Here is a 127,216-nt window from a genome sequence, read left to right as displayed (position 1 = left end):
TGTATATGTTGTAATTCCCACAAATCATATATTAAAAATATTTAAGACACGGGATAAAGCGATATACGCCAAATTCATGATAGTGGTTGCCTCTGAGGAGGAGAAAAGAGAGGAATCAAATTAAGAAATGGGTAACAGGGGACCTGAACGCTCTTTGCTCTGTGTCTTTGTTTCGAAGGCTCAGGAGACACCTTGACCTGCTGGAGGAAGACGCTACTTCTCGCAAGGCTTCAGAGGAATCCATGAGGAGGGATACTCACATCTCCTTGTGAGCCTGCCATGCCCAGCAAGTGGAGAATTCCAGAGTGCATCCCATGTGTACTTGATGAATCCATTTACTCACTTGACAAGTATCTACCCAACTTCGACCATGACCCAGGCCCCTTCTAAGACACTTGAGACGTAACCAATAAACCAAACAGATGGACAAAACTCCCTTGCATTCCAGAGATAAATGTGGGATTCCCTTGTGTTCCCCTTGACGGGAAGATGGAGATCCTCCCCAGGGGAGGGCACTTGGCCCTCTCTAGAGCACAGTTCCCTCTCGGCTGTCTGACCAGGGCCTTCCGCAAGCCCAGCCACAGAGGTCATCCCTGGGCGGCTCCAGCCTGGGTCCCACGCAGCCGGAAGGCACCGAACACTCTGAAGGTCCTGGCACACAGACTATCTCCTCTCCACCCTCCCCCTTCCTTCCCCTTGGCATCTGGGCAGACCTCCTTTCTGTCATCTACGTCCCGTTCCTTATCTTCAGTTAACCCTTCTACCCATCCGTAGGGTTTGCTTCAGAGTTTGCGCAAACAATATCTGAAAATCCAATGGTTGAACTTCCCCCCAGAAGCCCTGGCCCCTAGACTGCTGCTGGTTCCTCCTTCTCCCTCCTGGTGGAGATAACTGAGTCTGACCAGTTCCGGCACAGCCAACGCCTGCCTTTCCCTTGGAGCCCACAGCTGTCCTCCTGTGAGTGCCATGGGCTCTCCCTTCTATTGGAGGCTGGTCCCAACCACCCCTTCCTGGTCCCCATCCCTCCCCACACGTGCCAGACTCTCCATACTCTGCTCTGCTTTTCTCCAAAGCACATTACTTTCTAACACAATATTTCCTTACTGATCGTGTTTGTCATCACCTGCCCCTCCGCACTAGAATGTAAGCTCCACAAAGGCAGGGTTTTATCTAGTTTGTCCCTGTTGCATCCACAAGCACCTAGAGAAATGCCTGGCACATAGTGGTCCCTCAAGGACCACACGTTGAGTAGACAAATGGGGAAGAACCGTGTTCATCAGAAGCGATCAGAATCTGAACGTGTGGACACAGAGGTCTGGGCAGTGGGCGGATGGGGCCAGGACAGAGGTGCACACGGGTGTATAAAGATGAAGGGTGCCCCCAAAGCCTCACACATCCTGTAGGCGAGTTGCATAAAGCAGAGCATGGCCCCCACCGTGGGCCCTCTGAGGGGTAAAGAGTCCGTGTTGTACCTGGACCGCCTGGGGAGGGCAAGCCAGGTTTTTGTAAGTCCTCACAGCTAAAACCAAGGCTGACCCTGCCAAGCTCACAAGTCCCAAACTCCCAAGCACTGTTTCTGCAGCTCTGGGGATTATTCAGGCCTGTTTTTCTAAAGGTGGGGCGTGAGCAGGCCGTAAAACTAAAATGAATGCGAGGAAGGCTTTGGGATGAAAACTACCTCTTCCTAAGGTCTCGCTGCACCGATTATACAGAATTCAAGATATACATAAGAAGACATCTGAGCACAGCCTTTGGAGGGGGGGGATCACTCAAGAAACCAACCTTTTTTTTTTTTTTAACGTTTATTTATTTTTGAGAGAGAGAGAGAGAGCGCGCACACAAGTGGGGTAGGGCAGAAAGAAGGGGAAACAGAATCCAAAGTAGGCTCCAGGCTCTGAGCTGTCAGCACGGAGTCCGATGCAGGTCTCAAACCCACGAACGGTGAGATCATGACCTGGGCTGAAGTCAGATGCTGAACCGACTGAGCCACCCAGGCACCCCCAGAAACTAGCTTTTAAAGGCAATTCTATACAAACATTTATTGAGCACCTCTGGTGGACCAGGGTCTCTCTGGGGCTGTGGGCTCTGAACCAGAGTAAGGTGGGGGCATGGAGCCATCAGAGGGTAGAGCTGCCTCTGACGGCCCTCCCCAAGGGGAGCCTAGGAGAGGCCTCAATCCATTTAACATGCAAATGGGAACAGTATTGCTCTCCAGGCAAAACTTCATTGCTCGCGCGTTTTCTTCTTTCCCGGGGAATGAAGCTTCCCAAGAGCAAATCCACATTTTCAATCTGCGCTGTTGGTTTTTCATGGTCTCCCCACCCCCACTGTGCCCCTCCTTCACCAGACTCCACGGTAAGAGCGACTGATTTCTCCCTCAATCCACAGGATTTCATATGGTTCACCTCCAAGCTTCATTTCATTTTATAGTCACGATTTTTTCAGCATTCCCTAGCAGCAGATGTGGCTGAAGCAGAGATTTCTCAGGTTGCGTTATCGGGAAGGATCTTTGGCAATAACAAAGGGCTATTTGTTCCCTTCAACCCTGCACATTCGGGGTTCGCTCTAAGCCCTTATATTTTATTCATCAAGTCAGTCCTTAAAAAATCTTGATGACAGTTCCGACAGTATGTCAGAGAAGGTATGACTGTGTTTTCCACCTGGGAGCTGGAGTTTCACACGCTCGGCTTTAAACTAGACAGATGGCACTGTGAGGAGCGAGGGGGAAAATTCTGCCAATTCCAGAGCCTGATATTAAATTGTTCCTCGGGGCGCCTGGGTGGCGCAGTCGGTTAAGCGTCCGACTTCAGCCAGGTCACGATCTCGCGGTCCGTGAGTTCGAGCCCCGCATCAGGCTCTGGGCTGATGGCTCAGAGCCTGGAGCCTGTTTCCGATTCTGTGTCTCCCTCTCTCTCTGCCCCTCCCCCGTTCATGCTCTGTCTCTGTCCCAAAAATAAATAAACGTTGAAAAAAAATTTTTTTTAATTGTTCCTAAAGGCCATAGCCAATATTTCATTAAAAAGCCCCTCGGAAAATGGACAATGTCTGTAGCCAGTTTGAAATTTTTGGTTTTAGCATTTGAAAAACTTACAGTTTTATCTATAATACCTCATTTATTATACTTAGATTTAAAAAAAAAACAACACAAGCATCGCATGTGAAGCCAAAAGAAAGAATCCAGGGGGGAGGATTCGAAGCTAGCTGTGGGAGTAATTCCCTTCTGAGCTCCCTCCCCTTTTAAACTATTTCAATCACTTGAAACAAAACAAAACTAAGCAACACGGCTGGCTCATTATTCGGGCTCTGGAACTGCCCGACTCCCGAGCCTGAGTCCCTTCCCTTTGCTCTGCCAGTGCCCCCTGCAGATTTTGCCCCAGCCGGGTGGGCATGGCAGCAAAAGCCCAGGACGTTTGCCGAGCACCGGGGGTGCTAGAAGCCGGGCACCGGAAGCAGCTCGCGCCTGAACTCAGACCTGAGATCTGGCCCAACGCGTGTCCTCGGGGGGGGGGGGGGGGGGGCCCTGCAAGCTGTTCCTCACCCTCCTGGCCTGGCCTCCCCAGCGGCGTCCCCCTTCAGCCCCGCAACTAGAAGTTCTAGATTCCCTTCCAGACATCAGCCCTTGATTCCCCTCCTCCCTCATAACCCCTGTGACAGGGCGCCCAGGGGAACAAGCGCAGCCGTCAGAGGCTCTGCCTGCTGGGGGTTGACCGTGCCTGGTGCTGTCACAGGCGTGGGCGAGTGCATGGACGCTGTGCACAGTTGCACCTAAGAGCTAAGTGTGCCTGGTGACAGAGCAAGGAGGCCTCCCTCCCTTCCAGGAAATCTAGTATACCCACAAGGGAAACTTCAGGAACAGAGAGAGTGGGTAGTGGGAGTGGGTGCAAAGAAGGATAATAATCCACCTCGCAAAAATGTCCACGTGAGCTTCGTGTACGCGGCCAGTCTGCCGCTCTTCCGACACAATTCAATTTGTCAAAACTTCACTTACTCACGACCTTACTAGAAGAGATCTACTCACGTGAGGCATAGCTGCACACACATGTAGATAAGACCTAAATGAAAGCAATTAATCGGTGGGCTTTGTGATCCTCGAGAGGAGCCCGTGGGCCTCATTTCGTAGAGACTGTGGCCAGAACTTCCAGAAGAGCGGGGCTTTTTCCAGAACCCTGCTTCCCGGGGGGTTTTACAAGAAGCTCCACGTTATCACCCTGCTACGTCACCAGTCAGGCGAATAGGCACGTCTGAGTCCGCCGAACCTCCTCTTCCTGATATATATGTAATATATATGTGTATAAATATAAATATATAGAAGTTATATATATATATATATATGGGGCCTGTTTCTGTCATTTGAACATATCCTAGTACTCTTTGGATGTCACTGATTCTTTTTCTATAACGACAGCTTTAACTTTTTAAATTTTTTAAATGCTTATTTATTTTTGAGAGAGAGAGAGCGCGCGCGAGCGGGAGAGGGGCAGAGAGCGAGAGGGAGACACAGAATCCGAAGCAGGCTCCAGGCTCTGAGCCATCAGCACAGAACCCAACTAGGGCTGAAACTCACAGGCCGTGAGATCGTGACCTGACACAGACCGTGAGATCGTGACCTGAGCTGAAGTCGGATGCTTAACCAGCTGAGCCACCCAGGCGCCCCAACAGCTTTAACTTTTATAGCTTACTCCATCATTGAAGAGCTATGGGACTATATTAGAGTCCTAGGGCCGCTATAACAAACAATTACAAACTGGGTGGCTTAAAACAACGGAATGCATTCTCTCAGTTGTGGAGATCAGAAGTTCAAATTCAAGGTGTCGGTAGGGCCCGCGCTCCTTCTGAGGCTTGAGGGGAGGATCCTTCTTGGCCTCTTCCAGCATCTGGTGGTTCCAGGGGTTCCTTGGCTCTGGGCCGCATTATTCCTGTCTGTGCCTCCACCTTGACCTTCTGTTCTGTGTCTTCTCTTCTGTTATACGAACAACTGTCATTGAATTTGGGGTCTACCCTGACGATCCAGGATGCACTCATCTCAGAGTCCTTAATTATGTCTGCAAAAACGTAATTTTAAATTTTTTTTTTAACGTTTATTTATTTCTGGGACAGAGAGAGACAGAGCATGAACAGGGGAGGGGCAGAGAGAGAGGGAGACACAGAATCAGAAGCAGGCTCCAGGCTCTGAGCCGTCAGCCCAGAACCCGACGCGGGGCTCGAACTCACAGACCGCGAGATCGTGACCTGAGCTAAAGTCGGACGCTTAACCGACTGAGCCACCCAGGCGCCCCAAAAATGTAATTTTAAAATCAGGTCACATCGGGGCCTCTGGGTGGCTCAGTCGGTTGAGCGTCCGAATTCGGCTCAGGTCACGATCTCACAATTTGTGAGTTCGAGCCCCACGTCGGGCTCTGTACTGACAGCTCGGAGCCTGGAGCCTGCTTCAGATTCTGTGTCTCCTTTTCTCTCTTCCCCTCCCCCACTTGTGCTCTGTCTCTCTCTATCAAAAATAAATAAAATACAAAAAATAAAATAAAATAAAATCAGAGCACATCTTTTCAAAATTAAGATCACATTCAGGGTCTTTGCGTGGCTCAGTTGGTTAAGCATCCAACTCTTGAATTTCGCTCCAGGTCATGATCTCACGGTTGTGAGTTTCAGCCCTGTGCCAGGCTCCGTGCTGGGCATGAGGCCTGCTTAAGATTCTCTCTCCATCTCCCTCTACCCTTCCCCCATGCATTTGTGTATGTTCCCTCACTTTCTCTCTCTCAAAAAAAAAAAAATTTAATAAGATCACATTGACAGGTCTCAGGGATTCAGTCATGGGCGGGGGGTTGGGGCACCATTCAAACCACTACAGCGATTTTGGGGCAAGTCATTGAACCTAAATCTCAATGTCCTCGTCTGCAAAACAGGAGCTCAGTAACCGCCCTCTCAGAGAGCTGTGATGACTGAGTGGGTTGCTCTACATCAAGTCCCTGGCACGTGCCTCCTACGTGGTAAGCACTTAGTGATGGCTAACTGTATTCATAATGGCTGTTACTGTTCACGAATAACTTCCACTCCTCATGGTAGTGCTGCGAGTAGGGAGAGTTCAAGGCCTTGAGAGAAAATTACTGGCACCAGTGGTTAATAGACACCCACAGGAGAGATCTGGCCTGAGCTTGGGTCCCCGAATGTCCGCGCTTGCTTGAGTGCTAATTGCCCAAAGTTTTCCCCCTCCATCCTGGAAACCCGGCTTGGGAGAGAGAGGGCGGGCTGGGGGTGGGTAGGTGGGGTGACTAGGCTGTTCCCAAGCCTATTTGTTCCACTCTATTTTCTGCAAACTTTTAACCGCCTACCCCGCGAGGCAAGAGCTAGTGCATTGCACAGCTCATGAGTTTTGATCAGAGAAAGTGTAGCCTCCAACTGAGAAGGAGCCAAACTTGGGAAATGAGTCTCAGAGAGGGAAAGCAGGGGGCAAGAACCCCAGATCCTGCCAGAAAGGGAAAGCAGGAGGAAGAACCAAAAGTCAAGAAGGGGTCCTGATAGAGCCCAAAGCGCGATCCCCTCTGGTCAAGTGATCTGCGGGGCAACTCCCTGTTCCATCCATTTCTTTATGAAAATGATCCTTCACACTGGCCCCTTTCAGAGGCCATTGCAACAGACCCTGGTTTTATCTCACAAGAGACGAGAATCAGTGAGCCCGCCCTGGGAGAGTGAGCCTCCGAGCCTTCCTGCGTGCTCCAGCGTCATTTCTGTGAGCTTGTCTTCTTGGCAAAGCCCAGGCTGCCATTCACATTGGCCTGACTCTGAATTCCACCCCCGCCCCCATCCCCACATATATCTGAGAGGAAATGTAATCCATGTGTCTGGGACAGATTTCCTCCTGACTCATCACAATGTGGCTTTGTCACGGGGGACCAAGTTGGCTTCTCTTCACACCCCCTCTGACTTGGGAAGTCCTGGGCCAGCCCCGGGGCTCAGAGGAGTTGGGGGGAGCCCGTGGATTCTGACCTTGCAAAAGCCCCAGCTCTGGGTCCACCCACTTTTTGGTGCTACTCTCTGGTTTTAACTCATCTCCCTCCCTCTGGGCCCTCGGCGCTGCAACACCTTCTCCATACTATTCCCCTGCTTCAAAATCTTCAACGACGCCCTCATGGCCGGAGTTTTACATTCTAAACACCCTTCGCATGTATGTCAATGCTACCCATTGACCAGGAAATATAGGCGTGGCTTTCCGCCACTTTGTTACTATTGATTTTTTTAATGTTTATCTAGTTTTGAGAGAGAGAGGAAGTGAAGGCAAGTGGGAGAGGGGCAGGGGGAGAGGGAGACAGAGGTTCCAAAGTGGGCTCCGCACTGATAGCAGAGAGCCCAATGCAGGGCTCGAACCCACAGACCATGAAACCATGACCCGAGCCAAAGTCGGACACTTAACCAACTGAGCCACCCAGGTGCCCCTTTTATTATTTTTATTTTTTTAATTTTTTTTTAACGTCTGCCACTTTGAATGTTACAGTAAGCACAACACGCAAACGAGACGGTTATCAGCAGGCATAAAAACAGTCCTTCTACCTGGTCCTGTTAACCTTGGTCTCTGTCACTGTAGGCTCCAGCAAGCATCCTGCAGGCAAGGGCCACTCTGGGGCAGATACTGTAAGAGTTCTACCACCCAGCCTTCTACTGGGTCAGGTGAGATGTCCCCCCCACCCCACCCCAGGAAGGGTAGTTAAAGCCCGAGGACCCATCAGAATTCTCTACAGAGAGCTCTACTGGAAGGGAGGGAAACTGAGCACCATGTGTCCTCACATCTCATCATGCAGGTGTGCGTGTAAACTTTCTAGCTAAGCACACCTCCTGAGTGCTACTTGTTTCACCAATGAAAAGTTATTTCTAATATCTTATATGCTAAATAATGGGCTTTCTGTGCGCATTTATACGATGACATTCGAAGCACTTGCTAAAGCCCTTGTCAAGTTCTTAACTGCTTACTGACCACTCCTAAGGGATAAAGTTAACTTCACACATTTGTAAAGTTTACAGGGCTCATACTGAAGTATTCTGAAGTATATGGCAAAAATATTATACAGTGATCTGGTTCCAACCAAGTTCTTCCCACTTCTCTCTGATTACTCCTCTACATAGACCTCCAAATTCAATTTAAATTGCCCATAGTACCCTTCAAAGAATCAGGGTCCACTGGAGAGACAGCAAAACACATACAAAATGTTTAATACAAACGTAATTACAAATACAAATAGATAATACAAGTAAAGCCCAGATAATAGAAGAGATATCACTGCCCCATACAGTGAACTTGAATATATAACTCAACCCACATGTCCCATGGGAAGGAGGGACGCTCAGTGCCTTTCAGAAATTTCTGGTACTGCCACATGACCACCTTCCCATTCCCACTCACTCCAAATTTTGGCTCTTACCTAACTCCTAACTCCTCCCCCTTTCATCCCCAGACCTGCCCTTCCCTCTCTATTCCTTTCTTCCCCTTCATTCTCCAAACATAACAAGTTATTGGGTCCAACGGTCTGTTACTGAGGATTTGGGAGCAGGAATATCTGAGATTGAATGTTGGATTCACTATTCCTTGAGTTCATCGGTTATTTTCTCTCCCAGGGAACCCTCGCCTCCTTTCCTTGGTGTCAGCCTGTGGCCATATTGCTGGGGCTCATTCTTGCCCTCTGTAGGGAACACGTTCCCCTTCACAGTTCACAGGTCCCAGAGCCAGACCCTCTGTCTTCCCAGCCAAAGAAAGCAGAACGTAGGCAAAGAAATGTCTGCTTTAACCTCACCCCGTAACTCAGACAACACCCTATAACCAACAAGCCATTGAGGTGTTTCACAGACCCAAGAGAGATTTCCTCCCCTAGAGGTATTTTGCTATTGTCCTTGGCCAGAATATCTCCATTACCCCATATGTTTCTAGGGCTCTGTGTGCATATTCTCATGGATTTGCTAGGTAAAGATACTTTTTTTTTTTTCAGTTTATTTATTTGGGGAGGGAAAGAGGGTGTGTCCTTGTGTGAGTGGGGGAGGGGCAGAGAGAGAGGGAGAGAGAATCCCAAGCAGTCTCTGTGCTGTCAGGGCTCGATCCCACAAAACGCAAGATGATGACCTGAGCCAATATCTAGAGTCAGACGCTTAACTGACTGAGCCACCCAGGCACCCCATTTCCTAATTATTTTGTTTTCATTGCAATAATCTAAAAATTCAATATAAATGTATTCTGGATCATTTGGGTGATCTAGAAAAGTTTAGTAGCTGTGTTCATGTTTTATATGTATATTGTATTTATATTTATTTACTTGTGACCAGGGTGGCACAAGTGATTGCCTAATTCCCTTAAATGATAATTCAGTGTTTCATACACTTGACCTGAAGACTCCTGAAGGTTTGAGGGACTAGTCCCAGGATCTAAAAGAATTTGTCTTCTTGAAAGGGACTATACCTATTAGCAAACAAAATCCAACAACACATTAAAAAAATCTTTCACCGTGATCAAATGGCATTTATTCCAGGGGTGCAAGGGTGGTTCAATATTTGCAAATAAATCAATGTGATACATCACATTCATAAGAGAAGGGATAAAAACCCTTATGATCATTTCAATAGATGCAGAAAAAAAAACATTTGACAAAGTACAACATCCATTCGTGATAAAAACGGTTAACAAAATAGGTTTAGAAGGAACATACCTCAACATAATAAAGGCCTTCTATGAAAAACCCACAGCTAACATCATTTTCAGCGTGAAAAACTGAAGAGGTTTCCTCTAAGATCAGGAACAAGACAAGAACGTCCACTCTTTTTTTTTTTTTTTTTTTTTTTTACATTTTTTATTTACTTTTGGGACAGAGAGAGACAGCACGAACGGGGGAGGGCCAGAGAGAGAGGGAGACACAGAATCGGAAACAGGCTCCAGGCTCTGAGCCATCAGCCCAGAGCCTGACGCGGGGCTCGAACTCACGGACCGCGAGATCGTGACCTGGCTGAAGTCGGACGCTTAACCGACTGCGCCACCCAGGCGCCCCAAGAACATCCACTCTTACCACTTTTATTCAACATAGTACAGGAAGCCTTAGCCAGGGCAATCAGACAACAGAAATGAAGAAAAGGCATCCAAATTGGTAAGAAAGAAGTGACACTTTCACTATCTGCAGATGACGTGATACCACATACAGAAAACCCTAAAGACCCCATAAAAAAAACGTTAGAACTGACACATGAATTCAGCAAAGTCACAGGATACAAACTTAATATACGGAAAGCTGCACTATTTCTATACAATAATAATGAAGCAGCAGAAAGAGAAATTAAGAAAACAATCCCATTTACAATTGCACCCAATAGAATAAAATACCTAGGAATAAACTTCACCAAGGAGGTGAAAGGACTGCACTCTGAAAACTGTAAAAGGTTGATGAAAGAAATTAGAGGTGACCCAAATGCTCACGGAGTAGAAGAACCAATATTATTAAAGTGTCCATGCTACCCAAAGCAATCTACAGATTTAACGCACTCTCTGTTAAAATACCAATAGTATTTTTCACAGAACTAGAACAAATAATACTAAAATTTGTATGAATAACCAAAGCAATCTCGAGAAGGAACAAAACCGGAGGTATCGCCATCCCAGACATCAAGATCTGCTACAAAGCTGTAATAATCAAAACAGCATGGTACTGGCATAAAAATGGACACATAGATCAATGGAACAGAATCGCGAGTCTGGAAATAAACTCACAATGTTATGGTCAATTAATCCACAACAAAGGAAGCAAGAATGTGTAATGGGGAAAAGACAGTTTCTTCGACAAATGGTTTTGGGAAAACTGGACAGCTACATGCAAAAGAATGAAACTGGACCGCTTTCTTACACCATACACAAAAAAATAAACTCAAAATAGACGAAGACCTAAATGTGAGAACTGAAACCATAAAAGTACTAGAAGAAAACATCGGTAGTAATTTCTGTGACATCAGATCAGCTCTAGCAACATTGTTTTAGATATGTCTCCTAAGGCAAGGGAGACAAAAGCAAACATAAGCTTCTGTGACCACATCAAAATAAAAGGCTTTTGCACAGCAAAGGAAACCATCAACAAAACCACAAGGCAACCTACCGAACGGGAGAAGATACTTGCAAATGATATATCTGATACGGGGTTAATATCCAAAATATATAAAGGACTCTTATAACTCAAGACCAGAACCCCCCCCCCCAAAAAAAAACAGAAAAAGCAAAAAGAAGAAACCCACACATAATCCGATTAAAAACAGACAGAAGTCACAAACACACATTTCTCCAGAGAAGACATCAGCTGGCCAACAGACAGATGAAAAGATGCTCAACATCATTAATCATCAGGAAAATGCAAATCAGAACCACACGGAGATACCACCTCACACCTGTCAGAATGGCTAAAATCAAAAAGACAAGAAATACCAGGTGCTGGAGGATGTAGAGAGAAGAGAACCCTCGTGCGTGGTTTGTGGGTTGCAAATCGGCACAACCACTGTGGCAAACAGTGTGGAGTTTCCTTTAAAAAGTTCAAAATAGGGGCGCCTGGGTGGCGCAGTCGGTTAAGCGTCCGACTTCAGCCAGGTCACGATCTCGCGGTCCGGGAGTTCGAGCCCCGCGTCAGGCTCTGGGCTGATGGCTCAGAGCCTGGAGCCTGTTTCCGAGTCTGTGTCTCCCTCTCCCTCTGCCCCTCCCCCGTTCATGCTCTGTCTCTCTCTGTCCCAAAAATAAATAAACGTTGAAAAAAAAATTTTTTTTTAAATAAAAAGTTCAAAATAGAACTACCATATGATTCAAGAATCCTACTACCACTTGGTAGTTACCCAAAGAAAATGAAAACACTAATTCGAAAAGAGAACGTTTATTGCAGCGTTATTTACAACAGCCAAGACACGGAAGGAGTCCCAGTGTCCATCCGTAGACAAATGGGTAAAGGACTGGTATATATCTTTGTGAGGGGCTATCACTCAGCCAGAAAAAAGAATGAGATCTTGGCATTCGCAACAACATGAAGAGACCTAGAGGCTACGATGCTAAGTGAAATAAGGCGGAGAAAGAGAAATACCAGAGGATTTCACTCAGATGTGGAATTTAAGAAACAAAACAAATGAACAAAGGAAAAAAGAGACCCCCCCCCCAATTTTGTTTTGAAACACCCAGACTCTTAAATACAGAGAATAAACCTGTGGTTACCAGAGGGGAGGTGGCTGGCGGGGGGCCGGGGGCGGGGGTGGGGATGGGTGAAATAGATAAGGGGAATTAAGAGTACATTAAATGTGATGAGCCCTGAGTAATGTATTGAACTGTCGACTCGTTATATTGTACACCTGAAACCAATAGAACTCTGTATGCTAATTATACTTCCATAAAAACAATAAGTAAATAAAAGGATTGTACTTAATGGTTAGAGTACATATGCTATTTAATAAAAGTCTACAAAGGGCACGTATCTGATTGTTTCTGGGCAGATAAAAAGTCCTCTATTTTCTACTTACACTTTGGATACTTTCACTCACCCCCGACGGGATGATGCTGGAGCGGGGCTGCTGAGGGTGAGTAGGCGTGTCAGTAGGCGGACGGCAGGCAGAAAGGGCTGGAACTTTGTAAAAGGAACAGCATGAAAGGCACACGGTCTGGAGATGGTGCGTTTGCTTTATGCCATGTGGCCAGATAAGGGGCAGCAGGTGGACAGGGTGAGGGAATAGAGCTGGGAGGGGAAGCAGGGCCTAGATTGTAGAAGGATATTGACCAGGCAAAGTTCTGACTCTTACCACAGACAGAGCCTGTGGAGGATCTTAAGCAAGGGACTGTGTGTTCATCTTCTTTGGTGCCAGCAGAAACAGGGTTGGGAAGTGCACAGGAATGGAGACAGGGACCTGGACAGGAGACTCTGGTTCTTTGTCACCTGGGAACGCCTGTTCTACTCCATGTTGACCTGGATTTAACTGGTTTTGACATGTGTGGTTGGCTCACTTTCATGTGTGTGGGGGGCCCGTCCCCCGTACAAGAGTCCAAACCCCTTGAGGACAAGGACTGCTCCTTCAGCTTCCGTGGGTCCCTTCTCTGGGCCCAACAGCTGGTGTTCAGTGAATGCTTTGGCTCTTTTTTTCATTGTTTTGTTTTTTAATGAATCACAAGTCTGCTGAAAGTAACTTTGACAAGGGTTTGGATTCTTATCTTAGATTTTCTACCCTCACTCTGGGCATTTCCACACAAACAGGATCACCAGTCATAAACCCAGTACCGGCATGGGTGTGCTAGGTGACCTTGGAACATCACTAATCTCTTCTGGTCACCATTTCCTCCCTTCAGTGCCATTGTGGAATCAGATGGGCAGAAGTATGGATTAGAAGGACATGGCAATCCAGTTCTGAAACCATTGATTCCTTTCCCAAGAGAGGTATTTTCCCACTACCCCCACCCTGCCCACCATCCCTAGGCCCCCAGGAGGAGGCCAGCCTTTTCCAGAACTCTCGGCCCCTCTTCACCACATCCCAAGTGTCACCAGCTTCTTGACAGCCAAACAAAGCAGGGTGGAGGTTGTCATCCATCATGCAGGCATGTCATCCATCATGCAGGAATGTGTCATAAAGGTCCTTCTCCTACCTGGTCCCCCCATTCCCCAACCCTGGTTCCTTTTGCGTTGCCCCTCCGGGCTCAGGGGGCCTTCCAACGCCTGCTGTATGATGTCAGCTCTTGCAAGTTGACCTGCAGCGAGTTCTGCAAGGTCAAGACTGCTGCCCATTGAGTTCCCATCTGCATGAAGAGCAGTGAGCTCACTGTGGGAACACAGCCAGGGGGCTGATCCAGAACCCCAAATAACCCCAGGCTCAGGCGCTGAGGAAGAGAGCACGGGGTCTGCCCTGCCCGGCTGGGTTTCCGTATGCACCCAAGATTCCCACCTAATGCCCATGGCTTTGTGATAGATGAGAGGGACACACTGTATCTGCCTACCGCTCCCTCCCCAGCACCAACCCCCCCCCCCCCCCCGCCCTGGGCACCCATACCACCTGGCACTCACAGGTTGTTCAACAAATATTTCTGAAACCAGTGACTGCTGACCTATTGGCAGTCTTCCCCCCTCCCTCTTCGTGCTCAGTGTTGTGATCACCCACTAGGCTTGGCTTTGAGAGAGAATTGGTAATAAATAACAAACATGCTCCGTGTAAATGAAAGTGGCAAACATGAGTTCTCCACTGGAAGAGCTGGCTTTCTGTAATCACATTAGTGTTTTATTACCAATGAAGTGTTGCACTCTAGGTAGGACTGGAAAAACATTAAAATCACTGCTGGCCCAGAATTTTTTCCATTTCTGTTGTCAGGCCTTCACTGTTAACCTCCGAACTTCCCCCAATCCTACGGAGCTTTACGTTCTTAAGCAAAAAGTTCTTTCAACCAGCCAACTAGTGTTTGGAAAACTACCTAAGCTGATTGGGGAGTTAATCTCTTTTGCCCCTGTTTGAACAGCAGAACTATGAATTTGCTGACTGACTATTAGTTAGACTAATAATGCATACATATTTTGGTTATCTTGGCTGGTTACGCATCCCGCAAAATTTACAGTAAGGCATGGAATTATGTTCTAAAGAAGGGACAGAGAAATAAAAAACATATTTTCAATACTTAATGGTCTAAAAAGAGTTAATTTTGGAGATCAGTCAACAAATATCTATTTTAAATTTTTTTTTAACGTTTATTCATTTTTTTGAGAGACAGAGAGAAACAGAGCGTGTGTGGGGGAGGGGCAGAGAGAGAGGGAGACACAGAATCTGAAGCAGGCTCCAGGCTCTGAACTGACAGCACAGAGCCCGATGAGGGGCTCGAACTCGCAAACTGCGAGATCATGACCTGAGCCGAAGCCAGACGCTCAACCGACGGAGCCACCCAGGCGCCCCATCAGTCAACAAATATCTATTAAGCATTTGTACCCAATACAAAAGAAGTACAAGATAAGGTCCCCGTCCTCAAATCTCCTGGCCTACAGATGATTCAGAACAATAATGCTCTGAGCCATCGGCATTATTTCAAGACTTAAGACCTGATCTTGTGATTCTCCGGCCCCAAACACCATACACATTTGGTTGATGCTGGTGGATCAACGAGAGATCTAATCAAGTAGACAGAGGGGTGATTACCGAGAACAATCAGTGGTCAATGTCCACACTCCCTAGCTCGTGATCAACTCAGAAATGTTCTGTATTGAGCGCTTGGGTTATCAACTGGTTCGTTATGAAAAAGTAGCTAATGGTGAGCATATGTGTGTATATTCCAGGTTGTGCTTCCTTCTCTGTAGCTATCGCAGAGCGACACGGCTTTAGCTGGGGCTGCCAGGTGTCCTGCAGGGCCAGGACGTGTCGTGTCCTGTGTCTAATGACGCCGTCAGCATCTGCCCTATTGACTCTGTCAGGATTTCTTAAATGTCCTGTATTCGGCTTGTTTCCATAAACTACAAAAAGCTGGCAGGTAGAGCCATGCTTCAAATTCACCTGGGCATCCGGTACCGTCCTTTGCCAAATCTGCCAACCCTTTAGTCTCCATGACCAAAACAGGCCACACCATGGCCTCTTTTGCTTGGCCTCCCCTCTCGGCACTGACACAGCCAGAACGCTGGCCACAGGAGCGTGAGGGTCGGCGAGCCATGAGCCCTGCTTCATACAGCTTCTTCAGTGGACAGCACCCTAGCAACCTACCCTCTTCGGCCAGGCTTACTTTAAAACAAATTAGCTTTCATTCCTCCCCACTCTCTGTGTATGTCTGCTTTCTGAACACGTGAGTTGATTGATTATCAGTAGTGGCCATCAGGCTACATTTATGGAGCCCTTCGTGTTCACCATGGCAATCCCTAGACCCAGATGATCATGTTTGACTCTCAGAACAACTTAACGAGAAGCAACTATTGTTGTCCCCATTTTTCAGACCATGAAACTGAGGCTCTAATTGAAACTGAGGTACAGAACCTGCTCAGGCTAGCAAGTTGGCAGACTGAGAAAATGCAATCGGAGGGTCTGTCTAGAAATCTGTGGCTTACCTTCTGCATCTTCTAACACGGTTGCCTGATTGGTGGGCCCGGCTGAGCCTAAGTGACCACCCAGTAAGGGATGGAGAGCCCCAGGAGAGTCTGTTTGCACGACTAATTCACTTGGGGACTTCTGGATTTTGCCTGGAGAAGCAGGAATGGCTCATGCCAATGGGGGATGGAGGGGACTTTGTGCCCGGCTCCCAACTTGGGTCTCTTGAGATAAGAGGTCAACCAAAGAGAGGGAGGCCTTGAGTCCAGCCATGGGGTTCTCAGGAGGGACTCCGTGAGGCAGCGCTCGTTCGAGCAGCGCTCATGCTGAGCCCACAGGACCACGTGAGCACATGGTTGGAGGAGGGTCATCTTCTGCCTGAGTCCCTGGCATGTAGGTGTCCAGAAGCTCCCTGTGGGAGAGCAGCAGTTCAGCGGGGGCGGGGTGGGCAGGGACCAACTTACCGATGAGCACAGCTGGGGCCCCTCTGGGGTCTCCAAGGAGTGACCGGAAGGATCTGAGGAGAGGCCAGACCCTCCACTTGACTATTACTGTAGAAGTGATTCTCTAGGCCTTCCAGCTGGTCATAGCTGGTGACGCCTGGGAATATTCAGATTATGATCAGAAAACTGGTAGCTATGGTTGATAACACAGTCTAATTGAAATGTGCTAAGAGGGGGAAACTTCAATGTTCACACACACACACAAACAAAGATAAATGAGCAAAAAAAAAAAAAAAATTGTCAGGTCAGTGGCCTGGTCCACCAACCTGCTGAGGTTATAGAAGAAAAAGTGGTCTTTCGATTGGTCAGTTTCGGAAGTGGTTTGGCTACAAAACAGGCCACAGTCCCACGCCGCCCGCCTTCTCCGTGTTGTAAGATGACTTTGCTGTGTCTGTATTTCGGCCTCTGTTGTCAGAGCCGGCTGGTCAAGGGCCGGGAGGCCCCTGGGGCTGAGCCAGTTGAGTTGATGAATGTTGGCAGTGAGGGGGGACGTGCACCAGGGACCCGCGGGTATCTGAGTCCGGGGGTCAGAAAGGACCTGAAGGTCTGGAGCCTTGCTGGGGGATGAGGGGACAGGCTTCCAGAAAGGGGCTTGTATTGGATGCTGCGAGGGAGCAGGGCAATTTTATGACTGGGCATCTTAGTAAATCTCCCATAGAAGGAAGGACAGCAAGGTCCAGGCCCAAGCCGGGAACTGGGGAAGTAACAGTGGCTGCTGGTGTCGTGGGGACAAGAAAGCGGGGCATGTTTGGTGTTTTGTGGCTGGACAGTGTGCATGCTGAGTTCAGACTGATCCCGATGCTGAGTTCAGACGGGGCTTTGTCCGGTTCCATCGCGGAGGGACAGTGGTTTCGTCCAATGTCGTTGTCCTGTGGAGACGTTTCTGTTGGACAGGAGGACAGCACTGGCCAGCAGTGAGTGCCTGGCCAAGAGGACCAGGCCAGCCACTGGCGCTTCAGATAGGCAGAGATCATGATCTGCATTGTTTGACCAACTCTTCGTTACCTGAGCTTTCCGTGAGCCCTCGGTGTTTGCTGTTGGACAGGACTCTCCTCTCCTTCGCCGACGTTCTCACACCAAACGACAGCTTCAGACGGGGTTGCAGGAACTTATCTCTTACTTTTTTTAATGCTTAATTATTTTTTTTTTAATTTTTTTTTCAAAGTTTTTTATTTATTTTTGGGACAGAGAGAGACAGAGCATGAACGGGGGAGGGGCAGAGAGAGAGGGAGACACAGAATCGGAAACAGGCTCCAGGCTCTGAGCCATCAGCCCAGAGCCTGACGCGGGGCTCGAACTCACGGACCGCGAGATCGTGACCTGGCTGAAGTCGGACGCTTAACCGACTGCGCCACCCAGGCGCCCCATTGCTTAATTATTTTTGAGACAGACAGAGTACCAGCGGGGGAGGGGCAGAGAGAGAGAGAGAGAGAGAGAGAGAGAGAGAGAGAGACGGAGACACAGGATCCGAAGCAGGCTCCAGGCTCTGAGCCGTCAGCACAGAACCCGGCGCAGGACTCAAACTCACGAACCATGAGATCATGACCTGAGCTGAAATCGGACTTATCTTTTAATACCCGAGGGATTTGCAAGGGACTGGCTCAGAGGAGAGGGGCTGGGTAGCTGAGGGCGGGGCGGGGGAGAGGGGTGCACACGTATAGAAAAAGCCCTCAGCGGTACCGGGCACCTGAATCTGTTGCAATGAACGGAAGTGGCCTGGGCAGTGGAGTGAGGCCTGGTCCTTTTGCAGAGGGCTGTGGGCTCTCTTATTCCCCACCCTGTGAGCAGAGGGGATGTCGATTTCACATCACGTTTGCCCAGGCGCGGTGAATCGGATAGCCCTGGCCATCCTCCCCGGTCGAGTCTGTTTCCCATCAGATGGAGCACCCTTCACTTTGTGCTACAGGAATTGACTGGTAAGTGGCCTTCCTGGGATGGCGTGGTGAGGGCGGGGGATACAGGATGTCCCATAAAATTCTAAAGGGCTGGCCGAAAGGGGCATCCAAGCATCTCACAAACCCAGAGCCTCCTACTCCCTGGGCCTCAACAGAGGGCTGGACACTGCCCAGTGACCGCCCCCTCCCCACCCAGTGATGCCCCCAGGTGCTGAGTATGAAGATAACCCCCGGGACTTATTAAAATACTGATTCCTAGGTCTTGCCCGAGGGGTTCCAAATGAGTGGGTCTGAGGAGAGGCCCAGGAGTCTGAATTCTTAACCAGTCTAACGTGAAGAATCCTTATAAACAGCCAGGAACTTAGGAATCACTAATCTGGTCCAGTGTTTCACAGCTAAGGGAGAGGATAGTCAGACTAGGGATCTTTTTTCTCTCCAAAAATAGAAAAAATACAAGTGGGCACGCATGTGTGTGTGTGTGTGTGTGTGTGCGCGCCCTTTCTTTTTCCTCCTTATGTCGACATGCCCTCTAGAAAGAGGGACAACATGACAATTTTTGAAAAGCCCCAGAGATTCTGATACCTTCCCTCCGCCCTCCCTGTTATGGAAACCAGCGAATGGGGAGAATACGACACCCCGAAATATGCCTCTTTGGCAGAGGGATTACCTTGAGTTGATTAAAAACAACAGACACAGGAGGAACTCTGAAAACCTAGCGGAAGTAATTCTTTTGTAAGGGATATGCACATTTATAAAGGAAATCTCCATTTGTAAGGGTGTCTCCCCCTCTGTGCCAGGAAACTCTTATCAAGGCAGAAGGACTTAAATCTGCATAACAGCCTGTCCCGGTTTCCTGGGCTTTCCTGGTGACCTTCCAATAACAGGCTTTCCTACCTGTCTCCCCAACATCGTTTTTTGTCTTGAGCTGAAGATGCCATTTAAGGCAACAGCTTCAGCCGTTTCTGGGACTTATTCTGTTTTCCCGAGTATCTCCCATGTATATAGGAGACACACACGTTATTAAACTTCTGTCACTTTGTTCCCGTTAATCCGCCTTTTTGCTATAGGATCTCAGCCAAGAACCTAGACGGGTAGAGAGAAATTGTCTTTCCTCCCCTACACCACAGATCAAGAGCAAGTTTGCAGACACAGCCCTGAGGCCTGAGGAGAGTGGTTTCCTGCTCAGGGGCTCAGCTAAATGAGCGAGCCAGGCTGACCAGACCCCCTCTCCCCCCACCTGGTCCCTCACGGGCCCAGGGCCCTCACTCCATGTTCTCATCACTGAAATTGGGACTGAGCTTCTGGGGTGTTCATGGTCCAGCAGCCTGCAGTGCAGCCGGTGAGCTAGGGAGAGGCTGGCGAGGCAGAGGGGCAAAGGCCAGCAGGGACGCGGCACCACAGTCATCTGGTCAAGGGCAGCAGCAGGGAACGGTGATGTGCATTCGGGGCCCGGCTGGTCCGGGAGGCTGGGATCTCCCAGAGCAATGACCGGAGACAGAGACGCGGAACGGTGGACGAGTCCTGGCAGAGGCCAGAGGGGCGCCTTCTTTACAGGAGTGGGAGGGTATAAGGAGCCTGAAAGGGTTAAAAGCCAGCTGGGCTCTGCGGGAGCCCCGCCTCTGGGAGTGGAAATTCAAAGTGCTGCAAAGCTGCCTAGAAGACAGAGCCCTGGGAGGCTCGCCGAACTCATTAACTTTTAAAGCGGTTCCTACCCCTTATCTCTCCCCAGCACCTTTCTAGAGGCAGCCTGGCGAGCAGGGATCCCTGCTCCAGAAGCAGTTGCTACTGCTTCAGTGACTCAGGCCCCCTGAGAAGTGCCTCTCCCCCCCCACCCCCGCCACAGACCACTAATAGCGCAGCCAATTGACCCATCAGAGCCTCCCAGCACTTACTGGTCCTCAAAGCCTTGCAAGATGGAATGCAGCTCCAAAAGGTGCCAGGCCCACTGCCAGGGTAATAATGCTTCAGACGTTGAAGCCGGAAGTTAAACCCCCGTAAAGAGAAAACTCAAGGGATCTAATTACACCTTCCAGGTAAAAATGCTACCATGGACACTGCTAGAAAACCCGAGGGCTGTGGAGTGTGGTCCTCTGCGAGGCCCAGACGCTAGACAGCGCGTTCCTGACCCCATGCCTGTCCACCGAGAGGTCAGGCTCTGCACATGCACAGCTGGCTGTGTTGAGAGCAGAGGAAATTTGTGCCGGGCCCTCTTGGGATATAAGCCGTTGACAAGCAGGCAATTTGACGGTTACACAGCTTCGCTGGGAGGCTGGTAGACAAGGTTTAAGTCCAGTTATCAGTCTTGCCTGTTCCACTTTGTTTCTCTGCTCAGCTGGCCTTGGGCAGCTTGGGTCAGTGGAAGCAACCCTGCTCTCCAGGGGTTGAGTCCCGCTTAGCCTCTAAGTGATGCGATTTGAGCATCTCGGTCTCTCTCCATTACATGGGGACATTTCCACCGTGAAACTTGTTATCCCTTCTAATTCTAACATTCGGTAACTGAGCACGAGAAAAACAGATTCGAGGGTACGCGTGGGTTTTAGGCAACTGGAATCGATGCCAGCTGGTTAAGACGGAAAGAGGTCTAGATGGTTCACAGAGTTTTCAGGAGGGCTAAAAGCAAACCCAGCTATGGGCGAAGCTTGCAGAAGATGGCTCCCCTCCCAGCATCACCAGGACGCCACCCCCCCCTGCAGTTACATGCAGGGGGTGGCACTTTCACAAGAACAGACGCATTTCTCTCACACAACATCATTCCTTGAGGCTTTATGTCCTTGCAGCTGAAGGCATTCCAACCTGATTAACAGCACATTTGACTTCATCTGCAACCCAAATAACTGATTTCTTCTAATTCTCCCTGGGAAGTCAGCTTCCTCATGCGTTCGGCGTGCGTCGACTGAATGCCTTCTCTGAGCGTTGCTCTATGCGACTCGATCCGCAACACCCCACCGCACCCTCGAGCAGCAGTCTAAGGAAAGACCCAGGGAAGAATCAGGACACTCAGATCAGTTCTCAGATCCCCTGGGAGAGGGGTTATCCCTGGAAGTACATAGCCGAGCCCCTTGCCCAGCCGAGCAAGGGATACGAAGGGTTTCCCAAAGAAGTCCGCTCCAAATTCAGTCCTAAAAGAAAAGAGGGAGGGGCGCCTGGGTGGCTCAGTGGGTTGAGCGTCCGACTTCGGCTCAGGTCATGATCTCACGGTCCGTGAGTTCGAGCCCCGTGTCAGGCTCTGTGCTGACAGCTTGGAGCTGGCAGTCACATCCCTGAGAGGACAGGCCCGTTGGTCAGCATGGGAGTCCACACGTTTATGAGTGAGAGCTTGGGGGTCCCTCTGATACATTCACTTCGCTGTCCGGAGTTGAGAGCAGCTGCCGGGGGTCCCCAGAGCCTTTAGCTTACTTATGGGTCTTGGTCGATTACAAGATCCCCGCCATCTGGGTCAGAGATGTGCCCCTGCGTTATGTTTTCGTGGTTTGAAAAACATTTGACGCGTTGTCTAAATAGCGATTCCCACCGAACACAGGGTGAGATTAAAATCCCGGCCAACTGGAGCTGGCTGGCACGGCCCTTTTGCTCACCCCCCTGACCTCGGGTGGGGGCAGGGCAGGCCACCCAGACCCAACAGCCTCAGATCGGAGCAGGCACTGTGATCTGCCTCCAGCCACATCCCCAGGGACAGGCATTCTCTTCCGGGAAGAGAAAATTCACTTGTGATATTGCCATGCTATTAGAAGTATGAGGATCCAGGGGCAGGGTTTGAAAGGACAATGGCACAGTTTAGAAGGTCTTTCAAGTTCTCTGGGCCAGGAGAATGTCGCAAATGTGGGGAACCACTCTGTCTGCTACGCTTTCCTGGCCTCTTTCTCTCCACCACTCACCAAGTCCAGGCTAAGGGCTCCTTCCTTACCCTCCCACAGCACCCTCCGGGAATCTTCTATCAAAACAGCTACTGATAGAGAAAAATTATGTTATAAGATGGCCAACAGGACTGTTAGGGGAATTTCGGTCCCGGCCCAAAGACTCCCCTTCCAGGTTCTTCCTGCCCCGCTTGCCACACGCTAAATTACTAATGCGGAAGTTAACAGACTAAAATTGTCCCCCACGCTTACGCTCGGGACTCGGACCTCTGGAGGGTGATCTCTTCTGAGCCCGCCGGTGTGAAATAAACCTCCTGCCTTCCAAGATCTCCGAGCGCTGCTTGGCTCTTCCGTCGGGTGATCCAAACCAGGCTCCGTAACATTACCACGCTGCCCTACATGAAGTCCTACCCGTCTGTCTTTCCCTGAGGGCTGAGACCTATTGCGGCTCACTTTTTATCCCCATTGCCTACCACGTACCTAGTACAAAAAAAGTTATTAAATAAATGTTGTAGAATACATGCGTTGTAGAATAGCCCGGTCTCCATGTATGGTTGCACAGGTTGTGCACTGGGAGGCCCGCACAACCACGTACGACAGCACTGAGAAGAGACAGGACTTTATTGGCTAAATTTTACGAATGGCTCAGAAAAATCATTGGGCCATCGTACACTTTGTACCCAGGCAAATCGCCCGTTCCGACAAGTTGTGAAGCATTACTGCGCTGCTCTTATGAAGTAACATCCAAAGTTCCTCCAGCAAAGGTTGTAGTATTTAGGGGCTCCTGGGTGGCTCAGTCGGTTGAGCGACCGACTTCGGCTCAGGTCATGATCTCGCGGTTTGTGAGTTCGAGCCCTGCGTCGGGCTCTGTGCTGACAGCTCAGAGCCTGGAGCCCGCTCCCGATTCTGTGTCTCCCTCTCTCTCTGCCCCTCCCCCACTCATGCTCTGTCTCAGAAATAAATAAACATAAAAAATTAAAAAGGCTGTAGTGTTTACAGTGCCACTCCTTCCTTGCCCGTCACCAATCTATTCTTTTTTTTTTTCTTTTAATGTTTATTTATTTTTGAGACCGATCTATTCCTAACTTGACCCAGGCAATCTCTCTTATTGCCTTCCAAAGATCCTTCAGCTCAGGGGATGCGGTTTCCGGATGGTGATGTACTCCCTTCGGAAGGCAGGACCCGGCAAGCTCCCTCTCCTGAACCGTCAGGAATGGGGCCAGTTAAACCTGGGCCTGGCCGGAGCCCCAGACTTCAAGCATGCCACGGAATGCCTAACATTCATCCTCTGCCTTGTCTCGGAGTAACTGAGGCCAGCCAGGAGGAGGCAAGAGCCCCTGTCGCGAGCACAGAGCAAGGCGTGCCCTGAATCACCCTGAACAATCCAGCAGGACAGCGCTCATTGGAGACTAAGGGCTTTCTCCCGGGTAACTGGTTTTCCACCATGACTGGGCTCGTGAAAGAATCTTAGGACAGGGCTGCACGTGAGCTTAGAGACCGTCTGGCCCATCTCCCCTCATCAGGATTCAGAAGCTCAGGGACAGAGCCGAAGCTCAGTCGTCCACACCACGGTGGCTGCGGGAGGGCCAAGAGAGAAAAACTCATGGGAACCTGTCACCACCTGCCTTTCCCGCCGAACCTGCTAAGAGGATCCTAACTTAGATGTTACACGTTTCTCTTGGAGACCGGCTGCCACGTATCCACCCCTCCCCACGGGCCCTGCCCATGACGCTGTCAGGCTGCTTGCTACTAGAACACGACGTTCTCACACCTCGCGGCCTTTGCATCTGCAGCCCCACCGCCAGGCATGCCCTCTCCTTCCCCGGCCACACGCCCTGGTTCCTTTGGGGACCAGCTCTGATGCCACCTCCGGCAGGGACCTCCCCGCCCAGCCCCTCCTCCCCTGTCCACAGACGGAGCCAATCCCTCCCCTCGGCGCTCCCCTGCAGGCTAGACTTCCTTTAGAGATCCGACCCGGCCAGTTTCCTGCCTGCCACGCCCCCGTGGCCACCCCCTCCGATTTCAACCCCAGCTCCCCCCTTGGCCTGCCGGTACCAGCCCCAGTGGCTCCTGGGAGCCCTACCCTGCGCGTCTCTCACCACGCTCTCTCTCCCAGGGAGCCCTCGCTATCTCCAGCTCCAATTGTACACTTGGGTTTTGGCTTATTTAATTTATTCAAAAATCGTTATCGCCCTCCCGCTATGTGCCAGGCACTTGGGCTGGCGGGATAAACAAGAGCCGTGCGCTGTCACGATGTCACGTCCTGGGAGTATGGGGGCAAGACACAGGAACCAGCCATGTAGCCAGGGCATGGGGTGGAGACCATTCTGACGGTGACAGGTGACAGGTGAGGCAGGAAATCCAAGTGAGGCATTGAGGGCCGCTTGCCCGAGATCTGTCCCCACCCTCAGACTCTGCAAGGTGGGCTCTGTAGCAGTGGGGACGCTATACCTGGGCTGCTACAGCCCTGAGAGCCAGAGGCAAGCCATACGTGTTTGCTGATTGAATCAATGAACGCGGCTTTCTGAGCCACCCGTCACCGGCCCCTGAACTCCTTGAGGGCAGAGGCTACTTACTACTCAGCTCTATGTCTCCAGCACCTGCCACGCGACAGCCCGGGAGTCTCCCTCCAAGGTGCCTCATCCGGCTCGTCTTCAGTAAGCTGGAGAAGGTAGACTGCCCACCAGCTCTCACCTAAGGCGAGAAATGCTTCCTGGCTGCTGCGTCTATGGAGCTGGAATAAATGATCTCATAGTTTCGTCACTCGGCCGACCTCCTAGTGCTTTATAAACTGCGACGTGCGCTTCATTTGTTCATCGAACACAGCTTTATGGGGTACGGACGGACGCCTGTGACACTCGGGATCACTATTACTCCCCGGAAGAGGACGTGTCCCAGCCTTCCTCCAAAACCCGTGCTCCCTCCCAGACATCTGACCCGGAAGCAGGCATCTCCCTTCGTGCCCCTGTGTGACCTCACAATGACAGGGACATTGTCCGCCCGGGACACCACTGAATCTCCAGCGACCGACATGGTGCCCAGCTTACAGCAGGAACCTAGTCAGTATTTTGCAAAGAAGTGATGCCTTGCTCAGGGACCCAAGGCCAGATTGGTGGAAAAGGCGGTGACCTCTGAGTCTATCCAGACCTGAGCTCCAACCTTCAGGCTTTGGACAGTCACTTTAGCCCCTCTGTGCCCTGGCCTGTAAAACAGCACTGTAACAGGGTGCTGCTTCCCACACGGGGCCCATCCATGGAACGAAACCCCACGTGGGAAAGCTTAGGAAAATCCTATAAGATATAAGGTGGGACTGGAAGAAACTCTAGGGGTTCCCAGGTTTCCCGGGGAGGGGCTCTCACTCATGGTTTAAGGCTCAAAATCAGTGTCACCTCCCTGAGCAGCCCCTGCCTCCTGTCCCCCCAGGCCCCTGGCCCCTGACCGAGTTGTTTCATCACTGCCATTACTCGCTGGCTCGCCTGACTCCCCCGCTGCCCCGGGGTCCCTCCGGGCCAGGACTATGTCTTGTTTATTCTGAGTCCCCCGCGCAGAACAGAAGATCCTGGCACGGAAGCTGCTCTGCAAACTTGCTGAATCGAATCCTTATCCAACCTTCCCTCACCTTTATTAAAGACGACAAAGACACATCTGCAGCCTGGGGACATTGTGGGCTCCTCATCCAGCCCGTGGTCAATCTCAGGGTGCCGGGGCAGACCAGCGACGGTGTCCCAGAGACGCCCGGGGTTCCCAGACTCTGGGCGGCTCGTGCTCACGGCCGGCACAGATCCCTCGCGAAGCCCTCCTTCTGCGCTGCTGAAACGCACAGCCTCCGGAGCCACACGCCGGACCAAAGCCTGGTGGCCCGAGGGGTCACAGCGGGGCTTGATGCCAGAACTCTTCGTGCCTTAGTTTCTCTTCTACGAAATGGAGTGGTAATGAGGCCTGGCTTGCAGGGTCGTTTGGAGAATCAAATGAGCCATTCTGCGTACATCTCGGAGAAAGCACAGGCTTTGTAAATGTCCGTGCTGTGTAAATGTCCACCCTGTTCTCACAGAGACAGGATACGCACCAGCCCAAGGGTGGGTTTCAGAGGTGGGATGGAAAACCTCCCTGCTCTGCTCCCAGATGTGCCTTCCACGTCCACCTTGGAGGCTTAAGTGACTGGATGACTCACGTCTCTGAGATTAAAATAAGAGAGGGCAGTAGATGTGGGGCTGGCTTCCCGTGTCATTCCTACCATCGTTGGTCCTTTGGCAGCACGGTGCTCATCGCAAATGAGCAGTACCCATCTCTCTCTAACTAGGCTGCCACCCCTGGGTGACCAGCCCCGAGCCTCCTACCCGGTAGGTACTTAGAATACGGTAGCAGGTGCACTGCCCCTCGGTTACTACACTGTCCGAGACCCTATGTTCTGCATAGAAGAGCTCTCGGTGTTCAAGGCACTGATATGTACCGCGGCAGGCTGGGGCCAGCAGCCTCCACTCTGGCCCTTCCTCTCTCCTGCTCGTGTCTGATGCCCGCCTCCCTCCGCCGGGCGGATCTGGATTATTCCGAGGGACCAGCGAGTGCCAGTGGCTGGTTTAGGAGTAGGCCCGTGGCCCAGCTCCGCTCGGTGTGAGGGAAGAGGTGGGGGTCTCCGGAGAGGCTTCTGGGGAAGCTCTCTCTGCTGGAAAAATTTAAAAATACACGGAAGGGAAAAGCATTGCCTTCTCCCACCTCGATGACCCTGAGGCTGTGGCGTCGACCCTGAAGCGAAGGAGCAAGATACACCGTGACTGGGAAAAAGAAGCTCCTCGAGGCTGCCTTTTCTGTTATGAGGTCGGGTCAGAGGCATTCGGCTGAAAGCAATCAAAACCCCAACTGGCCAACGATTTGGATCAGGAACGAGCAAACTTCTGCTTCGGAGGGTCGGATAGTCAGTATTTGAGGCTTTGTGGGCACATGGCCTTTGTCACGGGCTCATGCCTGCCCTTGCCACTCAAGCCCCACCAACAATGAGCACACAGATGAGGCTGCCCGTGTGCCAGCAAAACTCAATTTACAAGACCAGGCAGCAGACTGGATGTGGCCATATGGTTTAAACCAGAGAGGAATCCGTCGTTTACTGAATAACAGAACAGGAGGAAGGTTCTGGGGCTGGTTCGGGACCTGTGACGTGGTGTCTCTTCATTCTTCCCTCCGAAGGCTCCAAGAAGGCTGCCCTAGACCGGGGCGTCCCCACCGCACAGGGCACCACCCAAGGCAGAGTGGGGACCCCGGTGTCTCCCACACGGCCCACACACCTGCCCTTGTATGTCCCCATGTCCAGATGCAAGGCAAGTGAGAAGTGGGTGAGCGAGAAAACGGTTGGCGATGACTCTGGGGAGTCCCTCCCACCCCCCACCCCCCCGCCCCGAGAAATGTCAGCCCCGAGGAGTCGTCACCAAAAGGAAAGGGACTCAGAGCAGGTGAGCTGACCAGCTTCCCTGGGCTGCGACAGCGGCTCCAGGGCACATAAAAAAAAAAAAAAAGCCTAAAACTTCTTTTTTAAATACTAAATACTACTATTAACAATGAATTAAATGACTTAAAATTACAGTTATGTTGAAATCTTAAAAACGTAATTGCAGAGGCAAGAGGAACGCCGGGGAAATTACTAGAAGGCGGCGCCAGAAAGGAGATTTCTAAACGAATCTGTATAATGCTTTGCAAAGTGCACTCACGTACTCTTGATACTCTTGGGAAGAGACCTTGGTCCCTGGTTTACGGGCTAACCTGACAGAACTGGGGTCTCCTGCAGGCCCAGGATGGCTTCTGTCTACAACACCTGTTATATGACACAGGGCTCTCGGGAGACTGGCGCAAAGGACCGAGGGCTGAGGAGCCAAGCTGTTGGGTCTGGAAACGCAGGCGGAAGAGAGCCAAACACTGTGTCCGAGAAGGTGCCCCACTTGTTCCGACGACACACAGCTGTGACGTCACACACAGCTGTGATGACACACAGCTCAGCTCCAGGCAACCAAGCCTCGGGGTCCAAGCCTAGGTCCTTCCTAGGGGAGCCCTTGGAAGGCGCCTGTGGCCCAGAGTCCGACTACAGATTGGACTCGATGACCCTGAGTCCCCAGGGCCCTTTTCACCCCCCAGATTTGAGAAGTTTGGCAAAGGAGCATCGGGGAGGACGAGGGGAAGCTGAGGAACCGCGGAGGTGTGACAGCAGGACCTGTGGGTCAGAGCTGGACCAGGGCTGGGAGGAATGGCATGGGGGATGGGAAAGGCTACGCAGTCAGGGAAGCCGTGGGAGCTGCTTCGTCACTTCTGAGAGACCTGGGGCACCCTGGGCAGGAGGAGACGCTGCCTGTCCCTCTACCTTCTTGCCCCCGGGCTCTAAGAGATCAACGACTGGCCCACACTCAGCCCTGCAGGAGGTTCAGAACAGGAAGGAACCTCAGAAATGGCCCTCACCAGCTTCCTCCCCCACCCCCACCCGCGCGCGCACCCTGCGCGCGCGCGCGCGCGCGCGCGCGCACACACACACACACACACACACAAAACCACATACGCACAGCCACACACAGCATCCCACGCACACAGTGCATGTAACATCAATATTGGATATTTTACAGACCAGAAAACCAAGACGGAGCGACATGGGGGGGGGGGGGGTTGTGCTCGTGTCCGCCTGACGCACACATAGAGAGGGGACCTGGATCCCGCACTGGACGCCACCTTCCCCTCCCTTCTCCCCGCCTGCTCGCCTGGTCACGGATGGTTCCGCCTAGCTGGCAAGTGGAGTCGGGGAGGACAATGGCCAGGATGGCCACCATGGCCTTGAGACCCCACTGCCAACAACCGGCCCTCCCGGGACGCAGCCTTTTCTTCGTTCTTCACCCAACGCTCAGCCTGGCACAGTGGGACCTTTGTGAGAGGCTCAGATGTAGACAGAGAAGAGAGATGGGGACAGGGGCTTGGAGGCATGGAGCAAACAGCCTGTTTCGTCTCCAGGGCAGCGGCGATGAGCTGGCCCAACTCCTGTCCAGTGTCCTCCAGGGAGAATGGAGGAGGGGTGTTAAAAATGAAACACAGGGGGCGCCTGGGTGGCTCAGTCGGTTGAGCGTCCGACTTCGGCTCAGGTCATGATCTCGCGGTTCGAGGGTTCGAGCCCCACGTCGGGCTCTGTGCTGACCGCTCGGAGCCTGGAGCCTGCTTCGGATTCTGTGTCTCCCTCTCTCGCTGCCCCTCCCCTGCTCATGCTCTGTCTCTGTCTCAAAAGTAAATAAAAACGTTTAAAAAAATTTATTTTTTAAAAAAAAATTTTTTTTCAACATTTATTTAGTTTTAGGACAGAGAGAGACAAAGCGTGAACGGGGGAGGGGCAGCGAGAGAGGGAGACACAGAATCGGAAACAGGCTCCAGGCTCTGAGCCATCAGCCCAGAGCCCGACGCGGGGCTCGAACTCACGGACGGCGAGATCGTGACCTGGCTGAAGTCGGACGCTTAACCGACTGCACCACCCAGGCGCCCCTGAAAAAATTTAAAAAAAGAATGAAACCCAGGCAGACGGAACGCATCCCCCAGGGTGTGGACGGAGACTCAGCTGAGGCTGTATGCAAATGGCCGGCTGCCTCCCAGTCTGGTGTCCCTGTGCCTGGCACCTCCTGGCTAGAGACAGAGGCATGCGTAATGTTGGGGACCCCAGGCATTCCTTCTCTAGCTACTGTATGTAATCTATGTCTGCCAGTGGTCACCTCAGGTCCCCCTGGCTTTGTCTCCAGGTGGGGAGGCCTTCCCGGGGGACCAGGCACGTCCCGGCCCGCCCTTGGGCCCCGGCTGCCCTTCGGCAGGGGAAACTGAGGTCTCTGAGCCTCCCACAGCTGAGAGGGAGAAGGGATAGCAGGCAAGGCCACCTATATTCTGAGGAGAGAAGGGAAATCTTTTTGAGGGGAGGGCGCAGAACCGGGGGACTCCAAAGCAGAGATAACGAACATTTCTGTCTGGATTTTGGAAAGAGATTGCCTCTCTGTCCGGGGCAGGCTTTCCATCCGGGAGACCCAGGTTGGCTGGGGCGTGCTGGCCAGGTCGGCCTCGGACTTGTCGGGTCTAAGGACGGCTCAGATGTTTCCAGTGAGCCAGTTAAGCCCTCACAAACACCTGCCCCCTTCTCTCTGGAACTTAGGAGGGCAGTCGAGGGAAGGGGGATCAATTCTTCGAGAGGTATACAAATGGATTGTTTTTAATTCCTACGTACTGCAAACCGCGCTAAAGTCTGCCAGACGTGTTCAGAGAAAGGATCTGTAAAGTTAAACCAAACCAGGAACGGGGCCTCCAGAGCATCCCGAGGAAACCTTCCCATTTAATAGAAATCACATGCAAATCCTTTCCCTCTGATGGTGCCCACAGCAGACCGCACCTTAAAGCCACACAGGCCTGTTGCGCGTCTTGTTTTTGTTTTTGTTTTTTCATCACTGAGGAAGATCGTTCTTGCTTTTCTATGTAAAAATTCCCTCAAATTTCCAAGGCCTTGTTCCGAAAGATGATGCGTCACTTGAGGTGACTATTACCTCTCCCGGGTCAGGCACCTCAGATGCTGGGGGCCATCCTTGGCAACCGAGGGAGGAACATTCCAGGTGAGCCAGCAGCTTGTGCCGTCAGGTGGCCCCAGGCTACGCTGTCACCTGAGGTCTTGCCACAACAGAGCCAGCCCTAGACAAAGCCCTGGCAGGCTCTGAGACCCCAGGGCAGAGCCCATCCTTCCAGACCTTCTCACACAGTCTCCTGTTCGCCCCCCGCAGACCCCTGCTCCACGTGAAGCTGTGCAAACTTCCCTGTGAGATATTATGCCTTTGTCACCTCCCTCAGATGGCTCTTTCAATGGAAACTTTCCCAATGTTTTGACTGATTTCCACACACCTGAATTGCGGCTTACTCTGTGCCACGATCATCATCATGATGGATGAGGCAGAGTTTCTCTCCTAGAAGAGAATGTCTCACCCTTGACATTCGCCTTTCCCGCCAGGGCACCTAGGGGGCTCCCCTGCAAGCCTGGAGACCTGACCCCAAACCCGGTCTCACCGGCCCAGATGGAGCACCTGTGCGGAAGCTCCAAGGCCAGCCTGGATCTTTCTTTTACTCTCAGCCGGTGCCCCGGGGTCAGGTTCCCAGGCCCGGCTGTCACTTCACTCATCTTGTCCGTTTGTATAACTGAGCACTACTCGCCCGCCAGGCCGCCCACCATCCGCCAAGCCCCCAAGGGGCTCTCCCTTCGTGCCTTTGTCACTCCTGACGACAGAAGTGGCTGTGTCCTGAGAGAGTCTCTCAAGCGCGTCCATTCCCAGCACAGCGGGCTTTGTGGCGGGAGCGCCGAGTTCCCCTTGGCGAAGGGACTGGGAGCCTTCGGCCAAACTTTAACCTTGATGGGGGGAGGCGGTGTTCTCGTCACCTCAGCTGCTCGTAGGCTGTAGAGATGTGAAGGAAAAGGTTGGAGAAGAACCTATTTTTTTTTTAACATTTATTTATTTATTTATTTATTTTAATTTTTTTTTCAACGTTTATTTATTTTTGGGACAGAGAGAGAGAGAGAGAGAGTATGAACGGGGGAGGGGCAGAGAGAGAGGGAGACACAGAATCGGAAACAGGCTCCAGGCTCTGAGCGGTCAGCACAGAGCCCGACGTGGGGCTCGAACTCACGGACTGCGAGATCGTGACCTGGCTGAAGTCGGACGCTCAACCGACTGAGCCACCCAGGAGCCCCAACATTTATTTATTTTTGAGACAGAGAGAGACAGAGCATGAACAGGGGAGGGGCAGAGAGAGAGGGAGACACAGAATCCGAAACAGGCTCCAGGCTCTGAGCGGTCAGCACAGAGCCCGACGTGGGGCTCGAACTCACAGACCGTGAGATGACCTGAGCCGAAGTCGGACGCTTAACCGACCAAGCCACCCAGGCGCCCCGAGAAGAACCTATTTGTAGCCCACCTAAGAAGCGTCCCCGGTCGTCATCAGGCCCGTGCCTGATGGCACGCGAGGTCTCAGTCACCCCCACTATCAGGAGGGCCAATAAAGCAGAACCTCTGTCTCCACAGAAGAGACTCTGGCCTCCTTCCCAACTTCCCCTTCCTGTGCTCGAGTAGGTAAACACTCAGTTCCATGAAAGCAGCTGGGATAAAGGCCAAGCTTCTCACGCATATTACCTCACCCCTGCTTCCTGCCTTGGGTGATGCCCTAGTTTATAAGGACTCGGGTGGATCGAGGCAGCCAGGCTGGGCTCCTGCCCCCTTGGGTGAAGCCCTGACTTTTGGGCCCTTGCCCTCTCCTTGGAGTCCCCTTTGCTTCTGGAGTCAGCTTCCGGCCCAGACCAGAGGCAGCCTCCACGGGCAGTGCGTGGGCCCCTGAGACTTGTGGAGCCGCCGTGGTTGGCACCCCTCGCTCCCCTAAAGGTTCACCTTCCCACTCCTCGGCCTCTTCTTTCCTCTGGCTTCTGCCATTGCGCTTCCCCCTTGCACCCCTCTGTCCCCCTTCTCTTTTTATCTCCCCAATTGCTTACGCCCGAGCGAGGCCCCCCGACCACCCCGCTTGGCTCTTGGTATCTCGAGTCCAAAGGGTTTATCTGTGCTCTAGGAAGGGAAACTCCTCTGTGCTTATCCAAACCCGTGGATGAGCAAAGAGCCACAGGTCAACCAAGAAGATAGTGTAGTTTAGGGACGCCTGGGTGGCTCCGTCGGTTAAACGTCCGACTTCGGCTCAGGTCATGATCTGGCGGTTTGTGAGTTCGAGCCCCGTGTCAGGCTCTGTGCTGAGAGCTTAGAGCCTAGAGCCTGCTTCAGATTCTGTGTCTCCCTCTCTCTCTGCCCTTCCCCTGCTCATGCTCTGTCTCTCTCTATCTCAAAAATAAATAAAACATTGAAAACAAAAATGTTTTTTAAAGAATATATATAGTGTAGTTTACAAGCTACAAAAAAGGGAGGCGAGTAAACCCCTGTATTAAAAACTCCAACCTTTAAAAAACACTGCAATTTAGAAGCAGAAAGGAACAATTGAAAGATCCTCATTGGGGTGCCTGGGCGGCTCAGCCGGTTAAGCGTCTGACTTCGGCTCAGGTCATGATCTCACGGCTCGTGGGTTCGAGCCCCGCGTTGGGCTCTGTGCTGACAGCTCGGAGCCTGGAACCTGCTTTGGATTCTGTCTCTCCCTCTCTCTCTTGCTCTCAAAAATAAATAAACATTAAAAAAATATAAAAAAATTTAAAAAGATCCTCATTACTCCCTGAAAAATATTGCCATTGCCCCATCACTGCCTGGAAAGAGTCACCACATCAGTGGAGGAGTTCCAAGCAAATGTCCTCCTGGGGCCTTAACGGGCATCTGTCAGGAGGCCCGGACTTCACCTGTGAGAGAGCTGGGGGCACCGGCCAGAAATGGGGCAGCAAAGCGAGGCAGGCAGATGACGGGCGACCTCTGAGCCCTGTCATGACGGTCAGCGCTTGCTTCAGTCACAAAATACCACAGAGTGGGCGGCTGGGACAACCAGAATTTATTTCGCACAGTTCTGAGGCCGCAAGACCAAGGTCAAGGTGCCAGCTGGCTCAGTTCCTGGTGAGGGCCCACCTCCTGGCTCACAGACGGCTGCCTTCTCGCTGCGTCCTCCCATGGCAGCCCTGGTGTCTCTTCCTCTTCTTATGAAGACACTTAACCCCATCCTGGGGCCACCCTCCTGACCTCATCTAAACCCAGTTGTCTCCCAAAGGCTCCACCTCCAAATAGCAGCCCCTCGGGGGTTAGGACTTCCTCGTGTGACTCTGGGGTAGGGGGGCACAAAATTCAGTCTATAGCTCCCTTATCACCAGGGGAGAAGTTCCTTGAGCATATGGATACCCCAGAGCAGAGGCCTGTGGGCTGCATTATTCCTAATTATATTCCTCATGTGACAGAGCTGTGTGTTTGGAATTCAGAATCCCACCAGTCTGCCGGTTAGAAAGGCCAGGGCAGCTCCTACAGAAACATGGGAGGCATTCAATTTTTCTAGAATCCAACTGTTATTCTGCACATGGTCCCCAGGAAGCCGGGGGCCCCAAGGCTCCTCGAATCTCTGAGGGGAATGACTATGCTTCAGAAAGAAATAACAGCAAAGCAGTTGTTGTCTTGAGACGATAGGGCCGATACAACACAAGAATGGGGAGGGGGGTGGTAAGGGCTGAATGCGGACCCCACTGAATCGTCTTCACTTGAGCACAGCGTTGGCAGGGTAGTTTGATAAAGCCTGGCTAATGTGAAATCACGGTAAGGATCTGGTTCGTTAATAATTCATTGCAGTCCTATTTGCCAACTCTGTTACCCAAGATAACATTTTGTAGGTCAGCCTCCTTTCCAGTTCCATTAAGAAATCATGAATATTTGGGACGCCTGGGTGGTTCAGTCGGTGGAACGTCTGACTCTGGCTCAGGTCATGATCTCGCGGCTCGTGGGTTCGAGCCCCGCGTCGGGCTCTGCGCTGACAGCTCGGAGCCCGGAGCCCGCTTCGGATTCTGTGTCTCCCTCTCTCTCTGCCCCAATCCACTCGCATTCTGTCTCTGTCTCTCTCAAAAATACACAAACATTTAAAAAAAGGGTTTTTAAGAGAAATTATTAATATTTGCGATTTAGTGAACTATTATGAATCAGTTCGTGAAGAAAGTAGAGAAAACTGACCTAAAATATTGTGGTCCTCGGCAACAGAATTGTAAATAGAGCCATAATTATTTTTATAATCAGTTACAGAGATAGCATACCCATGTTTTCGTTTTTAAGTAAAATACATATCGTTATAGAATAGGCACGTGATGGTCATAGGATTTTGAAACTCACAGATAGGCTTTCTGCCATTAATTCCTCAACTCTCCAGATTAACCCTTCCTCTGTCGCTTTCTTGAGCTCTTGTGCCACTCTGCCTTCTTTTGTGCCCTCAGAAGGATATGATCTTGTCCCTCACGACATCTTGGTGGTTATGTTCTTTTCGAAACACGATGATGTATGAGCTTTATCTCAGCCTGTCACCAAACCGTTACTCCCTGCGTGGCACAAGGACTAGGGCCTCGATGCCTCGTGTTAAACGTTACAGTTTATCCCCAGCCCACACTTTATAAATGTATGAAATGACTAATCAAGACTTAAAACATGACGGAAGACCGGTCCACAAAGAAGCCACACAGAACATCTGAGACCTGGGGGCAGACTTTTACTCCTCTGTTTTATCCAAGCTATAAAGCTGGGAAGATTTAACTTCTCTGCCATAGAAGCGAAGTTTTCCTTCACTGCCGTGTGCCCCGACTTGTGAGAACCCCCATTCTTTTTGTGGGAATAGGGGAAGACTCATAGATGCTTTCTGCCGAACCTATAGTCAGGGTCTGAAAGTGGGGTTCCCTGTACCCCTATGTACTGCTCATCCTTCAAGCCAGCTTGTCCCCCCCCCCTAAACAGATGACCCCCTTGAGAGCCCATGTTTTCATGTATCTGGGGATTATTTTCATGATAAACAGAACTGGGAGACCGGGGAGATGAGGAACAGACACGGGCTAGATAGAGAATCAGTGTGACTATAAAAAAAAAAAAAAAAAAAAATCAAATAAGGAAAAAAAGCAGTTGGTGTTTTTAAAGATGAAGAAATGTATTCCATCTGCGATTTGGCTCTGTGTGTCGCAACCAGAGACGAAGGAATTTTTGAAGGAGACTGAAAAGCGATTTTCGGGTTTGTTTTTTTTTTTTTTTTTTTTTTTTTTCAGATCCATTACTTCACTAGATGGTATTTTAAGCAAGCATGGGAAGGTCTGAGAATGCCAGGTTTCTTCGTAAATCAGATGCGAAATGAGAAGGCCAGCCAACTCACAGGAACCCAAGGATCCCTTGACTGAAAGCGGTCCAGGAGAAAGAAGGAAGTGGGGATATACCTAAAGGAAGTTAGCAGAGGAGTGGGAAATGAGAGGAAAAAATTTTTTCGACTGAAGAACATACATGGGGCAAGGAACTTAAAGACACGCTATGTGTTTGCCAAACAGGTCAGGCAGGTGGCAAAGAGAAAAGTCTGCTTGAAGCTAATTCCAACAAACATATTCTCAGTGACAGGCACCAGAGCTTAGGAGTTTTCAAAACGGGGGCGGGGATAGAACAAGTGATCAGACCTTTGCATTTTTTTTTAATTAAAAGTTGTTTTAATGTTTATTTTGAGGGAGACAGAGACGGAGTGAGAGCGGGGAGGGGCAGAGAGAGAAGGAGACCCAGAATCCGAAGCGGGCTCCAGGCTCCGAGCCTGTCAGCACAGAGCCCGATGCGGGGCTCGAACTCACGAACCGTGAGATCGTGACCCGAGCCGAAGTCGGACGCTTAACCGACTGAGCCACCCATTCTTAACACGGGAATTGACCAGCTCAAGGAACAGATGCGGCCAACATTAGCTTTCTGCAGGACAGCATGTTGGGAGCCACAAAGGGGTCCCTGGGGGAAAGGTGGGGGAGCGGGGTATCCCCACAGGAGCCTGGGGCCAGCCCTCCGACCCAAGCCCAGAGCCCCACACGCCGTGGAAGCTGACTGTTGCTGGGGTCTTCAAAGCCATGTGGGAGAGATCCGACTCTCACACCTACACCCATCTGAAAATGTTGGTTGGATCTTCTCGATGAACCCTAAGGCAAACTTTTGGTGATTAAGAAAGACTGCAAAGTCTCCTGGAAAAGAGACTTCTTGAACCTTCCATTCCGCACGAACTTCATGTTGTGGGTAAGTTGAGTTGAAGACTGTTGACAGAAGAGATGAATTAAATTTATTCAGACGAATCCCAAAATACCTCATCCTAGAGACCAGATTTGAAGTGATTGTAGGTCCAGAAGTCGAGGAAACATTTGTGGAAGAGATTTTGAGGGACAAACATGTAGCTCCTCCCCCCTTTTATACCTCTCCATAGTTTTGTTCTCGGAGGCCTGGCGTACAAAACTTTGAAGGATCCCCCAACCTTTAGTGTTTCGGGTGCTCCGTAATCATTTAGGCAAAGTGGATTCTCCTTTCTTCTGATGACCCAAGGAGAACTTATTATACCCAACTTCGACCCTATGCGATTGCTTCTAGCCTGATGATGAGCCCCTCTTCGTGGCCCAGAATTCCTCCATCCCAAGGAAGACTCCATATGTGAATGTTCGACAGAAAGAAAACCTACCCTGAGAGTCCTAGACGTGCTTGTTGCTGGCCCTTTTGTGGAGGTCTGTGCATGGTGAGAGGACATCAATCCCAGTACAAGGCAAGGCAAGAGACAGAGGCTCGTCCTCCCCACATCCCTTTAAATGAGCCTGGCTCTTACCTTCCTCAGCGGCTCCCCCAAACCACTCAGATCTCCTCTTACCCTCTGTCAGGCCAGTGAGCCTTAAGGGACAAGGCCCACTGGGTTTGCTTCATACAAACTTCTTTGCTCTAGAGCCAGTTCTGTATTATTTTGTTCATGGTGTTTTACTATTTGTCCCTTTTACAGACGAAAACACTGAGGCAAACTACAATAAGAGTTTTATAAAGAAGAGACCTTAATAAGTATCATGAACCAACCAAATCGTTATAGATTCATTATCTTTTTTTTTTTTATGTTTATTTATTTTTGAGACAGAGAGAGACAGAGCATGAACGGGGGAGGGGCAGAGAGAGAGGGAGACACAGAATCGGAAACAGGCTCCAGGCTCTGAGCGGTCAGCACAGAGCCCGACGCGGGGCTGGAACTCACGGACCGCGAGATGGTGACCCGAGCCGAAGTCGGCCGCTCAACCGACAGAGCCACCCGGGCGCCCCTAGATTCATTATCTTATTTCAATTTCTAACAACGCAGTGAGCTGGAGACTCTTCCTATTACCAATCTCCAGAGGAGGAAACTGAAGCTCAGAGAGGTTTAGTTGCTTCTCCAAGGCCACACAGCTAATGAGCGGTGAGCCCGGATTCAAAGCTGCTGGGTCTGACTCTAAAGCCTCCTCCCTCTTTCTCCACCTCGTGCCCTCTCCGCCCTCCGCCTTAACCACTAGGAGAAGTGAATTATCCAAACGTACAAACAGCCTTTGTAACATGTATGTTTGCTCTTGTAGTAAACAAAGCATGGAAAATTAGAAACATAAAAGCATCGACCCACCCTTGGATTGTTCTGGAAAATCAACGTCAGAGAAATCGGAAAGGCTTTCAAGGAACAGGATAGCTAAAAATACACCAGAGACGGTGACAATGCCTTAGCCCTGGGCAGGAGAGGGATCAGGGGAGCAGAAGCAGAGAAAGGCCGCGTCTGGAGAAACACCTTACCCATGCAGAGCCCAGAGGTACAGGGTCCCCTCTCAGGTTTTCCTCCCCTTCCATCTCAGCCACTGCCCCTTCCGGGTTGGACGTGAGCAACCGGGTTCCAGAGGGGAAGAGAAGTGAGGCATACAGCAGAAGGTCAAGGACCCAGCCAGCCACATCAGTCCCTGTGACGTGGTGGCCGGGATCGCAACACGAAGTCGCCCCTGAATGCGGGCCAGGCTCCTCACAGCTGTCTTCGGACCAGGGTTCTCTTAGGAGTCAGGCAGGGCTCGGCTGCAGGGAACCTCATCTGTCTGAAAGCGGAACAGGACGGCCTGTAAGGGAACCAAAGGCTCACAGAATCTGTGGGACGGCTAACGCAGGCCAGGCTGGGTCTCAGGTTCAACTCCCCAAGCCACACCAAGCAGGACCAGGTGACAAAAGACCCGACCCCGCTCCCCTGCCACGATCAGGAGCTTGCCAGCCATCAAGCCACAGTGCTTCCTCTAAAAGCACTCCCGCCCTGCCTCTGTCTCCCCACATAACTCCACCGCCAAGTAGCTTCCTCCGGTGCCCTTGGCCGGCAGAGCCCGCGTCCCATCCAGAACCCGCGTCCCATCCAGAACCTGTGCGCAGAGGATCTGCGAGGTGCGGGCTTAGCTTTCCAGTGTTTGCGGGTGGGGAGGACACAGGAGGAAGCTGACTGGCCAGCCGCATCTTCGCAAATAAAAGTAAAAGAAAGGAAAGGAAATGCGGCCAAAAGGTTCCGGTGCTGAAGAAGGGACCGCCCTGGATGCCTACACTTTCCTCCCTGCTCCACAGACCTGCAGTGAGTGCCCGCGCTTGCACAGAAGTGTATACAGGGGCCTGCCCCTGAGGCTTTCAGAGAGAAGCTAGAGTCAAGGAGGGAGTGGGCAGAGCCCTTTAGTTTTATAGCTGGGTAAGCTGAGGCCCCAGGAGGCCGCCAGCCCCGCCCAGCAGGCCTCTGGGTAAAGCCCAGGCACAGATCCCTGCCCTTCCAGGCGGGGCGTCTCCTGCTACCAGTGAGCTCCCACAGTGACCCAAGCCACAGAGGAGCTCAGATTCCGGGGAGCCCCCAAGCCCCACATGCGGATTCCAGGAAAGAACGATTTCACTAGAAGTTTCAGTGAAAGACCAAGTCAATTCATACTTAGATTTCAAGATGACGTCGGGGGGGGGGGGTGGCGTTTCATGCACAGGAGACTTTTCTGAAGTCCTCTTTCTCCTTCTCTCCCACTGACCCTCCGTAACTTTTCTCTCACCCTGCCCCCTCCCCGCCACCCCCCCTTGCAAAGCTCACCCCCTCCCGGTCCCCGGTGGACCGCTGCCTCTCCTTCTCTGCTTCCTTCATGTCACCTCCACTACTGATTCTCTCCCGTCGGGCAATTTCTGACTCTCCTGCCACGGCCACTCCTCAGCACGTGCCTCCAGGAGTCTCCAGTCCTTTCTCTCCCCGCCTCGCCCTGACTCCGCAACGGAAGAGCCCAGGAAGGCAGCTGGCAAAGACAGAGTCCACTGTGGTTGGCGGAGGGCAAGGGGAAGGCTGTAGAGGCTCCTTTGCAAACCGCATGGTCCCTGTTCACGCCCGTGGCGGAGAGAGGGAAAGCGACCCTCTCCTTTCTGGAAGGTGGCTTGGCATCCAGGATTCCTCTCGGGAGCTCTCTGCAAGCTTCCCACCCCCCTCACCCCATCGCTGTCCTTGAACAGTTGGGTAAATCTTTAGAACGTGTCACAACTTGCCCAGGTTCACAGCAAAAGCAGAAACACATTAAAGGCGCCTGGCTCCCGGCCTGACTCCCCCACCTCCACCCTGGCTTTTCCACCGTCAAACTCCTTTGAGTGGTTTAAGCACGAAATGTGGCCATTTCTGGTGCTGACCAAGCTGTAAAGCAGCAGGTACCCACACCTGAGGTCACCACTGCCCACCGTGATGGCTCAAATACTTTACGTTAATTAAATCCATTTACTACCTACTCTGTGCCTTCGCGCAAGCGTTAATTCATGCCCCGTATGGAGATCAAACCCAGGAAGCATTTACATATGATCTCCTGCCCAGCATGGCACACGAATCATTTCCATCATGGAAAACATCCAGTCAGGAAAACAATAGCCCATTGAAAAGAGTTATGCAACGGAGCCTGCATGGTCAAAGTCCTCCTGGCTTTCGGTTAACACAGGGAGTTCAGGTTAAGAGGGCCGCCTGCTTGTCGACGGGTTGATTGTTTATGAGAAGAAGAAACGTCCTCTTTTCCCTACATTCCCCCGCTGGCTGGAAGCCCAGATGCGGCCTCCAGCACCATCCTGCAGAGGCAGAGAACATTCTGTCGGCTTCTCCTGACCTCCTGGGTGCCACTGCCCCCACGTTCCCCAAGCTAGACCCCTCAGGAACCCCCTGGGTCCCTCCTTGCCCTTGCCTCCTCATGTGACTGATCCCCACGGCCTCTGACACCCCTCCCCTCCTTTCCTCCTGTCTCTGCCTTGGCCTTCTGTCACCTGGACAGTAATTTGTTTCCCTGAATCTCAGATTGGGTCACGGTTATCCCTCGACAGAGGCCCGTCTTTTGGCCAATGAAAAGGGATGGAAGTGAGAAGGCATAATAAGGGCCCATGCCTGCTTGGAGACGCTCTTTCTCCCCCTCTGCCACGGCAGCCGGCCGTGTTCTAATGAAGTTCTCCGTGAACCTGGGGCCCAGTAGGAAGCCCCTGAGGGACAGAGCGGCACCAACCTGCAAGGGCCAGACCGCACAAGTGAACAGCAGTGCTTTGTTTCCAGTGATCTTGAAGCTCCTGTTATCAGAATGTTATCTGCGCTGAGTTGAGGGAGCGCTCCAGTTCCCTTCTATAGAGAATGTCATGACTTCCTCAAGCTCACAGCCAACGCATGAGTCAGAATCTGGAAAATAAAACCAGAAGGCTAAAAGCTAGTATCATACGATAAAGAATCTGACTGGCCTCTGTCCCTGGTTCCTGGGAGAGAGACTCTAGGTCCTCGGAGTTTCCCAAGTAATAGGAGTGTCTTCGTTATTCACGAGCCCCTGGATTATATCTGAGTTTATGCTAATGAGCTGACTCACGTGGGCCCCCGGTTAGTTTCAGGGTGCTCTGATCGTGCTGGAAAGACTGACCATGTGATTGATGAGCGAGTTAGGGCCACTGGCATCAGCCTGACCTCCCAACCTCCAGGGAAGGGTGGGGGGCTGATGGTTGAGCCACATGTCCCATGGCCAATGTTAAGCCGCGTGTCACATGGCCAATGGTTCGATCAACCGTGCCGTTATAAAGAAATCTCGAAACAAACTCTGGACACTGAAGCTTGGTGGAGACTTCTGGTTGGGGAACACGTCACCCTACTGGGAAGGTGATGTCCCTTGATTCCACAGAGACGGAACACGGAAGCTCTGCGTCTGCAACCCTCCAGAACTTGCCGTACGTACCTCTTCATTTGGCTGTTTCCGACTTGCATCCTTTACAATAAAACGGTGACCGTAGCATGGCACTTTCCTGCGTTCTTTGAACCATTCTAGTGAGTTATCAAACCTGAGGGGGATCGTGGGAACCTCCCAGATTTGCAGCCAGTCAGTCAGAAATGAGAACAGTCTTATTGTGGACCACACCCTTTAATTTATGGGGTCTGCTCTAACTCCGTGTAGTTAGTGCCAGAATTGAATCCCAGCATACTGGTTGGTGTCCGAATCAATAGACAAATAGGTCCAATGGTGGACCAAGCTGGGAGATCCAGGCAGGAGACGCAGGGGACTTAGCACAACGGGGTAGAGATGAAAGGCTGTGCATCGTTGGTTGTCAAAACCCCACCTAAGTCAACTTCTTCAACCTCTCACGTTCCCATCTCTTCTTTTTTTCTTACATTTATTTATTTTTGAGAGACGGAAGGAGACAAAGTGAGAGTAAGGGAGGGGCAGAGAGAGAGGGAACCACAGGATCGGAAGCAGGCTCCAGGCTCTGAGTTGTCAGCCCAGAGCCCGACGCGGGGCTCGAACTCACGAACCATGAGATCATGACCTGAGCCGACGTCGGACGCTCAACCGACTGAGCCACCCGGGCGCCCCTTCACGTTCCCATCTCTTTGCAGACAAATGAAACCATCTCTTGCTGAGACACTGGATTCAGCCCGGCATCACTTGCCCTAACAGGGAAGGCTACCAACCATCTCCTCTCCCAGAGAGTGTGGTGCTCATGCAGGGATGAGAAGAGGACCCCACCCTTCATTCCAGCCCACTCTGTTTCACCCCCATTCTCATTCTGTACACATATTCCTCAGGGGCTAGGCCACCATTTACAGTTCCCGGGGATGGCTGGTCCCTTGAGTCTGCTCCTAATTTGCCTTCTAGCAATTTCTAAAAGCTCACTTGAACATCAAGACGTGAAGGAAAAGTACGCACGCCCCTTTGGATGGCCCAGATCTCTCACGTAAGCTTCAAAAACTGTCTACCTAAAAGGTGGCTCAAAAATATACCACTTCAGGGGCGCCTGGGTGGCGCAGTCGGTTAAGCGTCCGACTTCAGCCAGGTCACGATCTCGCAGTCCGTGAGTTCGAGCCCCGCGTCAGGCTCTGGGCTGACGGCTCGGAGCCTGGAGCCTGTTTCCGAGTCTGTGTCTCCCTCTCTCTCTGCCCCTCCCCCGTTCATGCTCTGTCTCTCTCTGTCCCAAAAATAAATAAATGTTGAAAACAAAATTTTTTAAAAAAATATACCACTTCAAAAACAAATGTTAAGATAACAGATGACATTCATCATTCCAGGCCTGTGTGTAGCGAGCATTTAAACGGAGTCTGGCAAAGCTCTAGGGTAGGGGTGGCAGGGTGGGGGGGTGGGGGTGATCAAAAGAAGTGTGACACAGCCCTTGGCCTCAAGGCCTTGACCGTCTACTTGCAGAGACAAAGTTTATAAATGGAAAAAGTACTGCAAGGCAGGCCAGGATTACATTTCCAACTGAGTTGGGCAGATTGAGAGTCAGTCTGGGGAAGAATTTAGAGAAAGAATTGAGCCTCAGGGAAATGTCACAAATGATCTGGGTCCCTGGTTCCTGGGAGAGAGACTCTAAGTCCTTGGCATTTTCCAAGTAATAGCAGTGTCTTCATTATTCATGAGCCCCTGGATTATATCGGAGTTTCTGGGTTTATTAGCATAAACTCAGATATAATCCAGGGGCTCATGAATAATGAAGCTAATATTATTATTTAAAAAAAAAATTTTTTTTTTCAACGTTTATTTATTTTTGGGACAGAGAGAGAGAGAGAGCATGAACGGGGGAGGGGCAGAGAGAGGGAGACACAGAATCGGAAACAGGCTCCAGGCTCCGAGCTGTCAGCCCAGAGCCCGACGCGGGGCTCGAACTCCCGGACCGCGAGATCGTGACCTGGCTGAAGTCGGACGCCTAACCGACTGCGCCACCCAGGCGCCCCAATGAAGCTAATATTATTTTTATTTTTATTCTGATGCTAATGAACTCAGATAGGATCCGGCAGACAGGCTGAGTCTTCGTGACTTTCCAAAGAGGAAAAGGCCGCCCCTCCACTACTCATCTCCTTTTCTTTCTCTTCCCTGAGAATCTGGCTTTGCCTCTTGTGTGTGGCACTTTGTTGTTGTTGGGTTTTTTTTTTTTTTAATGTTTATTTGTTTTTGAGAGAGAGAAAGTGCGAGCAGGGGAGGGGCAGAGAGAGAGGGAGACACAGAATCTGAAGCATCCTCGAGGCTGAGCTGTCAGCACAGAGCCCCACGCGGGGCTCAAACTCACGAACCGCCGAAGAGATCATGACCTGAGCCGAAGTCAGACGCTTAACTGACTGAGCCGCCCAGGCGCCACTTGTGTGTGGCACTTTGAAGGGTACACAAGGTAACCCCAAACCAGCCCACTGAAGGTCAAGGGCAGAACAAATGTAGAATTCTTTGGATGTACTGAGAGTGGAAGTCAATGTACCATCCACCAAAGATCTTGCCTTCACTCAGATTAGCTCAGTCAGAAGGACAGCAAAGATCTCAGCCTGGTTACTAGGGAAAAACCTCTCCCCCGCCCCCAAAGAGAGTGCAAATCACCGTCTGGGACTGGATCCCAAAGAAATGACTGAGTGTGGGGAACCCGTGTGGGGCCCAGCTGGTGACTGTGGCCGGGGTTTTGGTACATGGGGCAGATAAGGCACCAGAAGTCCTCAGGTAATGCGATTCTCAAGGGCAGCGATGGCGTGTCCTAGGTTCAGGTGGACTGTGACCTAGAGCCGAACCCAGCCATATGCAGCGGAGATTGAAAATCAGGGCTCCAGTCCCAGGCGTGGGATGGGAGTGTTCTACTTCCTTTGGGAAATCTTCCCTAGATTAGTCTCCCTTACCCAGTCTAGGTTAGGGGTCCCTGTGGAAGGCTCCTACAGTGTTCTGTTCTTACCTCTCTTTTATTACCTTGCGTTAGAATCTTCCATTTCTATCTCCCCAGCTAGAATGGCACGCCTTGGGGACAGCCTCCCTCTTTGTAGCCATCAATGTCCTACATGCAACGAAGGCTCAGAAAACGTTGGTTGCTGCTCTATATGGAGATTGCAAATCAAGGAGTCGGACCGAACCCTGCATTTAGGGGAGCCCGTGGTCCTGAGACCACGTGTGAGGTCAGAGTTTCCACAAGCAGATGAGACCGCGGACTGCTACGGAGACTTAGAGTCCATCTGCTAATGGGAGTGGCTCAGAAACTTGAAGGGGCGGAGCCTATGGTTGGAAGGTCAGTGAGGTCCCAGAGACATCAGAGCCTGTGGGGCTGGGGAATGTGACAAGAGCGTTCATGAGAACACTCACTGCTAGGCTTTCGTAGGAAAACCTACTCTGAGTAGCAAAGCTTACACTAATCACGCTCAAGCCATAAAATCCAAAATCAACGACACAACCCAAGAATGACTTTGCCTTTCTCCACTCTCTAGGGGAAAGGGAAAAAACCTGTGCTCAAAATGTAGCTTCAGTTTCTGTCTTGACTTAGAGATGGTGTTTTTGAGCACATACGTTTCTAACCCCTCCAAATAACCACCCAGCCCTCCTCCCAAACACCCAGAGCAACTGACTGGTGCACCTGCTCTAGGCAGGTCCAATAAATGTTTACTATGCAGAAGCGTGCCAGCAACGAAAGAAATCTTGATCGTAAATCACTGCACCTTGTCAGAATCGAAATAAACCTGAAATTACACCTGAAATGGGATGGGAAGGGAACTTGCCTCCAAGTAGGGTCAGAGAAATAGTGGGGAGAGAGAGGGTCTAAGCAACATCTTTGAGGCTCAGAACGAGGCTCTTCCTGTCGGCCCCTTGTTCTAATAAATAGCCCCAGGTTGACAGAGGCCAATGTGGGCCCTTCCTTGCAGCATTCCAGGCACCGGGCAGGGAGACAGCCGTCAGCCCAGGGCGGGTTCCATGGTGAAGGCCAGCACTTGCACAGCAAGGTCTTGGCCACCACCATCAATCAACCTTCAGAGGAACTTGATCCATGGTAGCATACCCCTCACATTCTAAAGAAGTTTCTGCCAGTCAGTGTCTGTGAACTGCCCTGCCACTAGAGACAGAGGTTGGTTACACGAAAGGCTGCCTCCCCTTTCAGCTCCTCTAGGGACATAGTCATTTCGTTGCCCGTTCTGTTGCGGAAAGTCAGGGGCAAACGTGTCCTCCCCCACTTTAGGGCTGGGGAGAAGAACAGGGCACATGTTTTTCTTTGAACAGTTCCTGTCTTCTGGGCCACATTCTACGTGACTTACCCATCTCACGTCAGTGCACAGGACAACCCTGTGAGGTAGACTGTTGTCCCCACTTCACAGGTGAGGAAGCCAAGAGAAGTGATAGCATCAGGCTTAAAGGCAGGTAGACTCCAGGGTCCACGTCTGCTGCCCTCCCTGGGAATCTGGAGGTAAGAGGTCACAAAAGGCCTGGCATGTTGCCTCACTAGCCCTGCATCAGTGGGAGAGATGACAGAGGGCACGGTGGGGTGCACAGTGCCCCCGCTGCATCATGAGAGGGTTCAAAATATCTTCCAATAATACACTTCGAAGTCAGACGGTGGCTCAGCCAATCAGAAGGGCTGGGTTTACACTTCAAAACTTGTCCTGGCCCAGCGGCAGGGTTGGCCTCCGACCTTGTGGCATTTCTTTTTTTTTTAGGATTATTTAAATTCAAGTTAGTTAACGTTGGGTTTCGGGAGTAGAATTTAGTGATTTATCACTTACGTATAACACCGAGTGCTCATCCCAGCAAGTGCCCTCCTGAATGCATTTCTTTAAAGTCAGGCAATGTATTAACTGAGCTGAGGAATTCAGGGGTGGAACCAGACAGTTTCTAATACGTCATTGGCCCCTAAGATGTCAGTCATGTCCCCTGGGTCCTAGAACCACCGGAAGCAGACAATCTCCAAGGAAATGAAGAGAGAGAGACTTGGGGGGCCGGGGGGAGGGAGGGCACAGAGAGACCACAAGCATCAGAGAACACGTGAGTAAGAGGAGAAATGAAAACAAGAGAGAAGACAGAAAATAGAAGAGACTAAGAACACAGGGATATTTTTACAGTAAGACCTGTCTGCATGTGCATGAGTCTGCTGGGGCTGTCGTAACAAAGTACCACAGACGGGGTGGCTTAACCAACAGAAATCTATTGTCTCACAGCTCTGGAGGCTGGAAGTCCCAGACCCAGGTGTTGACAGGGGTTGCTTCCTTCAGAGGGCTGTAAGATTTGTTCCAGGGCTCTCCCTTACCTTCTGGTAGTTTGCTGGCAAACTTTGGTGTTATTTATCTTGTAGAAGCTTCACCTCAATCTCTGCCTTATTCTTCACATAGTGCTTGCTCTCCTTGTGTTTGTCTTGTATCCAGATTTCCCCTCTCTATATGGATGCCAGACATATTGGATTAGGCCACCCTAATGGCCTCATTTTAACTTGGTTACCTCTGTAAAGACTCTCTCCAAACAAATTCACATTCTAAGGTACTGAGGGTTAGGACTCAAACATCGTTTTGGAGGGACACAAGTCAGCCCATAGCAGCATGCATTTGCCTCACTTTTAAGAAGGGGTCTAAGCCTGTGACTTTTGAAGTACTTTTTAAAAAAAAATCCTTCGATACAAAAGGCCATACAGAGAAAGACAGATACCGTATGTTTTCACTCTTATGTGGATCCCGAGAAACTTAACAGAAGACCATGGGGGAGGGGAAGGAAAAAAAAATTTAGAGAGGGAGGGAGCCAAACCATAAAAGACTCTTAAAGACTGAGAACAGGGGCGCCTGGGTGGCGCAGTCGGTTAAGCGTCCGACTTCAGCCAGGTCACGATCTCACGGTCTGTGAGTTCGAGCCCCGTGTCAGGCTCTGGGCTGATGGCTCAGAGCCTGGAGCCTGTTTCTGATTCTGTGTCTCCCTCTCTCTCTGCCCCTCCCCTGTTCATGCTCTGTCTCTCTCTGTCCCAAAAATAAATAAACGTTGAAAAAAAAAAAAAAAAGACTGAGAACAATCTGAGGGTTGATGGGGGATGGGAGGGAGGGGAGGGGGGGTGATGGGCATTGAGGAGGGCACCGTGGGGATGAGCACTGGGTGTTGTATGGAAACCACTTTGACAATAAATTTCATATTAAAAAAAAATCCCTTGAAATCAATCAATCAGTTAATTGCCAACTGCTATCTATGGGATGTGTGTTTGAGTAGAAAGCAGTGAGGGTGTTGACCCTTTCACATGAAACCCAAATTTCTTGTGTGCTCCATTGCAAGACCCATACTCACAGAGGCAGACGCCTTGGAGCATCCCTTCTATTATCTGGCCAAGACCCATATTATAAAAACATTCTCTTCTCTCTCTCTCTCTCGCCTGCTTCTTCCACTGAGAGATGATGATGTTCCTATTCACTGAAGACTCAATGTCAGCAACAGCTGAAAGGCAAGAAAATTCTTTTACTTGGTGATATAAAATTCGGCTCCTTTGGAAGGGCAGTGTCAGGTGGTACTCGAGAGCCTGGACGCTGGTGCAGGACTTTCTGGGTTCAGGTCCCAGCTCCGCCATTTAGTCGTTATGTGATCTAGAGGAAATTCTCAAACTCGATAGCTCAGTTTCCCCACCTGGGATAAGGGGTGACAATAGCACCTCCCTCCTAGATTTGTGAAAATTATGTGATGTGGTATGAATACATAATATTAAATAGAGCCTGAAGCCCAGGAAGACCCACGTGAATACTTGCCCGTTAGTTAACAGTTAATGGTTACACTGTTTTGTTTGAAGTCAAATATAAACTTTCCCCCAGATACATTTTTAACCGTCTAAAGCCCACTGAAGATCGATCGGAAAGTACAGAAGAAGACAATATACAGAGGCAACAGATCTAGAAGTTTAGATTCAGATTCAGCAGAGGCTGGAGAAAGACAATAATCATGATTAGAAGGAGTCATCGCCAGCAACCAGTTCATGAGAAGGAAGCGGCAGCTCCCGCGTAAGCTTCATCAGGGACTGTGGGAAGGATGCCAAGGCACATGACAACAGACTGCCAACTAAGAAGCACTTAGAGGTGCGCATAAAGGTAAAAAAAAAAAGATCACGGTCATCAGGGAGGAGGATTGGGTGCTGGGAAGTACACTCAGGAAAAACACAGGGGCAGTCACAAGGGCCAAGGGGTTAATTTGCTTACCAGGCCCCCATCACCTCGTACCTGGGTTACTGCAATGGCCTCCTCGGTGACCTCCCTGCTCTGCCTTTATCACTGCCTCCTCTGCCCCCATTCTCCACACAACAGCCAGAGCGATCTTGTTAAAACGTAAGTCAAATCAGGGGCGCCTGGGTGGCCTAGTCAGTCGAGCATTCGACTCTTGGTTTCAGCTCAGGTCACAATCTCATGGTTCGTGAGCTCGAGTCCCACATCAGGCTCTGCACTGACGGGGGCAGAGCCTGCTTGGGATTCTCTCTTTCCCTGTCTCTCTCTGCGCCTCCCCCACTCACACTGTGTCTGTCTCTCTCAAACAAATAAATAAACTTAAAAATATACGTATTGGGGCACCTGGGTGGCTCAGTTGGTTAAGCGTCCGACTTCGGCTCAGGTCATGATCTCGCAGTCCGTGAGTTCGAGCCCCGCGTCGGGCTGTGTGCTGACAGCTCAGAGCCTGGAGCCTGTTTCAGATTCTGTGTCTCCTTCTCTCTCTGACCCTCCCCCCGTTCATGCTCTGTCTCTGTCTCAAAAATTAATAAACGGTAAAAAAAATTAATATATATATATTTAAAAAACCACATAAGTCAAATCACCTCACTCAGTAAAAACCAAAGTCCCTATAACGTCCTGCAAGGACCTCACATGACCTCTCCATTCCTTACCTCTCAAACACATCAAGCATGATCATGCCTTATACGAGTTTACTATTTCTGTGTAACAAATTACCACAAACTTAGTGGCTTAAAGTAACAAAAGTTTGTCCTACAGCTCTAGAGGTCACGAATCTAAATCGTTCTCACTGGGCTAAATCAAAAAGTTAGCAGAGCCAAGTTCCTTCTGAAGGTTGCAGGGGAGAATCCATTTCCTTGCCTAGGCCAAGTTCTAGAGGCCGCCGGCATTCCTTGGCGCATGGCCCTTTCTGCCATCTTCAAAACCAGTGGCACGATGTTCTCACACCTCCTTCACAGACTGACCCTCTTCCCTTCCTCTTGCAAAGGCTCTTGTGATCACATTGGGCCCACCTGGATAATTCAGGATAATCTCTCCGTCTCAGAATTATAAACTTAGTCACATCCACTAAGCCTCTTTTGCCATTAATGCAACATTTCCCGTTTTCTGGGCTTAGGGTGCGGACATTTTTGAGAGGCCATTATTCAGCCTACACACGCCTCAAGGCCTTAGCACTTGGAATATTCTTCATCCAGATATCCGCCTGGCTTACTTCCCTTAGGTATTACTCAAAAGGCACTTTCTTAATGAGGTCTGAACTATCTTTTTGAAATGTCTATACACATACTCTTACTCCTTATCTCCCTTTTCTGATTTCGTTTCTCTTTACTATATATTTTAGGAGTATATTTTATTATGTGAATTTACCACCTGGAATATAAACTCTATACGCAGTCAAGTTTTTGTTTGTTTTTTTTTTTTTTTTTTTTTTTTGATATAACATGGACATACACATCTATACCAAAAAAAAAAAAAAAGGCACTGAAAATGGCAACCACATGAGTAAATATATAAGATCATTTCTTCTTTTTTGAATCTCTCTAAAATCTAAGTAACCGCTTAAACATGAAAGATGCAATGTATTTTAGCACTTACATGTATTAGTAAAATGTAAAACATATGACAACAATAGCATAGAGTCTGTGTTGGGGGATGAAAATATGTTATTGTAGTGTATTTATACTACACATAAAATCGTATAATATCACATGATGGTAGACTGTAATAAGTTGAAGATATATGTTATAAACTTTAAGGCAACAACTTAAAAAGTTATAGGTAATAAGCCAACAGAAGAGTTAAAATGGAATTACAAAAAATATTCAATTAATCTGAAAGAAATCAAAATAGAAAAAAGAAATATAGAACAGATGGGAAAAATGGAAAACATCAAAACGATAGACTTACACTTAAAAATATAAAAATATAAAAATATGCCTGGGTGTCTCATTTGGTTGAGCATCCAACTTCAGACTAGGTCACGATCTCACAGTTCACAAGTTTGAGCCCCATGTAGGGCTCTGTGCTGATAGCTCAGAGCCTGCAGTCTGTTTCAGATTCTATGTCTCCCTCTCTCTCTGCCCCTCCCCAGCTTGTGCGCTCTCTCTCTCAAAAATAAATAAAAGCATTTAAAATTTTTTTAATTAAAAAATATGTATAGATAGATATATTGTATGTATAGGGGTATCTCTGTGGCTCAGTTGGTTGACTGTTCAACTTTGGTTCACATCACAATCTCAAAGTTCCTGAGTTCGAGGACCACATCAGGCTCTCTGCTGACAGTGTAGAGCCTCCTTCAGATCTTCTGTCCTCCTCTATCTCTCTGCCCCTTCCCTGCTTATGCTTGCTCTCTCTGTCTCAAAAATAAATAGACATTTAAAAAAATAAATCATATATAAAAAATAATATTACATGTAATGGTCCAAACATCCCAATTGAAAGGCAGAGATTGTCAGATTGAATAAAAAAGTAAGACCCAGCTACATATACAACTTACAGGAACATTCTTTAAAGACGTAAGTCAGTTAAAAGAAAAAAATATAAAAAGATATAGCATTCTAATACTGGTCAAATGAAAGTTGAAATGATTAAATTAATATCAGGCAAAATAGACTTCAGGGAAATTACCAGGAATAAAGAAGGTCATTTCCCAAGCATAAAGGGATCAATTTATCAAAAAGACATAACAATCTTAAACATTTATGTACCTAATAACAGAGCTTCAAAACACATGAGTACTGCAAAAACTCAAAAGAGGTACAAGGAGAAATAAACAAATCCGCAATTATAACCAAAGATGTTAGTATTCTTCTTCCAAAAATAGATAGAACAAGCAGACAAAATCACTAGGATACAAGGACTTGAGAAACATTATCACCCAACTCGAGATAATTGACATTTATAGAACACTCAACAAGAATAAAAAGTCTTTTAAGTACAGTTATCAAGAGAGATCTGGGCCGTAAAAGAAGCCTCAATAAATTGAAAAGGATTCAAATCGCACATTATATGTTCTATTCCCAGAATGGAATTAAACTGGCAAACAATAATAGTAAGCTCTCTGGAAAATCCCCAAATATTTAGAAACTAAAAATTATACTTTTGAATAACCCACATGTCAAGAAGAAATCAAATAGATATTTATAAATTACTTAAAACGGAATGGAAATGAAAACATGGCACTTCAAAATTTGTGGGATGCTACCAGAGTAATATTTAGAAATAGCACTAAATGCCTTAATCAGAAGGGAAGAAAGGTCTCAAATCAATGGCCATAGCTTTCAACTTTAAAAACCAGGGGGAAAGGAAATCGGATAAAACCAAAACTAAAGACAGGATAGAACAACATAAATTACAGTAGAAATCAACAAAACAGAAAACAGAAAAATAATAGTGAAAATCGATGAAATAAAAGCTGTTTCTTTGAGAGGACAATAAAACTGACAAAACTCTAGCTCAACAGATCAAGCAAAAGGGAAGGAAGACGCCATTTACTATTATCAGAAATGAGACAGGGACTATCTCTACAAATTCTACAGATATTCAAATGTCGACATTTTGTTAACAACTTTATGCCGATAAATTTGAACACTTACACGAAATGGATAAATTCTTTGAAATACACAAACTACCAAATCTCACTCAAGAAAAACTAATTACGTGGAATAGTCCCATTACTATCGAATAAATTGTATTTGTAGCTAAAAGCCTTCTCACAAAGAAATCTCTAGGCCCAGATAACTTCAGCAGTAACTTCTACCAAACATTTAATAAAGAAATAATACCAAATCTTACCCAGACACAGGCATTACAAGAAGAGAAATCTACAGATCACTGCCTTTCATAAACATAGAATTAGAAATTATAAACAAAGTTTGGGGTGCCTGGGTGGCTCCGTCGGTTAAGCGTCCAACCTCGGCTCAGGTCATGATCCCGCTGTTTGTGAGTTCGAGCCCTTGCCAGGGCTCTGTGCTGACAGCTCAGAGCCTGGCGCCTTCCTCGGATTCTGTGTCTCCCCGTCTCTCAGCCCCTCCCCTGCTCATGCTCTGTCTCTCTCTGTCTCTCAATAATAAATAAATGTTTTAAAAAATTTTTTAAAAAGAAATATAAACAAAATTTTAACAAATAAAATCCAATAATACAGAAAATGACCAAAAATAGAAAACCCTATATGATCTCAGTTGACATCGGAAAAAGCATTTGACAAAAATCTGACATCCATTCCTGATGATAACTCTTTTTTTTTTTTTAATTTTTTTTTTCGACGTTTATTTATTTTTGGGACAGAGAGAGACAGAGCATGAACGGGGGAAGGGCGGAGAGAGAGTGAGACACAGAATCGGAAACAGGCTCCAGGCTCTGAGCCATCAGCCCAGAGCCCGACGCGGGGCTCGAACTCCCGGACCGCGAGATGGTGACCTGGCTGAAGTCGGACGCTTAACCGACTGCGCCACCCAGGCGCCCCCATTCCTGATAACTCTTGGCAAACTAGGAATGGATGGGTATTTCCAACCTGGTAAAGGTTGTCTACAAAAAACTCCTACAACTAATATCACACTTAATGGTGAAAGACTGAATGCTTTTATCTGCGGGTAACTGGAATGAGGTACAAGTAGAAGACAAGCTATTGTCTTGGTACTGGACGCTAGAATAGTACGTGGAGGAAGTTGACTGTTTTGAACTGCATTGAAAACCTTTTTAGGGGGCGCCTGGGTGGCGCAGTCGGTTAAGCGTCCGACTTCAGCCAGGTCACGATCTCGCGGTCCGGGAGTTCAAGCCCCGCGTCGGGCTCTGGGCTGATGGCTCAGAGCCTGGAGCCTGTTTCCGATTCTGTGTCTCCCTCTCTCTCTGCCCCTCCCCCTTCATGCTCTGTCTCTCTCTGTCCCAAAAATAAAGAAACGTTGAAAAAAAAAATAAAAAAAAAAAAGAAAACCTTTTTAATAAGAGGAAATAATAAGCTCAGGGCAGTCATCTGCCAACTCAAATACGGTGGCCTTAAGGAGACTCTAGCCTCCGGCAGTCACAGGGCAGGCTAGGCTGAAAATCAGGCTTGGGATCAAACTGTAAACACAGCAGAGCCATAATGGTTACAGAGGAGACTGAATCCAGAGTCTGGATAGGTGTTCTAGGTCAAAGTCAAGGCCCCGATGAGAAAAAATAAATAAAAGTGGGACTCTGAGATCTGTAACAAGATTATTTGAATGGATGGGACGGAGAATTTGGAGCCTCTAGACTGTCCTGAATCCAGTGAACCATCAGAAACAGCCCAAATCTCCTCCCTAGAAAAGAATATTCCTTTGCCCGGAAATTGAGCAGCAAAAGACCTTCCTGAAGCACATGACTTGCATGATGATACTTGTTCTCCTCTAGATTTGCTCTTAGCTACCCTGATTGATTCCAGGACAAAAGTCACCTAAATGGGAAAATGTAGCCCATGTTCCAGGATAAAGTTTACATACCAAAGGAATTGCAGTCCTGGATCATCAGTACTGTCAAAAACTGGGAAACATGTGGGAATAATGTTGAGGCTAATGTGGGGTGAGGAGGCTTAGGCTGGGTAAGGGAGAATTTATTTGACACGCGAGTTGGGACTCAGTGTTCGGACAAGGACGCTTGGAGCCAGTCCCAAGAGTTTATTGAGATGCCTCTTTCATCATTTGACATAAAGAAAATCTACATATAAGGAGGCAATGATACCAATTTCCTTTTCACACGATCAAGGAAAGAATCAGTTAGCTCAAGGAGGTAAGAAGGTTAGAGCGGATTTACCCTACCAAGGAAGACCTGAGAAGACCTGAGATCAAGCTATTAATGATCCCCTAGTTAGAGGGGAGAAATATGGACACCGGGTGACAAAGAAAATTTTCCAAAGCCAACTCTCCTGCAAATACTGTCCACAGTAGAGGACAAGTTGTTGCAACTTGCACTAACATAGGAGGAACAGTGCTTGGTAGGGAGGGCGCTTCAGGTTTTAGAGGCTGCCAACATAGCACATGGGAACACTTCTCTGACCCACTTGTCAGGTGACACAGAAGGCTCCCAGTCTTGAGTGGGTCACTGAGCAAGAAGGAACCCCTGCAGCAGGTTCAGGCTGCTTGGACCATATAACTCACCAGATTCCGGAAGATTCCTTGATGCTGGAGGTATCTTTGATGGATTAAAAATTGTGACCGGGGTGGGGGGCGGCGGGGGGTTAGGAGATCTATAAGAGGGAAGTCATAGCACAGACCCCCTAGGGCTCTGGAACAAGGCCTCTGCCTCCTTTTTGTTGAAAACAGGCAGGAACACCCACCTGGGGGCCTCTCTTTTCTCCTTTCTTTATCTCCATCCTCCTCATTCTTCAAGGACCAGCCACTTTCCATTCTTTTATAAAGCCTCCTCTGATGACTCCAGTTCAAAGAAGCTTTTCACGCCTGTGAATTCCCATCATCCTTACATCCCAAACCACCTAGTCTTGAATTTGCTAATGGTTCTCTGTGGGAATCACAACTGGTGTGATTTAAGCATCTGTAGCAAAGGGGGGCGCCCAGGTGGCTCAGTCGGTTAAGGGTCCGACTCCGGCTCAGGTCATGATCTCGCGGTTTGTGAGTTTGAGCCCCGCGTCGGACTCTGGGCTGACGGCTCAGAGCCTGGAGCCTGTTTCCGATTCTGTGTCTCCCTCTCTCTGACCCTCCCCCGTTCATGCTCTGTCTCTCTCTGTCTCAAAAATAAGTAAACGTTAAAAAAAAAAATTTCTTTTAAAAGCATCTGGAGCAGAGCAGAGGAGAGGCCTTCGGCAGCGTTGATCAAAGCCCTCTGCCTGTATTAGTCGGCTGGGTCCGCGTAACAAAGTACCACAGACCTCGGGGCTTAAACCACAGGAATGTATCTTCTCACACTTCTGGAGGCTGCAAGGCCGGGATCAAGCTGTCGGCAGGGTCGGTTCCTGCTGAGGTCTCGCTCCTCGCCGTGCAGAAGACCATCTTCTCCCTGTGTCTTCACACGGCCTTCCCTCTGCTTGTGTACTCCTAATCTCCTCTTTTTTTTTTTTTTTTTGATTGTTTAGTTGTTTATTTTTGAGAGAGAGAGGGACACACAGAATTCAAAGCAGGTCCCAGGCTCTGAGCCGTCAGCGCAGAGCCTGACGCGGAGCTTGAATCCACGACCCGTGACATCGTGACCTGAGCCGAAGTCGGACGCTCAACCGACTGTCACCCGGACGCTCAACTCAGCCACCTGGGTGTCCCTCTCCTCTTTCTAGGAGGACCACAGTCACGGTGGATTAGCACCCACCCTAATAAGCTCGTGGTAACCCAACCCCCTGTTTAAAGGACCCGTCTCCAAATACAGTCACAGTCTGAGGTACTGGAGATTAAGACTTCAACATGGGGATTCGGGGGATGGGAGACACACACTTCAGGCCCTCCTGGTCTGACTCAGAACCACTCAAAGGTCATCGAAGGTCAGGAACCTTTGGGAGTGGAGCTGACCTACCTGCTCAACAGGGTCCCTTTTGTCCTTCCCACCCAGGCTCCTGTCTCATGGGCGGTGCCTTGAGGCAGACATGGAGTCGAATCGTGGCTCCTCCTCTTCTTAGAGTGGACACTTGCGAGTTTACTCAAGCTTCCTGGGCCTCAGTTTCCCCTCCAATGAAGTGAAGATGAGGCCATCTATGTCCCAGAGCCCCAAAGACAGCTAGTACAAAGAACCCAGCTCACAGGCAGTGCATGCCGTTCCCCGGCTGTTTCTTTGTCCCCAGGGCTGACTCCCCAGCCAACAAATGGCTGCTCATGACATTTGTGATGCTTACAAATATTTACATAGGATTTGGTTAACCTGCAAAATTTGACTTCAGCCTCAATAGGATTTTAACCTCCCAGGGGCAGCGCTCCCATCTGTCTGATTGTCCTCATGATTCCCCTGAGGACAGGACGTCGGGCAGATAGGCCTGGGGACTGGCTTGTGAAGGGGCATGCAGACTCTGAGGTCCCGCACTTCTGTCCCCTTGTCACCAGGCATTAACTTCTGTCCCCTTGTCACCAGGCATTATCTCAGCCGCCACAGACCCATCAGGGAAATCCGCCCTCCACCCCCTCCACCCCGTGGTGCCAGGCGGTCCTGCCTCAGACTTTCAAATCAGGCCATTACTAGCCTAGAAGCTTCATTGCTATTCACTGGGGCTTCGGTTTCTCCGCCCTTATCTAATCAACACACAAACCCAATCATTCAGCCAGTATTTACATAACCCTTCCCTCCAGAGCCTTCCGTCCTCCAGCTGCTCCCCTGGGCACAGAGCTCTGGTTTTACTTAATCAAGTGTCCCAGGTAACGAGCCGTCCGCCCGTTTGTGTTGGCAGTTTTCAAAGGTGAGGGCCGGATAAACAAGGAGCCTCTCTGCCGGAGCTGGGGCTCCGAGAACGGGGTGTCCTGAGCCCGCCAGAGAGAGCCTGTTACACAAAGTCCCTCCCTCCGTGTCCAGGACTCGCATGATCAGATCCCTGGCCGCAGCCCAGTCTTCCCTGAGGAAGCAACGCACGACAGATGAACAGGTACAGGTCACCGGGTCACCTTCCCCCACGGGACAGCTCCCAGCACATAACACCCGGGGCCCAAACTTCACACTGAGCTCTTCACACACAGTCTCTATCATTCTGGTTCACTAAGTTTGAGAACCACTAGGCTTCACGATCCCCAGGGTTGCCTTCCATCCTTGGACGTTCCCTGGCTTCGAGAGATTTTGATAAGAAGCGACATATTAGAGCCCCCCCCCCCCCACCCCGCCCCGGACTCCTCCCTCTTCCCTCGGTGACCATCCCTGTGTGCTCTCCGGAGCGTCTCCCCATCAATTCAGATGGGAGGACACCAGTCACCGCTGGGTAAGGCAGGCCCTAGACCAGCGCCTAGCTTCCTGCTGGAGCTGCGGGCCCTCAGACGGCCTGAGGGGAAGGGACCGGATTCTGCCTCCAGAAGGCTGAGGTGACAGGGCGGGGGATGGCAGAGGTGGGGCAGGGCTCATCCCATCACATGCGCGTTGGCACTTACCCACAATATCCTCCAGGCCTAAAGGCGGCGAGAAGACATTTCTGCTCTGCTCGAGGTCAACAACCCACCAGACTTCATTCCAACAGCCTGGGCTGACCTCTGACACCTATCTAAAGTGAAATCTGAAGGTGAAAAGGGGAGCTTTGGCGGGTGACTTTACAGGAGGCCCTCTCCTGCAGCACGTCCCCATGAGGAGTGCCCTCGGCCCTTCCCCCGTCTGAAAGGGTGTGTGCGAGTTCCAGAGGTGGCAGGTGTCCCGGCAGGGAGGCCTTTGGGGACCCTGGGCACTGGGAGAACTTGTGAGAGCAGCTAGGAGGTCCCGGGAGCTCTCCGTCCAAAAGCCCCGGGTGGACACATCGCAGGTGTAGCAATGCCCCAACAGCCACAGCTCCTGATCTGGGTCAGGCCATGGGGCCATGGTCAGCCACACCACTGAGGTGAAGACAAGAAATCCCAGGGGAGTCCACGTGGGCCAGAAGTGTAGAGAGGGAGACACAGGATCGGAAGCAGGCTCCAGGCTCCGAGCTGTCAGCACAGAGCTGGGCGTGGGGCTTGAACTCACAAGCTGCGGGATCATGACCTGAAGTCGAAGCCGGACTGCTCCGCGGGATATACAGCAAAGTTCCAGAGAATGGCAATGGAGGCCAGGGTCAAAGTGTTCTTTTGCCTGGAACTGTTCTCTGGGTTCATCTCCTGCAGGAAGCTCGCGGAGACCGAGGTCGAGGATACGATTCTGGATCCTGTGCAACAGGCACAGTTCCAAGCAACAGTTGCTCTAATTTCCCAACACACATGAAGCAATTTCTTTTAACTCATGAATTTGCAAAGCGGCAACATAATAAGGTGAATAGAATTGAATTCAGGCTATGGCATAAGTTATCGGTAGGTTATTAAACAATTACGTTAACCCTAAGTATAGAAAGCTATAGATGTACATCAACTTCAAACCCTGCACGCACGTAACTGCATTGTGAGACTATTACTAACGTCCATGGCCCTGCTCCTCAGCCAGTGGCCTGGCCCCGATTTGTCTGAGTGCTTCACTCTAGTCACCTGGCTCTGTATGTCACCACCTCTACGTCCCAAGCTAGTCCAGGCTAGCCTGAGTCGGACTTGTCTCCTCCCTGAGTCAGCAGGGACAGGTGACTGCAGAGATACTTCATCGCCCTCGCTCAGAGTTCAGCTGGAAAAGTGTAGAACCTTCCTACAAAAGGTAGGACTGCATCCTCAAAGCTGGATTGCTCTCTGGCCTCTGGCGGTCCCCTGTGCCTTTGCAAAGGATAAAAGGCCTGGACGTTGTGTTTCTTTGTACTTCCTGAGTGTTCCATGAACCCCTGTGACATGCTCACTGCTGGAGAAAAGCCTGTGATAGGAGGTGGTAGAAAGCGATTTCCAGATCTTGTGGGCACCCAGAAGGGGAAGTTGCCCCTTTCACTGAGGGATCCCTGGACACCCCTTGTGCCCATGATAAGCCTTCCTCTCCATGATGATTTCCGGTCTGTCTCTCAGTATCAAATCCCTCCACCCACCACCCCCAGGTATAAAGCCCAGAGCTAAAAAGCAACCACGAGGGACAAAATGCTGCCTCACCGAGGTTATGGGTTTACCATTTTCATGTTGACTGTGAAGTGTCTGAGACGCACAAAAGAATAAAATGGCTAGCCAGACTGCTTGAGGAATAATCCCAGAGAACCATACGTACCTATTAACTGGGTTTTAATAAGAAGTCCCCTTTGTTTTGTTTTGGCTGGTACTGTTTTCCTCTAATCTTTCTAAAATGTAAGCAAGCATCGTGGTATACAGGAAAATAAATGAGGTTGTTGGATGGGCACCGGGAGACCTGATGTTTTGTCCAGGTTCTATAATTCTCTAACCATGTCTCCCAGGACAAGAGTGCTCCAGGCCTGAGTCTCCTTGACTATAAAGCCAGGGAGCTGGATTAGATGATTTTCAATGCCCCTCCCGCAGTTGTGAATCTGTAGTTCACTTTCCTAGCAGATTAAGTTTAGGATAGAGGACCTTTGGTCATTGAGAGTGGTGCCACATGGCCCAGGAGCCCTGGGTGGGTGAAGGGGTGGGCAATGGATTTCCCGCCATGCCCAGAGGAAGTTGCCAGCTAGAGGGAGTTGGAGGTGGGGAAAGGGTGTCTAGTCCCAGGGGGTAGGGCTCTGGATTCTACCTCCCTTCAACCAGGGCCACCCCACTTACACTGTTTTATATTTTAAAATAGTAGATTAGCTCCTGTTTAACCAAGAAGTTATACTACAAGAGGCACCTGGGTGACTCAGTCAGTTGAGCATCTGACTCTTGATTTCAGCTCAGGTCATGATCTCACAGTTTTCTTTGTGGGTTCAAGCCTCACATTGGGCTTGGAATTCTCTCTCTCTCTCTCTCTCTCTCTCTCTCTCTCTTTCTCTCTCTCTGCTCCTTCCCCACTTGCTCTCGCTCAAAAATAACAATAATCATAATGATAATACAACTTAAAAAAAAGAAGTTACACTACAAAAAAATGGTGCATAAAGGACACTGATGTTGGAGATCTTATTCGAACAACTGAGAACCTGGAAATCACTCTTCCTTTCTTTGTTTACTAAATGCCTAACATGAGCTGGTTTTCTTATCAATTGCCCTTCCCTGCAAAAACAAACAAACATAAAAGTATAGTGTAAAAAAGATTTCAACCAATTGGGAGAATCTGCTCAGTTGTGATTCTAGCAGCTAGGGCCTTCTCTGTCAAGGCTAGCAGCATATTAAGGAGAGGCTGGGCTGCTTTCCACAGCAGCCTCTGGTTGCCCCATGGAAAAATGACATGCCCCGATGTAAGTAGAAATTTCTTTCAGCGGGGATTGCCTCCTGCTCCTGTTTTTTTCCAACAAAAACTAGGAGAAAACAATTTGTGCTTCTGCGTGAAACTCTGATATGCCTCCCTCGATAAGCATGCACTTCCTGAACTACACAGCACCTACCCCAGTGGCAATACCAGATAAAATGAGAAGTATTCACCGGACGTCTGAATGAAGATTTTGCTGATGCCCTGAAGACTTCCCTGTGTTATTTCTTTTCATTTCTCTCTTCTTCCTCCCTCTGGCCTCCTGTCACCTCTCACTGGAAACTGCTGCAAGGACCTGAGTCGTTAGAAATTCAGTCTCGGCAGCCTTTGTGCAAAGGCTTCTGGTAGAATCTTTTCTCTCAAAGAGCTTTAAAGCCGTTTGACTTAAAACCTAGAAAAAATGCTCCTTTCCTCTCCTCTCCAGTTCTTTCCAACTCTCTTGCACCCTGCAGCTGCCCTAAAGCCTTCCCACTCTCTGAATGTCTCATCCTTCACCCTGCTATCTCAATTACAGCCCCAAAACATGAGCCTGCCCAGATTGTCCATGAATCAACTCTTGATTATATACATGGACTTAACCTCTTGATCAGTCACCTTAAGCTTACACTTCCCTAGCAGATACCTCCAGAAGTTTAGTGGCTTCTAACATCCAAGGCTTAATTCTCATTCACGTCAGAGCCAAAAGGGTTGGCTTCAGCTTCAGCCTGCTCCAGGTTGCCAGGAATCCAGGATTGAAGGTGAAGTTGCAGCCCCTCCCTGGCACGTGCTGGTCTTACAGCAGAGGGAAAAGAGAGATGGTGTACCCACGAATGGCTCTTAAGTCTTCTACTCAGAGATGGCTCCATATTGATCATCCCATTCCAGAGCATTCCACAGGTAGGAGCCAGCAATGATCTCCAGATTCACTCTACGATGCAGTGGAAGGCTCATGGCAAAGGATCTGGGGATCGGTGACTGAAGACGGTCGCTTGGCCCAGAGGACTCAACTTGTCCATGTGGGCACTCTGCCCCAACCCACCCCATTCATCCATCTACCTGGGGTCTGGCTAGTTGTCAGAGAGTAAATCTGAGAGCAAACCAGACTCAACAACTGAAGACACGCACCCTTCTCTCAATAACTGAAATCCCATTTGCCCGAAACTAGTGGCAGGGACATTCTTTTACAGGCCAAGTTCTAGAAGCAGAGCAGGCTACTTAAGTGTTTGGCTGATCTACAGTCCAACTTTTCACTGGATTTTATGGGAAGCTGCTTTCATGGAGACGAAATAGAACAGTGGTCTGCAGTAAGCCAAGGAAGAGTTCCTTCAAAGCAACTGATTTATCCATTTTTGTCTCCATGCCACAGTTTTGTCATCCTTTACTCAGGAAAAAACATGCTAAGCAGTTCCATGAGACGGTTAAGGGAAAAATGATTGTGCAGCATTTTGGGGAAATGTATCAACAAGTGAAAATATCAGCAGATTTGCTGAAGAAGCAGGGAGGGCTGCCCTCTTCAGTTGAGGAGACAAGTCCTTGACAAAAGGGTTCGAAACTCCCTGATAAGCATTTTGTTGAAGAGGTTAAGTCTTTATCCTCTCCTGCCAAAATTAGAAAGCACCCTTTTTTTTGTCTGTAATAACAACTCTGGTGCTTAATCAGCAGTTGTGTAGGGAAAAAAAATTTGTGTACTTGAAGTCTGGTAGTCCTCCATATAAAGGACAGCTGAAAATTTCCAGAACGTCTCTGTCTAGGAAACACTTTCCTTTTTCCCTCTGACCAGATATCCTGAGTGGATCATCTGATCTTCACAGAAGGAAGAAAATGATACAAAGGAAGAGATTCCTTCCAATAAGGAAGCTTTGCCCAGGAGGTCACTGCAAGTGAGGTAGATGGAAAAGTAAATCACTCCCGTGCCATCCATGTTGCTGCAAATGGCCAAATTTCATTCTTTCTCATTGCCAAGTAGTATTCCATTGAACATATAAAGCACATCTTCTTCATCCATTCGTCAGTTGATGGACATTTAGGCTCTTTCCATCAGTTGGCTATTGTTGAAAGTGCTGCTATAAGCAGAGAAAGACAGATACCATATGTTTTCACTCATATGTGAATCCTGAGAAACTTAACAGAAGACCATGGAGGAGGGGAAGGGGAGAAAAAGAAGTTACAGAGAGGGAGGGAGGCAAACCATAAGAGACTCTTAAATACTGAGAACAAACTGAGGGTTGATGGGGGTTGGGGAGAGGGGAAAGTGGGTGACAGGCATTGAAGAGGGCACCTGTTGGGATGAGCACTGGGTGTTGTATGGAAACCAATTTGACAATAAATCATATTTAAAAAATAATAAATAAATAATACTGTTAAACTCTAAAAAAATAAAATAAAATGTTTGTTTTATATCAAAAAAAAAGGACAAGTAGATCACTCATGAGATGGAAAAGAGAGAGACAAAGACACACACACACACACACACACACACACACACACACGGAGGGAAGAGACAGACAGAGGGAGAGAGAAAGAGGCTTGTTAACCCTGCCTGGCTCTGCTTCTCAGAGATGCTCCAAGTGTCCACACAAGTTGAGCTCATACTCCACTGCCTGATACCTTCAGTAATGGCCGTCTCCAACGTAGCTGAATTTCTCCTCCCATTCTAGGATTGTGTAAGTTAAGATCATGGACAGGGGCACCTGGGTGGCTCAGTCGGTTGAGCGTCCGACTTCGGCTCAGGTCATGTTCTCACACTCTGTGAGTTCGAGCCCCGTGTCAGGCTCTGTGCTGACAGCTCAGAGCCTGGAGCCTGCTTCAGGTTCTGTGTCTCCCCCTCTCTCTGCCCCTCCCCTGCTCAGGCTCTGTCTCTCTCTGTCTCAAAAATAAATAAAAACATTTTTAAAAAATTGTTTAAAAAAAGATCGTGGACAGCTTATGGGCCTTGCCATATTCATCATGCAAGGTAACAGATAAACAAGGAGTAACATAATTATCACAACCTCACCTTCTAGCAGCAGTATGTTAATCAGAATCACAGCCTTCAGATGCTAATGCTATGACCTCCCACTTTTTCTAGGAACAAGCGAAATGAATGAGCCCAATTTGTAGCATGAAAATGTGAGGCAACTTCCGTAGATGGAGGCGCTTGGGAGGTGGATGGGAGCATCACTGCAAATGTGAAGCAGGAAAGACATCATTTCTTGGGCAATGAACTTCAGTGAAGCCTTATTATTAGGAAGGTTGTGTTTATGCCCCAGTGTCGATGCAGGTGGAGACAGGCCTGCAATAGAAGCAATGCTCCAATATGGAAGGCTATGAATACTCAATCTAATTTGATATAAAATCTCAAGTTGTTTTTGTCTTTCTTTTCCCACCTCACATGTGACACATTCTGGGATGGGCAGGAGGGAGAACAATCTTTCCCAGAAAGTGCACAACAAGCAGCTGTGTTTCTGAGTAGAGTCTCTTGACAGCAAAGAAGGGAGGAGTGATTTCTTCTGTTGCTAATGACTCATAATCTTGTTTTAAAGGCTCTTTCTGATTTGGTCATCATGGGTGTTTTGTGAAAGAAAACCCTGGAAGATGGCTTTAGTGTGCAGGAGAACAAAGGATCCAGGCAGAAGGTGAGGAAGGGACTGAGAAGTAGAGAGAGACTCCAAGGGACTCTGTGACCATGGCAAGAAAGAGGTCAGAGCACAACACTAACTCAGCATGTGCAGCAAGGGAAGGCCCATCTGGAGGAGTGCAGTTTGAATGCCCAGGAGCTCCTTCAACTCAGGGGTCTACACAAAGAGACCCAGACTTCACCTTGCCATCACAGTGCACCCCACCCAGCCTCATATCATGATCCTGGCTCCACACACCCCACACACAGGTTCATGCATGCATGCACACACCGTGATGCCAAAGAGTCTTCTGGCCTCATGCAGGGTGGTGGACAGCAGTTCAACCTGTGCTAGGTTGAGCTGAACAACATGTAGAATAGTAAGATATCAACACACCCCAGGAATCAGAATTCCCCAAAAAAAAAAAAAAAAAAGGGATTTTGTGATTATCTGTGGTAAAGCAAGTTTGAGGAAAACTATGTACCGTGATCTCTACCTAAGATCGTGTAATGTCATGGGAACCAGCTGCCAGATGGCTCCCAAAGATCACCTTCTTGTCTGGCAGATTGTCTGGGAGAAGGTGGCCCCCATGCCATGAGGACACACAAGCAGCGCTGTGGGGACACACACCTAGAGAAGAACTGGGAGCTCCCACCAATAACCAGCACCAACTTGCCAGTCAGGTGAGTGAGGCATCTTGGAAGTGGCTCCTCCATCCCCAGTCGAGCCTGCAGATGATGCAGCCCCACCCAACATCTTAACTGCCACTTTATGACAGACCCTGAGCCAGAACCACCCAGCCAAGTTGCCCACAAACTCCTGACCCACGGAAATTCTGGGCACCATTCGACATTTGCTGTTCTTAGTCACTAAGTTTTAAGGCAACTTGGTACATAGTGATAGACAATTACTACAAAAACGTATTAACATATTTTAATCTCAGAAGCTGTCCTGCATGTTTTTAACTGTATTTTGCTTTGTTTGACTAGTATTTTCTGAAGGCTTTAGTTATAAAACAGTTTCTTCAAAGAATGCTTTGTTAACATCTCAGGATATTAGAGTTTCACAGAGCATAGTTTGGGAAGATCCAGGCTAGCTGTGGTTGTTTTTATTAAATAAATTAACTCACATACACTTCATGCAATAGTTTAATGCCAGATAAATTATCTCTAATGAAAAATATTTGGGGGTGCCTGGGTGGCTCAGTCAGTTAAGCATCTGACTTCAGCTCAGGTCATGATCTCAGTTTGTGGGCCTATGTCGGGCTCTGTGCTGACAGCTTGGAGCTTGGAGCCCACTTGGGATTGTGCGCCTCCCTCTCTCTCTGCCCCTCTCCCACTCATGCTCTCTCTCTCTCTCTCTCTCTCTCTCTCTCAAAAATAATAAACATTTAAAAAATTTAGAAAAACATAGCTGAAGAAAAACTTAATTCTAATTTTAGAAGCAAAATATATGCATTTAGGTAGATCACCAATTAAAGGAATGCTAAAGAAAAATTTTGTCCAGTTAGCACTTTGAAAATAGAAAGGCTCTTCCAACTTCATCATTTTTTCATGTATTGGTATGTGTAAAATTGAATTTTATTTTTGTGGCTCTAAATTATCTATAAGATGTAAAAAATCCCTGGCCATTAAAAATGTTAACCCCAGTTACTGGTCAAAATAGGGCAACTGAGCTATTTGTTGTCTTAAATAATTTGGTGGTCTTAGAGGATGACCTTCATCCTGGAGAAGAGAGGCTAAAGAAAAAGTGACTTGCCAGAGCCCCCAGGTATTGGGAAAGTTAGGAGAGAAACACTGAGCCCCCATTTTTCTCCACCATTCTGCACTACCACAGTGGAACCACCCAGAAAAACTGCATCTCATGACAACCCATCTCCTTTCTTAAGAATAAGGGGGCTTAACCCTGAGATTAGTTTCAAAGAACTGCAGGTGAGAGTGGCTTCAAAACCCAGAGCCTAAATCACTTGCCCAGGTTGCTTCCCATTGAAAAGCTGAGGCACGAGAGGACCGTGAGCTCTGGGAGGTCCCTCTGAGCCAGGTGGTGAAGTGCCCTTGGACTGGGTTCTGGCCCTGCCCGTGCCTGCCTACAACTTTGGTCATGGACCTCTCCTGAGCCTCACTTTCTCCCTTTCTAAATATGGACAATAACACCAGCTCACAGGACTCTGAATGGATTATGTGAGAGTGGGAACACCGGGTGCTCTGTTCACCTCCGATCTCCCTTCTTCTCCACCACACTGCTCTGCCCACATGTGTGGTCTTCAAGAGCCATTCAGACATGAGCTAATTCTAGTACATTAGTGACTATATACAGCAAGAGAAATGCCATTTATTAGATCGATTGGGGGGAGATTTTTCCTCACTAAAATGGGATTTTGTGCTTTATAAAAGGATTCACTTAAAATAGCTTATTGCTTTCAACAGAGAGCCCCTCCTTCACACATTTATGGACAATTTACCACTTAAGAAACTAAAAAATGAAGTATTTGGGGTATTTGATGATCAATTAGAAATGAAACAATTCTGTCAGCCAAAGGTGAAATATTTATAAAAAATATATACACATCATTTTTTAGGAATAGTCCTACTACAAGCAGCCAGTCCAACACAGATGCACCTCCATGGTGCTCAGCATCAAAGACAGATTCAGTCCAGTGCAGAAAGGCAGAGGCAGGGCCCTGTTCCCTTATGTTCACCAATATAGGGCCAGTGCCTTGCTAACCAATCTTAATGTAGTGGTGAAAAATAGTCTATAATAACCTTGTCAAGAAGTTGGTTCCCATAATCTCCCTAGCTTGCTTCTCAAAGTCTTCTCATTCGATAGAACTCATGACTGTTTCATGTAAAAACCCTTCTTCCAATTTCTATATGTTGCCCATGAAGATTCCACAGGGTGTACAAAGCAGGAGACTCACTGGCCCCTGGGGACCATAGCCATGAAGCTGCTGGGCTTGTAGGCCCTTGCCCAACCCCTCCACTGGCCACAGGCCAACTCTGCTCAAACCCAGGCTTGATGTCTTCCCAGGTTGCAGCAAGGAGGGAGATCCCAGCTGAAATTGTATGCGGGTTACAGGCTCGTTGTAGCCTAGATTCAGAAGACATGGGCTTACAGTGGATGCAGAAACCACCCCATGTTTCCCTTAGCTCTGAACAGAAGGTTCCACAAGTGCTGTGGACAGACAAAAGGCATATGAAGAAAAACCACCGTCTGTGTCCTCAAAAGTGTGCAGTCTAGTGTGGAAGATATGTCTAATACATCCACCACATGGAAAAAAATTCAGGGTCAAACTTGGTGCCCACAGTACACTAGGACTTGATTGTTATGCAGCTAGAGAAGTCAAAGAAGCTTTGTGAAAGAAGGTAGATCGGGCATGGACTTTAAAGAACGGTTGGTAACAATGACCATAACCATGAGTCCTTCGCATTTGCCTGTGCAAGGTGCTTTGCATGTGACTCTCCTCCATGTCACTCTTCTGTCAACACATGGAAATTTCTATTAATATTTTCATATTATATGAGGTAACTCTGACTTTCAAGGTTAAAAAAAAGTCACACACAGCCAGCCAAGTGGTAATTACATAAGTTTAACACAGATCTCTTTAACCTTGAAGCTCAAAATTACAATTTTACACGTTAGGGTAGGCAGGAGGAAGGAGGAACTGTGTTTTTCAAAAAAACAAAAGGGAAGATGGGGTTGAACAAACCTATGATCTGTGTAGGGGACAGAGGGAAGGGCACCCTTGTTAGTCAGCAGGGGAAAGGATATGAGGTCAAATATGTTGGAAAGGGTGATTATGGACCATCTTGAAGACCTACCAGGGGAGACTGGCCTTGGAAAATATGGCAGTAGGGCCTCACAATAGGTTCTGTAGTAGAGGCCAGGCTGTGACCATAAAGACAGGACCAGGGGCCAGCAAGAAGGTCACGGAAGAAATCCAAGTGAGGACACTATGTGCCTGAAGTCCAGTTGTGGAAGGAAGGAAGGAAAGAAGGAAGGAAGGAAGGAAGGAAGGAAGGAAGGAAGGAAGGAGAAAAGGGAAGGGAAGGGAAGAGAAGGGAAGGGAAAGGAAGGGGAGGGGAGGGGAGGCAAGGAAAGGAAGAGAGAGGGAGGGATGGAGAAAGGAAGGGGAAAGAGGAGAAACATTCCACAGGGAAGGACAAGAAGGCATGACAGAAGGAGAAGGCAAGAGTCAAGATAAATTACTATGGACCTACAGAACATCTGAGCCCAGGGCAGCGGCCACTGAGCTGCCCACCCAGGGGCCAGATTTTCCACGGTGCAGCCGTCTCCCCAGCTAGTGCGAAACTTCCATCAGAGCAGGTCTTCATTTCATTCACTGATATATCACTAAGGGTACCTCCCTTCCATTCCAATCCTTTCTCCCCACCCGATGTTCACATGAACTTACAGTCTTACTGCTCTTTCTGGTTGCTCTAGATCTCAAGAGAAGAAAAAGAAGGACAGAGGGAAGAATCCTTAGTTGCTCTGTGATAGTGGTACATTTCATCATTTCTCTGGGCCTCAGTTTCCATATCGGTAAAATTAAGATTGTAACCTCCTGCAGTTGTTACAAAAATTAAATGAGATAGCAAAGTGCAATCATCTATTAAATGTAGCAGAGGTTAAGTTATATATGCAAATTATAATTTATATAAAATTCTATATGTAAAATTTGTTAGAAGTAACAACTAGCACATTAAGTATTGTGCCTTCTATCTCTCTGGAATCTATTGTGAGTAGAACAATTGGGCAATGAGAAAATCTTGAAGCAGTGAGAACACGTGACTCCTCATATACAAAGCGTCCCAGGAAGATTAACAGCTGACTTTGCATGAGAAACCATGGAGGCCAGGTGCAGTTGGACGCCATACTCCTCATATACAAAGCGTCCCAGGAAGATTAACAGCTGACTTTGCATGAGAAACCATGGAGGCCAGGTGCAGTTGGACGCCATATTTAAAGTGTTGCAGGGGGAGGGGAAGAGTGATCAAGGATTCTATATCCAGCAAAACTATTTTTCAAAAACCAAAGATGAAATAAAGACATTCCCAGATAAACAGAAACAGAGGATCCATTGCTAGGAAACCCACCTTACTAGAAATACTAAAGGAAGTTCCTTAGGTCGAAAGCAAGGGACTCCAGATGGTAATTCAAATCCTCATGAAAAAGAAAGCGTACCAATAAAGGTAATTACATAATCATAAGAGATATTTTAAATGCACATTCTATTTTCTTCTCTGAACTGATTATAGAAACGGTTGTGTATGTATATGCAATACATATAATGTACTGTGAAACCTGTAACATACAGAAATGTAATATATTTGAAAATAACATCACAAAGGAGGTGGGTGGGGACAAACTTGTAGTCGACTAAGGAAATGGCACCAGGCGGTAACACAAGTCCTCAAGATCAAATGAACAGAAGGATATGGTAAAGAGGATTAATATAACCAACTCCATAAATATGTACTTTATAATTCCTTTTATTTCTTTTGCTAACTTCTCTAAGAGGTATAAAGTACATAAAGTAGTAATTGTAACAATGTATTATTAGGTTTGTAACATATATAGATTAGTGTGTATCACAATAGTAGTATAGAAATGGGAATGAGAAATAGACTTTTTCTTAAGTTTACTTATTTTGAGAAAGAGAGAGACAGAGCATGGGAAGGGGCAGAGAAAGAGGGAGAGAGAGAGAATCCCAAGCAAGCTCCATACCAACAGCACGGAGACCAATGCGGGGGCTCAAACTCACAAACTGTGAGATCACAACGGGAGCTGAAATCAAGAGTTGGACGCTTAACCAACTGAACCACTCAGGCGCCCCGAGAGAATAGAATTATACAGGAGTAGTGTTTCTGTATCTCACTGGGATCAAGTTAGTAAGTCATACGTAGTTAATAAATCCAAAATACATTCTGATGAGTAAAGAGCTATGTGCTAGGCCCTAGGGTGACCACTAAAAACAACAAACAAAAACTCCAAGAAAATCATTAACATTTCACAATCATTAACAACGTTACAATATTATCTTAAGAAAACTATCATAAGTATGCCCATATACTAGTGACCCAAAAGTTCGTTGCAGAATAAACTGTGAAAAATAATTTAATTTTTTAACCCAGAGAATTAGCCATATATTTAATGTTTATCCATATAGTGGTTTAAGTTAATGATTACAGTCATCTAAAATTATGTTGTAGAATTGCATTAAGGGAAAAGAGAGGTGGCTACAATACAAATTTTAAGTGTTATAAAAATAGTAGGTCCAGTATGGTTCCACTTCAGGAATGACATATATATTTTCACAATTTAAAAATGTGCTTTTATCGCATTTTATTATTTCTGAAATGGATTCATCTTTCCACTGAAAGTGCTTCTTTTAGTTTGCAAAAGGCTATTAATTGGGCAAGATGTATCTTAGAATTGATATCTTAGAATCAAGAACACACACACACACACACACACACACCCCGGCCCCAAAATGCTGGGCTTGAATGTGAGACTTGCCAATGAAATGAGAATGTGCACGACCATACCGTGCCAAGATCAGGCAAAGCTTCGAACGTTCCCAAGGGTTTGCTTGGCCCCTGCCCAGACCACTGGGAGGAGGCCAGTCGTCTTCACCCAGGAGTCTCCGGACTTGACCTGCCAACCACGTGGAAGAGAAGAAAGTCACTGAGCGATGTGGGCGTTTTGTTATCTCGGCAAAAAAACGACTAATACCTTCTCCCGAAAGTTGAATGCAGGAAGGAAAACCTCATTCACCTCAAGGGTCTAGTCCATTAAGTTCTGGTTAGTCAAGGATCTACAACGTGCTTCATCAAGGTTAATATCAAAGTAGATGAGTAGCAAACTTCCTGGGACTGTTTGGTCTAATCTATGAGTCGCTGCTTACTCATAACTCCAAACAGACTGTGTTCACACCTCATGGTAGCTTACTCAACATTACCTCTAAGATCTCTGTGCTCATTACTTCAGACAATGCTCTATGTCACTGTGACCTCATGGGGTCAATGGTGATAGGAACTGTATGGCCCATCAGTACCCCCTGAGGTCTGCCCATCCCCCACTCATTCAGCACACATCCATTCATTCAGCACGTCACTCTCATGTGGTGTGTTAGCCACTCTGGTTGCCCCTGGAAACACAAATGTGAGGATGACGAGATCCAGCCCTAAAGAAGCTCATGGTCTAGCGAGTCTATAAATACCATGCCGTTGGGTTTTTTTAAAAAAAAGAAAAGGGCTCACTATAATCTCCAAGTTACTTGTCCAACGGTGAAATGAATAGGGATAACAAATCCCGTGTCCCGATCTGTGGTTTGAGGCAAGGAGCCTTTGCGTTTCAAGGCCACTTTGGGGAGCGCTAAAGCGTCAGAGGAAACGCAGAAAGACCCTCAGAGAAAGGTAATTGTGGGTGTGGATGGATGAGTGCGTGGTGTGTAGAAGGAGCACGCGCGTGAGCATACATTCAGTCCTCCAACGCCAACTGAGGAACAAAGTGAGGACGTTTCTCCTTGGCCCCTCTGCCTCACGCAGGGCCCCCCGCTCTGCGCAAATTGATCTGGTATAAGTAGAAAGAGCCTCAGAGGGGAGTCAGGCCACCACCAAGCTGTCATTCTTGAGCGAGTTTCAATTCTCTTCACCTAGGGTCCTTGTCCAAAAAGTGAGAACTGTAGAGGGCTTACGGAATTGTGTGGGAACATTTTTGGTGGACACCATGGATGGGGAAGGAGCTCCTCGCCTTCCCAGGCACAGGCGACTTTCCAGGTCAGCAGAGCTGGTAAACCACTCAGCTAGATGGTGCCCTGCGTGGCATTTGATGATTCTAGGAATATTCCAAACAGAGTATCTTAGTAAAATTACCAAAAGACACCCCTGATGTCCCCCCACACTTCCGATATCTGTGACTCTGGACCTGCGGATTAATATTTCCAGGTTGTGTCAGCTTCATATATTTATTAACTGCCTTTTTTTTTTCTTCTCAGTCCTAAACTATGTCCTTCAAGCTTCAGTGGCACCCACTGGCTCCACTGTGGAGATCACACCATCCATACACTGACCCCACACCAGCTTCATCCAGCATCTCGTGTCATGGGGGCTGACACCCACATACCAGGAGGGAGCACCTTGTCCATGGATGGCTGAAACAGGCTTTAAATTGTAGGCTCAGCTTTAATACAGAGGAAAACAGAGGACTTCAGGGCTACTTTCAAAAAAAAGAGACAGGGTACCTGGATGGCTCAGTCGGTTAAGTGTCCAACTTTGGCTCAGGTCATGATCTCACGGTTCGTGGGTTCGAGCCCCGTGTCGGGCTCTGTGCCGACAGCTCAGAGCCTGGAGCCTGCTTCGGATTCTGTCTTCCTCTCTCTCTGCCCCTCCCCCGCTCACCCTCTGTCTCCCTCTCTCAAAAAATAAATAAACATTAAAAAGAAAATTAAAACACACACACACAAAGAGCCAAGGACATGCTCTGTGGATGAAATGAAAGCTCACTTACTAATTGAGGAAGAAGCATGCAAATCCAATCAGGAAGTAATTGGATTGAAGGCTTAAGGCCCTATGTTGGATGTGGGTAGAGGAAATCCCTTAAACTTATACATCAAGAAAAATAAAGCCTGCAGCTTCAAGAGAGAAAGCGCTCTTAAAGCAGTGCTGCGGCAAACAAGCAGATAAATCAAAGACAATTCCACCTTTGCTTTGCATCTGGGGGGCTTTTTACAAGCCCGCTGTATTGAACTCGCTAGCTGGCAAGACAAAGTCGGGGATCAAACATCTGCTCACATGTGAATCCAGCTGATGAACAAGAAATGACAGAAATCTACTGGGAATGGGGGTAAAGGGGGAGAGACAGGGACAGAAAGGGAGGGGGGAGGAAGGGAGGATATAAGGGGAGGAGAGAGGGAAACCATGGGGGTAGGGCAGTTGTTAGGGGGCGGAGTGGGAGCCAGATCAGAGTTCAAACCCATAGGTTCAGCATTTTCCTATATTCTCATATATTATTAGGCTCCCACCTTTGTGGAGAATTGGGAAAAGAGCATCAAACCTCTATTGGGGGTAAAGACAGACACGGACATTTTAGTGACTCCTTTGCACGAGAACCATACGTGATAAATGCCTTCCAAGGAGAAAACGGGAAGAATGGAGGGTTGACCTGCCTTCTCCTCCAGGCTGAGCAGATTTGCACGGGGCAGGGCCGGGGACGGTGAGGAGGGGTGCACGTGTTGTTTTGTCTGTCCAGCCTCCTCTGCTCACAACACAGTCTTCTCCTCACAGCACCTCCTGCCATTGGAGAAGTACTCCTCCCTCTCACCAAATGCTTCCACCCATTACAATATCCCACCCCTAGACTTGCCCCCCCCCCCGGCCCATCCTAATACCTTCGGCTTGGACACCATGACTGGCCCAGACACAGCCGTGTGACCTGGTATTTGCAATGTGCACAATAAAAAGTCTTTCTTTTGTTGTGGCGTTGCTAACACTGTTACACTGATGTGATCTGTGGGTCCCTCTTCTGCTGTACGAGGAATAGGCCCCTCTGTACAAGGAGCCCGAGTCCCCCCGCTGGTACCCCAGAGCTGAGAAAGGACAAGAGGAGAGAGAGATGTCCCGACCTCTCTCTTCGAGTCCTTAGATCCAACCATGCCCAAGGAATGCCACTCCATCTCTGCCTGTCCCAACTGAGACAAATAAGTCCCTCTTTTCCTTAAGCTAGTTTGAGAGAGTTAGGTTTTTCCTGGCATCAGAAAGTGTCCTCAGGGGGTCTGGTTTGTCACAGCACCACCCTTAGACCTGAGCCACTCCAGTGCCCCTGGGTGTCCCACTTGAAAGGGCTCTCGTCCGCTCAGGCTCTCATGTGGCCACTCCCCTCCCCGTGGTGCGAAGAGTCTGGGGCCAGGGGACCACCTCCCCTTCTAGGCCAGGCCCCACAAGCTCCTGCTTCAACCTGGGTCATCTCCCAGAGCCACACAGACCTCTTCCCTGGGTCTATCTTCCAAAGGACAGAACACCCTGTAGGTGTGTGAGCTCCCGGGCTCGAACTGCCACCCACAGGAGCGTGAAATTAAGGTGTTCGTCACGTGGACCTAAGGCCATCACGATGCAAAGTAGAGTCAGGTCAGGGCTGGGGGAAAGGAGACTTTTTTGGTTTTTTGAGAGAGCACAAGCAGGGGAGAGGAAGAGAGACAGACAGAGGATATAAAGCGAGCTTTATGCTGACAGCAGTGAGCCCAGTGTGGGGCTTGAACTCACAAACCACGAGATCATGACCTGAGCCAAAGTCGGATGCTCAATTGACTGAGTCACCCAAGTGCCCCGGGAGAGGAGACTTTCATCCGCACTCTTTCCTGGGTGCACAAGTATGGGGTGAGGGTGCATTTAACCTCTCAACAACCCATGAAGTCAGTACCATGACCCCATCAGATAGATCAGCCAACAGAGTAGTCAAAAACATGAGAGAGAACATAGCGTGGCCAGAAGTAGGGCTTTCACGAATTGGTGACATTCTCTCACCTTTTGTGTCTAAGTCACAGGGCAAATGCCCCGTGCCCACACAGACATCAGGGCTTGTGCCTGAGCCATACCAGCCAAATGGGGACCCAAACTCTGCCTCTGTCCCCATCTGACTCCGCTCAGAAGGCAAGTCCCTAAGTCCTTTGATTGGTCACTGAAGCTCCAGCTTCAAAAAGAAGCTCAGGGAGGCGTCAAACTGTTCACTCTTCAGGGACAAAGAGTGGGCACAAGAACACCAGGCTTTAGTCAGTTTGCTTCAAGGACTTAAGGAGGCCAAGCGCACAAGGCCCCGGGCACCCAGCAGTACGGAGCTCCTCACCCCAGCCTCCGGAGGTCAGTGCTCCCGATGCACTTTCAGATCAAACCTCAGGAGCAAAGGAGTGATTAATCAGCCTTTCCAGCTGTGTCCAATCATTCTCGAACGCCAGCCCAATCTAAGTGGCTACAGGTTAGGGGCACAAAGAGGAACTCAAGACATGAAGCAAATTCCAAGAACCATCAATAAACCAGCTCCTCTCCAGATGATTGATGTTCGTAAAATACCGGGGTGCCTGGGTGGCTCAGTCAGTTTAGCATCAAAATGTAAAAAAAAAAAAAAAAAAAAAAAAAGAAAAGAAACCAGAGTTCATAAAAATTGCCAGAGACAAGAAACTAAAACTCACGATAGCATTTCTTTTTACCACCAATAATCAATAAGAGAATGATAAGAATAAATGGTGCACAAGAGTGGCAAAAATTATATCCAAGAATGAATTTAAACGATATCTAAGACCTCCGTGGAAAACAAACTAACTCTTTTAAAGGACATTTTAAAAGAGCTGAATAAATAGGGTGACATTCCATGATCTCAGGTAGGCTCCCATCATATTTTAAAGGTACCTGTTTTCTCCCAAATAAATGTATAAATTCAAGGCTATGCCAATGAAAATGATCGCTGATCCTCTTGAGAATTTAATAAACACATTCTAAAATGTTTATGAAAGAATAAAATCTAGACACAGCTAAATCTGTATTGAAAGAGAAGAGCGGAGAGGGGGGAACATAATCTACTAGACATAACCACCTTCTCTAAAGCTCCGCTGATAAATCTGCGCGCTAACAGCTCAACAGCAGTAATGAGAACAAACATGACGGAGTGTGTTTGAGGCTACGATAAAGGACGACCGCACCCACGGAGGCCAGGACATCCCGGGATGGGCTTAGGAAAACGGACTCCCAGCATGGCATGCTTTCCTAAACCCATATGAAATGGCGGAAGCCAGACGGCCCGACACCCCAACGTGGAAGGTAAGACCGTAAGTTTTAGAGAAGATGATGTAGGAGAAAAACCTGGCATGCTAGGAAGGGAGAATAACTTAAACAGAATCCCGAAAGCACAAAACATAAATTCAAATATTACTGAATACGATTGTATCGCAATTAAGGAGCTCTGGTCAACCAAGAACTCCGGAACAAAGGAAATACTTTGTGCTTGGTTAACAAATACTCATACACTGCACACCGTGCGCCTCGGTGCTTTAAAATACTGACTGAGTCAATGTTTTTAGCTGCCCTATGAAGTGGGTATTGTTATTATCCCCATTTTGCAGACAAGATGCTGAGCTGTGCAGGCGTTAACTGGCCCAGGATCACGTAGGTTAATGAGCATGGCCAGAAGGCAAACCCAGGCCGTCTAGATGCAAACATCTGGAGTCACAATCTTTTCCCTTTTTAAGTAAGCTCTATGCCCAACGTGGGCCTTGAACTCACGACCCCAGATCAAGAGTCACACACTCCACCAACACTCTACCAGGCACCCCTAGAGCCACATTTCTTAACTACTATGCTGCACAGACACTCCACAGAGTGGAGACAGGTTAGGACAAGATACTTGTGAAGGTGTGTCTAAAACATGTTCCAAAACAAAGGACTAATGCTTGGAATACGTAAGGAGCTCCTGCAAATCGGCAAGCCTAGGACAACGAAGTCCGACAGAAAAATGATGTGCGTGCCAAGGCCAGAAGAGGAGATCAAAAAGGACTGACAAGCATATGGATGGGATATTCAAATGCATTACTCTCAGAAAAATGGAAATTAAACAACAAAATATCACATCACACCTGTTGGACTGGGAAAAAGTGAAATGCCAGACGGGAGGCTGCAGGGGGTGAACTGTTTACTGTAAACCGCCACGGCCATGTGGCAAACAACCTGATCGTTGTTATTTCGCGTATGTATATGGATACTTTATGACCCAGCAATGCAGCCCCTGAGTAGTTCCGTCTTAGTCCATCGCACTGCTATAACAGAGCACCATAAACTGGGTGGCTTATAAACACCAAAAATTTATTTCTCACAGCTCAGGAGGCTGGGAAGTCCAAGATCAAGGCGCTAGCTGGTTCAGTGCCTGGGGAGAGCCCACTTCCTGGTTCATGGAGGGCTGTCTTCTCCCTGTGTCCTCACAAGGCAGAAGGGTTCTGTGGGGTCTCTTTCATAAGGGCACTTATTCCATTCATAAGGGCTCTGCTCTCGTGATCTAATCACCCCCCTCTGGAGGTGGATGTGACTAGATCATGACCAGGTCGGATCCTAACCCCTAATCACATTGGGATTAGGATCTGAACATGTAAATTTCAGAACACAAACCTCCCGTCTATAGCACGTTCTCATAGATGTCCCAGAACAGGATGAATATGCGGACATTCATCTCAGTTTGTTACGGAGTCCGGGAAGTGGGGCGATCTAGGCATCGTTTCGAGATGAAGCAACATACACCGTAAGACGGATATGCACTGTGGAATCCTGTGCAGCTGTGAGGGACCCACACGCCAGATGTACACACAGCAGTAGGAACAGACCTCAAAAACATCGTGTTGAGTAAAAAAAGGAAGCAGAATTAGATGTAAAGCACGTTACCATTTATGTAAATTTTAAAAAGGCATCCATGCAAACTCCACGTTTTATAAATCACACTTATACATAGTTTACGCATGAACTATATATTTTATAAATTATATGTTTGTTTACACACAAAAGGACAGATACAGATCCAGATCCAAAACAGGCAACGATTGCCTTTGAAGGAAGGATTTGAAAGTGGGAAATGCCTATCAAAAGGAATGAATAATGAAAATTAGAAACCAGCGTGGGATCTTGCACAAACGATGATAAAGTGCCCTGAGCCACGAAGTGTGATTAATTCAGCCCGCCTTGTCTGGGGTTAAAAAACAAATTCCAAAATTATGAAACACAGTTAGGGACTGACCTTTGGTTTTACACAATGGATTCATCCTCCATAGGGTCACAAGCTTCCCTTATCTACTTAGATTATTTTGTTGTAAAATTTAGGTTTCCAATAAAACTATTAAATAATGCATTTGTCAAACAGGGCTACAGGGCATGCCTTTAGGGAGCTTTCGGTTTTTTCTTTTTGAACAACAAATATATATCAGACTTGTTTGCTATCTTTGTCCTAAAAAGTTACTTTGGTCTCATGTTTAGAGCAGTTGGTCTCCAAAGTAGGGTACAGCTAACTTAAAACTAGTTACAACAATCTACTAAGGGATGGAAAGAAATGTTAGAAATTTAATGTTTATCTTGCAAAATGAAGACATTGTTTTAGGCTATTTGCTCCACGATTAAAGTTGCAACTCTTGGGGCGCCTGGGTGGCTCAGTCGGTTAAGCGTCCGACTTCGGCTCAGGTCATGATCTCACGGTCTGTGAGTTCGAGCCCCGTGTCGGGCTCTGTGCTGACAGCTCAGAGCCTGGAGCCCATTTCAGCTTCTGTGTCTCCCTCTCTCTCTGCCCCTCCCCTGTTCATGCTCTGTCTCTCTCTGTCTCAAAAATAAATAAACATTAAAAAAAAATTTTTTTAAAAAGTTGCAACTCTTGCTTTTTCAACACATCAGACTGTCCTAGGTTGGAAGCAGTGCACGGGTATTGTGAGCGACCCTGGAAGAGGTGACATGGGGTTCTCATTCACTCATTTCTTCCTGCATGTGATGCCGTGACATATGCCCAACTGGACTGTCTAGCTTGAACTGGAGCCACTCTTACAAAATGACCTTAAAAGATTCCTGCAAGAAAACTATAGAGTGAAGAGAAAGCTAATCATGCAAGCCCAGTGAACAACCAGAAAATGGCAGAGATGACCCTTTTCCCATCCTCGAGACAAAACCTCCACCAGCCACATCCACAAGAAAAACAGGGACAATCTAATCAGACCTGAAGGATAATCAGTCACAAATATTGAAATAATCAAGGAGATCATTTGAAGAATGGATTTACAGCCACTCTTAATCTCCCCAAAGTGTGTATTATGCTGAGATATTGGCTAATGATAGCATGAAACCATCATGATGAGTCAGACATTTCAAACCTAAACAAGATTATAGAGGCAAGGACAGACCTCTATCCGTTCTTCAGCAGTGTTTAAAGTAAGAAAATATTTAAGTCACCACTTTTGGCTATTTTTAAAATATTTTTTAGGGGCACCCGGGTGGCTCAGTCGGTTAAGCATCCAACTTCAGCTCAGGTCACGATCTCACAGTCTGTGGGTTCGAGCCCCACGTCGGGCTCTGTGCTGACAGCTCAGAGCCCGGAGCCTGCTTCGGATTCTCTGTCTCCCTGTCTCTCTGACCCTCTCCCACTCACACTCTGTCTCTCTGTCTCTCTCTCTCTCTCTCTGTCAAAAATAATTAAACATTAAATTTTTTTAAAATATTTTTTAAACCTTATTTATTTATTTTGAGAGAGAGAGAGAGAGCAGGAGGGGCAGAGAGAGAGGAAGAAAGAGAGAATCCCAAGAAGGCTCCACCATCAGCTATCAGTGCAGAGTCCAATGAGGGGCTGGAACTCACCAACCATGAGATCGTGACCTGAGCCAAAGTTGGACGCTTAACCAACTGAGCCACCCAGGCACCCACCCACCACTTTTGAAAAGCTCACTGAACCCAATGATAAATTTGAAAACTTCTTTCAAGGCTTCTCTTTCATAGCAATGGACTAGCAAATGCACTTACTTGGGAAACACATTGTTTTTTTCCTGCTGGGGAAAAAAAGTGACTGAAATAAAATATGAGAAACAATAGCAACAAACTAGAACGTAATCTTTTGTTAGCAGATCCTGCTGAAAGACACAAATTCAAATCTTGGTGAGCATTTGAAAGAGGAGGCATCAAAGCAAATTACTTGAGGAAGTTTGTTATACAATCAGATGAAAGTACAGATGTCCCTAACGTGTCTTGGCTTATAGTATTTACTAGATTCTGTATTAATAATGCAAAGTGCTTTCAAAAGTCTTTTTTTTATGAGCTTTTGACAGATGCCCTGGAGATGTGCTCACCATTAAATGATATCCTTCATAAAAATAGAGTCTTAACAGGAAGACTGTGTAAAATGTGGCCATGGAGGGAGCTACTCCTTTAACCAGAATTCTCTCTCTCTTTTTTTTACTGTAAGGAATTCTGGGCTTAGGTTTATGAATAAAGCACCTCCCTTGAATTTCATTTGCAATAAGTTACTGTGGCGTAGAAGTGGATGTCACAATGCAACAGTAAGTGACGCTGGATGTCTCTGATGTTGGCTTTATAAAAACAAGACCTTTAAACTTTCACTGGGAGTGATCATTCGACTTTGTACCACAATGGTTGCCTCATGGCAAGATACTTAAGAGACTTATCAACTCAACCGTTCTTCTTGTCAAAGGTGTTCCAAGTCGGCTGACATTTTCTGTGATGACAAGAGGCACTCAACAGTTTCCCTGTCAGGAGATTTTATTAAGATATGTAAATGAATTTTTAAAACACGGGTCTTCAAGGTAAAAGTAAACTTGTAACTAAGAGTGAAGAAAGGACTCTTTCAGAAACAAAGTTGTGCATTGGAGAAGGCATTTTTTTTTTTAATTTTTTTTCAACGTTTTTTTAATTTATTTTTGGGACAGAGAGAGACAGAGCATGAACGGGCGAGGGGCAGAGAGAGAGGGAGACACAGAATCGGAAACAGGCTCCAGGCTCTGAGCCATCAGCCCAGAGCCCGACGCGGGGCTCGAACTCACGGACCGCAAGATCGTGACCTGGCTGAAGTCAGACGCTTAACCGACTGCGCCACCCAGGCGCCCCATGAGAAGGCATTTTTTAAAACCAAAGTCAGGAAAGGTTTGCATCATTATGTGACTTCATTCCTGAAAATTACCGAAGTGTGACACCTACAGAAACCCTGGTATCTACACACTTTCAAAACTTAGAAACATCAAGAAAATGAAAAGGCAACCCGAAGGATGGGACAAAAATATTTGCAAGTCATATATCTGATATCATATAACATACTAAGAACACTTACGACTCAAGAGTAAAAAGGCAAACAGCCCAACTTAAAAATGGGCAAGAGGTTCGAACAGACATTTCTCCGGAGAACACACAAAATGCCCAATAAACACATGAAGACATGTTCAACATCATTAGTAACTAAGGAAACAGAAATCAAAACCACAAGGAGATACCCTTCACACCAACTAGAGAGGCTATAATAAAAAAGACAGTAGTAAGAGTTGGCAAAAAAAAAAAAAAAGTAGAGAAATTGGAACCCTCAAATGTTGTTGGTAGGAATGAAAAATGGTGCAGCCACTTTGGAAGACAACCTTCCAGTTACTCAGAAAGTAAGCACAGGGACACCTGGGTGGCTCAGTCGGTTGAGCATCCGACTTTAGCTCAGGTCGTGATCTCACGGCTCGTGGGTTTGAGCCCCACGTTGGGCTGTGTGCTGACAGCTTCAGAGCCTGGAGCCTGCTTCGGATTCTGGGTCTCTGTCTCTCTCTCTGATTCTCCCCCAATCATGCTCTGTCTCTCTCTCTCTCTCTCTCTCTCTCTCTCAAAAATACACATTAAAAAAAATTTTTTTTAAAGAAAATAAACACAAAGATAGCATATGACCCCATAGTTCCACTGCTAAGTATGTGTTGATAAGAACTGAAAACATAGGGGGTGCCTGGATGGCTCAGTCAGTTAAGGTCTGACTGTGGTTCAAGTCATGATCTCCCAGTTTGCAGGTTCAAGCCCATGTCAGGCTTTGTGCTGACAGCTCAGAGCCTGGGGCCTGCTTCCGATTCTGTCTCTCCCTCTCTCTCTCTCTGCTCCCTCCCCCCACCAGCACCACTCATGTGCAGTCTCTCTCTCTCTCTCTCTCTCTCTCAAAAATAAATAAACACTAAAAAATAAAATTAAAAAAAAGAATTGAAAACATACGTTCACACAAAAGTTTGTACGTGAATGTTCGTAGTAGAACTAATCATAATTACCATAAGTGAAAACAACCTAAATTATCAGCTCATTAGCTGATAATGGATTTTAAAAATGAAAGGTATCAAGATAGTGGGATATTATTTGGCCATGAAAGGGAATAAAGTATAATACATGTCACAACATGGATGAACCTTGAAAACAGGACGCTAAGCGAAAGAAACCGTTCACAGAAGACCACGTGTTGTATGATTCCATTTATACGGAATATCCAGAAAAGGTAACTCCATAGGGATCAAAAGTAGATTGCGGAGGACCTAGTGGTCGTCAAGGGCTAAGGGGAAGGGAGAAAGGAAGGGTGACCGTACTGGGGATAGGATTTCTTCTTGTGGCGATGAAAATGTTCTAAGATTGCCGATGGCGATGGTTGCACAACTCTGTGAATATACTAAAAGCCATGAAATTGGGGGTTTAAATGGGTAAATCGCGTGGTATGTGAACTATTAACTCAATAAAGCTGATATGAAAAAAATCCTTAAAAACAGACCCTTCCGACACGTTTCTTAAATTTCCAGACAACCCATAAAGGCAACCCAATTCGTTTTAAGAACCTCGCTGATTAAGGCAAGGAACACAGAAATGTAGTTACTACGTTTTGAAAAAGAAAGTGGCGTAATCAATAGACAGAACTGGAAAAGAGTAACGAAGCTCAGCGAAGGCCTAGCAAGTGCCACCAACCACGGGTGGCTTCCCCCTAGACCCCCTGTGTCTTCTTTAGGGGCAGCTGCCATTAATCCAAGTATCCAAACTGGACCTAACACAAGCCTTAGAATCACCACATCACACAGAGTGGAGCCAAGATGTCAAAAGAAAATAAAGGCTCTTCCAACAATTTTCCTCACTGAGAGAAAACAACTTTTGCACCTTTTTTTTTCCAAATTTTTTTTGATGCAGATTTATTTTTGAGAGAGACAGAGACAGAATGCAAGTAGGTTGGGGGAGAGAGAGAGAGAGGGAGGCACAGAATCCAAAGCAGGCTCTGGGCTCTGAGCTGTCAGCATGGAGCCCCATGCGGGGCTCGAACTCACGAGCTGCGAGACCATGGCCTGAGCCAAAGTCGGACACTCAACAGACTGAGCCACCCATGTTTGCACTCTTTACTAAGTAACACATAAATGTTAACTCGCAATATTTATTGCATCACTTTGACCTTCGGGTGTAGGTATAGTATACAAATTATATTAACACAGTCGCATAGCGGATAAAATAAAATACATACCCGCACTGAGGCTGCAAGCCCAAAATCTTGTCGCAGACATGATCAGAAAACGTAAGAACCTAGGCTGGAGGAGGAAGTTGAAGTTGGAAAGCTGGGATAGTCTATGTTCCCCCAACTCGCTGCGCGAGTCTGAGCGAGGGGTGCAGTTGTGAGTAACTGAGCCACAGTCGGCCACCCCAGGAAGAAGGAAGTCTCTGCAAGGCTCCAAGGAGCCTGAACCTGGAACAGAAGCCGAGGAAGGGCAGGATAGGCTCCCATTTGCCCCCAGGGCTCTCCCGGTTCCTGCTGTGCCTACTGCTCTGTCCCGGTCTGTCTGTTCCCTGCCAGCTGGTCAGTCCTCCTGTCTCCCCGGTTCGCGTGATGCAGGGCTAGACTGCTTAGTGTGGCTGCCTGCTCCTGGTCCCCTGGGCAGAACCCGAAAGCCGGTCTCCGGGTCAGGTATGCGTGCGTGTGCTCACACACACACACACACACAGCCTGGACCACCAGGGATGGAGCGGGGAGGAGGGGTGGAACTGATTATAGCAGGCACTGTGCCTGATAGGGCTCCTACAGGGGACGAAACAAGAAATGCTAAAACTGGCAGGGACCCGCGAACAGACCACCTTCTCCATCCCGCTTTCTGCCATCCAGGGATACCACCCCCGCCCTTTTAGGGGCCACAGGGTCCCACGAAGTGGGAGTCAGAGGCCTGGGTTCTCGTCCAGCTCTGCACAAGGAGCCTGGCCTCTGCACCCCCCGTTCTGCGTGCAGGGCACACGGGTGCTTTGCAGGTCCTTGCAGGGAGGCGGAGACAGTGTCATGAGGTGAATCTGGATTTTCCCAAAAGGATTGTGCCAGTACACTCGGGTACATCAGGTGAGGAGCTCAACAGTCACGTTGAGGTTTCTAAGTGGTCTTCCCGACAAGTCTCTTTTGCCTGGGCCGCAACAGAAAAGCATCCAGGAGCACCCCATGCCTTCCTGAGCCAGCGGCATCCTCTACTGCTGTGTCCAATATCACAGACAGGTATTTCGGACACGCTGGGGACACACATGACATAGACTCACTATCAGAGCCAGGAGGAAACCCAGCCACTACCCAGGGCTAACTCCCGTTTACGTGCAAGGGAAGTGGGGCCCAGGATGGGAGAGGGACATTCTCAGTTCACACAGATACACAGACACAAAAGACATTTCTCACAATACAAGCCAGGGCTCCCTGGGATGGCCCGTAGTTAAGAATTGTGGAAAACTACGGGGCGCCTGGGTGGCTCAGTCTGTTGAGCGTCCGACTTCAGCTCAGGTCACGATCTCACGGTTCATGAGTTCGAGCCCGGCGTCAGGCTCTGGGCTGATGGCTCAGAGCCTGGAGCCTGCTTCCGATTCTGTGTCTCCCTCTCTCTCTGCCCCTCCCCCATTCATGCTCTGTCTCTCTCTGTCTCAAAAATAAATAAACATTAAAAAAAATTAAAAAAAAAAAAGAATTGTGGAAAAATAATAATAGTTCCCCCAGCAAGTCCTTTCCACTTGCCACGCATTATCTAAAGCAATGTTTCCAAACTGTAAGTCATGACTTGATATTCTCGGGAAATCTCTTTAGAAAATTGAACCCAGGACGAAGTACAGACTAGAATAGGATCTATCAAAGTACGTCACTGGGCACGCCTGGGTGGCTCAGTCAGTGAAGCGTCTGACTCTTGATTTCTGCTTAGGTCATGATCTCATGGTTTGCGAGATCGAGCCCCCAGTTGGGTTCTGCACTGATATTTCAGAGCCTGCCTGGGATTCTCTCTCTCTCCCTCTCCCTCTGGCCCTTCCACGCTTGTGCCTTCTCTCTCAAAATAAATAAACATTAAACACACACACACACACACACACACACACACACACACACCAAATTCATCACTTAAGAGTGGAGGTAAGTATTGTTGTCACAAACCGTTGTTTCATTTTTATAGACACACAAACACATGCAGATACATACGTGTCTATCAGCGCTGAGTATTTGTCTACTGGGTTACTAAAAAATGCCTTTCTTCCTGAGGTCCTCTTCAAAAAGGCACGAAGGCCCGTGACCTGAGGACCAAGTGTGCAGAAAGCAACACTGATGGGAAGAGAAGCTCTTTGTGCACACACATAAGGGGATACAGCTGAGGAGCAGCCCGGCAGGGGTGGTCACTGCCACCGGCGAGGTGATCGGAAGCCACGGGGTAGGCTCTAGGCAGCTGCAAAACCAGCTGGTCCACTTTTGTCACACTCCAGGCCACACCTGGCTGCCTCAGGTAAGGACATGGCAGGAGTTCCACCCAGGATGGGCTCAGGCCCACCCCACCCAGCTCCCATCCCTCGGCCCAGGATGCTCCCCTGCTGGTCAGCCTCACCAGAATCAAGAGGACATTAGGGGGCCTCACTCCCCTGTGCCTCTCAACAGTAGAGAATGTATCTCCTGGACACTGGCCAGGGCCGGCTACTCTTCCAAAGGTCACGATGGCTACACGAGGTAGAGGAGAAGCGTGCTCGGTGTTGAAATTGGGTTTCCAGTGTCCTCCTGTCTGAGAGCAGCGGGCCGTGGGCAGCAAGGGTGCTCAGCAATGCTGTGGATCACACGAACTGCAAGGGAGCTTCTCTAAAGGGAACTGGGATTGGTACAAACATTTCTTGAAGCAAATGGTCCACTGGCAAGGGCTTGACACGTAATCCGGGAATTTAAGAACTGCCCTTACAATTCAGAGTACAAACCTGGGTGAAGCCCTTCTAGGTCCCCTAGTCCAAGGGTCACAAACACTGTCTGTACAGAGCCAGAGAGTCAGTGTATCAGCTTTGCAGACCACACAGTCCCTGTCACAACTCAGCTCTGCTGTGGTACAGCAGGAGCCCCACAGACAGGAGGAAATGAGAGGGTGTGGCTGTACCCATAAAGCCACATCCACAGGGACAGGTAGGGGCCACGTGATCTGCTAGCCACAGTTGGCTGACCCCGCTCTACTCCAATCTCCCCTTTTTATGATTTGGAAACTGCTATCCAGAAGAGGGAAGCACGGTCAAGTGTCCTGGGGAATCACTGCTGGCCAGATAAGGACTCCTGCTGCCTGGAGACAGCCTACCCAGTTCTCTATCAAATAACGTCCTGCTACTGAGAGAGACATAGACTTCCTAGCTCTCTCTTGCCCAAGAGGAAATTCAGTTTAAAGGTTAAATCGTTGGGACCAGAAGTCAGGCAGATCTAAGTTCCAATTCAGGCATTGCCCTGAATTGCCTAAGTTCTCTAAACATTGGTCCTTTTCACTGGAAAATAAACGATAAAATTGCATTAGGCTAAAACTGTCCTGAAGTATATACAGGTAAAGACAAACAAGGTGAACATTTGGGGCAAATGTGAGCAGGGTAAGCATGTTGAGGTGAGGGTGAACAAGGCGAAGCTACGTCGCACACAAGGCAAAGGTAACAAGGAGGGGTATGTGAAGGGCCTAGATGTAATGAGCGCTCAGTAAATTCCAGCTGTCTTTTCCCACCCCTCAGACCTGAACTCTCACACCTCATGTCAAGCTCCACCCTACTCTTACTTGAAAGGATGGAAGATAACATAGGTGGACTTTGAAAACCATAAAATACTGAGATGGCATCACACCCTCCTAGACCTCATCCACTCCTTTTTGTCCATTGAGATGTCTCCTTCCATGAATATGGTATACTCGTCCCCACCTACACATTTGTCGCACATTTATGGAGCGTCTTTGGGCCAAAAACTACTAAGCAGAGTGTCATACATGTGATCTACTCATACGGTTCCACTCGCTTGCAAAGGCATCATCTATTCTCTTTATATACTCAAACCCTATCTCTGCTTCCTGACTTGAGTATTATTTTCCCCAGGATGCCACCATTCTCCTACTGTCTTCTGATCCTCAGCAGTATTCTTACCTCTGATCATTCCTGTATCTCAGGGGCTGAAACTCTTATTCTCTCATCCCAGGAAGTTTCTGGCCTAGCTTAGGCCATTGAGAGGCACTGGAACATGAAACGTGGAAGACGGAAGAGAAAGAGCAAAGTAATATTCTTCTCTAATAGCAGTGGGTATGTGTATAGTTAGACAGCAGACACAGGGTTCATGGTGTCTAGGCAAGCTCCCAGAAATCGCCTACTTCAATTCAGCAAGCAGCTGACTTCCAAGTGGTGACTTCCTACAATTCTGAGCACTTCTTAATTTTCTTAAATCCTGGAGCACTGCTCCTGACCCTTGTAACCTCAATTTTATAAGCATGTAAGTCCTTATATTACATCTTTAACTACTAAAATACGGAGTAGTTTTAGACCAAACCCTGACTGCTATGGTCATTGGAGCGCTGAAATGAGTTTCCACCATGAAAACTAAATATGGCATTATCTTAACAGTTTTGTGGCAGGCATGAGGAAACCAGGATCGGAGTCTGGGAAGACGGCACCCCATGTCATGTGGTGGTAAAACACTCGGTAAAACTTCCCCTTGCGATAATTTGGAAACCATTTGCCTCCCAAGCAGGGGACTCTAAGGGAAATCATTGGAAAGAACCAGTATGATAGTATGCATTGGCCACTACTGGCTTTTTGGGGCAAGGTTTATAAGTAAGAGAAGAGATCAAAAGAGACCTGGCCAATGAGTAAGCAGAATAAAGAGAAATACAGTCTAGAAATTTGGGTGTTGAAGGGTTGGAAAATCCAACTATTTCCAAAGTCAAAAGTTCAATAGATTTCTCAGCTGAATAAAATAACTCGGCCCTCCATCGATGATCAAGTTAACATTATTTTTCTAAAAATTTTCTTGAATAATATGAAAATGGCCACCATTAAGCTTACAAAGAAAGAGCAATGACAGTCCGGCAGAAAAAATAATTATTAAGAAAAATAATAATGGGGGGGCACCTGGGTGGTTCAGTTAGTCAAGTGTCAGACTTCAGTTCAGGTCATGATCTCACTGTCAATGAGTCCAAACCCCGCATCAGGCTCTGTGCTGATGTCTCAGAGCCTGGAGCCTGTTTCAGATTCTGTGTCTCCCTCTCTCTCTCCCCCTCTCCTGCTCACACTCTATTTCTCTCTCTCTCTCTCTCTCTCTCTCTCTCTCTCTCAAAAATAAATAAACATTAAAAATTATTTGAAAAAAAGGAAAATAATCATGGGAGTCATGTCTAGGAAAAATGCTTTGAGTATTACTTACAGTTACTAACACAGAACTATACAGAAACAACGGACGTGGGGGGTCTTCCAGAAGGCAGAATCATTGTTGTGATGGTTTTAAAATATGTCTCTAAAGTTTCTTCTTTCTTTTCTTTTTTTTTTTTTTTTTTTTAATTTTTTTTTTTCAACGTTTATTTATTTTTGGGACAGAGAAAGACAGAGCATGAACGGGGGAGGGGCAGAGAGAGAGGGAGACACAGAATCGGAAACAGGCTCCAGGCTCTGAGCCATCAGCCCAGAGCCTGACGCGGGGCTCGAACTCACGGACCGTGAGATCGTGACCTGGCTGAAGTCGGACGCTTAACCGACTGCGCCACCCAGGCGCCCCGTAAAGTTTCTTCTAACAAACAGAACCAGGTAAAGGGACAATGTATGACTTTTGAAATTAAGATTTTTAAAAAGGCATTGTGGCTTCCTCCTTCCCTCTTAGATAGTTCACTCGGGGAAGCTAACTGCCACGCTATGAGAACACCTAAGTAGTCCTATAGACAGGTCCATTGGTGAGCAACTGAGATTTCTTGCCAACAGCCAGAGAGGAACTGAGGCCTCCAGCCCACCGTTGTGTGGGTTAGCAGCTCCTCTGACACCAGTTGAGCCTTCGGATGACAACAGCCCCAGCCAACACAGGGACTGAAACCTCAGGAGAGACTGAGCCAGAACCACTCAGGAAAGACACTTTCAGACTCCTGACCCTCAGAAACTGTAAGATAAATAAGCATTTATTGCTTTTGGCTGCTAAGTTTTAAGATATTTTGCTATGCCATAATAGACAGCTAGTACAATGGCTGAATCCAGAGGTGGGAGGGGAGGGGCTCTTCACAGTGTCTGCCCAGCAGGAGCTTGAAACTACCATATGCCTACTGCTTTTCAATTTGTGTCCAGTTCTAGATGAACCTGGAAAATATGGACTTGTACTGTGGCTATCCTGTTCTTCTTTCACCATTTATATTCAGTTTATGAGGATGTGGGAAGACACATTTTAGTTCTTAGGGCGTTACACCATAAGCAACCACATGTAGACTGGTGGGACGAATTGCACATCATTTGAGTGTGACCATTAAACCGGATGCAGAGACTAGATGGGATTAAGGGATGTGTTTCTCTTGGGGAAGGATGAATGTAGGAGAAAGATAAAAACAGGTACTAGATGTGGTGCCTGGGTGGCTCAGTCGGTTGAACGTCCTACTTCCGCTTAGGTGATGATCTCACGGTTCATGGGTTTGAGCCCTGCATCGGGCTCTGTGCTGACAGCTCAGAGCCTGGAGCCTGCTTCGATTTCTGTGTCTCCCCCTCTCTGTCTCTGTCTCTGTCTCTGTCTCTCTCTCAAAAATAAACATTAAAAAAATTTAAAACAAAACCAAAAACAGTTATTTGATGACCGGAAGGATAGACCTTGGCAAAGACAATACTATTCCTAAATAGTATTGTCCACATCCCATTTTTCTTCTCCTCCTGGACGCACAGCTAGGTTCTATTTCCCAGTCTCTCTGTGGTTGGCGAGGCTGTGTGAGCTCTGTAAGGGAATGTGGGCAAAAGTGTCCACGGCACTTCCAGGCCCGGCCCCTAAAAAGTCTTCTGAGCCCTTCTTCGTGCCCTCTATTCCCTCACTGGCTGCCCATAGGCAGTGTATCCAGTGGGGGGCTCAGGGGCTCAGGGAATTGCTGCTTCTAGAGGGAAGCAACCTAGGTCCCTGCAAACATCATGCACGTGATGCACACACACACATTCACACACACGCTGGCCCACCGAGCAAGACAGAAATATGTTTTTATTTGAAGACATTTGTTATAGTAGTTACCTGCCACAACTAAAACAATTTAACTCCTCTGCTCTGCACTGCAATTTTACTGAGAGCTGGTGCCACACTATCTCACAATTATATGCAGGCAACCCGTGAGTTATAGCAATCCACATTTACAATCCTCTGACAACCGCCTCGTGACATTAGTTATGGTATTTCAAAACCAGAAGAATACAAAACCATATCTCCCCGGAGGGCTTTTGCCTTGGCCTGGCACCACAAGCCTCCTTTAGTGGTTAAGAGCGTAGACGCTGGAACTCAAGTTACTCAATTTGGTTCTCGTATCGGCCATGTAAGAAATGTGTTTTTATCAACAGTTTGCTCTGCCTGAGAAAGTCAAGGCCCTAGGAGGCTTGGAGCCTTGCCCAAAGTCATACATCTGATAACTTTAGAGCTAGTGTTTGCGTCGAGCTCTTCTGACTTCAAGCCCCACGGTCTCTTCCTCATATCACGACGCAAGGGGGAAAGAAAGTCCATCTGTGGCCTTGAGGTTGTCTCTCTCTCTCTGCATGACTTATTGCCAAATGCCTTCAAACATGTGAAAATAACAGAGAGGACAAGTACACATAACACTTCTTCCCGGTTCTGACAAAACCCTTCCCAGACAAAGATGATTCCATTCCCAGTTGGGAATGTTTTCCTGAAGCAGGAATGTGCATTCCCCATTGAGGACAGAGGCCCGTACCCAATCCTGTGTGTAGAGTCCACAGGGCTCTTCCCTTCTCTGTTGGGCCAAAGAGAGGTAGCCCTACGACATTCCCCTGGGAAGAAGACAAACTTGAAACTTCGGTAGTCTGGACCCCAACTGCTTTGAGAGGTTAATACACCCCTAACCTCCAGTCACTAAGCAAATGAGCCAACTGTTAAGATTGTCTTTCCCCAGTTCCTGATCCGACAGGACATATCTGTCCTGTGGTGACTCTAGAAATACCACAATAGATGGAACAGGGTTCTTGGGGAAACCCAACTACACAAGGCACGAGCCATGGTGTTCATCACAGTTCATCGCGGTTCTCAGTGGCCGTAACACAGCATCCCTCAGCTGGGTACAAGGAAGACCACGTATGTGCCTTCTGAAGCAGATGGATGCTCGGAGCTGGATAAACCAACGAAAAGGTGTTTTTGCACACGCCAGCAGCTTGGGGTTGGAGCTCAGAGGCCGGGCAACCAATGAGCTCTTGCCTCCATGATGCAATGCTTCCAATACGGAATCTGAGCGGGTGAAGGACTTATCACTCACTCACCAAAGTTTACAGGGATGAAATCTGTGTAATCCAGGGCTTTCTCCCATAAGGAGAGGCTCAGGGAAGCTCTGGTCGAACTCCGTCACTGTCTTCCTCTCCTACAATTCACTTCTGAGGGTTTCTTGGGCTTTTGTGCCTTCTAATATCATTAGCGTAAAAAGCCCTTCAGTTAAGAGACTTTCCGAAGCAGTAAATATTTTCGGGAGATCGATGCTCCACACTTTTCAGAGTCCTGCTGTTATTTTTATCACTTCCATTTTAGCCATGGAAACCGAGAGCCGGCAGCAGAAAAACTTCCCAGTTGCGCAGATTCTCAGGGGGGGAGGACTGCGGGCCCCTGGATACGGATTTTAAAAAGCAGAAAGGACAGAAAGGAGCCACAAATCCAAGCGTGGCTCTGGCAGCGTTTTCTGGGCTGTCAGTCCAACCACTCCCACCGGCACGCATCCTCTCTCTCCTTGTGCTGGCCGGGGGGCCTGTGTGCGGTGCAGCGTGGTGGGAGACTGGGCCAGCTGAGCTGGTCTCTGATCCCAGAGGCCATGTGACCTTGAGCAAGTCCATATGCCAGTGTGAGCTTCAGCTCCGACGCTGTAAAGTGAGCCGACCAATGTCTCCCTGGCAGAGTGGTTGTCAGGATTAGAGGAGGGTATGTGCGAGTCTCTGGCACGAAGCTGGTGCTCAGGGAAACCTGAGCCGGGAGACTGGCTTCAAACGGTGTCCGTTCCAGGCAATGCAGTCCAGGAAGATGGGGGGGGTGCCCGGGGGGGTGGTTCAGCTCAAGTGGTCAGCGACATGGCTTCAGGGAGCATCTGCAGGAGGCTGGGACGAGCCAATCTGCTGGTGCCAACCAGGGTCAGGTGCCCGAGGTAGCCTCACGGCAGGGCGAAGACCACTGTTCCAGGAAGGTGGACTCGGCATTGCCCGCGTGAACTTCCACCGCGTCCCCAACACAGAGGAGCCTCGCCAGCATGGCAGTCACACATCCCACAAAGGTTGCGCGGGGAACACACTGGTCTTCACCCAGGAATGTGCCAACAGGAACTTCACTCAGCCAGATTGCCTTGGGCGCCTGAGGCATCTTCCTGGCATATGTAGGGGCCGCTGTGCTTCGAGAAAAGTAGGAAAGGAGTAAAGGGAGAAAATGCTCCCGATCCCTTATGACCCAAAATCACACTTCTTCGTTGAGTGTGGTTTTAGATCCGGCTACTCAAAAACATCAGGCAGAGGGGGGCCGGACGTCTGTCTTCCCTACCGTTTGAGGACAAAGGAGGCAAACGGCCTCAAGAGAAGCCGTGTGTAAGCCACACAAGCTCCAGTCAAGGCCTCTGGGAGAGGGAGGGACCAGTGGCAGGAGGGCACGTGTCCAGAGGAGGGGGAAGGAGCCCTGAGATCAAAGACTGGCGTTCTCCGCCCTCCCCCATCCCTCTCCCTCTGCCCTCTCTCCACATCCCCTCCCCAGCCACCAAGACGGCTGCCCTGCCAGCCCCGTACCAGTTCGTGCAAAGGGAACAAAACATGCCACAATCACAGAACCACCTCCGAAACAGAAAACGCTGCCAGCTTTTTTGCCCAGGGTGAAGCGGGACTTGGGCAGAGAGCTCAGCCCCGGCCACCATCAGTGAGCTTGCAAATACTGCAGTACCACACCTCAGGGAACACAAACCGTTGAGGATGGAGTCCTGGCATGTCACGCTTGGCATCAGAAGCTCATCTGAAATTTCCAAGATGTGCTCTTTAATACAGTCATCTGGATGATACGGAGGAGCTTCGATAACTTCCCCGAGTGATAAAATTAGTCATGCTATGCTGCAAAGCTGTTTCCAATTTACGAAGCTGCTTACACTCAAGTTCTCCCAGCATTTGGCACATGCATATTTTAGTGCCTTCTGCCTTTAACAATGTTTCTCTTAGGGGCTTACTACTTGGGAGACTGAATTTCTTGCTCAGAAGAGACACAAAGACACAGGATCGGGAGCTCTCCTCCATCACAAAAGCCACAGTTGACTCCCTGCCATTCTGAGCATGCGGGCTCCCCAGCGGCCACCATTTGAGCAACGGAATTTTTTTTTTCTTTCACAAATGGGGATCCTGATACTTGGAGAGGACTTTCTCACGGCTGCACAAACGCTAAGTGAGGGAACCTGGATTTCGGTCTAACCTGCCTGGATGCACACCCGGAGTGTTTTTCTCCTAGGCGGTTGAAAAATTAGGGGCAAGGCCGTCGTTGGGTACTTGACATTGGGTCAATCAGCCTCCGTGTACAGCTAGAGTCCCATTTGCAGGTGAGGTCAGTCCCGAGGACACTAAGCCACTGAGTCCCTCTCGCTTTGCAGTGATGATGGGCAAACCACAAATTGCAAATTGGCTGTCCCTCCATGCTTCAGCACTGTTGCTAGGTAGGTGGTGGCCAGGCACCAAAAACAGAGCCAGCTAGGTGAGTCAGGGGGCGGCTGATACATCCTCTCCCCTCTGCTTCAGAATTAGGCAAGGAGCCCTTTAGATGGTCCGAAATGCCTGTCCTCTTCCTTTTCCTTCCAAACCTCCCCCTTGCCATCTTTTGGTTGACTCTTCTTGAGGTCTTCGGATTCATCCACTGTAAGACCTCCTCCGGCTGTCTCCCGCAGTGTTCAATGTGGCCAAGCTCTTAACTGAGTCTTAAACCCAGTTCTGAATTCCGTAACTCAAAGACAGGTGGATAACCTGAGAAAAGCCTTCCTCGGCCCTTCGTGGCAGAGGTAAGTGCCCACATTCTTCCCCTCCACTTGGATGGACTGAGGAGGGACAGGGAAACAGCTCACCGCACCTAGAGACAGAACATAAGAGGACTCCCACAGGTCAGACCCCAGCCGCAGGGCAGATTTCTTCTGGGGGCGTCTGGCCCCCACCCCGTCTGGACCCTGGCTGAGCAGCGATCCCCTGAACAATTTCCAGGAACGATCCCTGTGGATTCCGGAAAAAGGTCATAGAGTCTCAAACAACAAAACTTTACCCCCCTGCTAAGTATCAATCGTGTACTAAATGTTGCACAGGACGTACACTGAACCTCAGCTGGCCCGTTATCTGAATTTCAGATGTCGCCCCCTGAGAACACGCGGACTGCTAATCACACGTGGTAGGGTGCTCTGCAGGCCCTCGACAGGTGGGCTTCCGAGGGGTCTGGAAGAGGCGTCACTGCAGATCTTAGTGAACAGCGTGTCTCCTCTGACATCGGGCTGCAACCCTGCTTCTCTCTCCAGGCCAGGGTGGATAGCGTTCTAGAAGAAGACATTAGTCTCTGTTACAGAAACAGTATACAGTAGGAGATCGCTCCCAGGGTAGGAGGTTGCTCACTCGGCACCATAAAAGAACCGTCTTTCCCTTCCCATCGATGACAGCACCCATCTTGTCCTCTCTTCTACTCAGTGAATTAGGTTCTGTTTTCAAAGGAGTTTTATTGCTGATGGTCAGGTCAGTCCAGCAGGTACTTGGGGTGTCAAAGAGTCTAGGGCAGGATTTTTTTTTTTTCCTATGGAGGGGCTGCAACAATTTATTCCTGCTCAGATTCCTACTAAACCAGAGAAAAATCGCTGCTGCCTTCAAGGTATCAGATTGTAAACGGCACTCTTGTAAAGGTATTTTTGCTGTATTTTATACAGTTCTGCACACAAGAATTCTTTTTTAAAATTTTTTTTAACGTTTATTTATTGTTGAGAGACAGAGAGACACAGAGCGTGAGCAGTGGAGGGGCAGAGAGAGAGGGAGATGCAGAATCCGAAGCAGGCTCCAGGCTCTGAGCCGTCAGCACAGAGCCCGACGCGGGGCTCGAACTCATGAACCGCGAGATCATGACCTGAGCTGAAGTCGGTCGCTTAACCAACTGAGCCACCCAGGTGCCCCGGGAATTCTAATTTAATAGCCCTCTTGACTCCCCAGCAACAGAGGTGACACACGACTCTGGGGACAATGCAGGACTCCAGGGACAATGCAAATTGAAGGCAACGTTCAAAGAATATCTAAAGATCCCACCACTTCATGAGCGAGCCCTTTCTAAAGACTTTTTCTTAAGATTTCTCTAGCACTTTCCAAATCTCTTGATTGCGTCCCAAAGATGAACTCAGCCCTTTCTTATTAAGGGAGGGAAGAGAAGAGGGAGGGAGACTGAATGATATTCTCCCTTTTTCAGCAGCATGAGTATGAACCACTCCTGGACATCATCAACTCCTCACTGTGATTTAGGGACTTAGTGGCTAAATAGGTCCTGGAGTCCTAGTTCAGGCCAAGGCACCTGTCTTTCCATCCCAGATGGATTTACTTAAAGAGCTGAGTTTGCCAAACACCCCCAGGAATAGGCAGAGACCGCAGGCAGTACTCAGGGCTGAGGCCCTTCACAGGGGAGCTCCAAAGAGGATCTCTAGGTCTCTGATGTCATAGGGAGCACCTAGTTCTTGATCGCTGAGCCATCACTCCCTATACCGCTGCCACCTTATAAGAGTTTAAGAGCCGTTCTGGGGGCTCTTTACTCCAATTCTCAGCTCTTATCCCCTCAGTTCCTCCTCTTTGTGCTCCCAAGGCTCCTACTGAGGCAAGATTAGTATAGACGTTGCCCTCCAAGCAGCTTCGGGGTTATCTTTTCCAAGGAAGTGGTGGTTCAAGTGTGCTTGGAGTCTGACCTTATGGCTTGAAGGCAAAACCACAATAAAGGAAGTGAAGAAAGGGGCGCTGGCTCTCAGCTGTAATTACACTGGAAACAATAGAGAGTTTTTATAACGAACTGGGTCATTTCTTGGCCTGGTGACACTGAGGTCTGGCAAGAAACCTGTCGGTCAGGAAAAGCAACTATGCTACTTACAGCTTATTGGATCTAACGCTCTTGTCCTCAGATCCCAGCTCTCTCACCTGAACCGAGCACCCCGCTTGAAATGTTTTGTGGTGAATCCACTTACCAAGTCTAAGGGTCATCTAGGCAGAGGGGCCCCTAAGTAATGTATTTCTGTAACAAACATTGACCTAGCACTTACTAACTTCCACATCTCATCTAAGCACTTTACATGCACAAGTTCCTTAAGCCTCAAAAGAGTCCTACTGGGGGAGGAGGCTGGGAGATGGCAAAGTAGGAGGACCCGAAGCTTACCTCATCCCATGGATACAACTAGATAACACCCACATAAGCATAAAATAACCCGAAAAGCGACCTGAAAACTGGCAGAACAAACTCCACAACCAAAGATAGGGAAGAGGCCAGAAGGTAGAAAGGGCAAAGACGCAGTTTGGAAGTGAAACAGACCGTGGCCATCCATGGCAGGAGGGAGCAGGGGTCACAGAGAAGGGCAAGAAACAGGCTATCACCCTGGGGAGCCCACATGGGTTAGATGAATCCCCATAACGTTTGGCTTTGAAAGCGAGAGGGGACGACTTTCATGAGTTCTTACAACCATCTGGACTTAAAGCCTGGAATTTTAAGAATCAGCACGCTCGGCTCTGGAAGAGCCGGTTAGGAAGCTGAGTCCCCGCCCTTAAAGAGACAGCAGACAAACAGCCAGTGAGATACAGCCTGGAAGCAGCAGTTTGGAAAACGCCAGGGACAGATAGGAGGGAGAGTTCTTTACTTATCTCAGAGCATGGCCTGGAAAGTCTGGGATCATGGGGAGACCCCTTCGGGAACAAAGTAGCTGGCGTATACCATTTTCCTCCCCCATCCCTCAGTATAAACAAATGGCCACCTGCAGGAACCAGCACTGTGCCAACACTCACTAAATAACTTGCTTACAGCAAGCCCCACTTCCTGCACTTCCGCGGATCCACCCTTTCCAGTCAAGGCTTACTTTAGTCCCTGTGCTACAGGGCCCCTGCCCCAGAAGACCAGCCCTGCATCTCCCGACCCACACCTTTTGCGCGGCCTCAGTTCGGGCAGCAGTGGTGGCAGGTCTCATTTCACAAGCAGACTAGTGCACACCTTGTGAAAAAGGAAACAAACACTGCCAACAATGGGCAAGAAGAGCCTTGGCCGACAACTGGACTAAAGGAAAAAGAGGCCAAGACTCAGCAGGAGATGCTCCCTGATGTGCCAGGTTCTGGGGAACAGGGGACATTGCAGTGCAGGACACTACAGGACCTCTTTCTTGTTCATAAGGCCATTACCTTCAAGGCCAAGAGACATAGTTGACTTTCCTAACATGCAGAAACAGACACAGAGAGTTAGACAAATTGAGGAGACAGAGGAATGTGTCCCAAATGAAAGACTAGGACCAAACCAGAGAGAAATGGATGTAAGTAATTTGCCTGATAGAGAACTTACTATTTTTTTTAAGTAGACTCAACAACAGAGTCTGATTCAGGGCCTGAACTCACCACCCTAAGATCAAGACCTGAGCTGAGATCAAGAGTCAGATGCTTAACCAACTGAGTCACCAAGGTGCCCTGCCTGATAGAGAATTTAAAGAAATGATTATAAAGGTATTTATTGAACTTAAGAAAAGAGTGGAGGACATCAGTGAGACCCTTAACAAAGAGATAAAAAAGAGCCAATCGTCAAAAGCAGTTCTCGAGATAGCTCAAGAAGCAAGAAAAATCTCAAATAAACAGCCTAATCTTACACCTAAAGAAGCTAAAAAAGAAAAAAAAAAACAGATCAGTGAAACCAGGAGCTAGTTCTCTGAAAAGATCAACAAAATTGATAAACCTCTAGCCATATTCATAAAAAGAGAGAGACAGAGAGAGGACCCAAATAAAATCACAAATGAAAAAGGAGAAATACCAACACCATAGAAATACAAACAGTTGTAAGAGAATATAACGAAAAAGTATATGCCAACAAAGTGGACAACCTAGAAGAAATGGATAAATGCCTAGAAATATATAACCTACCAAAATTGAAGCACAAAGAATAAAAAATTTGAACAGACGTGCTGCCAGCAAATAAACTGAATGAGTTATGAAAAAACTCCCAACAAACAAAAGGCCAGGACCAGATGGCTTCACAGGCAAATTCTACCAAACATTTTTTTAAAGTTTTTATTTATTTATTTTGCGAGAGATGGAGACACTGTGAGTGGGGGAGGGTCAGAGAGAGAGGGAGACAGAGAATCCCAAGCTGACAGTGTGGAGCCTGACACAGGACTTGAACTCACAAAACTATAATCATGACCTGAGCAGAAACCAAGATTCAGGTGCTCAACTGAGCCACCCAGGCACCCCCCACCAAACATTTAAAGAAGAGTTAATACTTATTCTTCTCAAACCATTACAAAAAATAGAAGAGGAAAGAAAACTTCCAAGTTTATTCTATGAGGTCACTATCACCTTGATACCAAAACGAGATAACGACACCTCAAAAAAGGAGAACTACAGGCCAATAGCTCCGATGAACATAGATGAAAAATTCCTCAATAAAATATTAGCAAACCAAATCCAATAATACATTAAAAAAATCATTCACCATGATCAAATGGGTTTATTCCTGGGATGCAAGGGTGGTTCAATATTTGCAAATCAATCAACATGATATACCACATCAATAAGAGAAAAGATAAAAACCATATGACCATTTCAATAGATGCAGAAAAAGTATTCAACAAAGTATGACATCCGTTCATGATAAAAACCCTCAACAAAGTAAGTCTAGAGGGCACATACTTCAACATAATTAAGGCCTTATATGAAAAACCCACAGTTAACATCATCCTCAATGGGGAAAAACTGAGTGTTTTTCCCTAAAGTCAGTAACAAGACATGGACGTCCACTCTCACCACTTTTATTCAACATAGTACTAAAGTCTTAGCCACAGCAAGCACAAAACAAAAAGAAATAAAAGGCATCCAAATTTGTAAGGAAGAGGTTAAACTTTCACTATTTTCAGATGGTATGATACTATATATAGAAAACCTTAAAGACTCCACACACACACACACACACACACACACACACAAACTGCTAGAATTGATTAATGAATTCAGTAAAGTCACAGAAAATCACTGTACAGAAATCTGTTGCATTCCTACATAATGAAGCAGCAGAAAGAGAAATTAAGAAAACAATCCCATTTACAATTGTACCAAAAACACAAAATATCTAGGAATAAACTTAACCAAGGTGGAGAAAGACCTGTATTCTGAAAACTATAAAACATTGATGAAAGAAATTGAAGATGACCCAAAGAAGTGGAAAGACATTCCATGTTCATGGATTGGAAGAATAAATATTATTAAATGTCTACATTACCCAAAGCAATCTACAGATTTAATGCAATCCCTATCAAAATACCAACAGCATTTTTTCACAGAACTATAACGAACAATCCTAAAATTTCTGTGGAACCACAAAAGACCTTGAATAGCCAAAGCAATCTTGAAAAAGCAAGGCAAAGCTGGATGCATCACGATTCCAGACTTCAAGTTATATTACAAAGCTGTAGTAATCAAAAGATTTTGGTACTGGCACAAAAATAGACACATAGATCAATAGAACAGAATAGAAAGCCCAAAAAGAAACCCACAACTAAATGGTCAATTAATCTTCAGCAAAGCAGGAAAGAATATCCAATGGGAAAAAACCAGTCCCTTCAACAAACGGTGTTGGGAAAACTGGACAGCAACATGCAAATAATCAAGCTGGACTCCTTTCTTATATCACATACAAAAATGAATTCAAAATGGGTTAAAGACCTAAATGTGAGACCTGAAACCATAAAAATCCTAGAAGAATGCACAGGCAGTAATTTCTCTGACATTGGCTGCAGCAACATTTTTCTAGATATGTCTCCTAAGGCAAGGGAAATAAAAACAAAGATAAACTATGGGCACTATATAAAAATAAAAGGCCTTGGCACAGCAAAGGAAACAATCAGTAAAACCACAAGGCAACCTACTGAGTGGGAGAAGATATTTGCTAATGACATATCTGATAAAGGGTTAGTATCCAAACTATATAGAATTGATACAACTCAATACCCAAAACACCAATAGTCCAATTTTAAAATGGTAGAAGGAGCACCTGGGTGGCTCAGTTGGTTGAGTGTCCAACTCTTGATTTCAGCTTAGCTCATGATCCCAAGATCATGTGATTGAGCTCCACATGAGGCTCCACGCTGAACATGGAGCCTGCATAAGACACTCTCTCTCTCCCTCCCTACCCCTCTCCCCACTAATTTAAACAGAAAATCTAAAATAAATAAATATATATATATGTATAATGGGCAGAAGACATGAACAGACAATTCTCCGAAGAAGACACACAGATGGCCAACAGACACATGAAAAGATGTTCAACATTACTCGTCATCAAGGAAATGCAAATCAAAACTACAATGACACATCACCTCCCACCTGTCAGGATGGCTTGAATAAAAAACACAAGAAGCAACGGGTGTTGGTGAGGATGTGGAGAAAAAGGAACCCTCTTGCCCTGTTGATGGGAACGCAAACTGGTGCAGCCACTGTGGAAAGCAGTGTGGAGGTTCCTCAAAAAGTTAAAAATAGGGGCACCTGGGTGGCTCAGTCGGTTGGGCGTCCGACTTCAGCTCAGGTCATGATCTCACGGTCCGTGAGTTTGAGCCCCGCATCGGGCTCTGTGCTGACAGCTCAGAGCCTGGAGCCTGTTTCGGATTCTGTGTCTCCCTCTCTCCCTGACCCTCCCCCATTCATGCTCTGTCTCTCTCTGTCTCAAAAATAAATAAATACATGTTAAAAAAAATTTTTTTTAAGTTAAAAATAGGATTACCTTGGGGCCCCCCCGAGTGGCTCAGTCGGTTAAGCGTCCAACTCCTGATTTCGGCTCAGGTCATGATCTCATGGTTTGTGAGTTTGAGCCCTGCATCAGGCTCTGCACTGAGGGTGGGGAGCCTGTTTGGGATTCTGTCTCCCTCTCTCTCTGTCCCTCCCCAGCTCCCTCTCTCTCTCTCTCTCTCTCAAAATAAATAAAAATAAACTTTAAAATAAATAAATAAATAGAACTACCTTATGATTCAGTCATTTCACTACCAGGTATCTACTTCAAAAATACAAAAACATCAATTCAAAAGGACACCCCTATGTTTATTGCAACATTATTTACAATGGCCAAATCATGGAAGTAGCCCAAGTGTCCTTCGATAGATGAATGAATAAAGAAGAAACGGTATATACAGTATATGGAATATTACTCAGCCACAAAAAAGAATGAAATCTTGCCATTTGCAAGGACATGGATGGAGCTAGAGAGTACAGTGCTAAGCGCAATAATTCAGCCTGAGAAAGACCAATATCAAATGATTTCACTCATATGTGAAATTTAAGAAACAAAACCAATGAGCACAGGAAAAAGAGGGAGAGAGACGAATGACAAACCAAGAAACAGACTCTTAACTCTAGAGAACAAACATGGCTACCAGAGTGGAAGTGGGGGGAGGCATAGCTGAAATAGCGATGGGAATTGAAGAGTACACTTAACATGATGAGTTCTGAGTAATGTATAGAATTCTTGAACCACTATATTGTGTAACTGAGACCAACATAACACTGTATGTTAACTATACTGGCATGAAAACAAAAACTTAATTTTAAAAAAGAATCCTGGGCGCCTGGGTGGTGCAGTCGGTTAAGCGTCCGACTTCAGCCAGGTCACGATCTCGCGGTCCGGGAGTTGGAGCCCCGCGTCGGGCTCTGGGCTGATGGCTCAGAGCCTGGAGCCTGTTTCCGATTCTGTGTCTCCCTCTCTCTCTGCCCCTCCCCCGTTCATGCTCTGTCTCTCTCTGTCCCAAAAATAAATAAACGTTGAAAAAAAAATTTTTTTAATAAAAAAGAATCCTACTGCATGGATCCCACTGTTGTCTCCATTTAAAAAATAATGGAGGGGAGGGGAGGTGATGGGCATTGAAGACGGCATCTTTTGGGATGAGCACTGGGTGTTGTATGGAAACCAATTTGACAATAAATTTCATATATTAAAAAAATAAAATAAAATAAATAAATAAATAAATAAAAATAAAAAATAAAAAATAATGGATCCCCTCCCACTGCTCCTTTTCAATATTGTACTGGAAGTCCTAGCTAATGCAATAAGAGAAGAAACAGAAACAAAAGGTGTAAGATTAAGAAGGAAGAAATAAAACTATCTATGTTCACAGATGGTGTGATTGTCTATACAGAAGTCTGAAAGAATCAAAAAAGGACTCCTGGAACTAATAAGCAGTTACAGCAAGGTTACGAGATACAAGGTTAACATACAAAAGTCAATACAATACAATACAATACAAAATGAACAAGTCGAAATTGCCATTTGCGTTGACACCGCCTAAAACGAAATACGGTAAAACCTTGGATTGCGAGTAACTCGTTCTGCAAGTGTTCCGCAAGATGAACAAACATTTCTAGTCCATTTTAACTTGATAAATGAGTGATGTCTTATAATACAAGTAGTACGTGACACTGAATGTCACATGATCACCACTGAGTCAATGGTTCTTCTCTCACGCGCGTGTGTGCACGGAATTGTGGGTGATCATCTCCCACGCTCAGATGCTTGGTCTCGGGCCACGGTATTCAGCAGAAATCAGTGATTTTTTCAGAACATTGGAAGGTGCCCACGACTGGCACTTGTGTATTTTTTGTCACTTCAAAGCCCCCGTGGACAGTCCTTTGCTTTTCTGTGCAAGGGTGAGCTTAGGAATGCTTTGCGTCCTCTTAGGTCAGGCTGCGTGCAGATACAGACCCTTTCCTCTGCTGTCTTATTGCCAGTTACATTAAATGCAGTATATGACAAGAGTTTATTAATACTTTCTGTAACAGTGACTCCGTTAGTGATAGTGAAAGTCGCCTTACACAATAACCTTCCTCTCTCTTGTCCCCCTCCCACAGCCACAAAGGTTCTCAGAGGTAAGTGCAGGTTAACTTATTTTTCTTTATATTTTGTGTTTTCTTTATTCTTTTGTATTATGTTACAGCATTGTAATCGTTTTTCTAGGAATATTTTGGGGTTATGGAACGAATCATCTGAGTTTCCATTATTTCTTATGGGGAAATTCGCTTTGATACACAAACGTTTTGGATTACAAGCATGTTTCCGGCATGAATTATGCTCGTCAACCAAGGTTTTACTATACCTTAGGTATAAAGCTAACAAAATATGCCTAAGGTCTGTATGAGGAAAATTATAAAACATGATGTAAAATCGAGGCACAGAGAGGTTAAGTAACCTGTATGCCTAAGTTTGTACACCTTGTACGGGGGAGGGTGGGCTCTGAAATGAAGGAGCCTGGCTCTGATGTCCGTGTTATAACCCCCATGCTACGCTATCTTGCTGCTGAGTTTTAAGGACATCTGGGCCTGAGGTACCAAGGATTTACACGTATGCACTGCCCTCTACTGAATCTAAGCCACTGAATGGGAGACCTGGGAGAGACATTGGGGTGCGTTGAGCTCTGCACTCAACTTAATAGACGAGACTGCTCAGGCCCCAGGGAGGAACTTCTGAAGGTTACTAACTAAGCCTCAGATCTCATCTTGAACCTAGAAAGAGCATATGTGTTTGCAGAATGACTGCCCTGTTCACTAAGCCCTTACACTCCTTGGTGACGGTGGGCTTGCCCATTCTGTACAGACCCTTGAAATCTCAATGCCTTGCCACAATAAGGGTCTACTTCTTGATCTACTATAGTCTGAGGTGGGCTGGACGTGGGGCAGAGCTCCTCCATGCAGAGGCACAGGCTGCTCTCAGGGGCACACGTCCCCCTAACATCTCAAGGCAGGACCCCGTTGTTTCAGAGGAAGGGAAAGAGCCTGGAGATAGTGTTCATCCTTGCTGCCTGCCTCTAATTGGCCAGAACCCAGTCAACATGGCTCCCACCTAGCTGCAAGGGAGGCTGGGAAATGTAGGCTAGGAAGAGTGAAGGGAAACAAGATTTGACAGACACATAACACAGTCTCTAACATTTACCTTTGCATATATCACCTCATTAAACTTTCCCAGCAGCAGTACAAGAGGAGCATTATTATCCCCACTGAAGGAGATTAAGTAAATTGCACCAGATTCACCCTGTTAGTGGATGGCCGGATCAAGATTAAAACTGAAGTTTTTCAGGGGCACCAGGGTGGCTCGGTCAGTTGAGCGTCCGACTTCCGCTCAGGACACGAGCTCACCGTTCGGGGGTTCGAGCCCTGCGTCGGACTCTGTGCTGACTGCTCAGAGCCTGGAGCCTGCTTTGGATTCTGTGTCTCCCTCTCTCTTTGCCCCTCTCCTGCTCACACTCTCTCTCACAAAAATAAATAAAGTTTTAAAAATTAAAAAAAAACAAACAAACAAACCCTGAAGTCTTCCTGACTTCAAAACTCTCTGATTTCTGTACTACACCGAACTAGCTCTACAAGATTGTCTTGAGTCCCACCTCCAAGCTCTTTCACGACTCTACACAGCAGTGTGAGAATACAGAGAGGTGGAAAGATATCTTCTCCCCAGCTTTGTAGCCAAGGATGTAGCTCTTCTCCCAAATGCTGTAGGTGAGAGTATAAATTAGCACAACCTTTTTGGAGAGCAACTTGGTAACACTTATCCAAGTGATTAAAAATATGTGTATTTTTGACCCGGTAATTATACTGGAAGTCCAGGAATTTCTCTTCTACAGATAAAGTTTCAACAGTGTGCAATGATATGCTTGCCTAAAAATCTTTATTGCAGCCTTGTCTTTAAAAGCAAAAGAACTGGGGGAAAAGAAAACAAAAGTCTAAAAGGAAGGGATGGCTAAAATAAATACTGGAACATCCATTTGGCAAAATACCCTGCATCCATTAAAAAACAACGTGAGTTATCTCTACACGCCGACAGGAAGAATGGCTGACTTATATGGACAAGTGGGAACAAAACAATAATATGTATGAGCTAATCTCATTTGCGAAAGAAAACATGGGTATGCATATTATATATAATGTATATGTTATAATATATGTCATGTGCAAGGTACTGAAAGTATTCCCAACAAAGTATTATAAGTGGGCAAATTCAGAAGAACCTTTTATGTGATAACATTTGACTGCTAATTTTTATAATAACTATAAATTATGTATATAAATAAAAGAATTACATTTTGAAAAAAATGCTGCTACAGTTCTGAATGCGATGTTCCGATCAAACCTGAACTCTGATAATGTCCTACAGTTCCGAGGTGAAAAATATGTTATATTTGAATTCACTCTGTTGATTGCTAAATGCAACAGTCCCTCTCTTGGTCAGCCTGGGATTGCCACAAAGGACAGGCTTCGATGGATTAGCACAGCCTCGTATCAGCCGGGTAAGAGCTCACTTTACGGTCCCCCAGGTTAGCCACACCTAGCTCACGCTTGTTCCGTGGGCTTTTTAAGGGGAACTCCATCTCTTTCCACTCGGCTTGGCTCCTACATGCTCGTGGTCAGCCATAGGGTTGGCAGTGAGATATTTGTGGGAGCCAGCCCACACCACAACACCAACAATAACTGGTTACACACAGAAGTGACTGCAAACCGCTAAACCCTAACTGAAAGAGTCCCCCACTCTCATCAGGGTCCCAGAAATGCGCTATTCGAGCCCCACAACACAAGTAAACAATGTTTTACGGAGTCTAAAATACATTTTCAAATACAGGGAAGAGAGCCCCAGAATACAAACAAAATGCAAATGTTTGTTACAAGCTGGGGCGCCTGGGTGGCTCAGTCGGTTAAGCGTCCAACTCTTGGTTTTCGGCTCAGGTCACGATCTCATGGTTCCTGAGTTCACGGAGCCTGCTTGGGATTCTCTACCTCCTTCTCGCCCTCTGCCCCTCCCCCACTCGTTCTCTTTCTCAAAATAAATAAATGTTTTTTTTAAAGCTCATTAAAGCATAAATACGCCATTATAACTGCCACTGAAAGATATTGTGGAACATAGGTACGGATTCCTTTTTTGGACATCTATGAAAGGGATTGTCTTTTCTCATCTTTCAATTTATCTATTAAAAAACTGAGAGAAGGGGCGCCTGGGTGGCTCAGTCGGTTAAGCGTCCGACTTCAGCTCAGGTCACGATCTCGAGGTCCGGGAGTTCGAGACCCGCGTCGGGCTCTGGGCTGATGGCTCAGAGCCTGGAGCCTGCTTCCGATTCTGTGTCTCCCTCTCTCTCTGCCCCTCCCCCGTTCATGCTCTGTCTCTCTCTGTCTCAAAAATAAATAAACGTTAAAAAAAATTTTTTTTAAAACTGAGAGAAAATCCATATATAAATTAACAGAATATGAAACGAAAGTGACAAATGGAAGCAGAGACACTGATAGAAATTGTTCTGATATCAAGAAGTGTATTGTAACCAAAGAAATTCAGACCACGCCAAAAGCAATAATTCATTAAATAAGAAATCGATTTCTAATCGAAGTAACGGATTATGATGACTAGGCTCTTGTACTGGCTGGTAATTCAACTAGTGAAGAGAAGTGAATCATAGAATTCATTGAGAACACCAATTTTTTTTTTACTGATTTGGCCCCCCAAAACTGGCATCAACATAAATAACATAAAATTCCTAAGAAACCAGTACCACTGGAAGATTATCCCTGGCAAATTAATGAGTTCTTTCAAAGTAAAGAATACTCAACATCAGTCACTTGCACAAGAAAACTTGAACTGACCAGTGACAGAGAAAGAATTTATTCTGTGAATAAATATTAAAGGGAAGAGGCGAAAAGCTAATTTCTATTGATTGATACTCCCACTCTGTGTTTCTTACAAACTATAAGAAAATTCAGTAATAATATAAAACGATTAACTCAATATCTTTCGGCATACACTTAACCACAACCAGTTAGAAGATATATTAAAGAGTAATTTCCAACAGAGAAAAGAAAACAGCTACTTAGACATAAAGCCAACGAGAATTCAGCGAAAATCTATGTAAAAAAATTAAAATGTTACTGTAGGACACATTAAAAATATTCTGAGCGAATAGAACGATTCATTATACTCCTGGATCGGGAAATAACACAGTGTCATTTCTCCCTTACTTACTGTATCGAGAGCCTATAAAGAAGCAATCCAAATAAAATACCAATAAAAGTGTTGTACTAGATAATGAGATCCTAAAGATTATCTATAGAAATAAGCAAACAAAGTGGTCAGGACATTTCTGAAAAAGAAAAGTAATAACGAGGCAGCACAGGCAAATACGGACATATTCTCATTAATGGCTGAAATCGTGTGATAACGGTGAAAACCAGACAGGCAGATAAACGAGACAGAGCTAAAAGTCCACAAATAAACCCGAGCACAAACTAAAATTTAGTGTATGGAAAGGACAGCACATGAAATCAGTACAGAAAATATGGTGTCGGAACAGTTGGATAACCACCTGTGGAAAAAAGGAAGTTGAATTCACACTTCACATCTTACACCGGGGTAGATGTAATGTGGGTTTAAAATGTTTATATAAAAATTAAGTCATGGGAGAGTTAGAAGATTCCATGAGATAATCTCTACGTTAATCTTGGCATAAAGAATATCTTTTTAACTGCAAAGCAAAACAGAAGCCATTTAAGAAAAGGCTGATCCATTCGACTACATACGATATTTCAGGGTCTGCGTGGCTACTATATAAACAGCTCCTTTTCAGTATAAACATAACCCAACAGAAAAAAAAAAAAAACAATGGATATGGGTAGGGGGTGGGGAGGGGCAGGGGAATACTTCCAAAATAAAATGAAAATAGATTTTAAACATGAAAAGATGTTCAGATCCACTTATTCTAAGAAGAATGTAAATTATAATTTCAGTGGAGCACATTTTTTTTTCACATATAAAATTGCAAATGTCAAAAAAAATTGACAATCTATTATGGCGACAAGGATGTGGTCAAACAGTCGGTTAAGCGTCTGACTTCGGCTCAGGTCACGATCTCACAGTTTGTGAGTTCAAGCCCCGCGTCAGGCTCTGTGCTGATAGCTCAGAGCCTGGAGCCTGCTTCAGATTCTGTGTCTCCCCCTCTCTCTGTCCCTCCCATGCTCATGCTCTGTCTCTCTCTATCTCTCAATAATAAACGTTAAAAAAAAAACTTTTTTTAAATTACCAAAGCTCGTATCTTTTGACTCAACAATTCTACCTTTAAAAATTTAGGCTGCATTATACTCACAAGTGTATTAAAATGGGAAGTTTGGAAACAACCTAAATGGCCATCGGTAGGGAATCAATTAACTAAGCCACAGGTCATATACACAATGGAATATTACACAGTCACAGAAAGAGTGGGGCATCTTCTCAGGGACTGATGGGGCATGATCTCCTAGATATATTTTTAAATCCGTAAAAGAAGCAAAGTACAAAACAGAATTTGCTCTTAAAACAGAGACCAATCTGTTCCTTAGTATAGAGACACTATCTCTGGAAAGATAAGAGAGATGTGTGCCCTTGGGAGGGCTGGTGAGGCAGGTGCTATTTACATATTCTTCATACATTTTCTTTTTCAGCTCTGTGTTTTGCTTACTCAGTAAATAAATGCTAAATAAAACCAAGTAAATAAGAAACAAGTACACCTCCTTCTGGAGAGAAGAGGGAGGTCGTTGAGATCGTACCTACTCGGAGCGGCGAGGGGTAGCTTGGAGGTGACAGCAATAGGGAATCACTCACGTAGCCAGAGACGGACTACCATGGGACAGAAGAGGAGAAAGGTCTACCTGTTCTGGAAACTCTGATGATTCCAAAAGCCACTGGTAAGAGCTTGAGACAAGAGTTGGGAATTTTTTAATAATTATTATTATCGGGACACACAGTCTGATATTTATTTGTCAGACCTGTTGGGACCTGCAGAAAAATGGGCTCCCCGATACCCGGGAACTTCCTTCTCGCCCCCCCCCCCCCCCGTCATCTGGTGTCACCTTTTCTTAGCAGTATTATCCCCCATCGTTCTCTTCACGAAGGCCCTATTTCAGATCAGGGCTAGCCTTCCTGCTCTCCCGGGTCCTCATGAGATCTAGCCCTGGTCTGAGCTTCACGACAGAAAAGGGGGCTGTATCTGTCATTGCACTCACTAATATTACCTCTGGGTTCCTGGGAGGATTGAATGACTCTGAGACTGTCCCCCGGGGCACCATGTCTACCGTGTTAGCAAAGAGACACAGGGATGAGCTGGGGTCCAGGGGACACGAGACCACCGCTGGCTTAGGGTGGGTGACTTCATCCTAAACCAGCCCCAGCTCCCGCCTCAATGGGATTAGGTCAGAACTTGGCACATTGTAGGCACAACGAGCCATCGAGAATGAAGGCAGGCCAAGGAGGGGCTCTGACAAGGCTCACCTGTCCTTCTGCCCATTGGCTTGTCAGCACATCTTCCCGGAAGAGGAAGTGTTTCTGAAAGTGGCAATTGTTGGCCGCCTGGACCAGAATCCCCTGGGGTGCTTGCGGAAAATACACATGTTCAGGCCCTCCCGAACCTGCTAGAACAGAGGTCTGTGGGTGGAACCCCTGAATCTGCACCTGAAATACCCCATGGAATTCTAACATAGCCGCCTGGGAAACACTCTGAAGGACATGGTCCTAAGAACTCCATAAGCTCTGCTTTTTTATTTCGTAACTTTTTGGTGTGAAATAATTTCAAACTTTAGAGAACTCAGGAATAGTACAGAGAACCCCCTTATACCTTTATTTCGCTACATTTGTGCACTCTCTCCATATATACGTATACACATACGTACGTATGATTACATAAATAATTAGTATTTTCTGAACTATTGGAAAGTAAGTTACAGAGACAACATTGCCTTTCACCCCTGCATATTTCAGCATTTTTACCCTGAGATTTTACATAGCAACCGTATAATATTCAAATTCAGGAAATTTAAAACCGATGCAATTATCTGTCCTATAATCCGTGTACCAACTTCTTCAATTGTCCGATGGCGTCCTTTACAGCCATCCTCCCTGACCCAGGATCCAATCCAGGCTACACGTGGCACTGAGACATCACGCCCTGTACCCAGGAGTATTTCCCCAGTCTGTCTCCATTCTGCTCCTGGGGACCCCTGCTTTGGGGTCCGTCTGCTGTCTGTCCTCTCCCCGCGCACCGACCCTGCACTTCTGGGGACAGATGACGATGCACAGAAGACATCAGCAGGAAGACGAGACGCTGACCTTCGGGACACCTGGTTGTTCGGGTCGTTGCTGCTCTCTGAGTGCGCGCTGCGGCCCCAGGAGACCGAGGGCTGCTTCCCGGGCTCCGGGGAAGACGCGGACCTTGGGGCCCAGAATAATGGGCTGGCTGCACCCGCATAGTTCAGCCCACTTAAACCATGCCTTTCCCTGCAGTGGCACTCCCCGGCCAATTTCCTTCTCATGAATAATTCAGCCTCCCGGCCTCCAGCTCTTGGGAAGAGGCCATTTTCGCCTCAGCTGGAAACAGCTGACGTTCCTGTCCTCCAGCTGTCCTGGTCACTAGGCTCTCTCCCTCGCCTCTGCTCTCCCTCCCCTGCCATTGCATCAAGACCAAAGCATTTGGATTCGCTCCTTAAACATGCTTTCCCTGGCCTTTGAGTAGGCCCATAAAGATGGGGAAGGTCCAGGGGCCTGGAGTCAGGATCAAGTTCCAGCCGCTAGTTACCATGACCCATGTTTCGTCCCCGCTAGAGCTCAAACACAACCCCCCCAGTAGGAGATAATGGCGCGCCCTTCAGGGAGCCTCTAAAGGGGGGAGACCCCACAGGGGCTCTCACAGGAAGCCCACTGAAACTCAGGCTTCAGCCAGCACCTGGGAGGGGTTGACACACTTGTGTTTCTGGAAAATTCTGCAAAGATCATTTGTATTTTTTTTTTCTTTAAAAAGGCCACCCGAAATTTTATAAGCTACTGCCTTACGAAACCGGTATCCAATCCTGTATCTATAGATATTATCTGTGTGTATACGCAATAGGTAGGTACATAGATACGTAGATATGATATGTAACAATGAAGAATACTCCAATGAATTCTTTCAGGGAGCCTCAAAATTGCAATTAAAGCTATTTACATTTAGATTCGTTTTTTTTAATAATTTATTTATTTTTTAATTTACATCCAAGTTAGCATATAGATCAGTTTTTAAACTGAGAGGTAAGGAACTATATCAACCGGATGGAAACATGACTATTAAAAACTTGCCTTGGGGGAGGGGGGGTGGAGAACTTGCCCTGGATTTTTTGAGCAAAATTCCAGACCAAAAAATGTTTCTATCCTTTTCTCTTTCTCTTTTTTCTTTCTTTCTTTCTTTCTTTCTTTTTTTTTTTTTAAGTTCCTTTTGAGAGACAGAGAGAGCAAGTAGGGAGGAACAGAGAGAGAGGGAGAGAGAGAATCCCAAACAGGCTCCACACTGTCAGCTCGGAGCCCGACTTGCTGCTTGAACCCACCAACTGGGAGATCATGACCTGAGCCGAAACCAAGAGCCAGATGCTTAACTGACTAAGCCACCCACATACCTCTCTCTCTCTCTCTTTTTTTTAATGTTTATTTATTTTTGAGAGAGAGAGAGAGAGCACAAGCTGGGGAGGAGCAGAGAGAGGGAGGCACAGAATCCAAAACAGGCTCCAGGCTCCGACCTACCAGCATAGAGCCCAACATGAGGCTCAAATTCACGAACTGTGAGATCATGACTTGAGCCGAAGTCAGACGCTTCACTGACTGAGCCACCCAGGCGCCCTTCATCTTCTTCTTCTTTTTTTGTTTTTTAAACATTAATGGCCTATTACTGGATTCTTCCTGGTTTTCTAATCCAAAAAATCACTTCTCTGGCTTTCTCTTTACCAGAAAGTATAAACCCATATGGTCAATGAGGCACAGAAATCCGCAGCCTTTTGCTGAAGGAGAGGACAGAGCCCAACATCTGGCTGAGAAACAGTGTCTACACAGAGCATGTCTCTTACCCTCGTTTGGAATGTTCTAACCATAGAATAAATGCTATTGCAGTCAACTGTCTTCCTACCTTAGACCATGTTCATTTGGTCCTTCCCCCCCCCCCTTGACATGCAGACTCATTCTAGAAAATAAAGACCATTTTTCATCTTGCTAGCTATTCCGTTTCAAATAATCTCTTGCTAACTAAATGATCCAGTGGGAATAAAGCTGTTTTCCAACGTTTCCATAATCATTCAAAGAAACACCTTGTGTTTTGTCGCCGTCCCCTTTTCCGGAAGACTCTGTGGGACGTGGCAAGATGTTCTCATTTGCTCCTCTCTCTATACAGATCTTGTGTCTACTAGGCCCGGCAGTAAAAACAAGTGAGGACCCAGGCGAGAAAAGACTCGAAGAGGTCACACGGAAAGGACTCCCCATCCAGGAATACCCCTTAAAGCCACACTGTTCCCCTCAAAAATCTCAAAGCTTCGCATGACCCCAAGCCACAGAGGGCCTCTCCAGAGGACACCTGAATCTATTATTCCTGTCTAAATGCATGCCCGTGGCCTTTGGGGGCCAACGATCTGTGAGGTGACAAATAGGCATGCAGGTGGCTTCCGTGACAGTTGTCACTTACTCTACTTCCACAGAAAGAGAGGTAAAACCTGAAGTACCACAGGCAGACATCACTTACCAAGCCAAGCACGCTGCTAAGCGCTTTCCATGCGTTCTGCCATCTAACTCTCAGAAACAAAATCCCGGAAGGCTGTTATAAGCAAAGAGCATCTTTAACAGAAAATAACAAGTGTGGCGGAGGATGCGGCCCCGGAACACGTGTACGTGGCTGCTAGGAAGGTAAAATGGTGCAGCTGCTGTGGAAAAGAGTGTAAGGATTTCTCAGAAAAATTAAAAATAGAATTACCATGCCACCTAGGAATTCGAATCCTGGGTATACACCCACGTGAACGGAACGCAGAGACTTTAACAGCTATTTGTCCCCCCATGTTTATAGCAGCATCGCTCACTATACCCAAAAGGTGGGAACAACCCAGTCGTGTCCCCATCGATGGCTGAATGGATAAGCGAAACACGTGCACGCGGTGGGATCCTGTTCAGCCTTGAAAAGGAAGGAAACCCCGACGCACGCTGCGGACCCGGATGAACCTCGAGGACGCTCGGCGACGTAAAGCAAGACAGTCCCCAAAACGCAAATGAGTGCATGATTCCACTCGTATGAGGTACCCAGAGTTGTCAAATGCATAGAGACCGAAAGTAGGACAGTGGTTTCCAGGGTCCGGGGGGGGGGGCGGGAGGAAGGGGGAGTTGTTGTTTCAGGGGGACAGGGTCTCAGTTTTGCAAGATGAAAAGAGTTCTAGAAGTGGACGGTAGGGAAGGTAGCACAAGTGTGAGTGTATTTAACAGGACGCTTAAAAATCATTAAGATGATGGGGCGCCTGGGTGTCTCGGTTGGTCAAACTTCCACCTTCAGCTCAAGTCTCGAGCTCAGGGTTCGTGACGGGGCCCTCTGCTGTCGGCGCAGAGCCCGCGTTAGATCCTCGGTCACCCTCTCTCTCTCTGCCCCTCCCCGCCCTCAGAAACAAATAAACGTTTAAAAATAACAATCGGGGCGCCGGGGTGGCTCAGTCCGTTGAGTGTCTGACGTCAGCTCAGGTCGTGATCTCACGGTTTGTGGGTTCAAGCCCCGCCTCGGGCTCCGTGCTGACAGTTCAGAGCCTGGAGCCTGCTTCGGATTCTGTGTGTGTGTCTCTCTCTGCCCCTCCCCCACTCGTGCTTTCTCTCTCAAAAATAAATAAATGTTAAAAAAATTTTAATAATAATAATTAAGAGGGTAAATTATATATATATATATATATATATATATATATATATATATATATATCTTTTACCACAAAAATAAAATCCCATGAATGAGGTGCTATTATTTTGCTGAGGCAGCAACCGAAGCACAAAGATATGCTGCAAGTGAGTGGCAAGGCCGGGATTCTCAGTGGGTAGGCGGACCTCAAGGTCTGGGATCCGGCCATTAACGTCCACCACTGTCGTCCCCTGACCATCCACCACCCACCATAGATCATCTACTTGGTGGGAAACAAAAGACAACCAGAAGAGAAGTAAAAATAATAAAAATATCCACCCTGGCTCTGGGCACTCAGGCATCCCAAGCGCCTGAAAGAGTTGACGTGGCCTTCTCGTCATAGCTAATTACAGATGCTAACCCTCTCTCCCGAGCCAGTTGTAAATTGACCACAAATCAGTAGTCATCTTGCTCTATAACGTGACATGGAATTTGAAGCCAGGCCTCACAAAACCAGAGTAAATTCTTTTTTTTTTTTAATTTTTTTTCAACGTTTATTTATTTTTGAGACAGAGACAGAGCATGAATGGGGGAGGGGCAGAGAGAGAGGGAGACACAGAATCGGAAGCAGGCTCCAGGCTCCAAGCCATCAGCCCAGAGCCCGACGCGGGGCTCGAACTCACGGACCGCGAGATCGTGACCTGGCTGAAGTCGGACGCCTAACCGACTGCGCCACCCAGGCGCCCCAAAACCAGAGTAAATTCTAATAATTCCCTGATTTCCCAGATTTCGGTGCCCCCCCCCCCCCACCGCCAATGTGCCAACAGAAGCTGCCATCCTGTCATTCCCAACTTGGTCTCTCCATCCAGCCCATCTGTGTCAGCCCCCTCAGTGGTCATGGAAGGTGTCACGCGAGCAACCCACCAAAGGAAACAGAATTGTCCAAAGGCAACAGAAACCCTCTCTTTCCATCCTCGGTGAAACAGAGTCAACAGAGGGCTACCTGCAAATTGGTCCTCTTCATGAGGTCACCGGGGACTGGACGACCTAGTCGATTTACCCGGGTGGCACAGCAGTCCACACGTGTCTTGGTGGCGGCAGTGGCTGAGACCCCCCGCCCCGCGCCCGCCCACACAACAGCCATGCTTCTGTATCTCCAGGTTCCGGATACAAAGCTCCACCACTCACACTTCTGAGGGAGGAAGGGGCGGGGGGGGGGGGGGGGGGGGGGGGAGCCACGTGCCTGTCAGAGCAACCCCCCACGGGGGGTCACAGCGCTAAGACAGCTCATTTAAACCGCGCGGTATTGAAAACCAAATGAAAGAGAGAAAGAGTCAAGTAGAGAACACTGAAAAGTAAACATTACAAAACCTTCCAAACCAGAAGCCCAGAGGCACATTTTCTTTGGGGAGAGACCAGCTATTTGTTCTTCCTTCCAGGAGTGTGATGTTTATTTAACTGGAAAAGACAGCTTGACTTAATTGTGTGTGTGTGTGTGTGTGTGTGTGTGTGTGTGTGTGCGCGCGCGCGTGTGCGCCCGGAAGAGGGGGGCTTCTCTAGCTAGGCAGAATTTCTGCTCTCTGGGGCAGAAACAGGTCACACTCTGAGGTCCGTGACTGAACATGGGCACAATTTGGGTTTCTAGAAAAGAAGGAAGGGGATACATAACCATTGTTAAATGCCTACTTTCACTGGACCGATCTATGCCACACATTTAGGCTTTAAACGTTTTACGCAACGATCCACAGGAAGAAGGCTTTTACCGTAGCCCAATGCACGCACGAGTGCACAAACACACACACATTGACACATGTATTTCATAAAACTCATGCTTGCCCTTCTACATGTGAGGTACTCTGATCTTTTGTATGCCATTGTTTATATTTAATTTTTAATTGAGCTCTAGCATACCACAATAGAGCGCACAGATTTCAAACATACAGCTTGATGGATTTTTTTCAGGGTTCCTAATTTTTTTTATAAATCGTTTTATTGCTATATATATATGTTATATATATATATATATATATAACATATATATATTCACCCATTTCAAGTATACACCTCAAGAGGTCTTAGTATATTTCCCGAGCTGGGCAGTCCCCCCACAAACTAATCTTGGAACGTCTAGCATTTTCATCAGCACAAAGAAAAACCACTATATGTTCTATTTTTTACTTACTTATTTTTTTAACGCTGGTCACAACCCATCAAATTTATGTCACCAGTGGGTCACAGCTGCGGGTGAGAAAAGCTGTATCAGACGTTTTACTATAATATCCCACTCGCTTTTCAAAACGAGTCCTGATAGACAGGCCATAGTATGTCCAAGTAGCTGGAAGGCCAAGGGGCAGGTGTCACAGTAATTCCAAGCTCACAGCACTCAGAGATAGAGGCTGGTCAGGAGAACAAGCCAGACCCACACAGAAACCTCCCTCGCGGGGAGATGCTGACCTTGGTGACTCATTGCACGGAACAGATTACATCCAGAAGTGTTGCCAGACAAACTGAACTCAAACCTCGTTACGCAGAGCTCAGCAATGACATTCATAACCTGGGTGGAGGTGGGGGGACGTGTGCCCTAGCAGGATTTAGGAGAGGAGTCTGAGACGCAAACAAATAACTTACGAAAGCCGTCAGAGGTATTGCTGCCTCAAACTCTTTCAACGTGGAGCAGTTGGTCCACATACATGAGAAGAATCCCACAGAGTAATTGTGGGAGAGAATGTGGTGATTAAATACAGATAAAAATGTCCTGTCTTCTCTCTTAGCCCGACTCAACCCGGGGGAGGCGGTGGGGGGAGGTGGGAGTAGGTGGATGTTTGTGTCTTCACGTGTGTGTGTGTGTGTACGTGTGTGTGTTGGGGAAAAGGGAGGGCTCAACTCTCACCCTCACCCTAAACGATCTAGATGTGGCACAACAGGCAGACATTCCAGCCCAAGGTGCCACGAATTATGTGGACACAGATGCCACGCACTTGCCCACTGGGGCTCCAGGAGGGGTTCAGTCAAACACCGGAGGAAAGGAAAACCCAGAGGGCCTGGGTTCTGGATCTCCGGCAAACTGAGCCAACCTGAGGTGATTGGCATCTTGAGGGACAAAAGGTAGGGTGCAGGGCACGCAGAAGGTTCTGGCGAGCCTTCTGCCGTACACGGGAGTGCAACTGAATAAGTGCACCATATTCCTCCACCAGTGGGTTTGATGGGTAGTCAAAGAGCGAAGATCATTGCGGGGAGGAAAGTAGATAAAAATTTTCCCCTTCCGATCTAGCCCCATCCTCTGTCTAGACACCTGTAAGTAACAAAACCAGGCTCCCCTTCAAGATCCCAGTTTCCTGTTCCATAAGCCGCCTTGATTCGTGCAATTAGCAAGCATTTCTTGAACACCTCGTAAGGGACGCCAGTCGGGATAGAGAGCACAAAGCCGTTTCATTTTCCCCTCGAAACCGTTGGTCTCAAGTTGAGGGTAAGTGTCTAAGAGGGTGCCGCATAAAAATCACCAATTTGGATACTGGGGAAGAACCAAGTTCAGTTAATGCCAAAAAGCTATGCCTGAGAGCCTGCAAACCCTATGCTAATCTGAACACAACCGCACCTTGGGCTCAGATAAGCTCGCCCGTGCTCCACCCCCCAACTGCAACAAAGGGTCCCCACAAAAGAGCAGAAGCATCATGGGAGCAAAGCCGTGGAGGCGGCCTCTGAACGGAGCAGGGCTGACCGACTCACCAGCAGTGAGTCTGGCTTTATCACGCGCTTGCTCTAGGATGGGCTTGACATCTGTTCCCTGACCTGCTCCGCGGCCATGAGGGCTCCCGCTGCAAAATGCAGGGCAGGGTTAAAGAGCACAGCCTGATCCCATAAAACAGAGCAGAGCTGGCCGTGGTGGGTTTGGGCCTCCCTTCCCCTGGAGCCTGGGACACTGACACTGACAAGCAGTAAAAGGCGGGGGGGGGGGGGGGGGGGGCGGCCCAGAGCCCTCAGTCCCCTCAGATCCAGGTGCCTTTGCTGCCAGATCTCCCTAGGATATGGGCTCCTTTGAACTTTTCAAAGGTATGGAAGAAAGCCTGGCTTTTTATGAGTTGTGCCGCGGGCAGAGGAAATGGCTGTGTGCAGAAATGGGGGCCAATTAGAGGCAAAGGTCCGGGAGTCGCTCTCCAGAAGGGCTTGCTGCAGCCTTGCCTCGGGGGTCCCGGGGCCAGGGCTCCAGTGCCCCGCTCCTGAGGGCTCCTGGACAAGGGGCTGCTGGACAGAGGCAGGTGGCCATTCCAAGGTGTCCTCTTTTGGAAAAAACAAATTTTTTTTTAACGTTTATTCGTTTTTGAGCGACAGAGAGAGACAGAGCATGAGCGGGGGAGGGGCAGAGAGCGAGAGAGACACAGACTCCAAAGCAGGCTCCAGGCTCCGAGCCGTCAGCCCGGAGCCCGATGCGGGGCTCGAACTCACGAAGTGCGAGATCATGACCTGAGCCGAAGTCGGACGCTCAGCTGACTGAGCCACCCAGGCGCCCCTCAAGGTGTCTTCTTTTGGATTGAGGTCCGCCTTTGACCCCTCCCACTGCCAAATTCTGGAAGACAGCAGCTTGGCCCGCATCCCCCATTCATCAGGTGCTGCGAGAAATTCCTGCGTGCGGCCAACATCGATTCTGGTGGTGGGAGGAAACGGCACATTTTTTTTTCTTGAGCGAAACTGTCTTCCCTGGGACTCTTAGGGCCACAGAGCTCTCTTGCAGGGCTACCCCACCTGAGACCACTCACATGCTCTGTCCCACGGGGTGGCCGGCCCCACCTGGGACTGACAGTTTTGCAGGGACACAGGACTTCCAGGGCCAAAACAAGTTAGTCATTCCACGCACAGGGCTTTTATCCGTCCACTAAGAGACGCGGCGTTTCAAATGGAAACAAAGGAAACCTATCCCTGAGGACAGAGAGCATTGAGACCGGCCCTCCAGCTGCAGAACAAAGGGTGCCTCGTTTGAGATTCGGAGGACAGAATGCATGGAGACTTCCACATGTGCCCCGACCCAAACTCCCCGGGTCAACCCAGACCTGAACAGGTGCCCAAGTGGAGCTGAGGCTGTGAAATGAACAAATCAGGAGACGCTAGATGCTGGCGAGGATGCGGAGACACGGGAACCCTCTTGCGCTGTTGGTGGGAATGCAAACTGGTGCAGCCGCTCTGGAAAACAGTGTGGAGGCTCCTCAAAACATTAAAAATAGAGCTAGCCTATGACCCAGCAACAGCACTGCTAGGAATTTACCCAAGGGATACAGGAGTACTGATGCATAGGGGCACTTGTACCCCAATGTTTATAGCAGCACTCTCAACAATAGCCAAATTATGGAAAGAACCTAAATGTCCATCAACTGATGAATGGATACAGAAATTGTGGTTTATATACACAGTGGAATACTACTTGGCAACGAGAAAGAATGAAATATGGCCTTTTGTGGCAACGTGGATGGAACTGGAGAGGGTTATGCTAAATGAAATAAGTCAGGCAGAGAAAGACAGATACCATATGTTTTCACTCATATGCGGATCCTGAGAAACTTCACAGAAGACCGGGGGGGAGGGGCAAGGGGGAAAAAAGTTAGAGAGAGGGAAGGAGGCAAACCATAACAGACTCTTAAATACCGAGAACAAGCTGAGGGTGGATGGGGGGTGGGGGAGAGGGGAAAGTGGGTGACGGCCATTGAGGAGGGCACCTGTGGGGATGAGCACTGGGTGTTGAAATGGAAACCAATTTGACAATAAATTATATTTAATTTAAAAAAAAAGTGAAGGGGCGCCTGGGTGGCGCAGTCGGTTAAGTGTCCGACTTCAGCCAGGTCAGGATCTCGAGGTCCGTGAGTTCGAGCCCCGCGTCCAGCTCTGGGCTGATGGCTCAGAGCCTGGAGCCTGTTTCGGATTCTGTGTCTCCCTCTCTCTCTGCCCCTCCCCCGTTCATGCTCTGTCTCTCTCTGTCCCAAAAATAAATAAACGTTGAAAAAAAAAATTAAAAAAAAAAAAAAGTGAAGCTGAGGGCTGGACCCTTAGAAACCCGACATCCTCGCGTGCCCATCATCACAGCCACCACCACTACCACCAGGCTCCCAGACCCTGGAGTAGCCCTGCTCACACCTACCCAGGTATCCAGGAACGGGGAGGATAGACGCCGCCCAGGATGAGGTCCACAGCGTGGGTTCCAGGCCTCAGCGACAGGCAGGAAGGGCAGGGAGAGAATGCAGAGCTGAAGGGAGAGAAAAGGAGGCCATCGGGCCAGGAGAGAGAAAAGAGCCGAGAGAGAGAATTCTGGTCGGGGTGCTTCGAAATTGGCTCAGCCTTCACTGAGCAATGATACCTAGCATTCCCCGAATGCCTCCGTGGCTGAGATCTCTATTAGCCACACAGAGACTCTTCCAGCATCCCCCTGAGGGCAGCCTGGATTCTCCAGTTTTTTGTATGAAGAAACCGTGCCTGGAAGAGTTTAAGCCACTCGCTGGAGGTAAGGTAGCTAAGAAATCTCATCAGAGGGATGTCTGACGGCAAAGCTCTCGACAGCTAGAACATCCAGCTTTCTGTCTCCTAAGGTTCTATCTGCAGAAGTACCCAGTGAATCTCCATGCCATGCCCAGGACGGTTTCTATCTTCCCTAACGTTAAGATCCACAGGTACTGTCCTTAGGACTCCTCCGGAGAAGCCCTGGCCGGTCACAAAGCCCCGCCTGGGGTTCGGCAACGGCCGCGTAGCTCCCCCTGCTGGCCACTCCGAGAGCACAGAAAGGGCGTTGGCATGGCAACGCGACCGGCAACGAGGACGCTTCACATTGACAAAGAAACCGGAACGCGGCAGCCATGCTGGGGACTGCTCTGTGCTTGGCGTGGGTCATTCTGGAGCCCAGAGGAAAGCGGGGAGCGGTGCCCCGCGGCTGGGTTCCCAGAGGAATCCTGAGAGGGTCGTCCCGGAAATGGAAATGGTCTTTCGGATGGAGGGACCTCCAAGGCAGGCAGATTGCGCTCGCACGGCCTGAATCCAAACACAAAGAAAAGACGAGAAAGGAGAGCTGCTGCTTGACTCAAAGAAAAATCACAAGAGCCATACATAGACCTACGGCAAATGTTTACATGTTTGAGCCCTTACTGGGTGCCCACCACTGTTCTAAGAGCTTTCCCGTTGTTATCTCGTTTAGTCTTCACAGCAATCCTATGAGATAATAGTATGATTAATTTTATCGGATGTGGAAAATGGGGCACAGAGACGCAAAGTAATCCGTACAAGGTCACACAGCCAGAAAGTAGCAGAGCAAGGGCAGATACATAAAGCAAAAGCCCCAGGTGCCTGGCCGGCCTAGTTGGTGAAGCGTCCAATTCTCGATTTCTGCCCAGGTCGCGAGCTCACAGTTCATTGGATCGGGGCCCGCGATCGGCTTTGTGCTGACAGCGAAGAGCCTGTTTGGGATTCTCCCTCTCCCTCGACCCCTCCCCAGCTCGCACTTGCTCGCTCTCTCAAAATAAACTTTTTTTTTTTTTTTTTTTTTTAAGGCAAAAGCCCTGTGGGAGACAGATTTTATGCTTCAGGAACAAGTAAATTCTGCCCTCCTGTGTGTACAGAAACAGTGTCTCCAGGTATTCGGTCTGTCTGTTGCTCCTTTATTCTTATATCCCTGGTAACAAGCAAACAAACAACAGAGCATTTGTGAGTCCAAAAGTTAAGGTGGTTCACGTTGGCCACAGTGAAGGGGGAGCCCCATACACTTCCCCTCCCAGAAATAGACACTCTGCCCCGGCACCCTGAAAAGATCACCTCACCCCCTGAGCGGAGCAGCCCACAGAGACAAAGGGGGCAAGCCTAGGTGCCGGGAACCCTAGCCCAGGGCAACGGCAATATAGTAAGTTACGGCTCATGGCTCGTTACAGGGATTTGGCATTCCCGGGAAGAAAAGAAGGCACATTGGCCGAGGTGCAGACAGACATCTGAATCTTATTCCCCAGTTCTTACGAGCCGCTTAGAGGTCGTGTTTCCCCCGCTCCGTTTTCTACTAAAGAGATGACGTCGCGCCCTACTTGCTTACCAGGAGAGGGAAGTGAGTGCAGGGGGCAGAGGTGACTACAGCTGACCTCAGTGTGATACTTGGTTCTTCCATAAAATGCTAAGCCTGCTGTAGGCTCAGAACTGAGACTAAAGAGAAAGAACGTGGCACCTGGTGTCCCTGGCTGGGTGCTCTTGCTTTACAGACGGGCGGCCAAGACACCCTGGACCCCCAGAACTCTACCCTCGCGACAGGGAGGAGTTGGTGGGCTGGCGTGGAAGTGGGAGGCCGGCTGCGGGGAATGAGTTTAAACCTTAAAACTGGAAACGTCCCCGGGATCTTGGCAGGGTTTTAGTGCTTCCCTCCGCCTTTAGATGAGGGACTTAAGCTGACCTTCTGACAGCGTCCCCCAGTATTGTGCAAGGACAGAGCTAAGCTTTTAGCAGCAGCACGCTGGAGCACAGATGTGCCAGGGACGTTCTGTTAACAAAGCACAAAGGCTCAAAGGCAGGAACAGACCATTCTTGTCCACCATTGGGAGAGAGCTCCGTTGTGTTTCTCCAACAGGGCAGAATTTGTTTCATTAAAGACTCCGTCATCGCCACCACTGTCAAAGGCAAATCCCTCCCAAGGCCGGCATCTGAATCCGGCTGCTGGAGCAAGGATTCTGAGGTTTCGACGTCAAAGCCTACAGCGCCAGAGAAAACCCAGGCGCTCGGATCCCCCAGGTAGGGGCAGGGCGGGCCACGCTGCGGCATCCCACCCACTCAGGAATCCCTTCTTTCCACTTGTCTGAGCAGACTGGGAAGGAGGGCCTCCGGCAACCAGCTGGAAGGGAGTTGGCTGGGGCTCCGCTGTCACTGATTTATGAAGGCCTTTCGGGGCCAGAATGACACCATCCACCCTCCACCTACCTCCTGCTAATTTATATTCTCAGAGCTTTAAATCACAGCGACAGCCCCGCAGGCACTTTGACCAGTCAAGGGCTTCCGGGGCCCCGCACGCTGCTCTCCTGTCCCCACAGTGGGTCCTACAGTTCCCCATCCCCCCCAACCTGCTCCAAACCGTACTCCCTCCCAGCTCCTGGGGCTCTCAGGCCCTCTGCTCAATCAGATAAACAGCAGAGCAGTGACTTTCTTTTCGCTGACTTGGAAGCTCCCTTGTCTGAAAAACATTGCCAATGTTAGAAAAACAAAAACAAAAACAAAAAACCTTATTGATGTTATGACTCACCCTTACCTGGTATTATTGCGAAGCTGCAAAGCAAACACCTGCTCCCACCAACAAAATAAATGCGAAATTACTAAGATACCTAAGTTCATTTTCTTTTTCCTTTTTTAATGTTTTTATTTATTTTTGAGACAGAGAGACAGAGTGAGAATGGAGGAGGGGCAGAGGGAGAGGGAGACACAGACTCCAAAGCAGGCTCCAGGCTCCGAGCTGTCAGCACAGAGCCCGACGCGGGGCTCGAACTCACAACTGAGCCACCCAGCCGCCACCCTAAGTTCATTTTCTAAACACATTCTACCACACCACTTACATCTTGCTAGGCTAGAGGTGTTTTCCAGTTGCCCGAGGCATCTGAATGCCCATTATTTCCACCCCACTTTTATTTTTTTTTTATTATTTAAAAAAAACCTTTTTAATGTTCTTATTTATTTTTGAGACAGAGAGAGACAGAGCACGAGCAGGGGAGGGGCAGAGAGAGGGGGAGACACAGAATCCGAAGCAGGCTCCAGGCTCCGAGCTGTCAGCACAGAGCCGGACACGGGGCTCGAACTCACAGACTGTGAGATCATGACCTGAGCCAAAGTTGGACGCTTAACCGACTGAGCCACCCAGGCGCCCCTACCCTGCTTTTAAATGCTAGCCCAAACCTTTGAAGTCTACTGCCTCTTGCAAAATAATAATAATAATAATAATAATAATAATAATAATAAAAACCACAGCACACTGGAAAGCCTTATTATTTTTGAGGGTACCGCAGTAGCTTGCTCTCCAAATGGTAGCTATAGTCAAGCACACGAAACACAAAGCAGGTAGAAGCAGAAAGGAGGCAGGAAATGAAAGCCAGGCTGGCTAGAAATTGGAGAAAGGCTTCAGGAAGCAAATAGGACAAGGAAAAGAGAAAGTTCTGGGTGATTTCGTCCCTGAGATCAGAGCTCCAGCCCACCGCTAAGGGTACCGGGAGCCATTCTTTCAGTGGGCAGACAGCCAGTAAGCATTTATTATGCTCCCACTGTGTTGCCACTGTGTTGGAATTAGAAGTCGTCCCTGAGTTTAGCCAGGCTCTTCTAGAGAAAGAAAGCCACCCTTACACGGTTAAATCGCCCAGGTTGCCTCTGTGGCCTTTCCTGTCCTGCTGCTTCTGACAGAGGGATTCCGTTTCTGACACAGGGAGACCAGGGATAGACCGTCATCTGTTGATTCAACTCAAGGGCGAAACTCAGGAGCCTGTGATCTTGGCCGGGGTGCTCTCCTACTCACTTCATGTACGGGGAGCCGTCACGGCACTGTTTTCCTCCAAACTCCAAACAGGAAGCGAGGGTTGTGATTTACTTCAAAGGGCACAGGGGGGGCCCTAAGATGGCCTGAAAGTGAAGGCGTAAAACATTCAGAGTGAATAAGTGCTGTGGCAACTCGATTGCCCCCAGTGGACTTTCACCTTGCGTTTTATTCTAATACGATCAAAGCGGTGGTGGGGGGAGGGCCCCTTGGAAGAAAGGGGGTCGGATTAAGACTGTTTGAGTTTATAATCTAGCTGGAGTAAAAAAACCTCTGAATCATCGGCAACCCCAAAGTTCTGACAGCTCTGAGAACTAGGGGAATTCGCAAGAGACACATCATACCAAGAATAATTAAACGACCAGCTGCAGGTGGAATGGGAACTTCAGACAAAGCAGAGGTCAGAGGGAGCAGGGCTTGGCCTCCTCCCTGTGGGGACTGAGCCAACTTTGGAGAAAACAAAAAGGCACCACAGTCAGGAGGCCCTATGAGCAAAGTCATGAAGAAACGGAGCAAACAGGTTTCTGAGGACCGTGGTCACTAACCCAGTAGGTGAGGAAAGTTCACTTAAGGCAGATGGCAGATGAGGTCAGAGAAGCTTATAAATAATATAGGGGTCATTAGACATCTATGGAGGGAAATCAAAATACTGGAACAAGTATTTTACAAAGATTAATCTAGTATCAAAATATAGAAAGGGGACGTCGGCCTCTGTGCTGACAGCGTGGAGCCTGCTTGGGATTCTCTCACTCTCTCTCTCTCTCTCTCTCTGCCCCTCCCCTGATCTCTCTCCATCTCTCTCTCTCTCTTAAAATAAATAAATACACATTTTAAAAATAGAGAGAGAGAGGGGCGCCTGGGTGGCGCAGTCGGTTAAGCGTCCGACTTCAGCCAGGTCACGATCTCGCGGTCCGTGAGTTCGAGCCCCGCGTCGGGCTCTGGGCTGATGGCTCAGAGCCTGGAGCCTGTTTCCGATTCTGTGTCTCCCTCTCTCTCTGCCCCTCCCCCGTTCATGCTCTGTCTCTCTCTGTCCCAAAAATAAATAAACGTTGAAAAAAAATTTTTTTAAAAAAATAGAGAGAAAGGAGAGGGAACACAGAAAGAAGAAAGAGAAAAATTCTAGGAAGCCGCTAATGTCACCCAAACCCAAAGCCCTGGAGAACTGGAGACAGGGAGGAGCGGGGAGCGTAAGAGTGACATCAGAAGAGGAAAGATTCGGGGTCCGGGTGACTACAGAAGACAGAAGGAGAAGTAAAGACGATGTGGAGACTTTGAGCCTCTGTATTTCTAACTAACACGGGGGGACTTCCTATCAAAGCTCCCCCAGCCGCCACTGTTGTTAGCATCCAAATCCTGCCTTCAAATCAGCCGGATCTTAGGAGTTGACTGAGCTCTGAGGCAGAGCGTGGGGGCAACGGGGCCTCGCTGGTGGCTGTTTTCATTGGGATACATTTCAAGCGTTCTAACAGAGACCAAAAACAATCGGGACTTAAAGCAGACATGGATTTCTCTCTCCTGTAATAGTTTGCACATGTGAGAGCCCAAGGCTTGTACGGCAGCCTCCTGTGTCTAAGACCAGGTTTCTCCTTTCCAGTCGCTCGGTCATCCTTAAGGTGGTGTCCTTCCTGGCGTTCTCCCAGCTGGCCTGCTCCACCCCCTCCATAGTCTAGGCAGCAGGATGGAGGAAGGGGTAGAAGGAAATCACTCTCCTTCCCTTTAAGGATGTGACCTCGACGTTGCACAGCCCTTTGGCCACACCTTAGTATGTCCACACCCAGGGCCAAAGGAATCTAAATGAAACTCGAGGGGCGCCCGGCTGGCGCCGTCAGTTAAACATCTGATTTCGGGTCAGGGCGTGATCTCACGGTTCATGGGTTTGAGCCCCACCTCGGGCTCTCTGCTGTCAGCACAGAGCCTGCTTCAGATCTTCTGCCCCCCTCTCTCTCTGCCCCTCCACTGCTGGTCACAAATAAATGAATAGATAGATAGATAGATAAAAATGGAGTCTCGATCCTGGACAATCCTGGTGAAAATCCTGTCGCTGTGAAAGAAGAAATGAATGCATATTGGAGCTTCACCTACAGGTACCGTGACAGAAGCACTTCACCTAAAGCAATAAATCACACCTGTTTTTGAGCAGGGTGGGAAGAATTGCCCAAGAAAATGGTGGTACCATTCACAGAAATAAGAGAAACGAGGAGGAATCCCAGCAGGGGAAGTAAGATGATTAATTCATCTTGG

The 127,216-nt window shown here is 48.0% G+C and overlaps 3 long non-coding RNA genes across 8 annotated transcripts; 2 read left to right on the top strand and 1 right to left on the bottom strand.

The window, feature by feature from the left end:
- Window positions 1-36,475: 36,475 nt before the first annotated feature.
- LOC102901323 lies at window positions 36,476-121,885 on the bottom strand. Of its 6 annotated transcripts, XR_006586929.1 has the most exons (7): window positions 120,587-121,885; window positions 116,645-116,700; window positions 48,260-48,406; window positions 41,249-41,415; window positions 39,823-40,823; window positions 38,526-38,836; window positions 36,476-36,997 (listed from the first exon to the last, which is right to left on the bottom strand). It is a non-coding gene; the product is annotated as an uncharacterized LOC102901323 (long non-coding RNA). The 6 variants fall into 6 exon arrangements; XR_002146306.3 differs by lacking the exon at window positions 39,823-40,823 and having other exon boundaries at window positions 36,481-36,997; window positions 120,587-121,867; XR_002146305.3 differs by lacking the exons at window positions 39,823-40,823; window positions 48,260-48,406; window positions 116,645-116,700; window positions 120,587-121,885 and adding an exon at window positions 56,653-57,427 and having other exon boundaries at window positions 36,483-36,997.
- LOC123380766 lies at window positions 57,496-65,436 on the top strand. Its single transcript, XR_006586930.1, has 3 exons — window positions 57,496-57,706; window positions 64,530-64,622; window positions 65,170-65,436. It is a non-coding gene; the product is annotated as an uncharacterized LOC123380766 (long non-coding RNA).
- LOC109492442 lies at window positions 121,249-123,781 on the top strand. The gene is made up of 4 exons (XR_002736636.2): window positions 121,249-121,321; window positions 121,983-122,066; window positions 122,358-122,524; window positions 123,038-123,781. It is a non-coding gene; the product is annotated as an uncharacterized LOC109492442 (long non-coding RNA).
- Window positions 123,782-127,216: the final 3,435 nt, after the last annotated feature.

Source organism: Felis catus, chromosome D2, assembly GCF_018350175.1.
Source record: "Felis catus isolate Fca126 chromosome D2, F.catus_Fca126_mat1.0, whole genome shotgun sequence".
NCBI lineage: Eukaryota > Metazoa > Chordata > Mammalia > Carnivora > Felidae > Felis > Felis catus.
Note: the sequence above shows the minus strand (reverse complement) of the source record. Positions and strands in the feature narration are given on the sequence as shown.